The following is a 121,054-nucleotide window of genomic DNA, read 5'->3' as shown; positions in this document are numbered from 1 at the left end:
GCCTCTGCCTTCGGCTCAGGTCATGGTCCCGGGGTCCTGGGATCGAGCCCTGCGTCGGGCTCTCTGCTCAGCAGGGAGCCTGCTTCCCCTCCTCTCTCTCTGCCTGCCTCTCTGTCTACTTGTGAGCTCTCTCTCTGTCAAATAAATAAATAAAATCTTTTAAAAAAAAATCAGTATGTCCCATTCAGTAACTAAAACTTTAATTCTTTTTCAGTCACTCCCTACCCTCATCCAGACCTTTGTCGGGAAGGGTTCCACACAAGAAGGACAAAAGTATTTTTGAAGGAAAAAAAAAAATTTTAAGTGACTTATCTAGAAAGACTCCTTAGGTTCAGCAAATAGGGCAAAATCCTGCTTTTTCAAAAATGTTCAGAATGGGTTTCTATAACTCTCTACCCCTTCCACCCTGACCACGGATCTAGTGAGGCCCCTGGAAAAGATAATGTCTTTCAGGGGGACAGCTGCACTTAGCAGATGGCCCCACTAAGGTGTGTTTACCAAGAGAAAGAGAGGAAGGAGAGTCAGACTATCTGTCCACCGATGGAAACTGCAGCTAAAGGAAAAGTCAAATGCAACAATCCACAGTCATGGGACATCCCCTGTCCATTAGGAGTAGTGGGGGGAGGGTCACAGTCCTTGTGATATGCCCTTGCCCAACCCTGCTGTTTTGGGCAGGAATCACAGTTCGGAAGGCAATGAGTCTGCACCAGAAACAGCCTATCAGCAGCTGGGTTTTAACTTGTGCCATCAAACTTTTCGGGGTGCCTGGGTGGCTCAGTGGGTTAAAGCCCCTGCCTTTGGCTTAGGTCCTAATCCCAGGGTATTGGGATGGAGCTCTACATGGGGCTCTCTGCTCAGTGGGGAGCCTGCTTCCCCCTCTCTCTCTCTGGCTGCTTGTGATCTCTGTCAAGTAAATAAATAAATAATTTAAAAAAAGAAAGAAAGAAAGAAAGAAAGCCTTTCATCATAGACACCTGCAACAACCAGACAGTCTAGCAGCATCCGTAATGTTTTCACAGTGTCTGCCACACAGGGGCGGCCCAACTCCTCAGGTGCAGTGATTTTACCTGATTTTAGCTCCACGCAGCTTGCAATGGGGCTGAAACAGCAGCAAGTTTCAGCTTGGAGGCAGAGCCAGGCATCTGGGATCTGTGAATGCGGGATTCCAAAAGTCAGTGGACAAAAGGTAACCGTGTAAGACGGTGGATACACTCGTTAGCTTGACTGTGGCAAACCTTGCACCGTGCCTATACTGTTTATCAAAACATCAAATTGTATACCTTGATTATCATCAAGGCAATTTTTGTTAGACCTCCCTAAAGCAGAGTGGGGAAAGGCTCTGGCTTTTCTTCTGTTGCAGCCAAGTGACACAGCTTTCCTAACTCTTTCTGTCATGTTGGTCTTAGAGCCCAAGTGGATGTCCTCAAAACTATGTCTCTAATGGTCACACAGGCAATTTCACGAGAGCTCATTAGCAACAAAACAAACTGCTTTTTCAAGCCTCAAAGGTGTATCTCCATTTGGAGACTGTTTCTCCTTCTCAGTTGTCTTCCCCCCTCCCCCAACCCCAGAAGCTCCAAAAGGTAAAAATCATGGTAAGAATCTAGTTACAGAAGATTGCTCTGGTTTCAATACTCAAAAGATTTCAGGGGCGCCTGGGTGGCTCAGTGGGTTAAAGCCTCTGCCTTCAGCTAAGGTCATGATCTCAGGGTCCTGGGATGGAGCCCCATATAGGGCTCTCTGCTCATCAGGGAGCCTGCCCCTTCTCTCTCTGTCTGCTTATGATCTCTGTCTGTCAAATAAATAAATAAAATCTTTAAAAAAAAAAAAAAAGAAAAGATTGCAAAATCCAAGAAAGTTACATCCCAGTGACTTGTTTTTCCTTTTTTCTTTCTTTCTTTCCTTTTTTTTTTTTTTTTTTTTTTTTGCAACTCTCTCTGATGGGGACGATCCCTCTGGCACTTATGAAATTATAGGCATATGACATCTTACATCAATGTTAACCATACATCTAAATACCATAGCTATGAAATACAAAGGAATTTTAAAAATTCTTTCTCCTTTAATTTCATTGCAGATGAGAGTCCTGAAATCCGAGTTTCTCAGGACCAGCCAAGGCTTCACACCTTACAAGCAGGCCTTTCCGTGAATGGCAGCCTGGAGCCTGCCAGGTTCCCTCCTCTCTGCATACCAGGGCCCAGTGGAGGATGGGTCTTAAGGGCCCCTCTGAAGAGAAGGCACCAGGAGCAAGGTCTCCAGGACCCACCCAGCTCCCAGCTCAGGTTGGACAGAAGGTGGCAACTTGGGAGCAAAGAGAAGAGACAGCCACCCTGGGCCACCGCTGACCTGTTATCCTACCCGGCCCAGCCTGAGAAGGAGAATTAGGAGGGAACACGGGGGCTCCCTCCCCGGTTTCTGGCGGCCACTGGAAGAGGAACCTAGCAGTGTATCCACAGAGTGACTGAGATCCACAGTGTTTCTGGAAGCAAAGTCCAGGGGTAGGACAGAGACACCAGCCCAGGCCAGCTGTGCCACTCACCTGCCTTCAGCACTCTGAGGCTGCTGATAATCTGCTCCCTGGTTTTGGTAAACATTGACTGTGTGCCTAGGACACCAGCTAGGCCAGGCTGCAGGAGCGGGGGCTCGACTTGGCCACTGTGAACAAAGGGACTGGATGTTCACCTGGGAGGCTGAGAGGGCTGCATCAAGCAGCCTCCTCTTGTGGAACATTCTGACCTGTGAGCTCTGTTCTGGGCTACCTCCATGCCATTTTCTCAGTTGGAAACTTAGACCTGGGGGATGAGGAGGACACTGAGGGAAGCCTGGCGAGACACCCCCAGGAGGGGCAGAATAAGGAGGTGGAAATAGCTGGCCAGCCTCCAGACCTGCCCAGAAAACAGAGGAGAGAAGCTGTGGGAAGTTGTCTGGACTGGTGGAAAGAGATTCAACTTCAGAAGCGAACAGGCCAGGGTTTGGGTCTCTCTTCTTCCCAGATCTGCAATCTTGCAGACCTACGTTCGCCTCTCCGGGGCTTCAGTTTCCCCATCTGTCTGGTGGGAATATCAACATCTCCGATGTGTACAGGAGGCAGTTCGGCCGTTAGAAGGGTGGTCTTGGAGTCAGAATAACCTGGTTCACGTTCCAGCTCTACTATGTCTCTTGCTAATTGCATGGCCTGGGAAAGTTCTTGAAGCATCCTGGGTCCCGTCTCCAAGGTCGAGGGCTAAGCTGACCAGGGGCAGAGCTCAGCCTCAGACCTGCTGAACCTCAGACCTGCTGCTGGGGAGAGCCCACGGGCTTCCTGGGGGTGACGGCAACTTGAGAGTCGCTCAGGGGGCCTGGTGGGGTTTGCCAAGGAAGGCGGGAGGTGGTGGGGGGGTCACCCCTGGCACAAGCCCCTCTCTGTTCCCTGGTGGGAAGGCTAAGGCATGGGAGGGAAGAAAGAAGGAAGGAGAAGAGTGGCCTCAGGCACTTTCTTGCTGCTTGTTACTTTCTCTCATCTGAAATATGGCAATGTTGGACCCACTGATCCTTAAAGTCATTACTAGACATGCTGATCTGTTTTTCTGTATTTAATAAAAAAAAAAAAAGAAAAAGAAAAACAAGAGCTGGTGCAGGACATTTTGGGAACCCAAGTGATGCAAGAGGGCAGGGGGTCATAACACAGTCATGGGCCAAGACTGAAAGCATCAGGGACTGGAAAAAGTTTCCAGGCAATGACGATAGTTGAAAGTCAGTTTCCTGGAAAGAGGGCAAGATGGCTCAGCAGCAGAGTTTCTGGGGATTGGGGTAGAGCAAGCAGCAGGGGGCTGTCCTGGAACCCTCAGGTGAATGCCATGGCTGGCCAGCAGTCCATCAGCATTCTATCTTTTAGGAATGTGAGACCTAGGGACTCGGGTGTGGCTTTGCTGGGAGAGCAAATTCCCCCCAGAGCCATTTGCTCTCCCTTCCACCACTCTGCAGATACTGAGAACCTGGGGCAGGGGGCAGGGCCATAACCTCTTTGCCATTACTCAGGCTGTGGCAACCCCAAGGAGCCCTGTTCTCTATCCATTGCCCAAAGCCCTAAAGAGATGTAAGTAAGCAAAACCAACATTAACAGAGAAGTTCCTGTGTGCCGGGCTCTACTCCAAAGACTTATACTTTATCTTACTTAATCCCAACCATGCTATTATTGCTTCCATTTTACACATGGGGAGACTGAGGCTCAGAGGGCTTCTGTGACTTTCCCCAGTCACATAGTACATAGCAGGTCCAGGATTCAAACCGCCATACCCATGCCTCTAATCACTATGGAGTATAACCCTTTTACCTAATTATAAACCACATGCTTGCTATGCAAACAGGGCTTCAAGACCAATCCCTAATTCCTCCTCAAATTCTCCCTAAACAGCCACCAATGCACTCAGTCTGGCCTTGACTTCTGAACTTTGGATTCTGCAGGGCAGAGATCATAGTCCCCACCTGGGGTCCTGGAGCGCGCCCTTGGCTCTCTGCCTTGGCTCTGCCCCACTGGCCAGTGGCCCTGGGGAGTCAATCCCCTTCTCTGGCCCTGACGACATCACCCTATCCACTGAAGCCACAGCCAGATCAGAGGCTCCCAAGCCTGGGAGTTTCCAGGGTTGGTGCAGATCCCGCCCATCCCTAGGAAGGCCAGGAAGCCAGGGGCGGGATCTCCTCGGTGTTAAATACTTCTGTCCAGCGCTCCACTGGCCTCTTGTCCCAATCTCAGAGCAGGAAGCGTCACCAAGATCAACCATGGTAAGGGCCTGCCCTGGGGCACAGCAGCCTCCCCCGTGATGATCTACAGTGAGACTTCTAGAAGCGCCTTGTGTCTGAGCTTCCAAGTCTCACTGTCCTTTTCTTTTTCCTTAGACAACTTACAGTGACAAAGGGAAGAAGGTAAGCAGGAGGGAAAGTGTGGGGTCCGGGCCCTGGGAAACTGGGATGTCAGCAAAGAGCAGAAAAGGAACCTCAGTGGGTATGTGATAGCCCAAGATGCTTGCCCTAATCTCTCGCCTTCCCATCCCCCCAAGACTGAGTTGGACCCAACCTGGCTCTCCGAAGAAAAAATTACCTCTTCTTAAATTCCCGCTAATCTCTCAATCCTGTCTAGGAGTTCTTTCTAAATTGTTTTTTTTAACGTGTAATCTCTACCCACAATGTGGGACTCAAACTCACAACCCCAAGATCAAGAGTCGCATGCTCTACTGACTGAGCCAGCCAGGTGGCCCTGGAAGTTCTTTCAAAGGTCTAACTTAAATCCGTGTTGCTGTAGCACACGGCAGCAACCCCTCTGTGAAATCTGGGCAGGCTTCCCGGAGGAGGCTTTCCGGTCTCCAACACCCAGGAGCTCGGTTTCTCCATGAGAACCCTTTTTAGGGGCTTGGCAAAGCCGCAGGGGGTTTGGCTTCTCAGTTTTGGAATTAAGGCTGGGCCAAGGAAAGTGGTTAGGGGACACCTCTCCATCCACACTTTTCTAGACCCACTTCCAGAGACTGAGCCTCTCCCCCTTTTCCCCTCCTGCAGCCTGAGAGAGGCCGATTCCTCCATTTCCACTCGGTGACCTTCTGGGTTGGCAATGCCAAGCAGGTAAAAGCTGGGGCCAGGTATTAGAGTGGGCAGAGGACGGGCCAGAGGGCCTGCTGGACAAGGGCGGGTCCCCAGCTGGGCCTGTGATTGGTCCCTGTGTGGGGAGGGTCAGGGCCAGTGTTGGGACCATCCCAGATATACAGACACTCTTTAGATCCTAATTACACAATCAGGGCCTTGGACCCCACCAGGAAACTTATCTGAGGCTGGAAAGGGCCAGGGAGCCGCCTTTCATCCCAGGATGCATTCTGCCCCTGGGCCAACAGGGCAAGCAGGCTGATGGGGACTGGAGGTTTTGCGAGGCGGGGGTCCCCCAGCCTGGCCCTCAGGAACCCCTTTGCAACTCTGTGATTCAGGCTGCGTCATTCTACTGCAACAAGATGGGCTTTGAACCACTAGCCTACAAGGGCCTGGAGACGGGTTCCCGGGAGGTAGTCAGCCATGTGATCAAGCAAGGCAAGGTGAGTCCCCACCCCAGGACCCCACTCATCCAGGAGGCAAGCCTCTCTGCCCCTGCTGGTCTCTGAGCCTCCTAAGGGCTCTGGTGCCTCTGCGTGAAGTAGACCAGGAGGCCCTTTCCCCAGGCCCACCTGGTTCTCTCCCAGGATGTCTGGCGAGGCTAAAGGAACAGGAGCTGAGAGCTCCCACCGGCCCCTCCTTTGTCACCTTTGTACAAGAGACCACAGGGACCTTAGTTTTGTCTCCTTCTCGGCCTGGCCCAATGTTGGCCACACAGATGTTTAGGAGAAGTTGACAGAGGCCTCAAACATCAGAGCTGAAAGTCTGACTAGTGCCCCGATCCCTGGGAGCCCTGGCGCTTTCTCCCATGGGGGGGCCAAGCAACAGCTCATATCAGAGGGGAAGCTGAGGCAGAGAAGGGGCTGGAACCCAGGGTCAAGGAGTTCTTCCTGGCTGGGAGGGGTGATCTGATCCAAATGCCCCACAGGGGTGTCTCACACGGGGGGTGGGGAGGAGGGCATGGGGGTGCCTGACCCACCGGCTACACGTCCTCCCTCCTCTGTGCCTTAGATCGTGTTCGTCTTCTCCTCCGCCCTCAACCCCTGGAACAAAGGTGAGGAGGCCCAGGGGGTTCAGCATGCCAGGGAGTGAAGACTCGCTATCATGGGGGGGTGGTGCTCAGGGACAGGGAGGGGATCTGGTTCAGCAAGGGTTCCCAGCTTAAAAGAAGACGGAGCCCAGAGGCTGACAGTCGAGGTGAGGGAGCCATGACTCCAGCGCCATGACCTCCCCCACCGGCCACAGAGATGGGCGACCACCTGGTAAAGCACGGCGACGGAGTAAAGGACATCGCGTTTGAGGTGGAAGACTGTGACTACATCGTACAGGTTAGCCCGCACCTGGGCTGCCCTCTGCCTGCCCTCTGCCTGCCACCCCCTCCGTGGGTCCGGGCTGGAGGGCCTGTCATGTTGGAGTGACAAGCCCAGACACTGGTGTAACGCACACCCGAGTTCCGGGGATACCCTGGCCCTCACTAGCTGCAGGTCCTCTCGCTGAGCCTCAGTTTCCACATCTGTAAAATGGGGACAAGCACAGTGCCTACGTCACTGAGTTGGACACAGAGAACACAAGACCATAATTACCACTTCTTGAGCAGGACTCTGAACCAAACACCGTATTCAAGAAGCAGCTCAGAGGTTCAGAGCATAGAAGCCAGAGGCTGACTGCCCAGGTCTGAATCTTATTACTATTAGACTTTGCGCAAGTGACTTAACTTTTCTGTGCCCATAGATCTCATCACCTACAGAATGGAGGCAGGAACAGTACCTTTCCTGTAATGTTGCTAGGAGGGAGAAAGAGTTTGATAAATACCTTCACCAACGCCTGGCATGTGATAGGCACAGCCATGCACATAAATGTGGAAGCCATGCCCGGAAGGCCCTGCAGGGGGTCTGACGCACAGCAGGTGCTCAGTCAGGGCCAGCTCTGATTCTTCCTCTCCCGCCTCCCACCGCCTGGTTTACAGATGGGGAAGCTGAGGCCTGGAGAGCGGGGAGGGCCAGAGTGGGTTAGCAGAGGTGGGACACAGCCCCACCCCACCTGGTTTGTCTCTCATAGCCCCAACTCTGGGCCTGGGCCTCAGTTTTCCTATCTGTCAAATGGGCACAAGACATGGGGGCAACAGCTGATGCTGGCTGTGGTTCCTGCCTGGGGCTGGCAACGCTGGAGGAGCCTGTGGCAGGCCGAGGTGGGGAGCAGCTAACCAGGGCTCCGGGAGGGTCCAGCACTTCCTGACTCCCTGCCCCATCTTCTCTGCAGAAAGCCCGGGAACAAGGTGCCAAAATTGTGCGGGAGCCCTGGATAGAGCAAGATAAGTTTGGGAAGGTGAAACTGGCCGTGTTGCAGACAGTGAGTTTGCTTTGGTGCCCCTACTCCTTGTGCTGTCAGCTCCCCTGAGATGCCAGGATCCCCCACACCCCTCCCCACCCCCGTGCCTTCATGCCATCCCACCCTGGTGCTTTGAAGCAGACATTCCCCCTCAAGTCTGACTGCCCGTAAGGCTTGGCCAGTTTGCAGAGGCTGATGGGATCCTACAACCCTGAGGTCATGACCTGAACTGAAATCAGGAGCCAGTTGCTTCACCAACTGAGCCACCCAGGTGCCCCTTAAAATTTTATGTTTTAAGTAATCTCTACACCCAGTGTGGGTCTTGAACTCACAACCCTGAGATCCAGAGTCTTACACTCTACCAGTGGAGCCAGCCAGGTGCCCCAGAAGCCTGTGATGTCATCTGAGCCAACGCCCTCATCACTCTCACTTAGTCAGTACCTTTGTATGGAGCACCTCCAGCGAGCTGGGCAGTCCTAGGTGCTGAGGACACCGTGAGGAGGAAAACAGTGACCCTGCCCGCACAGGGATTCTGGTCCCGTGGGGCAGGCGGACTGCCAAAGAAAAGTCCCAAACAAATGACAGATTGCAATTCATTTCAGAGGGAAAGTGACTTACCCAAGATCACATAGAGAGTTAGAGTCAGACCCGGCTTGGAATGGTGTGGGCACCACGAAATGGGGCCCAGTCTCAGTAGGGATGGGGTCTCAGGCCAAGCCAGGCTGTTTTTCACCCATAGTATGGGGACACCACGCACACCCTGGTGGAAAAGATGAACTATACTGGCCGGTTCTTGCCTGGATTCGAGGCCCCAGCATCTGTGGACCCTCTACTTTCCAAGCTGTGAGTGCCCCTCGGGCTGGGGCGGTGGGAGCAGAAAGTCCTGAGGCAGGGGTGAGGGGTAGGGGCAGAAAGCAATGCCTTATACTCCATGCAGACTGGGCATCTCTGAGCTGCCCTGGGAGGCTGCTGGGGAACACCTGAGGGTCCCCAAGGGTAGCCTGAAGAGGTAGCACAGAGGCTAAGCACCCAGGCTCTGGAACCAACTGCTTGGGCTCGAAACCTCACTCTGCCATTTTTTTTAAAAGATTTTATTTATTTATTTGAGAGAGAGAGTGCGCACAAGCAGGGGGGAGGAGGAGAGGGAGAAGCAGACTCCCTGAGGAGCAGGGAGCCCGATGTGCAGGTGACCCCAGGACCCTGAGATCACGGCCTGAGCTGAAGGCAGCCGCTTAACCAACTGAGCCACCCAGGTGCCCTAGGGCTCAGTCATTTCCTAGCTCTTTAATCTTTGTAGTTACTTTATTCCTCTCTACCTCAGTTCCCCATCTGTACAATGGGGCTAGTAATAGCGCGCCAGTCATGACACCTGCAGGGTGCCCCAGTAGGCGCTATGTCACAGTGAGCTGTCACTGTGGGGAAGGGGAGGTGTAGGAACTAACCCTGTCCTCACCTCCTAACAGCTTCCTCCCCACCCCCATCCCTCCCCCCAGGCCTACCTGCAGTCTCGAGATTATCGACCACATTGTGGGAAACCAGCCTGACCAGGAGATGGTGTCTGCCTCCGAGTGGTGAGTCCCTGGCCCAACCCCTCGCTGCAAAGGAGACAGGCCCACTCCCCAGTTCTCTTCTCAGGACACGTGAGTGGGAAATGGAGCGCAAGGGAGAGACAGCTTAGCCTGATGTCCCTGAGCCGCCTGTTCCCTGAGAACCAGAGGCTTGAAGGCTCAAAGGGAGCCATAAGTCCTCCCTCGGAGGTCTCTTGGGGAAGCTTGGCACACAGGGCATCACAGTCCATGGAGATCTGGAGGAAGTCGGTCGCTACCCCAACAGCGTCCTCATGCAAAATAGAAGCAGGTTCCCTTCTCAAAGCACTTCTCTCGGTCAGACCCGTGCCAGACCACACAGGTCTTGTCATGGGACACTTCACGTCCCCCGGAAGGAACACCCCCTGATGTACCATGTATGTGAGGTGAACAGTGGCTCTTTTCTGGAGCCTGCTCAGGAGACAAATTCTGGAAGGCAGAAGTCGGGGCAAGGACCCAGTCCCTGGTGGGCACACAGAGCCCATGTGTCCTTACGGCCACCCCACAGGTACCTGAAGAATCTGCAGTTTCACCGGTTCTGGTCCGTGGATGACACGCAGGTGCACACAGAATACAGCTCTCTGCGCTCCATCGTGGTGGCCAATTACGAGGAGTCCATCAAGATGCCCATTAATGAGCCGGCCCCGGGAAGGAAGAAGTCCCAGATCCAGGTGGGGCCTTTCCTAGACCCTGGGGCCCTGGCTGCGGAAGAAGAAAGCGGGGAAGAGCTTGGGTGACAGGAGCCAATGACTGTGTTTGCCTTGTTTCCCGCCCACAGGAATATGTGGACTACAATGGGGGCGCTGGGGTCCAGCACATCGCTCTCAAGACCCAAGACATCATCACAGCAGTGAGAAGCTCATTCCTGGTCCTAATTCACCTTTCATCTAGCTCCAGAGCCAATCTCTGCAAAATAGAGGGGAGAGTGGGGGATGGGTAGTGGCAATCCTAGGCCCCCTTTGCCAGCCCATATGGCCGAACGGGCTCTCTTATTAGTTCCTGCTACTCAAGGGCAGGCACATTCCCACCCCAGAGTTCCCTTTCTCTGCGGACAGAAACACTGCTGGCTTTACAAGTAGCAGGTGCCAGAGTAAGAGGAAGCCTGGATTCTAGTCTTAGTTCTGCAAGTGACGCGCTGTGTGTCCCTGGGGGATTCAGCGCCCTCTCTGGGCTTCAGTTGACTCACCTTGAAAATGAGGATATTAGGCTACAAGATTGATTAGGTCCTCTGAGCCAAGTTAAATGTGCTGAGTCTGTGGAACCAGCCTATTCCTAAGGCAGCCGTATATCAGAGTGGACACGAGCCTGACTGTCCCATTCCATCCTGGCCTAATGGAGAAGTCACTGCATGACCTTGGCAACTTCATCCATTCACTCACCCAGGCTGGGCACGGGGCACCCACCACGTGCCGAGCACCCTTTTAGGAACTTGGGATGCATGAGCCGACAAGACCATAGTCTCTGCTCTAATGACGGCAGAAAACCCAACAGGGAAAATATATGTGTTACATGGTGTGAGTGCTCTGGGGGAAACCAAGCAGGGCGATGGGAGAGGGAGGGTGAAGGACACTGCACATTTAAAGAGGACAGTCATGAAAGGCCACACTGAGGAGACATCTGGGAACCCAGAGCTGGAAGGAGGGTAGCATGTGGACATCTGGGGAAAGTGCTCGAAGCAGAAGTGACAGGCCAGGCAGAGGAAGGCTGAAGGAGATCAAAATGTGGCTGGAACAGAATAAGCAAGGATGAGGGGGTAGGAGATGAGGTCAGAAGGTGGGAGTGAGGACAGATGGTGAGGGCTTTGAATGTAACTCTGAGACAAGACACCGTGGGGTAAGCAGAGGAGGGACGTGCTTTGACTTGTGTTTTTAAATAAAATCCCTCTATTATGTTGAGAACAGATATTTAATCTCTCAATGCCTCAGTTTTGCCAGCTATGAAATGGGGATAATAATCATCCAGGTGCCTCAAAAAATGACGGCATGGACATAATGAGACAATACACGGAAAGTGCTCGAGACAGGCACATAAGGAGAATTCCATAAACGTTAGTGATTGCTGTTCTTCTCCCCGGGCCCACATGGCTCCAGTGTGGAAAGGCATGAGGTCACTGCATCTTGGCAGGCAAGGGGAACTAGGATAGGGACTCTGCCTGCTCCTGGCTGGGGGTGTCATGCATGGAGAGAGGGGACTGACCCTGACGCTTCCTTGAGACAGATTCGCCACTTGAGAGCGAGAGGCATGGAGTTCTTGTGTGTTCCATCATCATACTACAAACAACTGAGGGAGAAGCTCAAGTCCGCCAAGATCCAAGTGAAGGAGAGCATTGATGTCCTGGAGGTGAGGCTAGTGTAGGACCCTTGAGTTCCACCTTACCTCACAAATACTGTCTAAGCCTCTACCCTGCATTAGGCACTGGGACACAGAAGGAAAACCAGACCAGGTCCCCGTGATCATGGGACTTCAAGGCTGGTGGGGAGAAGACAGGCAAATAAATAACAACACAAACACCATCGGAGAGAGAGTTGGTTCTGCGCAGAAAATTAAAACAGGTTACGACAGAGAGTGACCTAGGGTTACTTTACCAGAGGTGATCTGGGAGGGCCTCTCTGAGGAGGTGACTTTTCAGTGAACTCTAAACAATAAGGGGGAGATGACTGTGTGAAGGGCTGGGGTGGGGACAGTGCTGGTGGAGGGAGAAGCAAGCACAGGTGAGTCAGGAGCAAGTTGCAAGTGTCCGAGGAGCAGAACGAAGGCAAGAAGGGATGAAAGGAAGTGTCTGGGGACTAGCCTAGGTCACTGAGGTAGGCAGGGGCTGATTCCTCTTACAGGCTCTTTAGAAGTTGGGATTTTGTTCTTCTGTGCCCAGACACCACTGGAAGATTTTGTTTTGGTTTGTTTTGGTCACATAACATACAAGGCACTCTTTTAAATTTGGGGCACCGGGTGGCTCAGTCAGTTGAACGTCTGCCTTTGGCTCTGGTCATGATCCTGGGGTCCCAAGGTGGGATCAAACCCCATGCCAGGCTCCCAGCTCAGCTGCTCAGTGGGGCTCCCTGCTCAGCAGAGAGTCTGCTTCCCACTCTCCCTCTGCCCCTCCCCCCACGCCTTCTCATTCTCACTCTCCCTCTCAAATAATGGAATCTTTTAAAAAAGTTTAAAAAAGCGCACAATTCAGTGGTTTTTAGCTACTCACTATGTTGTGCAGCTATCATCAAAATCAATTTTAGAACATTTCCATCACCCCAAAAAGAAACTTCACACCTCTCATCACCTCCCAGTCCCTCCATGCCCCCCCACCCCCGCCTGGCTTCCCACAGCCCTAGGCAAACATTCATCTGTCTTCTGTCTCTAAAGATTTGCCTATTCTGAACGTGTCATATAAATGGACTCATGCACTACGGGATCTTTTGTGTCTGGCATCTCTCACTGAGCATGTTTGCAAGGCTCAGGTGTCCGTTGCAGCAGGTGTCCATGCTTCCTTCCTCTTTGTGGCTGAATTACCATTGTCCATTGTGTGGGTCTATCCCATTTTTCTTACCTACTCATCAGTTGATGAACTTTGGGTTGTTTCCATTTTTTGGCTATTATGGAGGGTTGATTTCCACTGGAGGATTTTAAACAGGGGAACGACATGATCTCATTTTTTTTAAAAGATCCCTTGGGGTGACTACGGAGAGGCTGGATTGTAAGGAGGCAAGACGGAGGCAGGGGGACCTGTGCAGAGGCCACGGGGGTGATCCAGGACAGCCATGGGGGCTTACACATGGACTGTGGCGGGCAGATGGTAACAGAAAATTTAGGGATCTATTTGGAGGTGTCTGGAACTGCGGGAGAATGGGGTCTTTTCTTGGCTCTCGGGTGCTGGAGTTTTCATGGACTTTCTATAAAGACTCCACCTTGCCCGGTTGGGGTGTGGGCCAGCCGCCCCTCTAACTCAGCCTCCTGCCTCCTACCTAGGAGCTGAAAATCCTGGTAGACTACGACGAGAAAGGCTACCTCCTGCAGATCTTCACCAAGCCCATGCAGGATCGGCCCACGCTCTTCCTGGAAGTCATCCAGCGCCACAATCACCAGGTACCAGCTACCCCCGACAAGCCCCCGACGCCAGGCAGGCTAGAACGGTTGGCTTTCTCTAGGCCCGCAGCTCACCTTCTTCTCTCTCCCGCTCCAGGGTTTTGGAGCCGGCAACTTCAACTCACTGTTCAAGGCTTTCGAGGAGGAGCAGGACCTACGGGGCAACCTCACGGACCTGGAGACCAACGGGACCCTACGGGGCATGTAGGCCCTACGGGCCCCGCGGACCCACCGAGGCCCCGCCGACCCACCGAGGCCCCGCCCACCTGCGACTTACGGTGGGCCACGCCCTCAGTCCTGGAACACGCCCGCCCTACAGACCCTGAACTTCAAGCCCGCCTTACTGGCCCCTCCCTTTAGATCCCGCCCGCCAACCCAGTACGCCACAGGTGTTGACCACGCCCCCTCGAGTGGGCCGCTCCCTGCTCCCGCCCTCCGGAATAAAGCCGACCCGGGTCCAGTGAGCGGTCTTGGTGTTTGCGCCGGGCTGGGGCAGTGACGCCCTTTGGCCTGCAGGGGGAGCTCAGGGCTGCAGCATTGCGGGAGGCGTCGCGTTCCGGCTTCGGAGCCCTGCCGAGGCCGAAGCCGGGAGGGGTGGACTGCGTTTTGCCAAGTGGGACCGCGCGGGTCAGGGAGAATTCTGGAAACAAGGGGTGCAGAGGGCTAACACGCTAGAGGGGAAGACTATTATTTCACAGAGGGTTATGAAGATAAAGCGGCGATGATGAGATTGTGTAAAGGTACAACTGGGAGGGGTGCAAATTTCGGTTGAGAGAGAGCCCCTCTGGAGAGACGACATTTGGGAACCAGCCACGGAAAAACCTGGGGAAGGAGCATACCCGGGAAGGGTAGTAGGCCTTGAGGTGAAAACCGTGCTTGACAGCATCCCGTCTGATGACTTGATGATCTTTAAAGACGAGCTCTCCCCAGGTTTGCTGCCCTGAGCCCAAACTTCTGGACATCAGAGAGAGGAAGGTGTTAGCCAGGGGACTTTGGGGCACATCTCTGCCCAGCAACCTAAGGACATAGCTCCTGGTCTGAGAAGTAGAGCAGGTGGGGGTGGGGAGCTCTGAGCCCCTCAGCTTCTGCCTTCGGGTTTTAAAAACCAGAAGAGGAATTGGAGGCAAATTGGGTCTCTTCTGCTTTGGCAGGCGGATCATCTGAGCATAAGGAAAACTTCTAAGTTGGTAAAATAGGGGGATTCCCCCCCACCCCAGATTGTAGAAATCAGGGCTTCTAGGATCATGAACTTCAGAAATAAAAAGAACAGCAGTGAGAAGTCAGAAGAACAATGGCAACCCTGGTTAAAAATATTCTCCCTCCATTTTCCCATGGCTTATGCAAAGCTGAGAAATTCTGTATCTCAGGAGGTTGCAAACTGGTGGCTCACGGGCCAAATCTGGCTCACAGATGTATTTTATTTAGTCTGTATAGTTTTAAACAAATGTGAGTCATCATTTCAGAAAGTTGGATATTTCACATACAAATTCTAGGATTCTGGTTCTTCTTGGAATAACCAGGCAGTTCTGGGCTTGTCTTCCTATGCAGTAACAATCACCTGGTGCCAAGTGGCGGGTGCCTCCTTAGACGGGACATGGGCAGAGCGGACCCTCATTAGCTAAGCACAGATTAGGGAGCAGGATTGCCTGGGTTCATACCCCAGGTCAGCTGCTTGCTAGCTGTGTGAACTTGGGCAAGCTACTCGGCTTCTCAGTGCCTCCATTTTCCTTGTCTGTTAAATGAGGATGGTAACAACACCCACCTCCAAGCACTGCTGTACCTTTAATAGCAGATGTTTAAAACAGTGGCTCTTGGCATGATGTCACTGGTATGTGTTTGCTTTTGTTATTTTGGGAGAGGGCTCTGGGTGAGGGGTCTTGCCTGAGTCTGCCTGGCACTTCCTCCTCCCCATCCCACCCTGGTCTACACGCAGATGGCTCAAATTGGGGTTCCCTTTTTGGCCCCCACAGCAGGACCAGAGAAGAAAGGACTTGTCCTATGGGACTGAGAGGGCAGAGGGAGCAGTGGATAGATTTGAATAAGGGAGAAGGAGAACCGTCTGACTGGTAGTGGAGGGAAAAGGAGAAGTTCGGGGTTTCTGGAGTTTGGGTTTAGGTAACCAGCCACAGCCGTGGTGGGTGGAGGGGACGGATAGCAGTGCCATTGACCAAGGTGGAAATTAGGGCAGGAGGAGCAGGTTCAAGAGGGAAGATGAAGGAAACTCAGATTTGGATGTGTTTCCTTTCTTTGCCTTTGGCTAGTTGCCCTGGGCTGTCCTCACTGCCCTGCCAGTACCCCCACAGCATCTGCCTCCCCCTCCCCCCAACTTGGGACCTCTCAGACCTCATTTCCTTTACTCCCGGCTCCCTCATTTAGCTGCAGCCACACAGACCTCCTCTGTGCTGGTCCTCAAATACACCAGGCGTCTTTAGCCTCAGGACCTTTGCACTCACGATTCCTTCTGCCTTCCCTACCCTCCTTCGTGGTGTCCACACCACTGCCTCCCTGATCTTTGAGTTTTGTTCACATGTGTGCTGAGCAGACTTCCCTGACCACTGTCTTTAAAATCTCACCCCCTCTCAACTGATAAGGCCTTTCTTGTAGCTGTTTTTCCTCAATATAGCATGTGTTCTTCATGTTTGCCTGGCTCACAAGTACACAATCACATAAAGCCGGGGGGGTGTGTTTTCTCCAACCCTGTGTCCACAGTGCCTAGAGAACCGTCTGACACCTCACAGGTGTGCAGTCACTTTGTCTGAATGGACACAACGGCCAGCAACTGCTCTTTCCTGGTCAGTCCCCACCCTCAGCTTTTTCTGTCCCCACAAATCCACCTTCAGTGGTGTTCCCCTGTCTGGAGGTACGGTTCTGGAAAGCAGCCCACCGACAAGGGCATCTCCCCTGCCTTCACAAGTGAGGCTGCAAAGAACATCCGTGTATATACTGTTGCCTGCTTGTGACTGTCAGGCTCAACTCCAGGCAGCAGAACACCTGTGCTGAAGGTTTTTGTGCATTTTTAAACCAATTGTTAATATCTACTTTTTCCTCTTGGAGGTTGTGGCCATTTGAGCTTACACTAATGATGTCCAAGTGCCCCCTGCCCTGTACTAGCCAACGTTGGCTATTTTGTGGTAGAATTCACATGTCCCTAGTGAGAAGGGAGGTCAGGCTTTTTTTTTTTTTTTTTTTTTCAGCCAAGTTGCTTATGGCTGGGGTCCTTGGCATCTGTCCTTCTCAGGGGTAGGTAGACAACATCTAACAAAGTCTCCAGGGATCCCATGGCTACCCCGTCACAGGATCAGGAAGAGTTGAGACCTGCGGGGCACAGAGGCTCTGAGCCTCAAACACCACAAACACTAGATTCACTTAATGCTTCTCGGCTTAGGACGATTTTATCAGTCCCTTCCCCCTCAAATGCAAACCAGAGGGCTGTCTCAAAAGGAGTAGTGACCATCTTTGAGATACTCCCTTTCCAATTGGATATTTGAGCTTGTTTCCTAATTACAAACCTTTAGCAGTGTTAGATACCTAAGATTTTAAGAAAAGTTGAAGCAAAACTTAAAAGCAAAAAAACCTTAAAAGGGTCTAACTAGGCCTAGTTCACAGAATCCACCTAACAGGCTCAGAGTTTAAGAACCACCGGTCTGAGCGGACCACACCACACCTAGCTCCTTCTACCCGCTGAGCCTCGCCAGGCCACCCTCCCTGTGAGCAGAGGTGTGCCCCATCAGAAAGAGAGGAGGAAAGGGAGAGAGGAGAGCAAGAGAGACGGCGTATCTGTAAGAAAAGTCAGTATATTTATGGTTTGCTTTATAAAAGTTACTATAATACAATGGTACATAGTATTGAATTCACAAAAATATGAACAAATATTTACAGCAAGACACACCCACAACGGAAACACTTCTCTTCAAAACAAGTTACATACGGATGACAGAGTCTATATGCACAAACATCCCTAAATCTTATGGGTTCTCTTCTTTGCAGGAGGAGAGAGGCAGGAAGGGAGGGACAAGAAAAATTTAAGAAACAAAAGCAGAAACCCCCAACTTTTCAAAAGCAAAGATTTGTTCAATGAGAACAAAGGCATTGAAAGAAAAACGAGCCATGTTTCTGGATATGGCAAACCATTTTGGGGGTGGAGAGGGGGTTCCCAGGGACAGGGAGGGTGCAGCCCCTCGCCAATTGGGCAAGGTGAGGCCAGGGCGAGGCATGAGGCTGGCCCCCAACCCTGGTTTCCTCACATCCCCCTCCGCTTCTTCTCAGGGGAGAGGGGTGAGCACGAAGGCAGCCCCTTGGGGGCTGCACGAGTAACTTAAATCAACCATCTCTACAGACTACACATTTCCTCATGTGAAAAATAAATATTTCCTCAGTTGCACAATTAGGCAGAAAACCGCAAACGGAAGAGAAGGTCGCCGCTGTGCCCAGGTCCCTCCTCTGTGTCTTAATGCCACCGATTTCATCGATCTTGAAACCTTATAACTGGTGAGCACAATCTCAAACAGGGAGGGCATGGGGTAAAGAAATTAAAAAAAAAAAAAAACACAACAAAACCACCAACGACAAAAAAAAGAGAAAAATAACAATTCTTTGTACAGAATTTACATGATAACAAGCTTGACACAAGCTGAAGATACCAGAGGCTCCGGGCCTGCGTCTGCAGGGTTGGGGTGGGGGGGCGGCCCCGCTGGGAGCTCTCCCGTCTGGGTGAAGATGACTCCTGGTCACACCAGTCACTTTCCAGAAATTATTTACATGCCTGCTCTGCTTTCTGGGATGCGAGGGACTTGCCTTGTGTGTGTGTGTGTGTCTATGTGTATGTGTGTGTGTGTGAGTGAGATTTTTGGAAATACAAAGAAATGAGCAAAAAAGTCTTCCACATGTTTCTACAAGAAACAATGTTCCCGAGAAAAAGTCCTTTATGGCAGCCTATGTACAGAAGTTGGTTCTGAACTTCAAAAACCTATTTCTTCCCTCCATTTTGATTTTATACACGCACAGGAAAAAAAAAAAAAAAAAAGAATCCATGGAAATAAACCCTGAAGAGGATGATGGGAAAGGGGTAAAAAAGGTTAAGGGGAAAAAAAACAAACAAAAACCTGTCAGACTTAGATGAGTTTTTAAATCTTCTCCAAGATTTTCCTCTCTCTGGGAGAATAATCTTCTCACTCCAAAAATAAATATGCTCTTGCCTTCTTGGGATAAGGGGGCTGCTGGCTGGGTGAGTTGGGGTGTGGGATAGGGGCAAGTAGGTGAAGCTTATAAATGAAAAAAAAAAAAATGCCACGTGCATATGGTCAGAGACCCGTAGTGGCGGGACTGGGGGACCCGCCTGCCCTGGGAGGCCCTCCAACCCAGGTGAAGGTGAGGGCAGGAGAGAGTAGACAGGACCCTTCCCAGTGCCCCCACGCCCCCACACTGGGGCCTCCGGGAGGCTCCCTCATTGCTGGCATTCGAATGAGAAAGTAAACATTGAACCCAAGATTTTGGGGGTGGCAGGGTGTGGGGTGGCAGGAGAGCCCAGAGGGGAAATCCTTGCCTGGGACCAGCTTGGCTCCACCAGGATCTGCTAGGGGAAATGGCGCCCCCAGGCTGCTGGGGAAGGAACAGAAGGCGGGGGTCTTCTCCTCACTGAGTCATCACCAGCAGAGAGGGGGCCTTGCGTAGTGTTCTGAGGTCAGAGCCATGTGGCCTGACCCCCTCCTCTCTGCAGCACCTGGCCCAGCGCCCTGGCCTGGGCGTTCCGAAACGTGGGCCAACACACCATCACACCAAGGCCTCTGCAGCCCTCACCAGGGATCCCCACTCTCTGATTCTGCTTTCACATTTCAACGGTTAAAACGTCTTTTCTTATGACAAGGAAGAGAGTAAAGAGAAGACAAAACAACATAGCAGCATTCATGGAAAGAGGCTGATGGGGAAGACGGAAAAAGAGAAGGACAGAGACAGAGAGACAGAGAGTGAGAGACACAGACAGAGAGAAGTTTACGCTGGAGTTCAACAAAAATCCTGAAGGGAGCATTTTAAAAAACCAAAGAGACGTGGGCCGAGAGACAGAGAAGCCCTTTCCCGCTGAGGGGCTGGAGCTGCGCTGGGTCCTGGGGGTAGTGTTGGGGGCGCCAGGCCCTGACATGGCCGCTGGGTAGGGGAGAGCACCTGAAATGGGGGTGGGAGGTGGGGCTAGGCCCCGGGGCCCTGGGGTCCACGCTTGGGAGCCCTAGGGCAGCAAGGGCAGCCATCCGCGGGGCCTAGTTGAGGGTCCCCCGGCAGTTCTCGGAGCCGCACAGGCAGGGGATCTTGACGTCCTCGATGGGGAACTTGTAGTCGTAGGTGATCTCCTCATTGACGTTGATGTGCTGCTTCGAGTAGATGACAATCTTCTTCTGTGACTCCACCGTGATCACCTTGGCATAGCAGTTGGGCTGTGGGCGAGGCAGGAGGGGACGGTGAGCTGATGACTCACTGGTACCCCAACCAGGCCCTCCACCATGAGGCCCCCCAGAACCCGACGGAGCTCCCTGTAAAGCCTGACAAAGGTGCTACACGACCTCCATGCCCACTGGCCACCTGCTCGAGCCTCGGCTGCCCTATCTAGGTGACAAGGGGAGCCCCTGCCTCTGATACTAAACAGGAATGATGATGATGGTAGTAATAATAATATATGTTCCCCAGGGCATCAATTTCCATTTATACTACAGGTGACTCCCAAAATTCTGTTCCTAGCCCAGGCCTCACTTCTGGGCTCCAGAGATGGGGTCAACAAACACTGCCCCTCACTGTCCGTTTGAGCAAACAGAGTTTCACTGGCACACAGCCATCCCCATTCATTTACGTGCTGTCTATAGCTGCTTTTGTTACAATGACAGTTAAGTAGTTGCTAAGAGATCCTCTGGGCCACAAAGCCAAAAATATTTACTATCAGGCCCTTTAAAGAAAAGGTTTGCTCGACCCTGCTCCAGACCCAGAAATCCAAGTACCTGCTTTTGGTATCTGCCTTTGGCAGCTCCAGGAGACATTTTTTGACTCCGTAAACTCAAACCTAGAACTCACAGGAATAGCCACACTAGGCCCTCAGGCCCCTGGACACCCACCTCCCGCATCTTCCTCCACACATGCTGAATCTGCCACGTCCTGTGGGTTCTCCCTCCAAAGGACCTACTGATCCTGTCTACTGCTCTCTACCTCCACTGCCATAGCCCCAGCCAGGCTCCTCTCATCACTCAGCTGGACTTCTGCATTTCCCACTGCCTCTCCAGCCTCTGAAAAAATCTACTCCTAACCCAGCAGCCAGGGAAATCTCCCAGGGAACAGCAGATCCCGTCATCCCATGGCTCGAAACCTTCCAGTAGCCTGCCTGGCATAGAGAGAAGCTTCTCAGCTCTGCCAGCAAGGCTCAGTGATCTGGCCACCCCAATCCTGCCAACGTCCTCTCTTACCCACCCTCTCGCCCCCTACTGCATCCCAGCTGCCAGCCTCCCTGTCTCTCAAGCAGGTATTCTCCCCTCCTGGGCCTCCCTGAGCAGAATGCCTGCCCCACTCACTGCCATCTGGGTGAGTCCCTCTAACCCTTAGATCCAAAAGGAGAGGCAAGCAAAAGTCCCTACTGGTCCAGGTGACAATCCAGTGACGGCTGGGAGAGCTGCCCATGTCAGCACACGAAGAGGGCCTGCACTCAGGAGCACTGAGCTCTCCCAACAAGCTACAGGGAGGGGCTATTTCCAGATCAGGAAACTGAGGCCCTGGGACATGACGTCACCAGCCTACAGTCACTTGCTAAGTAGTGACGTCGTGACTTCAAAGTTTGGTATCTTTGCTCTGGAACTCGCCTGCCCCGTCTGGAACTCCCCGTGCTTGTCTTCAGCATGAGAACCAACCCCACTCCCAGCAGCCGTTGCGCCCCCCACCCCCCTGGGGCCAGTGCCGTCCGCCACCATCACCACTAGCCACGTGTGACTATTTAAGCTTAAGTGAAACCAAAGTAAACGACGAGCTCAGCTCCTCAGCAGCACTGGCCCCGCGTCCAACCCACCCGCAGCTCGTGCCCCGTCGGCGGATAGCGCGGACGCAGAGCATTTCTGCCCCTGCCCCAGAACGAAAGTTCTCTGAGGGCGGAGCCCAGGGGCGAGGAGGAACGCCGTCCTGCGAGCCGAGCGCACCGCTTCTTCTGCACCTTGGCTCTCGTCATGGCCCCGTTTTTCAGAAGAGAAAACTGAAGCTCAGGGAAGAGAGACTCCGCGTACAAGACCCCACCCCCGCCCCGCCCCCATCACCCCGTGACCGGAACTTGGGAGGGAGGCCACGCCCATCCTGCGCCAGAAGCTTCCGGGGGCAGCCGGGGCCCACGCCAGGCACTCACGTTGCAGCTATGGTTGATGAAGCGTGCAAAGTTGCCGCACTTGGTGGCATCGATGATGGTGTCGTGGTCCACCCGGAACATGTAGCTGCTGCCAATGCCCTCGTCCTCGTAACGCTTTTCCCGCATGTCCGCGATCACCTGGCCGGGAGAAGGCCTCAGTCTGAGCTGGGCCGCCCCGCCCCCACCCCGATGCCCTCCCCGCTGGGCAGCGCCTACCTGGCGGATGTTCTGGCCCACGTACTCAATCACCATCTCGTCGGCCGCGATGGGCTCCATGGCAAACAGGCCCCAGTCGTGAATGTGGCTCTTGCAGAACTTTAGCTTCTTCTTCCGGAACTGGGGGAGAGAAGGAGCTGAGAGGTGAAAGCTCTGGTCTCAAGAGTCCCACGGCCCCACCCCCGGCTACCCTAGGTGGGGCAGGCCTCACCTTGAGCTGGTTGAACTTGAGCAGGTCACTATCACAGCTGCCAGTGAAGGAGGACAGCAGACGACGCTGCTCGGATCGCCTCTCCGAGCCCGCCCGAGTGGAGGCATGAGGCTGTGCCGGGATGCTCATGCCCTGCGGAGGACAGGGGCCACGGGTCAGGGGCGTGGCTGTCCTGCGGTGGCGCGGGGGCGGGGGAGCCGGCCCACTCATGGTGCTACAAGGTACCCATGTCCCTATCACGTTCTTGGCGACTCCATCCTAAGCTCTGGGTCCCTGTCTTCCCAACTTCCCATCCCTGTCCCATCCCTACTTGTCACCTCTCCTCTTTGCTGGTCCTTCCTGCTGGAATCTGAACGTGTTCAACGTCCTCCAGGCAAAGCAAATAATACAACTTTCCCTTCACACTTGCTGTCTCTCCCGTCTCAGCCAGAAGTTACCTCTACTTCCAGGAGGGAGGATGGAGGGTATCTATCCACCCCCGACCCTTGTTGCTTTCACCACGGGGCCTCTGACTTTTCCAAGCATTTGAGATCACAGCTCCTTCCTCAACATCCTTGACTCCCTCCCTTTCCCTTGGTCGCCCTTGTCCTCTGCCCTCCTCCCCATAAACGCCCTCTCCCTGAGTAAACTCATCCTTGCTGTGACCTTCCCTCAACATTTCCATCCTGATGACCAGACAGCTGTCCCCCTCCTAGGCTCTCTTCTGTGCCCAAAAATCCAACTGCCTAACAGACCTCATTACCTGGATGTTCCACAAACCCCAAAACTCAAGCTTCCCACCTCAGTGCTTAGCACCCTGCTTCCTAGTTCTCCAAGCCAGACCCAGTGACGTCCCAGCTGATTCCTTTGTCCCCTATGGCCAGTCTGGCCCCCAAGTCTGTCCTTTCAGCTTCCTAGTATTCTTTCAAACACACCCCCTTTTTTCTCATGGCCAACGCCATCGAACCTGCCCACATGTCTGGACTGGGAACTGCCACAACTGTTCCACGGTCTCCCCTCAGGACTCCTGCAATCAACTCTCCACAGCAGCCAGTGGGAGTTATCAAAATTATGGGCTGAGCGACATCACCCTCACCCTCCGTCTGGAAACTCCATGCAGCTCGCTGTCACACAGAGAATACATAACCTTGTCACCACTACCTCCAAGGGCCTTGATGACCTGCTCTGTCTCTGGCCTCAACTCATCTTTCCTTCCCTTTCTCACACGACCCGAGGTCCTCTCTACCTCAGGGCCTTTGCATATGCGGTTCACGCTGTGCTGACTTCCAGACTTAGTGAGGCCCTCTCCTGTTTTAATTTTTTTTTTTTTTTGAGGCTCCACACCCAACACAAGGCTCAAACTCACCACCCCAAGATAAAACTCACATGCTCTACTGACTGAGCCAGCCAGGTACCCTTCCTGTTTTAACTTTTTACTGAAGCCTACTTCTACTTCTCTGTGGTCTTTCCCAGTTATCCACATGGCTCATTTCCTTACTCTATTCAGACCTGGCTCAACTGTCTCCTTCTCTGACTCACCACACCTAACCTCCTCTCTGGTTTACCCCACTTGAAATTCTGCTTATTTGTTCACATATTTCCTACCTCCCTTCTAAAAGGTAAGTTCTGCAAGGAACATGATTTTACTTTATTCACTAAACCCAGTGAATGAACCCAGAACAGTGCCTGGGACACAGCAGGCACTCAATAGACATTTGCTGAATTTAAAAAGGAAAGAATGAACCTTCTGGAAATGCAACTCCACTCGGCTCACATCCCTGATGAAAACCTCGGAGGCTCCCACTTCCCACCCTTGCCGCGCTTTTCCAACCCGAGCACCCAGGTGAGTAACACCCTCTGTGCCAGCCCCTCTGACTCCACAAGCCCCCCATGCTGCCTGGCACCCCGTCCTGGAATCTCCACCCACCACAGCCCAGGAGGCTCCAGTGTGGCCAGGCACCTGATGGTAGTACCTGGGTGTCTGTCGGGGGCTCATCGGTGCTGGCGCGGCTGCTGTTGAGGTATCTGAGCTTGTCCTTCTTATCGATGGTATAGAAGCCCTCGCTGCGGGCACAGCCCGTCACGTGCTCACGAATGCCATCGTCCCGTTTCTTTTTCTTAGCTGAAGAGAGGCTGGTGGGTGGGTGTGGGTTAAGGGCCACAGGGACATTCTTGAAGAGCCCCTCCTAGTCCTTCCGGAGGCCAGTCCCACAGCCCAGCCTGCCTACCCTCGGGCTGATCTCCAGGAGGCTCCACCCCCCCACAGCTAAGCCACTGCCAAGAGGCTGCCCACAGGCTAACCCTGCTGATGGTCTGACCTCTGTCGGGTAGGAGTACCAGGTGCACGGCCCTGGTGTGGGTCTTAACAATGCCTCTCTGAATGAGTACATATGCTTAGGCGCTTAGCAGACTTCCTGAAGTGGAGGTACTCAGTAAATTAGTTTGATAACAGTGGGGACAATGACCACTCCCAACTTGACGGTGCTTAACCAATGATCCAGATAGCATCATCGTCCAGAGCCCAGAGTCTGGAAGCAGAGTTGCCTGGATTCAACTCTCAGCTCTGCTACTTCATAGCTGTGGGGCTTTGGGCAGGTCAGTCAACCTCTCTGAGCCTCAGTGTCTATATAGATAAGATGGGAATAATAGCCCACACCCTCCCTGGGCTGTTGGGAAGATTAAATGAGGTGACGAGGGGAGCAAGGAGTAGGCCCTCAGTCTCCGCAACCGTGATATTGTACATTCACGTTGCTACCTCGGGCCCTGAGACCTGCACAGGGTGAGATGGGCCTGGCACGGAAGGTGTGTTTCAGAGTGCCAGTGAGGACTCCGTACGGAGCCTGCACCATGCCGGCCCAGACACGGCTAGTAGGTGATGGGCATTTGTGCTGGTGCCTGTGTGGGTGTCCTGGGAGACAGGGCCCAGGGAGGTGGGCGAGGACCACGCCCCATAGGCTAGGATATAGGGATGGTAGACCCAGAGGGTGTCATTGAGCCAGTCCATGCCGTTGTCCTGCTGCAGCAGCCGCTCATAGGTGACACACAGGAAGCGGATGTCCTCCTCATCGATGCCACCATTCCAGATGTCATACAGGATGGTCATCTCCTCAAACTCCGACCGGGGCCGGAAGAGGGGTTGTGGTGGCGAGAGCTCGGGTGAGACTGGGGCCACCAGGTCCTCGTGGCGCTTCTTAGGCGGCCGGCGCCAGGGCCCCCGAACCTTGGCCAGGTCCATAAATTCCTCGGTGACTTCATCACGCCCACGAGAGCCTGGAGGGATGGCCTCCGAGGGCCACTGGTTCTCTAGCTCCTTAAAGGGCAGCTTGGACTCAACAGGGGGTGGGGGTGGGGGTGGAGGAGGCTGGGGGGGCAGGGGTGGTGGGGGCGCTGGGATCCCCGCGTTCCGGAAGTCCAGGGTCACGGCCCGGGGGTCATGGGTGCTAGGAAAGACAGGGGTCTGTGGCTGGCCTGGCAGGAGCAGGAGGTCCCTGCCGAGGGTGGCGCCCCCTGGCGCCCGGACCAAGGGCCCATCCAAGGAGAGCACAGCCGGCGGGGATCGCCGGGGCCTGCCCGGCTTCCTCTTGATCGGGGGTGGGCAGGGGGCCAGCGGTGCGGGCAACAGAGGTGGCAGCTGGGCAGGGGCCCGTGTCTGGGTCCGCAGGACGGGGACAGGCAATGCCAGGGGCAGGGGCAAGGGCAAAGGCAGGGGGAGAGGCAGGCCCGTCTCCAGGAGCACCGGGGAGGCCAGGGGGCCAGACCGCTCATCGCGCCGGCCAGCTGGGAGGGGACAGACAGGCAGGAGCAGGGGCCCGCCAGGCTCGGGGAAGGTGGGTGTGAAGCTGAAGTCCCGACCAGGTGTCCTGGGGAGGCCCCCACTGCTCAAGCTCGGGGACTGGGAAGGGTAGGAGAAGGGGCTGCCAGGCACCTGCGGGGAGCTCAGCGACAGGCCGCTGCTGCCCCCTGAAAGTGGGGGCTCCCCGCTCGGCGTGGCCGGCACTGTCTCTGTACTCTGTGACTTGGCCAGGCTGCCACAGAGGCCCGGAGTACGCGGGGGCTGCTCCTCTGCAGAGGGCTCCAGAGGGACCGGTGGGTGCGAGGGGGCTTCTGGGGTCTCAGGCTCTGGTGGTGGGCTAGGCGGCCGGGGCGGTCGTGGGGGTGGTAACGGCGGCTGCAGGGGTAAGGAGAGCAGCGCAGGGGGGTCCACTTCCAGGTTTTCCTCTGCAAAGAGGTGGGCAAAAACCAGACCATTAGTATTCGATTCAAACATCTCTTGGTGCCCTATTTATGCTGCCACACTGTGTGCTTAATACCTGACCTCATAGCCATCTGAGACGCCTCCAGTTCTGTGAGTATGGGGACTGTCCCCGTATAGCTAAACTACTCAAGGCTTCTCAATGCTCAGCCCACTGTCAGGCACACAGTAGGTGCCTGATAAATGATGGTGGAATAAATCAAAGACCTAAGAAGACATGGTTGCTAGCTTCTGACATTATGTCCTTAGAATGGTGTCCTTGTGAACAGGAAATGTCCTGTGGACCTAGAAAATGAGCTCTGCTACTGAGTAAAATTCAGGTTCCTTTTCTGAAGGACTTATCAGAGCCTTTCTCCTAGCGTTTATCTCCACTGTCATATAATACATTTTTCTAGCTTATCTGCTGTCATTTATCACCCTGCCCTAGAATATAAGCTCCATGAAGGCAGATACTTTTGTGTGTTTGGCCCAGTGTTGTATTGTCAATGCCTAAAATAGTACTGGGGACACAAAATAGGCTAAATAACTACCTACGACAATATTAAAGACCCGTGGTTCTGTAGCCAAATTACACAGAATTACAGAAAATACAACAGGCTTTTTTTTTTTTTTCCTAAAGGACTTATTAGAGGTACGAACTAATCATGCATGACTATGTAAGTTTAAACTAATTAAACTTAAATAAAATTACAAATTCAGTTCCACTTGCCACATTTCAAGTGCTCTTAGCAACACTGTGTCTAACGGCTATGGGACCGGACAGAGCAGAGAGGGGACGTTTCTATCACTGCAGAAAGGTCCACTGGGCAGTACGTTAGAGCGCTGAGTATGCTCTGTGCAGCTCCATAAAAATGGTGGAGGGGGCAGTGTCCACGGCCTCCCCCACCTGCCTGTCACCGAAATGACCATGCATGTCTGCCCCCCACCCCCTTCCTCCCCACCTTCCTGGGAGCATCCCATAGGACTCACGGGCCAAGGCCCAAACTCTGGGGAATTACTCGCACCGAGGACTGTCTGGAGCTCTGGCTGGGTGCCAGGCTCCACGCTGGCACACTATGTCCCCTCCCTCTGTCGTTCCATCTGACCTCGTGGGAGAGACACAATCCACTGACCCCGTGTTACAGATGAGGAAACCGGAGCTTGGGAAGGTTCAGCGATTGACCCAAAGGAGCCTGGGCTCATTCTGTGGGTAAGGCCATCCAGCCTCCCTCCCCACCACCCCACGGGGGTGGTGCAGGTGTTACCTGGGGTGCGCTCAGGGGACGGCGGGGGCCGGGCCTCCGCCTCTCCTCCAGCAGGGGGCTCTGGAGACAGCAGCCTGGCCGCTTCCTGCTTCAGGCCCGGCTCCTGGGGGTGCTCCTTGCAGCTAGCCAGCACCTCGACGCACACAGGCAAGGGGGGCTCTTCTGGCACAGGGGTCCGCTCCCTGGGGGCTTCCTCCTCAGCCTCGATGTCCACCTCCTCCTCCATGACCGAGGATTCCGTCGCAGGGGCCCCTGTGGCTACGTCCTCCTCAAAGTCCTCGTCGGGAGCTGCCGGAGCCATACTTTCATCCGCTGCTGCCTCGTCCTCCTCCCCCTCCTCCTCCTCCTCTTCCTCCTCCTCCTCCCTCGCCACCAGCTCTTCTTCATCCTCCGAGGACGATGACGAGGACTCGGAGCTTGATTCGAACTCAGAAGACTCAGAACTCTCGCTGGAGGACCCAGCTCCAGCCTTGGAGGTGGCAATGCTCACGGTCTCCTCTGGGGCAGGGGACACAGGCGGGAGCCCTTCAGCATCTGCTGTGCTCCAAGGACACTTCCCCGCAGCTCCCGCACGTGTGGCCCCCCGGGCTGCATGGGGCCCTCGGCTGGCCGGGGTACGTGTGCCTGTGCGCGCACGTGCTCACGTGTGGTAACTAGTCACCATCATAAAAAACTGAGGTGAATCCACAAAACATAAAACTAACCGTATTAAGGAGAATAATTCAGCGGTGGTTAATACACTGCAGTGTTGTACAACTACCTCTAGTTCCAAGACATCCTCACGAGCTCAAGAAACCAGCCAGCGCCTTTAGCGTGGTATCAGGCCTCCAGCCTCCCAGCGTCAGACCCAAGCAACCACTAGTTTCCTTTCTGTCTCCAGGGACTGACCTATCCTGGTCGTGTCAATGTACACAGAACTGTCCCTTACGTCACACGCGGGCACGTCACTGAGCTTACATGCTGAAGGCCAGAAACCCTGCCCCAAAAGTATAGCTGAGAGCTGCCCAGGCTGTATCCTGCAGGGGACCCTGAGCTGGGCCGGGCGCCTCGGCCCACACCACTCACCTCCGTCCGAGTCCCCTTCCTCCTTCTCACTCGCCTCCGAGAGGGCTATGTCCTCGTTGTCGTTCTCAGACTCGTCCTGGTCCTCACTGTCGTCGTCATCCTGGGAGAGACAGACCGGAGCTAGGGTGAGCCAAAGGGGCCCCCTCGTCGGGCACAGCACCCCAGGCTTCCCCAACCCAAACGTACCTTATCTGACATAGATGAGGTCGAGGAAGAGGAGACCTGGCTCCGGGGGCCTTCCTCCTCCTCCTCCTCCTCCTCCTCTTCGTCCTCCTCATCCTCCTCCTCCTCTCCCTCTTCTTCCTCGGTGCTTTCCCGCTCCTCCTTGTCAGAGGCTGAGGACGACGGTGAGGTTGTGGAGGAGCCCGAGGATGAGGATGCTGATGACGATGAGGACACCGACAGGGACTCCTTCTCGTCCTCCTCCCCACCGCTGTCCAGTTCCAGCGGCCGGGCTGGCCGTCGCCGCACACCGACACCCTTGGGGTCCCGCTTAGTGAGCTCGCAGGGAGCGTCCGCCATGTCCCGCTCCCGCTCCCGCTCTGACTCTGAGGGGAGAGAGGGGTGTCTGAGCGGGGCTGGGGAAACACTGGGGGACAGCCCAGCACCGGGGGAAGGGTGCATATACCTTCATCTTCCTCATCCACAGAGGTTGAAGGTCGCAGGCGCTTCTGGTCACCAGAAGAGGCTGTGTCTGGCGGCTCCTTTCTCTTGACCTTGAAGGACGGCAGGCGGATGGCCCCACGCAGCCCGATGCCCAGGCCAAGGCCCTCGTAGCCCAGGCCCTCGCCCTTGCCCCACGACTCCAGCAGACATGAGGCGATGCGGTCCTTGGGCTTTGGCCTGTCCTCGTCCTTGTGCTCACCTGACTTCACTGGTGTCAGTGAGGCCTGGGGGTGCCAGAAAGGAGGAGACTGTCACCATGGTTATGGGCGGCCGACTCTCAGCAGCCCGCCTTCCCTCAAAAGTGACAGCCGCATCGTAACTGCTGCTTCCTTCCCACAAAACTGGCTGCGCTTTGTGCCCACGGCTCAAGACACAGGCAGCGCTCCACTCTGCCTCCCTGAACCCCGACATCCCCACCCACAGAACGGGTGCACACCCGTGTCACGCACACACAAGCTTCACGGAGTCACACGCACGCTGTCCTACTTAGGAGTTAGAGGGAGCGCTGTTTCCAGTAACACAGCTTGGGAGAGGAGTGGGAGCTGGCCGGCCGCCCCAGGGCACTCCACAGCTGCTGCCTACCTTGGCCATTCGCTCCTTCTTGTCCCACCACTCGTCAAAGGCCCGGAAAGCCACCACCTCCACCATCTTGCGGTTCAGGTCACGCTTCATGATGGCCTTGAGCTCTTTGAGTACCACCAGTAGGACGCCATCGACAGTGGCCTTGTGTGGGTCTTCCTGGCGTGGCACGTAGCCTGGTGGTGGCACTGATGGGTCAAACTTCGGGAGGGGAGGCCAGGGCTGCCCGCGGCCTGGCCCACTGTTGCCCAGGGAGAACGGGCCACGGTAGGGCGGCAGGTTGACAAACTGTAGCCCCGCTGAGGCCGCCGCCGCCGCCGCCGCCATGAAGGGTGGGTAGGGACAAGCGCCCTGGCCGGTCATCAGCCGGCTCAGCATCTGCGTTTGCATCTGGAAGGACATGGGCATGCCACCCCACTGGCCACCCAGCACATGGCTCATATCCACCTGCATCACCGGAAAGAGCCCGGGAGGGAAGGGCGGCAGCGGTGGCAGGATGGGCGGGGGTGGGACACCGGGTGGGGGTGCTGGCAGGGGTGGTGGGGGCACTGTCACAGCTGGGTGGGCCGGGGGCGGTGGGGGTGGGGGCGGCGGCAGAGGTGGGGGCATGGGGAAGCCTGGCTGTGGTGGGGGCGGTGGCGGTGGCGGGGGCAGTGGTGGGAAGCCGGGGGGTGGGGGCAGCGGCAGGGTGGGAGCCAGCACAGAGGGGGCCGCCACAGCCGCTGCCCCTGGGGTCACCACCATGGGTTTGGGGCAGTCGGCGCTGGTGATGGGGGCTGAGGGCATCTCATCATCCGAGATCTCCATGTCCTCGCCCGAGGACTGCTGGCCCTGCAGGGAGAGCCAGGAGAGAGTGCTGAGGTTAATTAAGCCTGGGAGACCAAGCTGGCGCACAGAGCGCTTCCAACACCGGAAAATCAGAGAATCCCCCCTCAAGACAGGAGCACTGCGGATCCTGTGGTTCAGATCCCGGTCCCCTCCCTTCTGGACTATGTAGGCTTGGTGAGAATCTTAACTTTGCTAAGCCCCAGTTTCCCTGTTTGCATAATGAGCATCTCAGTACCTGCCTCAGGGTTCATGAGGATTCATTCATTCATTCATTCATTCATTCAACAAACACTTGCTTGGCACCTGCTGTGGGCCAGGCACTGTTCTAGGTGCTGGGAACACAGTGGTGAACAAGATGGATAAAATTCTTGCTCTCATGGAGCTAAGCTTCCAGAGGGAAGAGGCAAAGGATAAGCAGAATGTAGATGTGAAATAGGTAGCCCACCACGGAGAGGAAAGAAGCTGGGGAGGGAGACAGGGTGTGGCGAGAAAAGCACATTCCATGAGCTTGAGAGATTCCGTCTGTACCCAGAGAAGATAATACTAAGGTGCTACACTGCTTCCATTTCCACCCATCTTTCTAACGACTTGATATATGGACTGAGTCAGGTAGTCCTCAGGACGACTCTACAAGGTAGATCTGTTATCTCCTTTTTTACCAAGGAAACTGGAACACAGAAAGCTTAAGTAACTTGCCCAAGCCCAAAGAGCCAATAAAGAGATGGCACCAGGATTCAAACCAGTATGTGGCTCCCCTGCCTCCTCTCCCAGTCAGCCTGCCATCCTCGTTGCGACAGGGCCAGCTGTCCAAGGTGACATTTGAGCTAAAAGTTTGGCAGTTTTAAGACTGTATAAACAGGAGGTATGTCTTTTCCCTTCCTTAGTTACTCTTCGTATCTGGTCCTGAGACCGCTTGGTGGGCGCGGGCCCGTGTGGGGCTGAGTGCTGTGGGTACAGTGTTTCATTTTTCATCTGTGCTCTAGCCTTGTAAGGTGGGGGGGGTTGACTCCAGCCCCCCTGACAGGTGAGAAAACGGCCACTGGCCAAGGAGGCACAGCCAGTCAGAAAGAAGGCTGGGACTCAAGCTCAGGATGGATCCCCATGGAATCTAGGGACATGGTACCAGGTGAAGAGGGGAGGAGCCGAGGATGACCCCAGCTCTGAAATGGGCACAGGCCCCTTTACACTGGGACACAGGACTGGAAACTAGAAGGGGCACTTTGGTGTACATGGCAGAGGTGGAGTAAAAAGGCAGAGCAGAGGTGGGAGAAAGAGTCAGGCTCTAATGTCAGGACAGGAGGTGAGAAGGTGGCTCAGGTCTTGACCTAGATGAACTTGGCTGAGGAGACAGAGTGTTTGTAGGTTGGAGAGACGGAGAGTGCATCTGAAGCCTGAGGAGGTGGGGTGTGTGGAGGCTCTAAGGTCCGGGGTCAGATCTTTAGGAGAGCGAGTGCTCAAAGGGAAATTGGGGGAGCACCACAGGGAAGAGGAATACCAAACTTTCAGCACCTGTAGGAAGCTCTGGATTTTGCTAGACCCCCTCTAGACACACAGACACACAGACACACACACACACACACACACACACACACACACACACACACAGAGTGTCTCTCTCTCTTTGTCTCAGGGTCCATCAAGCACCTGCTGGACGAGACACAGACAGGCTCAGCATGGGGAGGGAGATCAGTCCCGGACAGCGCCCAGCTTCGCGAGCGCAGCACGCACAGGGTTAACCCGGCACCCCGGCCAGCCAATCACAGGGAGACCCAGAGCCTGCGCTCCGGCCCTCGGCCCTGCCTCTCCCTCCGCCCCTCCGGCACCCGGGGGTGGGGGTGAGAACCAGCGGTAACTAGCCTACAGCTGAAGTGCTCAGCACCAGCCCAACGCCGTGCCTGGAGCTCTCCTTGGGGCACCTCACTTAAGCCGAAGACAGTGGGAGGCAGGTACTTCCACCGTCCCATTTCACAGACCATGAAACTGAGACTCAGAGAGGGAAAGTGCCTTACCAAGGTCACATAACCAGTAAGTAACAGAGCTGGGTCTCCAGGCTCAAAGACTGGAGCCTGAACTTTTAACCACCAGCCTCTGAAGAAAGGGAATGCCCCTTAGTGGTGCCCCCTGCTCGCTCGCTCGCGCTCGCGCGCTCTCTCTCTCTCTCTCTCTCTCTCTCTCTCTCTCGTCTTCTGCAGGAGCTGGGACAGCCTCCCAGTTCAGTCTGGAGGAACGCAGGTGCCGCTCTCCAGGCTGCCAGCAGGGGGCTCCCGAGGGCCAGCCTGGATGTTATCAGTACTGTGGTCTTCCCAGGGCTAATGTCCTGGGGCATCCCGACCCCACCTCTCTTGGGCCCCAGTCTCCCCTTTCCTACAGTGACAAGATGGGAGAGCCCAGTCCCGCTGGCTGCCCTGGGCTTCCCAGTCCTGGACCAGCCAGTCAGCATGGTAAACTTCCCATTACCCCAGGTAGCAGAGGGAAGAAAAGATGGCAGGGCTATCAGTCCCTCACCTCTGCACACCTGTCAACTCCTCCTGCTCAGACCCCTTGGCACCAGAAACCACTTCCCTAGAACTGTCTTGAGGGCGTCTGGAGCACAAGCCACCGGCAGTCCCCTCCTGGGCAGGCCAAGTTCCTCTCTGTTCCTCCCTGAGGCAGCCAAACATGCCTAATCAAAGGGCCTGGGAAGGGGGGAACCCTCCTTCCTGCCGCCCACAGGGGCACAGAGCTCTAAATCCCTGGCTGCTCAAAGCCACCGGGCACACAGGTTCCAACCCAGCTCTCTGGGAGTACCGGGACAGGTGCCTGGATCAGAAATGGGGAGGAGCAGAGCCAAGGGAAGATGACCTAATCCTTCCCTCCAAGGGACTGTAGCATAGCAGTGCGCCCACCCCAACCCGGAGGCTGGAGATTTGGGTAATAAGACCCCCGATGGTTCTATGGGTGATGAGCAGTGGAGAATGATGTTTTGCCTGTTTCTGGCTGTGGCCCTCCCCCTGGGCTAACCCTTAACTCCTTCACTCCGGGAGACAGAGAGAGAGGGCTAAGGGAAATTTCAATGCCCTCCTTGCCCACCATGGATTTCCATCTCTTCAGAGGGCTCTAGGTTCTAGGATACAATGCTCCAGAGCTCCCACCTGGCCTAGCCTAAGAATGCTCTGGCTAATCCCTTTCCCAAATAAGCCTGAGTGTCAGGATCAGCCCTGATCATACCCAAGCCACCCAACAGAGGAGGGGATCCAGAACCATTACCACAGTCCATACTATCTGGGGTCTCAGTAAACTCCCACCCAAGAAGCTCAAGTCAGAATGGATCCCTAGAAAAATGTCTTAGCTTCCCATACGTAATAGGAGAGCAACAGAACTAGGTCATGTTTCCCTTCTCTCCATGGCTGCTGGGTTGCTCAGAGCCAACCAGCTGCTCAGTCACAGTCCCTGGTGCTTTTTGCATTCTCTTTTTATTCTCTGTATTTGACCTGTTATTTTCGCTGCCCTAACCCTGATGCTTCTGTGTTTTAGCTCATTGTCCTAAGGGCAGAATGTTTCAGAGGAGAAAAGAGGGAGACACAAGATAGACAAAACCAATCCAAGACAGAGATGGACAGACATGGTACCTCATCCATCTTCTCTGAGGTTGGGGTCCTGTCTCCAGCCAGGTCCAAGGCTACCTCAGCTGTCTGGCCCAGAAGACCAGAAGGGTCCGGGGGGCCTGGCTCCGGAGGGGGCCGGGGCCCCAAGCCCAGGTCAAGCTCATCATCCTCATCTGAGTCAGGCAGTGGCGTGGGGCTGATATCCTCCAGGCCGGTGCTGGAGGGGCGTGAGGAGGGTGGTGTGGGGCCTCGAAAGCCTGGCTGGGAGTTGGTGCCAAAGGGGGCCAGTGGGGAAAGCTGGGAGGAGGAGGAGGAGATTGGGCTGCCCTCCATCTGCAGCTCGGTGTCTGAGTCCTGCTCCCGAAGGAAAGGCAGCTTGGTGCGCTGTTCCTTCAGCAGCATCTCTATGCGTGAGTCCAAGCTGTCGTGGGGCTTCTCCAGCCCCGCAGGTGATGACTCCAGCGTAGGCGTGCCTGGACTGTCACAGGGCTCAGGACTCCAGCCGAAGGTCGGCCGGCCACCCAACTCCATGCTGTTGGCATCAGGAGGTGGTGGGCCAGGCGGGGTGCCTGGCTTCTCCTTGGTCAGGGGCTCAGCGGGTGGCAGGGGTGGGGGCACAGGTGCTCTCCGGAATTCCCCGCTGTCACGGGCCCCAAAGGTGGTTGTGGTGGCAGGCTCCTCAGGGGGTGGGGGGAAAGGGGGCACAGGGGTCTGATACGGAGAGAAAGTCGACTTGAATGTGACTCCAGGAGCGGGGGTTGCTTGGGCAGGTGGTGGAGTGTGGGCGAACGTGGCCGAATCCTGTGATTGGGCCTTGAACGGAGGGCCACTGTTGCCCCCACTGCCGCTGACTGCCCCAAACGGGAGGTCCACGGAGCCCCTGAAGGCAGCCGGGGCCCCCGCCACCGCAGTGACGGCACAAGAGTTGTGGACATAATGATGCTCGTGGCGGCGGTTGTAGGCATCTGTGAACTTGCTTTCGTGGCGCCGGGCCTTGAAGGTCACTGTGGGGTCCTGGCTGAAGAGGTAGGAGGGTGTGGGCTGGCGGCTGGAGTAGCTGGAGTCTTGTGAGAAGGGGGTGCCCAGGCGCGGTGTGAGCGGCGTGCCCTGTCCGTAGGAGTTGGGTGTGTCCAGACGGCAGCTGGAGTATGCAGTGTCCTGGGAGAAGGGGGTCCCGCCACTATTGGGGGTGACAGAGGATGAGCCAGAGCCACAGCCCGCAGACAGGCTACCATCCTTGAGGCGCTTCAGAGCATCTGACAGCTGAGGAGAGGGAAAGAGAGGGAGAGCAGTATGTGAGATCTGGGGTGGGGGGGGGCATCGTGCAATTTTGGGGGGGCTGTTCTCCCTTCTCACTCTGGGGATCTCAGAGCCAAACTGGTCACTCCAGAACTGCAGCCTGGCAAACGGAGGTGGCGGGGTGGGCTGGGGGTGGGGGGGGTGGAGGGAGCAGGAGACTGAAGAGGAGTTTCTGGATGGTCCTAACTTTTCTCTAATCTTAGGATATCCAGTTATCCTCAAGGAACCCTGAGGATTTTTTATCATCTCTAAAGCAGAGAAAAGAGAAGATCCTGACTTCTTGGTTTGAACTGGGATTTCCTCCCTGTCTCAGATTGTCAGAAATCAAAGACCTTCCAGCAGGAAGAACTATGGGTTTGGGGAGGGAGGGCGTGGCCAAGGGCCCTGTTCCCTCTGGTCCCCCAATGTTTTAGGAGTGAAATAGCATGGCATGGTTAAAATGCCTACTGAACACCCCAGCAAGTCAGCAAAGGCCCTTCCTTCTGGAAAAGCTCCTCCTGAGGGCAGCTGCGCTATTGCCGGGGAAGGGCCGGAATGAGACCCCGTGCGAGGGCCGTGCAGGTGGAAGGCAGCGGCTGGGTAAGGGCTCTTGCTCTGCTTTCTGGGGGCAGCGGCAGAGCAGTGACAGGATGTCAGACACAACACTGCACCGACACAAAGTAAGCCCTGGGAAGCTGCGGGTCCACGGGAACCCCAGCCCCGACAAGGCTAGGCTCCTTTCCCTCCTAGGCTCTGGAGTCCCAACACTGGAGATGGTGAAGGGGGGGGGCGGGGGCACGCCAGAAGCTGGTGATGAGTGTGAGTGGGGGGGGGGGGGGGGGGGGGGGGTGGGGGCCGCTCCCGGGTGGGGGGGGGGGGGTGGGGGGGGGGGGGGTGTGCTGATGGTGATGTACCCACCTGCAGGGTCTCGTTCACGAGTGGAGAGACAGCATCCAGCTCACCCACTGGGAGGGTCTGGGGTGTGTATCGGCCTGTGACCAACAGTTCGTAGAACCGCATGCGGGTTTCCCCTGTGAGAAGGGAGAGAGGACTGAGGGAGGCTCCAGGTCGGGGCAGACCCCACAGGTTGGCTTCCTTGTGGCTTCCTTGTGCCTGAGACCCCAAGCCTGGGAAGCTGTGTGACCCTGACTGGGTAACCCCCTCTCTTTGCACCTGACTGAGAAGTCCCATCGGTTCAATGAAGTTGCTAAACTGTATGTTTTGTTTCTTCTTCTTTTTTTTTTTTTGGACAAGATTCAGAACTTAATTCTCTGTGGGACTGGAACTCCCCCCCACCACAGAAATGCCACCCCCAACACAAAGCCCTTTCCTGTCACTTGGGCCAGGGCACCCAAACAAAGGGTCAGGTCTTCCCACTTAACAGCCAGAGGCTACAGTTAGCGGAGAGACCCAGGGACACAGAGGCAACAGTCTGTTGCTACCTACCAGGGGCCAGGTGACGAGCAGTTTGTAAAACACACTCCAGCTCCCCATTACTGTGAACTCCACAGGCCTCCTCCTCTGACCAGGCTCCCAGGGCTCCCCAGCTCTGCCCTCAGTCCCAGAGCCCCGTCTGGTAACCCTCCCCCCACAGCAGAGAGAGGCCTCTATAGACCAGGGGGCCCCAGATTATTGATATTTATAGAGCCCTCTGAGGCAGCTGCTTACATATGCAAAGGAGACACATTCCTTGAGCTACACTTTACACTTTACTGGTCTCTTTCTCGAAATACAAAGTTAGCTGGTAGTTTCTGAGGGCCTCCCACTCCCCACCCCCACCTTTTCAGAAGAGGAATTTTGGTGAGAGCGGGCTGCTCCTTAAAATGGGCAAGTGACAGGGGAGAGGGGTCCATAGTCAATTCTCAGGGAGACATCAGAAAGGAGCCCCCTAAGGGATGAGTAGATTTGGAAGGGTCTGAATGCCTCTGACAGAGACTGAGAAACTAGAGGGAGGGAGAGGGGTGCTGTGTCGTGGCCAGGAACCTGGGCTTGTGCCCTGAGGAAACTCAGATCCAGGTACAGGCTTGGCAAGACTTTGTGGGATAACTGTGCCCACCCACTTCCAGCGTCCCTCTACAACCTCCAGCAAGGGCTTAAAGACCCAGTCAACACGTATTCAGTATTAAAAGCAAAAAAGAAGAGTTTGGATTTTCCTGTTTGGGTCTGGTGTGCCCTGGCCGCCCTAAAACCCTGTGCTCACAGAACTCCTGGAAACTGCAGGCCGAAGCCCTCCCAGGCAGTATCTCCCAGGAGACCCCAGGAAGCACTAGACCCAAGGTGGCCTGTCCACTCACAGGGCAGGCTGCTCCTCAGGGCACCCAGCACCTCCTTCTATATTGGGAACTTCCCTAAAGAGGCCACAGGCGAACTCTGGGGGATGCCCTAGAGTCTTACAAACCCCTCTCTGCAGCATCCAGCTTCTCCTCCCAAGAACCTAAGGGAAGAAGGGTGGCTTCTCCAGCTGCACTCTCCCAGCAGCCAGCTCAGAGAGAGCACACAGCTGGATCCCAGTGCATGGGAGGCGCTGCTGTCTCTTTAAGAGAGAGGAGGGAAGGCACAGTGTCAACCCTGGAGCACCCAGAGCAACTCCATCAGAACGTTATCAATGAAACCACACTCTGGGCCCAGATTGGCTTCCACTTCCAGAGGGAAGGGGTAGCATGGGAGCGGGAGCGGTGGGGAGGACCCTGGATCCTCGGAGGGCTCTCTTTTTAGTTGAAGGACCTACCCTTTCTGTATTTAAAGGCATTCTGGCAGCTCTCCCTCAGCCCCTCACAAATAAACAAACCCCGCCTCCTCCCCTAACACAGATGGCAACACTGGGGACTGCCTAAACCCAGGCCACCAGGGCTCCGAGAGGGGCCCGCAGGGGTGTCAGTGGTGGGGAAGCCTCTGGGTGGTCCCCAGGGGTACATGCAGTAGCCAAGGACAGCACATTTGGTAAATTATAGCTTGTCTCCTAGCAACAGACAACACATTTAGCTCCACGTGACTCTACCCTCAGGAGGGGGCAAAAGAAAAATAGGGTTGGGGGGTCCCCAACACTACAAGAGGGGCTCAGGGAGGGAGAGGAGTCCTAGTGACAGAACAACCTACGGCAAAGGAGATGCAGGACCTAAAAACTCACCTTTAGTGTCCAGCTCCACGTGGATGATATTCCCCATGACCGAAGTGCTGTGAAGGTGCTGTACGGCCTCCTTGGCTCCCCTGACTGTGGCAAAGACCACCTTGGCAATGCCCAAGTGCTTCTTGGTCTTGGGGTTGTACAAAATCTCCACCTCCTCCACCTCCCCATACTTCTTACACATGTCCCTCAGGAAGTTTTCTCGGATGTTATCATTCAGCTTGGCAAATGTCACCTGCTTTGGAGGCACCGGGCCCACGTAGAACTCATCGATCTGGCAGGGACGAGGGGGAAGGGAGTTTGGAGAACATTGAAACCAAAGGGAAACAACATTCCCCACTTGCATGCCAGTTTAAAACAATGAAAAAATTTTTAAAAAATACATATACACATATATGTATGTTTTGGGGTTTTTTGTTTTTGTTTTTTTTTGGGGGGGGGAATGCACGCGGGCGGGCCCGGGAAGCGGAGGATTAAATCGTTTGGAACGTGGAAGTCCTTTGGGTTCGAAAGGAAAGGGGAAAAAGAAACAGTTTCTCTTTCCCCACCCCCCCATTCCGGCCTCCTCTCCCTGCTGCGGGGTCAGGGGCGAACCCTTGGTCTAGGAAGTTGTCCCCCTTAAGCCGTAAGGCTGAGAAGGGGGGCGGGTCCCGGGGCAGAGCAGCCCGGCTGGCAGGAGCCAGGTGGGGACCCGGAGCCCCCAGGTGGGCCGGCAGGACACTGTATCAGATCCTTGATTACAGTTTCACTGAGTGTTATTCTGTTTACAGCAGCCCGGAGGGGACACCCCTCTCGCTGCCATCTCCCCCTCCCCGCCAAAACTTCCCCAGCCGTGGACGGCGGGAACTCAGAATCTGGCTGGGCTAGGTCAGGACTGGCGTTATTTTCGAACTCGGGGAGCGGGGAGGGGGGAGGGAAGGGACCGTGGGGTCGGGGGGAGGGGTCCTACCTTGAATTTGGGCACCGACAGCTCCAGCTCCTTGTTTTTGGTCCAGATCCCAACGACCCGGGGATCTTCGACAATTTCCACCGGGCGGTTGCTGGACATCTGTGGGGAGGAATTGGTGAGGGGGGGGCCGGAATGGGAAGGCTGGTCCCACTCCCCAGGGGCAGGGGCAGACACCCCCCTTCTCCAGGCACTTGTCAAACTCCAGGACTGGGGACCGGGCTGACAGTTGGCCCGGTGGTCGGAAGGGGGGTACCCTGGGCCGCTCCGACCCTTTTCCCCCACGCCCCGGGCTCGGCTGGGGGTGGGTGGGGGCGGCGGGGAGGCGCGCCGGCTACTCACCGCCAGGCTGAAATGCTGCCCATCGTAGCGGTACAGTTTATGATGCCCCTTTTTCAGAGCCGGGTCAATCATCAACTTGTAACTTCTCCAATGGTGGTTCCTCCTCTCGCCCGAAGGACCGGGCTGCGGCGGGGGCTGCTGGTGGTGGTGGTGGGGGGGGGTGACTGTTCTCCATGCCGTTAACCCAACCTGAAAACGAGCAAGTTGTTGTCGTCTCCGCCGCGGCGGCGGCGGCGGCCGCTTCTACACACACGCGAAAGAATCAAATCGTCCAGCCCCCACCCCCTCCCACCTTACCAGCGCGCCCCAAAAGGAGCTGTCTCGCTGGCTCCCCCCAAAATAAGAATAGAGCGAGAGAATAACCCTTCCGGGAGAATTAGGCGCCCGCCCGCTCGGCCACCGTCTCGGGGCGGCAGCGAGGGGCTCCCGGGGGCCCCCGGTGCGTGCTGGCGGGGCCCGGGGCGCCCGGAGGACGCGGGCTCCGGCCCATGGTGTCCGTCCGGCCGCCTGGCCGCCCGGCGTGGCGCTCGCTCGCTCGCTCGGCCCGGCTCGCGCGCCGGGCTCGCGGCAGGCCTGGCGCCGCCCGCCCGCCCGCCCGCCCGCTCGGCCGGAGCCGGGGCCGGGGCCGGGGCCGGGGGCTCGGGGCCGCCCGGCTGCCGACCGCGGCCTCTCTCTTCCCGAGCCGCGCTTACATCCCCGCCGGGCGCCGGCCTCCCTGCGCCGCCAGCCAGTACATGGTGTCCCCCGCGGGAGCCGAGGCCGGGGCGGCCGGACAGGGGGCCGGGAGGGGGGGGGCGCCGCCGCCGCGGCTGCCGGGCCCGGAGCTGCTGCCGCCGCTGCTGCTGCTGCTGCTGCTGCTGCTGCCCGGGAGGCGGCTGGCGGCGGAGGCTCGGCTCCCAGTAGCCGCACATCCCACAATACACCGCTAAGGAGCCCGACCCGAGCGCTCACCCTCCTCCTCTTCCTCCTCCTCCTCCTCCTCTTCCTCCTCCCCTCTCCTTCCTCGCCGCTTCCCCAGGCACTCTCCCGGCGGCGGCAGCTGCGCCGCCAAAGCCCCGGGCCCCAGCGGCCCCCCACCCCTCACTCGCGCGCTCCCACACTGCCTCCCCCCCTCCCCGGGGGAAGGCCTTTTAATTTATTTATTCTGCTGGGACTTAGGTGGGGGGCTTGGCTGGCGGGGGAGGGGGGTCTCCCCGGGCTCTACCTCCCGCGGCTGGGGCTACCCTCCGAGCCGCGGTCGCCGCGGCGTGCGCCTGGGGCCTCCAAAACTGTTTCCAAACTGCCAAGACCGGAGGTGGGCGCGTGGGGGCTCTGAGGGAAAGGAATGGTTTTTTTTTTTTTTTTTTTTTTTTGGTCGGGGGGGGGTGATTGTGTGTTTAGACTCTGGGAACCATGGGGGGAGGCAAGACGACTCAAGACGAGTTGCAATCGAGGTATCTCTGCTCCGGCTTCCTCCTCTGCCCCGAAACCCCCTCCCCCTTGGAGCTGAGCTAGGGAGGGGAAACCAGGATTTTAACCAAATTAGCATTCACATTCCTGGGAGGATGTAGCCCTCGCCTGGACCTGGGTGATAGAAGCTTTTTGCTCTGTTTTTATTTTTGGAGAGGAGCGCCCTGTAATTGTCCTAAACACATGCTTCTCCCCCCCTTCTTCCTCCACCAGCAGAGGAGAGAGTCCCCCTTTTTTGCATTTATCTTTTCCTTCCCCTTTCTTTATTAAAGGTCCGGGAGTGGCGGCGGCCAATCAGCGCGCGGCTTCCATTTTGTGAGTTCAACTCCGAGGCTCCCGGGCTTCACGAGGACGCATTTGCAGCCCCCTCTGCCTCTCCTCTCGGGCCGCCGAGGCGAAGGAGCCGCCTTGCTGGGGCTTCGTGGTGGTGTATTTCATATTGGGGCTCTTTTCGGGGTTTGTAATTTGGCCGTGGGTAGGTAATTGGCTGGAGCAGGGCGGCAGGGCGCGGCAGCCAATCAGCGCGCGGCTTCTATAGGGCTTGAGTTATTAGACGCTGATCTCAAAACATCGTTCATCAGACACCAAGGAGAGGCCAACAGATGAGGGGAGCCATTTTTCTGCAATGGAATTAAATGGCCAAGTGGGTTTTTCCTTTGTTGCAAATGGGGAATGTTTTTCCTTTGACTCCACCATCCAGTTCAGGACGCCTCAGTGTTGTGTTTAACATTTGTCAACAGGCTAAAGGACTCACAATTGGAAGAATGAAGAAGACTTTTTAAAAAGATCTGGATTTTTCCTTATGACTTGGAATCCATCTTTGTCTTGTATAACTAGGTCATAGCACACCATTAATGTCAGCAGTTAACAATTTTGAATTCCAAAAAACCTAAGTAAATGACATATTTAATTTTTTTTCCTTTTTTTTTCTTGGGTGGGTGGGGGGAGCTTGGAGCTGTCTTAATCTGTATTCTCTTGACTGACTGAACAATAAATTTTTAAATATATATAGTTTCCTCTATTAAACACTTAAACCTGGCCATCTTATTAACTCCTTCTGCTCTCTTTTTAACAAGGTAATGTTTTAAATGTATAGTTTTAGGACTAGCGAAATGGCAGCAACAAAAAATTGTTAAGCAGTTGTTACTCTTTTAAGTTTTTAAAAACCTTTTACATTGTAAGTACCCAATCCATTGTGTCCTTACGCAGTGCAGTTTCTATGTTAATGTTGCTGAGATGTCCTTAATTTTCTGAACCTTCATCTGCATGTATGTCTTTGTCGCTTTTGTCTAATATAAGCCAGTTAAAATGCTTTTAGACGATTTTGCTTTTTAGAAAGCTAAGGTTTTAGCTTTAAGCTTTTGAAAATGTTTACAGCCATAAATGCTAGTCAGCTTTCTTCCCAGTAACATTTACACTTTCTTTGAAAATCGATCTATTTGAAGAAAAACAGCTCTGTTTTTCTCGTCTTGGTAGGGGAGTGGGTGAGGGAAAGGAAGACCTTCTCTTTGTGTACAGAGACTAAAGCCGTCACAGGAAACTAGATTAAAACTGGAAAACAAGTCCTAGCTGGTTCGAGCCAAACACCAACGTTAACTCGCGGGTATTTTCTATGGTGGTTGGGATGGCCGTGCGTCTTTTGCCTTTTGTTTGATTTGACTGTGTATTTTCGCCTTTTGTCTCTTAATGACGATCACACCATTGCTATATCCAGAGCAGTAAACAGTCCTCAGCGAAGCCGCCTTTTGCCAACCCAACCCTGGAAAGTTTGCAGAAGTGGAAGGAGCAGAAAATGCCATGAGAGTGTAACTTACAAAAAGGTAACAACAGGAAAGACACCACCATTCTCCCCAAAATCCTAACTAAACAATCCCCCCCCCCCCAAAAGATATTTTTTACATAACACGTCCAAAACCTCCGCCCAGCTTGATCTTCCAGACTCCATGGCACCGGGCTGAGCGGGTAAGTTTAAAAAAAAAAAAAAAAAAAAAAAAAGGCCTTTTGCCCCTTCGAGGAAATCTTTTTTCGAGCAGGCCAAGGGGCTACAGATGCTTGGGAGCCGAGGGGAGAAGGAGGTTTCTGGAGCTTTAGGTTTGGCAGCCGGATGGGGAGGGGTGAGGGTATGAGGAGGGCTCCTTAGACCCTTTTGCCCCGGAGGCTAGGGGAGGTTCTCCCCCAGCGAGCTCGGGGATCCATGGAGCTGCCTGCGCTCATCCCCCCCCCCCCGGCTTTTTAGGTCTGCGCCTTGATGGGGAGGGGAAAACTGAAGTGTTTTGGCGGTGGGGGGGCTCAAAAGACAAGGAAGCGTCCCCGCTCGGCCTAGGAACTCTTTCTCTTTTGATTGTGGGTCTCGCACTCTGAAGCCGGCTTTTCGGGGCTCCGGGGCGTGCCTGCGCTTCCTAAGCAAAAAAAGGACAAAAGGCCGGCGTCCATGTTGGCACCATGACGCAGCATCTCTCCTGCCTGCCACCGAGCGGTGCCTGTTCTCCGGGCCGCGCTCGCTCCTCCCTCCCAAACACGAGTTTTATTTTCAGGTTCAGAGCAGAACTGTCAGCCGAGGCCCAGGGCCGGGGGGCAGGCAGGCGAGCGGGCCGGGCTGCCGGTGGCTAAATGGCGGCCGCCCTCCTCCTCCTTCCTCCCTCGTTCCTTGCCCGTTGTCGTTGGGGGCCTGGGGCTGATGGGGGCCCCTCGCCGGGCCGGGCCCCGAGAGCCTGCAGGGCACAGAGCCCCAGGTCGGAGGGTGGCCGCGGAAACTGCTGCGGGGGGCCGCGGGCTCGGGGGCGTCGCGCGCCCGGGCTCCCGCGCTCGCCTCCGCGGGGCGAGGCGGCCAGACGGGCGCCATTTCGCGCGCCGCCCGCGGCTCGGGCGGTGGCGGCTGCTGCGCGCCAGGAGGGAGGAGGGAAGGAGGCGGCGGAGCCGGGCGAGGTGGGGGGAGGGGAGGCCGGCGCGCCGCCGCCCGCGTTCCAGGCCGCCGCCCGCGTGGACGCCCCTAGCCCGGGGAGGCCTCGACGACGACCGCGGGCTCCGCAGAGGTCTCGGACCCGCGCCCGACTCGGGGCCCGCGCGGGCACGAGGAGGCCTCATGGCTAGGCGGGGCCGTGGGAGCCAGTAGCAAAGGACCACGGGGACGGTCGGGGCCTCGAGGCTCCCCCTGACTCTGACCGGTGCCTCCCGAGGCGGGGGCAGCCTTCCTCGGGGGCCGGCCCTGACCCTAGGCCGATACCCGGGCCTCGGCGCCCAAGTCTGGCTCCCCGAGCCCGAGGGGTGGGGTCCCCCTTTGTCCCCAGTTTGGGCTCGAGGCCCTCCCGGAGGCCACCGACGTCCTCATTTGGTCGTTCGGGGCACACCCTCCAACCCTGCGCTCCGGAGGCCGGGGGTGGTGGGGTGGGGGGTGGGGAAAGAGTGTAGCCTGGGAAAGCTGAGCGGGCCTTCCCCGGGATCCCCCGAGGCGGAGGGCTCTAGGGTAAGCCCTCACATCTCCGGCCCTTTCTCGGGGAGGGGATGTGGACAGGGCGGGCCTTTGGAAATGCAGATGAGTCGCCTCCTGCTGCTAGTCGCCCGGGCTGAACCTTCGTGACTCAGCGGCACCCCCCCCATCCTTTCCAGAGTGCGGGCCGCCTGGGCAGATGGAAAGGGGGGGCTATTGTGAGGCTCCCTTTCAAAGGGGACCCTGCCCGGTTTGTGGCTGTCAAGTCCCTAACAAACCCTCCGACTTTGTCCTGTCAGGCTCTTGGCTGGAGGAAGGGCAACCGCCCGGTACCCCCAGAGTGAACCACCCTCCTTTGAACAGCAGGAGCAGGCCTGATTTCACTCTGACAATAAGGTAGGTGTGAGTCCTTTGCCAGCCTGTGAGGGAGATTTGGGGGGCTTGGGCCTGGAGCCCAGGGAGGGCGGGCACCCCAAACCCGCTAAGCTGGTTCTGCAGCCCCTCCCCCTCACAGATGTGTGTGTGTGTGTGTGTGTGTGTGTGTGTGTGTGTGTGAAGTCGGCTCCCTGCTGGGCCTGCTGGGTCCATCCATCCCCGCCTGTCCGCTTCTGTTGTCAAGCGTTTGGGGCGTGCAATTCTCTGCCGGATTGAGCCGCATAGGAGGCTGCTTGTAAGCATTTCCCACTTGCGTGTTGGGGGAGGGGGGGGGCGCGGAGGGCCCTGGGTGCCTCTTCTGAAAGGCACGGTCTGCCGCCAGGAAGCCCGGCCCTACTCTGGCCCTCCCTTCCGGCGCTGAGTGGGGGCGTGTGGGGTGACTGTGTGAGCCGGCCTCTTCCCTCTGCTGTCTAGCTGCTAGGGAGGTGGAGAACACGAGGACCTGAGATCTGGGCCAGCTTCCTCTTGAGAAAGAGGTTTCTTGACCCTTCCCCCCCTTTCCTGGGAATTCCACCTTTCTCTGTGCCCCCACCACCCTCCCCAAAAAAGACTGTTTCTAAAATCAGACAAAAGGATTTGAAACCTGGCTAGCCACTTACGTGCTGTGACTCTGCTCAAGCTGCTTAGTCTCTGAGCCTGTTTCCCCCTGTGCACAGATGGGGCTGGGTCCTGATTCCCAGTCTCGGGCATGCCCGGTAGAACCTACCGCAGGGCCCAGTTTTTCACTCCGTAGGCGGGGTCTGGGAACTTGTATTTCTAACAAGGTCCCAGGTGATGCTGATGGTTGCAAGCGGAGGACACGTTTTGAGAATCTTTGGGCTGGGTAACACCTGGAGGTTTTGTGAGGACGGGAGCTAGTGTACTTGGAAACCCCAAGCTCAGGGCCTGACACAGGCATTAGCTTCCCAGTAGTGGCAACTCTCCTTACTCAAGTGGGCTGCTGATGGTTTCCCACTGACTCCAGGAAGCTCCACAGCTGGAGGTGGTGTGGCCCTTGATCTCTGCCCCCTCCCGGTGTGATCTCTAGTTAAGGGATTACTTTGATGAACCATTTGGGCCCAGGTGCCACCGGCCTGCACCACTCCCCCATCGGGACTGAGGTCTGGATTCCTTGTGGGATGAGCCCGGCGCACTTTGATCCCACCCCTCAGTGTGAGGGCTAAACTGAGGTTTGGGGGAGCCGGAAGGGCTTGACCTGGAGGTTTGGTTGAGAGCCATCTTGGCACTTGATCAAGGGAGGCTCTAAGTCCAGTGGTTGTGCGGGTGACCTTGGGTGAGTCTCTCCTGTGTGCAATGATAATAAAGATGCAGGCTGGAAATGGGAGTGGGAGGATTAAGTGTGATTAAGGGGGCTTGGCCTCACGTTCCAGCTTCACACTACTTGGCCTCCATTCCCACGTGGCTGCAGGGCTGCCTGTGAGCTCCTCCCCCACCAACACCACCCCCCCCAGGCACGTGGCAAAGCCTCAGGGCAAAGGGGAAGACTGACTTTCCGTAGGTAGGGAGCCAGCCCCATTTTTCCTCCTGTGTTGTTTGAGTCGGAGTGGTGGCCTGCCCTCAGCTGTTCCACGATCTGGTCATGATTTGGGGTCACTCTCCCAAAACAGAGACTAGAAGTGACTCACCCAAGGTCATGAGGCCACCACTGGCAGCCAGGATGGGATTCCAGGTGTCTTGACTTGCAGCCCATCGCCTGTGTCCATGGCACCCCCCCCACCCCAGCTGTCAGAGTTATTTTGGGCTCCTTCCCGTGCCAGCTGTCTGCTGGCATCATTGCCAGGAAGCTGGGAAAACTGTCTGGTTGAAAGTAACCAGCGTGGTGCTCTTGGCTCTTTCTGGCTCCTTTGCTTGGGCGCATGAGGGTCTCTAGTCCCAGATCAGCTGGGTTTGTCCATCTTGTGCTTTGCTGGGGGCGTGGCGGGGGAGGTTCACTCTGCTGCACCTGGCACCAGACCCCCTTCCCCCTGTTGGGGTGCTGGGAGCACTTCGTAAAAGTTGATGAGGTTCACATTCTTCTTATCCCGTGGGGCTCTTCCTTCCACTCCGGCTCCAAACTCTTAGGATTTAAATTCGGTGCTATTGAATTGCTTTCAACCCCCTTGATCCTCACGTGACTGGCTTGCTGCCTGAGGGTGTCCTCCCTCCCTTTAGATAGAGTCCTTAGGGCTTAGAGAGACAGGGGTCTTTATGTCAGAAGGGCATCGGGTGGTTAAATAATTGGTTTAAACTCCCCCCGCCCCCATTAGCCACAGCCTGAAGGGCTGGCTATAGCCAGCTCCTCCACTCCCGCCCTTGGAACAATTAAGGAGCAATTAGGTGCGAAACTGTGGTCTGGTTGTGTGAGGGCGAGGTGTCCCGGTGACCTGTAAGGGTCATGCCCCCCTCCCCACTTCCCTTTCTTTTTTACCTCTCTTCACCTTTCTTCGTCCCCCTCCCCCCACCCCAGCCCATCACCTCCTGGGGGCAGGGAGAGGCGGAGCTGCCTGTGTGTCCTCCGGCCGTGGTTCCTCCTGGCTCAGAGGCTGGCCCCGCCCCCGGTCTCCCAGCGAGCTCAGGGCGGGGCTGCTCCTGGCGCCAATCTGGTAGGGCCATCCTGGAGAGGGCCACGCCAGCGGAAGGGCGGCCCAAGGCTGGGAGGTGGCTGAACCTGCCTTGCTACTGGACACCAGCGTCCCGCCTCTTCCGGCCCATCCGCCGAGAGCCCCAGCCTGGAATACGACCTTTTGGACCCTCTGGGGGGAGACTCCCTCCGCCTGGACCGTGGCTAGAGGCACCCCGCCATCTTGGAGGCTTCCTGGGTCCAGCGCTGTCTCCAACCGGCCAGTGACCTCAGCAAGTCCCCGCCCCTATGGGAGCTGAGGTCTCCCCCTGTGAACCAGGAGGAAGAAGGTGGATGATGAGCTTTTGAGCTGTTTCCGAGTCCGGCTTTGTGAGGAGAGCTTTTTGTGTCTCAGCATGACCTCCCCAGCAGCACCACCAGGTACTGAGCCCTGGAGAGAGTCCTTGACCCCCAGGCTATACCCCTGGCCACCTTCCATCGCCAGCACCTCAAAGAATAGTTCGGTGTCTTCTGTCTCATCTAGGGTGATGACTCCTCAGGTGTGAGGTGACCTTTTAGGATGTTCTGAGGTACCAGGGAAGTAGAAGCTGGAAGAATTGTCATTACCTTCTCCATCCTGTGCTGATCAGACTTTGACAAGACAGGAATGGATCTGGCCCTCAGTTCTCTCCTGGGCTCCGCTGGCCTTAAGCTCTAGCACAGGCCAAGTGAGTTCACCCCACAGATGCATGCTGGCCTGCTCCCCTAGGCCTCGGTGTCCAACAGTTCTGTGTGAAGATCCAACGTACAGACTCTTTCTTGTTTTCCTAAACCTCTTCGGGAATTCCTGGTGACTAGAAGGTGAATGACTTGGGTCCTCAGAACCGCTCACAGGTAAGGGAGCAGGGCTCCCCGGGCTGCCCCGGCCCAGCTGCCTCTGAGGAAGCTCTCCGCAGCTGGCCTGGCTCCTGGGTATTTTTAGGTACAGATCCAGCCCCTACACCACCACTGGAGCCCGGTCCAAATCAAACACACTCCAGGCCGTGTGCGGCTGGGGTTGTGCCGGCCTCTTGGCGAGGCGGGGGTGGGGGAACGGCTGGGGCCAGTGTCAGCTGTTCTGCCTGGATGCACGCAGGGCGGGGAACCTTTGCTTTTCCTCCCTGACCTCCCATCCCCCCACCCGCTCAGTTTTGTAGAAGCCATTTGTTCTGTCTTAAGTTGGGATCAGAGTCCTGTTTCTCACGTGGAGAAAATGGCAACTTGAGGTCAGGGATTTTGAGGAAATTTCGTCAGGAGGTGTGGTTAACCCCCAGGTGACAGTTGGCTCAGAGTGGGGCAACTGAACTCTCTCCCGCCCCTCCTCCTCTTGCCCTCCAGCCCCTCCCTGAGTTTCAGGGTCCCTGATTCAGGGTCAGGTCCAGGGCTGGCTTGTGAAGGTGAGTGGTCCTCCCCTCACTCAGAGGCTTCTTCCATCCTTCCTCTCCTGCTAGCCTCAGGCTGCCACTATGGAAGTGTGACCCCAGCCCGGCCTCACCAGCCAATCACAGATCCTCTTGGGTCACCAGAGAGCTTGCGGGACTGGCTTTGGCTGGGCACTTCTTTTCAGGAGCTTTCTGTCCCATACCCTTCTTGAACCTGGCAGCAAGGCCCTCCCTGATCTAACCCCAGTTACCTTGACAACCATGTCTGGCCTCACTGCCCAGGTGCTGTGGAACCTGACGGGGTTTTCCAGCTACTGTGCCTTTGCCCAGGGTACCCGTCTTGCTCCCGCTGGTCTGCCGTCCCAACACTGCCTAGCTTGGGCTCAACCTTCCCTGAACCCTACAGAGGTTCTGGTCTCTAAATTGTTCACATCTCCCAGACTCCTTTGGACTGCTTCTCCAAGATAGCTCCTTCCAGGCAGGAACACAGTTGCCTCTCAATAAACTTGTTTTGCAAAAAAGGAATGAATGAGTTGCTGTAAATTTGTATGGGGGGTGCTTGACCCAGCAGGTGGCCCTCTGACCCAATGAGGAGCGTGGTGGGGCGGGCGCAGGACTCGCTTGACCTGGAGCTGGGCCTTGCCTCCTTTTCCCAGCTCTGGGCTCTTATTTGTAAGCTTCCACGAGCGGTCGCTGCTGCCCTCTGGTGGTCAGACCCTGCCTTGCTTCAGCGGAAAACCTACCCGGCCTTTATGGAATTGCCAAGTTGGCAGTTTCCTCCGTGAACTAAAGTTTACCTGGTATGGGGCGCCTGGGTGGCTCAGTGGGTTAAGCCTCTGCCTTCGGCTCAGGTCATGATCCCAAAGTCCTGGGATGGAGTCCCGCATCGGGCTCTCTGCTCAGCGGGGAGCCTGCTTCTTCCTCTCTTTCTACTTGTGATCTCTCTCTGTCAAATAAATAAAATCTTTAAAAAAATAAAGTTTACCTGGTCTTTGCTGAGAACTTGAAAATTGAAAATCTTCCTGGGGGGCTTTGGGGGGGTGTGTGTGGCTAGAAGATCCTGAGTCCTTCCTCTCTGAGGAAACTACCAGAGTAGACAGGGTAGGACCTGTCTCTCACTTAACCCTGCCTCAATCAATGCCCGCCAGCCGCACACTGGCTCCAGAGGTCCCCTGCCTCTCCTGACCGCCGGCCTGGCTTGTGCAACGACGGTTGTGCAACGCGACGGTTGGTCGCGGGAAGGGAAAGAATGGGGGACAGGAGTGATCTCAGCCAGCAGCCCCAGTAGTACCTGTACATTGTGCTCGATACATAGCTGTTTTGATCAGGGAAGTGGGAGGGTTGGTGACAGTCCTTGGCATGAAGATACAAGGCTGCTGGCTGGAGGGCGCTTAATCAAATTTCAGGCTGGGGTGGGTGTTACAAGGGAGCCCAGCTTACCTCAACTAGATCTGCCCTGGCTTTACCCATTCCTTCCTCGACGGTGTTTTCCTCGTTTCATGCCTCTGCCCCTGCTAGAAAGAGACTTCCGCCCGCGTGGTGTGGGGCCAACCCCCAAAGGGTATTGTTCCGGAGTCGTTCACCTGCTCTCCAAGCTGCCCGCCCCAAGGCGATTGCCCGCCAGAGGGCGCCAGACGTCCACCTTGCGCTCTTGGGGAGGTGGGGGGGTAGGTGAGTGGAACCGCTATTCCCCAACCCCAACCCCATCACTGGCGCCCGTAGGACTAGTCTAGGTGAGCAGTCACGTCCCCCATGCCAGCATCCTCCCTGGCACTAACAACCTACCTCGTGGGGGACCAGGTCAGAAGCCGACTTGCCCCAGGCCACACAGCTGAGGCGGAGCTACGACAAGGGGCTTTTCCCTGAGCCTGAGACCGAGGCTCCCGGACTCCTGGTGCTGGGGCAACGATCCGCCAATCAAAGGGTCTCTGTCCGATGTGCGTGGGGGGGGGGGGGGCGGACCGGCCAATCAGAGGGTCCCTGCCAGAAGGCGGAGCCTGCCAATCAGAGGTGACCGGCGAGGAACGGCGGAAACGATCGAATCTTGTCGGTGGGGTCGCGCCTTGACATGAAGGGAAGGGAGTGGGAGCCGCGCTTCAGGCTGAGTGCCCCCGTTTCTCAGTTGCCTCACTTTCCCTGGGAATGAAAAGTGAACGCCCCGGTCCGGGGCCGAACAGAAAGGAAAACTGAGGCTGGGAGGTGGGCCCGGGTGGCTGCCTGGCGGAGGCGATGCCGGCACATAGTGGGCGGGGTTTACCTCGCCCCGCCCCCTGGATCCCGCCCCCGCTCCCGATCATTCAGCCCCAGAAGTCCGCCCCGCGCGCGGTTGCCGGTGCCGGCTGCTCCCGGCTATGGATGCCCCCGGGGCCCCGGGCCCCAATGCGGGCCCGGGCAAGAAGGAGCTGAAGATCGTAATCGTGGGTGACGGCGGCTGCGGCAAGACATCACTGCTTATGGTGTACAGCCAGGGCTCCTTCCCTGAGGTGAGGCCCGCCGAGGAGTTGGTGGGGGTGAGACTGCGGGGCAAACGGGCTTGGGACCACGGGGGGCGACGGACGGCCTTCAGCCTGCGCCTTGAGCCTGGACCCCGGCTCCCCGGCGTCCTGTGCGTAGAGAGGCAGCCGCCACCCCGGGGCGCCCCCTCGGGAATTCCAGAGCCCAGAAGGGTGAAGGGAGCTGAGCTGGATGGGGTGAAGGGGGGCGGCGCAGCTGAGCCCTGGGCCCCCCGTCGCACCCCTTAAGAACCGGCCGACCCCTTCTCCGACAGGACTACGCCCCATCCGTGTTCGAGAAGTACACGGCCAGCGTGACTGTGGGCAGCAAGGAGGTGACCCTGAACCTATACGATACCGCCGGTGAGTGCGTCTGCGCACCGAGGGTCCCCGGTGCCCGAAGGGTTTCCCCCGCCGGGGCGTCCCCCTCCCGGCATCCCCGCCCACCAGCCGCTGTGGGGCCCTGACCTCCCAGCACTCCTGAGGGCCGCGAGGGGCTCTGGCAGGGTGGCCCTGGAGGCTCAGAGGGCCTCAGTCACCCCATGTTTGAAAGGCGGGGACTTGAATGAGAGGAACTCCTGGGCCACCCTGCTAGCGCTAATGTGCTGAGAACCCACGGCTTCATTCCTCTCCTGTGGTTCTAGAAAACCGTGGGCATCGCTTCTGCTTCCCATGGTTCCAGGCTTTCGTGTTTTGCATGCTGTGGTCTCTTAAGATTCTGTGGGCTGCGGATTTTAGTCCCCTGGTTCTAGGATCCTGTGGGCTGACTTTCTGGGTCCTGTGGTTCTAGAATAGTCTGGGCTACAGATCAGAGCCTGTGACTCCAGGATTTTGTGGTTGAGGCTCCGGGGTCCTGTGGACATAAATTCTGGGTTCCACACTAATTCTGAGTTCCACACTCCTGGGATTCCATCTGCTACAATACACGGTTCTGGAATTCTGTGGTCCTTTTGAGCCTGTAGTTCTAGGATTCTGGCTACAATTCTGTGTCTTCCTGGTTCCCTGGGAATAAACCAAACACCGAGGAAGGAGCAGAAATAAACCAAACACAGAGGAAGCAGCAGAGCTCCCAAGTCCAGAATAAGATTCTCTTGGCCTCCTGTGGCTCCTAACTCAAGTGGATTTATGCTAATCCTGTCAGTTATCAGAGACCCTGTTTGGGGAGGGGGGGACCCGGTGGGGTGGGGGGGACCCGGTGGGGTGGGGGGGACGGGGAGTGTTGGGTGTCTGCCCTCAAGGAGCTTCCATCCTGCCCTCAATCACCTCCTGGGCTGAACCACCACTGGGGAACAAAGGTCAGGATCTCACCCCACCTCTCTGTCTCAATGTTTAGTGACCTGCATGGAACCACGTCATCGGGTGCCCTGTCCCCTGCCAGCCAAGCCTTGTATATGCTAGGGGAAGTCTCCACTAGCCTTGGATGGAGCCAAAATCCAGACATCCCCTAACCGTAGGCAGCCAGTGGCATCTCCATTCCACCGTGCAGAGAATCAGAAAAGGGATTTGGCCCATCCCCAGGCCCCTCCTCCATTCCTGATTTCAGCAGCCTTTACTGTATGGTGGGCTCTGCCCTGTAGTGGCTTCTAAGGACCCCCTCTTGTTGAGGGCCCCGAAAGTCTGCCCCCCCCCCCACAACAGGGCCCTGCTTCCAGCCCTGAGAACTGAGAAAGGCAAAGGTTGCTGAGAAACTCCCCTGGGAGCATGGTCGTGAGAGCCGTAAAACTTACGGTGTGTCTGGGATACTTTCAGTTTCACATACTTTCTGTCGGGGACCCAGGGAGGGGCAGGCCCATGAGCCCCACTTTGTGGGTGAGGTGCCAGTTTTCGCTCTCCTCTGCCCTCCAGGACCTCAGGGCCTCTCCTATCAGATCCCTGGGGTTCACTGTTCATGGAAGCCTCCCCCATCAGACCCAGCACAGGGACCACTTCTGGTCTTTGTGGCCGCACCCAGAGAAAGATGCTCAAAGAACATGTTAGGGCCGATTGTGGTGTGGAGGTTCCAGAAGTTTTCTGTTTGGTGTAAAGGACGGACTTGCACTCACAGCTGCTGCAGGAGAGACTGGAGGGGCTCCAGGTCCGGTCATCAGAGGCACGTGGCCACCACAGCAATGGTGCTCTTCCTGCCACATGCTTTGGAGTCAGACCTAGGCTTTGATGCTGGCTCCCTGGCTATGTGTCATCTGGGCCTCAGTTTCCTCATCTGTAATCGGGGCTAACTAGATTAGTCTTGAGATTTAAATTAGATCCATGTGATGCATAACACGGGGGTCGGTTCTTGGGAAGAGCTAATTGTTGTCATGATTTTTTAAGCCTCCTCCACCCCCACCCGGCCATTCAGGCTCAGACCCAAGTCCAACCTGTTGGGATTCGAAGGCCTGAAGAGCTCCAGGCTGGCCTCCACCCTGCCCTCCCCGAAGGACCTTTGCAAGCAGCAGAGAAACAGAGCTGGGGGTTGAACGACTCAGTGGAGTCCTAGGGAAGTCGATTGGCTTCATGGTCAGCAGGAGAGCCCAGGGATGAATGAATATTCAAGGAGAGAGAAATATGGCCACTCCTTCTGGGGTGTCCTGCTGTGACCCAGGAAGCCCTGTCACAAGGAGCATGAAGGAGAGACTGGGTCATTCCTTTTCCATGTGCCAGTGCCCAGCACGGTGACTGCGGAATGAATGCAAAAGAGATTGGAGGCAGAGGCTCTCCTGGAGAATGTTCCATGTGATAAAGGCAGTGAGATTGTCTCTACCCGTGGATGAACAGATCAAAAATCAGTGGCAGGAAAGGAGGCCCAGTGGACCAAGTAGAGGGAGAGAGTAAGGGGGGGAGGGGAGTGGCTGAGCCAGAGATAAGGCTGGTAAAGGTTGTAGACGGTTCTGGAACCTACTGAGCTAGACCCCGTGGTGGGGGATGGTGGTGCAGAGTGCCATTTTTCCAACTGACCACCGGTGACCAGAGCTATGGAACAGGGTTGGCCCCTAGGAGGCTGAATTTCTCCATACCCAGGACCTGGGCCGTAGGGGTCTGCGTGGGAGGCCAGTCTGGCTGCTCGTCTCCATCCTGCGGAAGCAGACACAGATGCCACAGCAGTGGGAGGGAGATTGGAGGGGCGACGGAGCTCTCAGTGCTGACAGGGGAGGGGAGGCAGACACAGTGAGCTCTCTTGCCCTAGCAGCCTCACCTGGTGTGGGCCTGACACCCTCAGAGGCAGGAAGCTGTGGTGCGGTTTGAGGTTTGCTGGGCAAAGGGGAGGCCGGGGCAAGGTGGGATGTTAAGACACCAGCTAGGGGTGAAGCTGTCTGGGTCTTGGGGTGGGGCCCAGGGGCGGGGAGTCCAGGATGGGATGAGGGTTGCCTGGGGAGGCGGGGTCCTGTGGTCCCCTTCCCAGCCTGAGATGGGAACAATGGGAACAGTGAGGTTGGGGGACGGACAGAGGAGTTGCTGAGTCAGGGAATCAGGGACCAGGGGGCTAAGAGCTAGAAGGCCTGGGGTCTTGAAGAGCTGAAGCCTCCGGTCAGAGTGGCCTCCTAGGCTCCAGGCTGGGCCTGCGCAGCCACTCCTTCCTCTGGGGAGGAAACGCAGGTGGGTGGGGAAGTGGGTTCCTCTTCTGGCAGCTTCCCCTTCTCACACTGCCTGCGCCCCTCCCCTGACCAACGCCCTGGCTGGAGCTGGTAACCACCACTCTCTGTGTGTCCAGCAGATATGGGGATCACTGTGGCCCAGGGACACCCTCTTCTCAGCTTAGCTCCGGGCCTTAGAGACCCCCTGCCTCTGGAAAGTGACTGACACAACAGAGCTCCTTCCCACAAAGGAAATACCCTTGTACGATGTGAGAGCCTCACTTGCTCCCTGCCCCACAGCCCCACCAGCTTCAGGAAGATGGGCCACTTGCAAGGGGAGCTGTGGCCCAGAAGACCTTTCCTGGCTACAAACAAATGCATCCCTTTGCACGTAACTCCGTGCAGGCCCATCTGCAGAGGCCAGAGTGGGACCCCAGTGTGCTGCTGGACAGGGGACTTGGCCCCTTTAAATCTTGGCATTAGTGTGCATAAACGGGGAGGGCAAGAGTATCACCTTGTGGCTGGGGGCCCCCTAAAGCTTGTGGGTCCAAAGATCTGGGGTTAGATCCCCGCCCAGGCCCCCATCCCCTGGAAGTTTCTGTTTTAACTGTAACCATAGTAACAGTCCTTCACCTTTGTTCAGCTTTGCTTAGCCTACTAGTCCTTTATGTCCGGTATGGGGGGGGTGCAGGCTAATCATCCCCTCTGCCGGATAACCGAGCTCCAGAGAGGGAAGGCACCCAGGTCATAGAACATGAGCCTGCGTGTAGCTTGGTTCTCCTGACTCCTATGGGAGAGGCGTCTAGGGGGACACGAGGTCAACATGTCCATCTTTTGCAGGCCTGGTCCCCATGTGGAGGTCCACACTGAATCTTGCAAAAAGTTGAGCCAGGCCCAGTCAAGTCAGGAAGGCAGCCTGGAGGAGGGAGCTAGGATCCAAGCTGGCTGCCCATCCCCTCCCAGGGCCGTTCCCCCCTTTCTCTCTCTCTCTCTCAATTCCTGTGTTGGGAGACTTTTGATCAGGCCTGGGGCTGGTAGGGTGAGGACAGCTCCCTAGCCTCTGGAGTGGGCTGAGAGAGAGGGATCCCCCCCCCCAGTAGTCTTACGGAGCTTCTCCTTAGCTGTGCAACCTTAAGGCGACTCACTTCACCTCTCTGTGCATCAGTTTCTGCATCTGTAAAATGCGGCGGCAATCGCCCTACCTTGTTAGCGTCATAATGAGGCATGACGGCTTAGTGTAGGCGCTGGGCTTCAAGCGAAGCTGTGAGCAAGCATAAGAGCCTTCATGACAAGGGAGCATTTCGATGTATGTGGTTGATTGTCACCCCTTTTAGTATTGTTATCAAACTCACCTGCTTCTCAAGTACCCATTTCACAGGTGAGGAAACCATTCGTACGGAAATGAGGTTGATTCCCAATTGGGAAGACCGGAGAAGCCTTCCTGAGAGAGTCTGTGGCAGTTTTAGAGTGGCCCTGGAGTGACCCTGGAGTTGACCGAGTTGGCGCTCCAGCTCACAGGGAACCTGTCTATGACCTTGGAAAAGGTCCCTCTCGGCCTCATGGGCTCCTTACAGGAAGAACTTTCTCAGCTTGGCTTAGCTCCCCAGGGCGGCTGCTTAAGTGGACACAGGTGACAGAAGTGAAATGCCCTTGCGGGAAACCCGAGAGGTTAGCGTGACACCTTAACCCACACTTAATTTGTTCGTTCCTTCACCACTTGCCTGGTGCCGTAACTGTCCTCAGGGGCTTCTGTGTTCATGGGGCAGACAGAGCCAAACCAAAACCCAACATATGGAAGAATAACAGAGCCATGGTGGGGGGTGGGGCAGCAGTCAAGGGAGCTCTCCTGGAGGAGGTGATGTTTCTGCAGACCTGAAGGAAAGGAGGGAGCAAGGCATGCTACCTGGCCAAGAACCTTTTGAAGAGGAATGGGCGAGAGTAGAGGCTCCCGGGGCAGGGGGCAGGCTCAGTCTGACTTCCTCCTCCCAGCCCCTGCAGCCCGACTTCTGCTGAAATCCTCCCCAGCCCGAGTTACTAAACCCCTGGGCCGTCGCAGCCCTGCTCTCTACTGCATCAGACGGGGGAGTGGAAAGGCTTCAGGCAATGAGCAGCCAGGCCTGACTGGACACCTGCCAGGTGCTGGTGATGATTTTTAAGGACAGACAAGGTCCCTGCACTCAGGGCGCTTACAGGCCCTGGGGAGGCAGGCCCAGGCTGTGGACACCCAGGGCGGGGGGGGCAGATGCTGTGTGGTGAGGGAAGGCCTTGGTCAGGAGGAGCAAAGCCGACAGAGCCCAGGAGGCCCATTTTGCAGCTATTTGTCCACTCCCGCCAGATTTCTAACAGGATCAGATATGCACTTTGTGCCAGAAGTAGGACCTGCATCGTGACATCGTAGGGGCCCAGAAGCTATGTTTGCACAATGCAGAACCAACTAGAGCACTGCTGGCTGTCAGCAGGACAGCTCCACCGGGACCCAGACAGACTGGGGCTAAGCCCTGGCTGGGTCACTGGTGCAGTGACCTCAGGGAGATCACTTCTCTGAAGTTCAGTTTCTGTGGAAATGGAAATATTCTTCACTTCCTGTCTAGCCCATCAGGTGATGGCTGTAAGGATTTCTTAACTGTTCATAGGCAGAAGCACTCTAAAAAGTGTGTAAAGCATAAAGTGGTGTTACTGTGGAGGAGAAGTAGAGAGAAGACAATTATCTTGAAAAAGGAAATAATGTGGACATTCAGTTTGAATGTCTTAAAGTAAAAAGCTAAGAAGAAAAGGGGGGTGGTAAGTAGGGAAAGCATTCCAGGTTGGGGGAGGGGAACAAGTACAAAGGCCCTGAGGCACAAGAGCTTGGTGGGTTTGAGAAACAGTGAGCAGGGGGTTGGGGGCTGGGATGGGGGGGGGAGAAAAGGTCAGGGTCTGTGGGTGCCCGGTCATGAAGACCCTTGGGAGATGTTTGGATTTTATACAAAGGACAATAGGAGCCACTGAAGGTATTCTTCATTTGAGGGGAGGGAGGCAGGATCTTGTCTTAAATTCAACCAACTGCCGGGTGGGGAATGGATTGTTGAGGGGCAGCATGGATCACAGGAGGCCAGCGGTGGCTTGCACGGGGATGGAGCCATGCTGTCCACTAGAACTTTCTATGGTGATGGGATGTCGGGTATCCACACTGCCTGTTACGGGAGCCACTAGCCCTGTGTTGCAATTAATCACTTGAAATGTAGCTAGTGCAATGGAGAACCTGAATTTTTAATGTTAATTAGTTTAAACAGCCACATGGGGCTAGCAGCTACCCTACCAGACAGCACAGGTCTAGAAAGACATGGACCAAGATTAGGAGAGGGGACAGTTCGGAGGACGTGGGCAAACCTACAGGACACCCCCACTGAGATGTGAATGTGGCCCGTGGGCTGGGTTAGAGCACAGAGTCTGTGGCGGTTGCCCCAGCTGGCTGCCTTTCTCTGCGAGATGATGGAACGCGAGTTCTTAGAAATCTGCAGCACTGTCCTGGGGCAAAGCCACAGAACACACACAATTACGCTTGCCTGTTCAAGTGTTTACATATAAGAGGACAAGTGGGGCAAAATATAAACACTCAGGAATCTGAGGAAGGGAGGTTTTTTTTTTTATGATTTTATTTATTTATTTGACAGAGATCACAAGTAGGCAGAGAGGCAGGCAGAGAGAGTGGGGGAAGCAGGCTCCCTGCCGAGCAGAGAGCCCGATGCGGGGCTCAATCCCAGGACCCTGAGACCATGACCTGAGCGGAAGGAAGGCAGAGGCTTAACCCACTGAGCCACCCAGGCGCCCCAGGAAGGGAGTTCTTGGCACCCTTTTTGCAACTTTTCTCTAAGTTTGAAATTGTCAACGTAAAAAAATTACTAAAAAGCATTAAAAAACCACACCCAGCCTTGGCGGCTGATTCAGTGGGTTAGGGGAGGGGCCGGGCACCAGCCGTCCCCCCACCACTCTCCTCCTGGGGTCCACAGAAGGGCAGGAGGAATTCAACCCAAGGCCAGGCCTCTGGGCCTAGGGGTCCCCTCCCGGATCCTGCAGTGGCCTGGTCGTGCCCCAGCCCCAAACCTTCTTCCGGGAGGGGAGCTGATCTGGCCTGAGTCTGTTCTCTTCAACCTGAGCGCCAGGGCAAGCTGGGGGGTTGGAGAGGGGGTGGCAGTAATTGCCAAGGACATAATTGCTAGCAGTTTCTCCAGCTTCTCCTGATTACCCTGTAATCAGACCTGGTTCTGAGCCCTGCCTGGGTTTTATCTCCTCTTATCTTTGCTACTGTGGGCTGCCCCCTCTGTTTTACAGAGGAGCAAACCCAGGCCTTAGAGACAGAGCCCAGACTCAGGTGGACAAGGAGGGGCTGCCTTCCTGACCCCTACCTCCTCTCCCATTCCAGGGCAGGAAGATTATGACCGGCTTCGGCCCCTGTCCTATCAGAATACCCACCTCGTGCTCATCTGCTATGACGTCATGAACCCCACCAGCTATGACAATGTCCTCATCAAGGTGAGGCCCGTGACCCAGCCAGCCTGTCTCGGGGGTGGGGCCCCCGAATCTGGCCTTAGCCCTGAGGCCTGCCCTCTCCCTCCACAGTGGTTCCCTGAGGTGACACATTTCTGCCGTGGGACCCCCATGGTGCTCATTGGCTGCAAGACAGACCTGCGGAAAGACAAGGAGCAGCTTCGGAAGCTCCGGGCGGCCCAGCTGGAGCCCATCACCTACATGCAGGTCAGGAAGGGGTCCCCCACCCCCACCTCATTTAATCCTTACAACCCCAGGGCACGGGGCACGGGCTGTTCCCATCCCCTGTCACACAGGGGAGAAACGGAGACCCAGAGAGGCAAGGTAGAGGTTGAGAGGGACACGACTGACCCGCAGCGGAGCCAGGATCCTGTCCCACCTGCCGCAGGGCACTAGAGAGGCAGGCTTTGCTCGAGAGCAGGGCTCCCCTAGCCATGAGGGTCGTGGGTAAAACCAAACCCTGCGGCTTTTCTGGGTGAGGCGTGGGACAAGAAAAGGAACACAGAGGAAAACTAGTAAGAAAGTTTAATAAAAAGGAATAAGCATTAATAAAAGTAAATTTTGGAAGAAGAGCTAGTTTTTACTGTCCTTGCCAGCTCCGTTGCCTGGCTGGAGCTTGTGGGAAGGGACAAGGGGGAGGAATCGAGGAAGCCCTTTGTGTCTGGAGGCCTCTAGCTCTTGTCACAGGCCTGGCACACACAGCAGCCCGGCGTCGGGACGCAGCCCCCTCTCCGCCTGAGGTGGTGGTGGGGATGTGGGGGCCAGTGGGGAGGGCAGGGTAGAGGCCAGGATGGGGCTTCTCAGCTGCAGCCCTTGGGCCACACCACAGGCCCTTCCGTTCCATCCACAAACACTGCTGAGGACTGGGCCTGGGATGGGGGAAGGGCCTAGACCTTTGCCCCGCCTTGGAGAGTCCCCAAAGCCGGCTCTAAGTCCCCAGATCCGTGGGGGCTGTCAGGAGGTGCCCCATGCTCCAGGCTCATCTAATGCCAGCCCCTCCCCCCACCCAGGGCCAAAGTGCCTGCGAACAGATCCGAGCCGCCCTCTACCTGGAATGTTCTGCCAAGTTTCGGGAGAATGTGGAAGATGTCTTCCGAGCGGCGGCCAAGGTTGCCCTCAATGCGCTGAAGAAAGCACAGCGGCAGAAACGCCCGTTGTGCCTGCTGCTCTGACCCCTCTGGACAGGGCACACAGGCCCTCATGGCAAGACTGACAGGGCCTAGGCTGCTAGGCCCGGACTGTACCCCAAGATCCTGCTCTGTCCCCAGCTTTCCAATGGCACTTTGAGTTAGGGGTCTCTGTGTGTCTGGAGCCTGTGGCTAGACTTTTAGAACATTCTGGAGATCTCTCCTTTCCCAGCTGGGGCTCTGGCCATGAACTCACCTCAGGCCAGGGTTCCCATGCCTGCAAGGAGGTGGGTGAGGGTCCCAGACTCAGTCCCTCTGTACCCTAGAACCAGCATTTGTCCCTAGGATGCGGGAGTACACAGCCTCCCCCCAGCCATGTGTGTCCCCCTTTGCACACCCGATAGGTCCTGAAAACCTATGCTTGAAACAAACAGCCGCATCTGGTACGTGGATAAATGTGGATTTGTCAGCGCTCCACACAGCCCCCCACCAAGCCCGCCGCTCCTGCGTCACCCGCCTCCCTGGGCTCCTGAGATAGGCACGGCTACATCCTCCAGCTTCTGGCTTCCTTCCTCCAGGAACGTGGGGGCCACAGTGGGATGGGGACTTATCGGGACAGCACACGCACCAGCCCCGGACATGGGGGCTGGCACCGGCCCCTACCCCTCACCACCCCCGCAAGACTTCAGTCTCAACCTTCGGCTAGGCTGCCATCTTCCCAGAGCTGGGTGCACATGCCCAAGGGGGAGAAGAGACTTTCTCAAGAGGCAAAAGGTACCCTGGCCCACCCACCCAAGCCCTGCTCCAGGGCGCCTCACCTGCAACCCCCCCACTGCCGGAAACTCAAGACGAAGAGTGACATCAGTTGTGAGTGATCATGGGCAAGTCACTTCTCTCTGCAGACTGTTTCCCTATCTGCAAAAGGACAGCACTGACTCATTTTAATAGTCATCGCGCTCCCTCCTATCCCTCACAGCCTCCACTGTTGCCAAGCTCAGACTATCCTGGCCTCCTGCGAGAACAAGCAACCCCCGGCTAAGGATTCACTGAACTTTCTGGAAGGTCTGGGGCCAGGAGTTTTTAAACAAGTGCTCCAGGTGATTCTAATGCCCTGGAGAAGGAGAGCTGCTTACTTCCTGGGTGAGCTACAAGTCCAGTAACAGTTCAGGTGTTACTGAACCTGGGATGATGGCTTGAGGGGGCTCCTGCCCTCCCAGGGATCTCCTGCCTCAGCCCCCACTAAGCCTGAGCCTCTGAAGTCAGTTGCTGGAGAGAGAAAGAGACTCCTGTATCCCATCCCATCCCACCGCACCCCACACTGGTTCCCCAAGGCCTCATGGACAAGTGATGGTATAGGGTGGCGGTTAGCAAACCATACTCCGTGGACCCAATCTGGCAGCTGTGTGTTTTTGTAAATAAAGTTTTGTTGGGATTCAGCCACACCCATTTATTTAGGTATTGGAGGCTTTGGCCCTACAGCTACTGCTGAGGGAAATGGGGACTGGTTATCTGGCCCTTTACAGAAGACGCTTGCCGACTCCTAGTCTCAGGAAAACCCAGGTGCCTCAGGGCCAGACGGAAGACCCAAAGGAGTGAGAGAGGGCAGGTATGAAAGGGAGTGGTGGGTGTGTGGCACCAGAAAGCAAGCACCCCATCCTAAGCAGGAAGCTAGCTGGGCCTGAGCTGGGCTGGCCCAGAGCTTTCCATTTTTCTAAGGAAAGTAGAAATCTGGGTTTTTTATGCAGACTCTTACTGGGGTGGAAGGGAAATTTCTTAAAAATGTAACAGTTCAAAAAGCACAAACTCCTCTGGGGGCCCAAGCAGGACGGAGGATGCCGGCTGTGAACTCCGCTCAGAGGACCCGTAGGGAGGTAGTTAAGGGGAGCTGAGACCCGTGTGTGGGAGAGAGGGCTGCAGCTCGTGGGGGAGCGGGGGCAGAACATTCCCCCAAGCCTGCCGGCTTCTTCACCCTCGCCTCAAATACAGAATCGGACACAAGGTGCCCAGCGGGCTTGTCCTGGCCTCCCAAGTGCCACCTGGAAGGGAGCCTGCTCAGACTCTCTCCACCGCATTCCAGAACCTGAGGGGAAGGTGGGGAGGGTGGGTGAACTTCACGATGGCCTGAGTCTCAACCAACGCCGAAGTGCGGGTTCCGCTCTGAGAACTCGCTGCAAGGATTCCGGGAAGTGGGCTGAGGGGTGGAGGTCAGGAAGCCAAACTCAAGTGTCAAAAAAAAAAAAAAAAAAAAGAAAAAGAAAAAAAGCCCTCCAACCGCCCACGGGATGCCGAGGCTGGGGCGCCCTCTGGTGGTCACAGCGAACCCTCCCGCCTCCGGCCCACGCGGGTGGGGGCGTGGGGCCAAGCCCTGGGGGAGGGAGGGCAGCTGTCCCCGGGGGGCCGGCAGCCTGGGAACCGCAAAGAGCACAAGGCACAGACAGACAGTGGTTCTCTGAGAACTTAAATACCCCCACCGCAGAGCAGGGGCGGCCAGGAGGGCTTACAGCAGAAGCGGTGGGCCCCGGGGCGGGAGGTTCCACAGGACGCCCCGGGCTTTCCTTCCACTCACTGGGGATCAGTAAGGAGCCGGTCGGCACCCCAGCGAGGCACATCCAGACCCCAACCTGAGGGGCTCCCTGAGGCTTCCGGCCACCCCACCCCAGGAAGCCTGACCGAGGCTCAACCGTAGCCAAGAGGGCAGCGAGGGAAGACTGCGGGTTCTGGGGCAGTCGGGAGGAGGCCGTCGTGAATATGTCATAAATAGGGAGGCTGGGGCAGGCGAACATTGTAGGGACAGGCAGGGCTCACGTTCCTCTTGTCCGCCAGGGACTGGGACCTTGGCCCTCTTCCCCGCCATGAGCTGGCCCCCGGGCTGGCTGCTGTCCACAGACACCGTGAGGAGAACTGGGCAGCAAGGGGGCTGGCTGGAACCCCCTGCAGTCTTGAACCCCCAGTGGGGGTGGGGCTGGAGGGGCGCACAGGTCCCTTGGCTCACAGCTTCTTCCCCTTGTTTCTGTTCTTCTGAAGTTTCGCGTGCACGACTTTGAGTGTGGTCAGGAAATTGCCCAGGAAGAGGACGAGGAACGTGAGCGCCAACACGAACACCTGGGCAGGGGCATGCAGGGTGACAGGGGAAGGGGTGGCAGCGGGAGGAGAGGAAAGGAAGAAAAGGTTGAGTCAGCTCTGGTCAGCTCGCTGCTGAGACGCCCCTCTGGCCAATCCCCCCAGCCCCCCGCCCCGTAACCTTGCAACCCGCTTAGCACAAGCCACTGGCAAAGTGCAGAGCTCCCACAGCGGAAAGCAGAGATCTGGGCTAACTGTGGGAAGGTGTCTCCTCTGGCACCCCCACAGCATTCAGTAGGGTTCTCAGACACTTGGGGGTCCCTGGCTTCCCGAATTCCCTCCCACAGTCTCCCAGGCCCCAGTGGCAGGGAGCTCTGGACACAGGGCCAGGGAGCGAAGGGGTGGCTGAGGAATTCTCTCCAAGCTAGCCCGAGCTTCCCCAGGACCCCCCCACCCTCACCCCACAGCCACAGGCACATGCACACGCCTCTGCGTGCGCGCGCGCACACACACACACACACACACACACACACACACCCCGACCCCATACCTGCCATTCTCTGCATTCCTCGTGGCTGGAGAGCTCAAACAACGTGACGGCATTGTAGAGCTGCCAGAACTGGAAAGAGGGGAGGCAGGCAACACTTATCCCCGACGGATTCCCCCAGACACCCATGTGGGGAAGCCCTGGGAGTGGACCAGTTCTCCCAGCTTCTGGTATCAACTGTCCTATGACAGAGAGCCCCCCCAAAATGAAACTGGAGCACCTCGGCCAGAGCAGCCTAAAAATCTGGGGCTCAGCATGCTGGTGCTGAGAGCCACTTCTGGCTCCTGCTTGCGGCCCAGGACCCGGGGGATATCTCTGCCCCAGGACTCTGTGGGGCCAGCTCAGGGATTGCTGGTGAATGCGGGAGACACCTGAGGACCTTTTGTTCCCAGGGGTCAGCCCAGAACAGGGGATACCCACAAATTCCGGGGGACTCACATGGCCACAGAACAGGAAAGGCAGGAGGAAGGTGAGGCCCCGCCACATCCAAGACTGGAATCCTTCTGTGGAGACGAAGGAGGAAGTGAAGGGCCGGTGTGAGGGGGTTCATTTGCCCCCACAGCCCCACCAAGCGCCTACTGCCTAGCCATGCCAGTCCCCCGAGATTAGCCACATGGGGCGGGGAGGCAGCCCTCACCTATCATCAGTGTGTGAGCACTCAAGTATGCAAATCACCCAGAGACCCTGCACAACACCCGTCACGGGGCCTGACTGCTCTCACGCCTCAAGTCATCACGAACTCATAGGGCTTGACAATACTTACAGAAAGCTGACGGGCCAGGCACTGGTTTTTGATAATGTCTATGATCTGCACAGGGTTTTGCATTTTATAATGGACTTCTGCACGTATCATTTCAAGTGAGTCTTGACAAAGTCAGGCCTACTCTGCAGAGTAGTTCGGTAGAAATGACCATCTCAAAAGATTTGAGAATTTTATTAGTTTCCTGTGAAAGTTAAGACTTCTCCAAGTTAAGAGTTAAGAAACTCTTTTTTTTTTTTTAAAGATTTTATTTATTTATTTGTCAGAGAGAGAGGAGCGAGAGCGAGCACAGGCAGACAGAGTAGCAGGCAGAGGCAGAGGGAGAAGCAGGCTCCCTGCCAAGCAAGGAGCCCGATGTGGGACTCGATTCCAGGACGGTAGGATCATGACCTGAGCTGAAGGCCCCTGCTCAACCAACTGAGCCACCCAGGCGTCCCAAGAGTTAAGAAACTCTTAAGAAAGTTAAGAGTTCTCCAAGCTCTTCTGACTGGGCACTTGACCCGTGAGTTAAAGAAGTTGAGCACAGGGGTGCTGGGGTGGCTCAGTAGATTAAGTGACTGACTCTTGATTTCAGCTCAGGTCATGACCTTAAGGTCCTGAGATCAAGCCCCATGTCAGGCTCCAAGCTGGGCATACAGCCTGCTTAAGATTTTCTCTCTCTCCCTCTGACCCTCCCCATTGCGTTCTCTTGCTCTCTTTCTCTTAAAAAAAAAAAAAAAAATATATATATATATATATATATATATATACACACACACACACACATATATTTACATATATATGTATATTATATATAAAAGTTAAGCACATATTCCCAATGTATCTCTCTACATATTTATATGTAGCCATATTATTTTTTTTAATTATTTTTTTTTTATTCATTGGACAGACAGAGATCACAAGTAGGCAGAGAAGCAGGCAGAGAGAGAGGGGGAAGAAGGGTCCCCGCTGAGCAGAGAGCCCAATGCAGGGAGCCCGATGTGGGGCTCGATCCCAGGACCCTGAGATCATGACCTGAGCTGAAGGCGGAGGCTTAGCCCACTGAGCCACCCAGGTGCCCCGATACATAGCCATATTATTTTTTAAGTAGGCTCCATGCCCAGCAGAGAGCCCAACTCATGACCCTGAGATCAAGACCTGAGCTGAGATCAAGAATCAGATGCTTAACAGACTGAGCCACCCGTGCCCATATATGTAGGCATATTACACAAATTATACGTGCACAACATAATGCATATATAATTACACGTATTACAAAGCACAGAACAAAAAATAGGCCTTTAAAAAGGATAAGACATGGGGTGCCTGGGTGGCTCAGTTGGTTAGGCAACTGCCTTTGGATCAGGTCATGATCCCAGGGTCCTGGGATAGAACCCCGTCCTGTGTCAGGCTCCTTACTTAGCAGGGAGCCTGCTTCTCCCTCTCCCTCTGCCTGCTGCTCGGCCTGCTTGTGCTCTCTCTCTCTGCCAAATAAATAAATAAAAATTTTTTAAATAAATAAATAAATAAATAAATAAATAGGATAAGGCAGAAGTCAGCATGGAGGCCTGGCACACAGCTGGCCAGAAGCTTGTTGGCTGAAACAGAATCCACAATGAATTATGAAAAGCAACTCAGGTAGAGGCCGGCAGCCCAGGCTTTGTGTGGTAGGTGCTGTTATGTTCTTACTGGCTCATGCTCCCAGGGCGGTGAGTAGCAGTGAGGTCCTGGGGAGCAGGGAGGGGCCGGTAGTTGTCCCCACCCTCCATCCCCTCCCCAGGCTGGGGGCTACTCACCCACTGTGAGGTCCAGATGATTCCTCTCCCCCAGGGCACGCAGCCTGTAGAGGCAGCCTCTCTGGTAATAATATTGCAGGAACTGGACACAGCCTATAGGGGGAGCACAGCGCCCGGCTCAGGGCCCAGAGGACTGGATGCCACCACAGCATACACACATGCACACCCAAGGGTCTTCACAGCCCAGAGGGCGCCTTCTCTCACCCCAACACACACGCACGCGTGCACACACACACACACACACACTTACTTCAGCCTGAACCTACTTTATCCCTTCTCCAGAATACAACGAGAGCAGGTTATCTGAAGACCCAACTAAGTGCCCATGAGATTAGAAACTTCTAGAGCAGATGCTTGCTGGAATGGTGGCACCATGCCAGGAGCTGTGTGTAATGCCAAGATGGCAAAAGACATTTTCATACAATGGGATACTTAGTCATTACCAAAAATGAGGTAGAATTCTGTGTCCTGACATAGAAAAATACCCTTTATTATTGTTAAAAAAAAAAATAAACAGGTTATAAGCAAAGCTCTGTGTACAAAGGGACCCCATATTTATAGACAACATAATGCAGTACATATGCATATATAAATCAAACTGAAAGGACATAGATCAGACGAGATCGGGCGCGTTCAGGGTGGTATGGCCGTAGACGACATAGATCAATTAACAAGTGATCACTCCTAAGGGTGAGATTATACACAATTTTCATTCTTGCCTTTACAGATTTGAATTTGTTGGCAGGGTTTTATTTAAAAATTAATTGTATTTTTTGAGTCAGTAATATGTACACAATAAAATTCAAAGGGAACAAACAAGTACTTGGTAAAAAACAAAACTCTCTTTCTGTCCCTATCCCCCACTATCCAGCTCCCCCTTCTCAGAGGGGACCCTTAGGACCGGTTTACTGTATACAAAATCCAGAGCTAATCTTTTTTTTTTTTTTTAAGATTTTATTTTTAAGCAACCTCTATACCCAATGTGAGGCTTGAACTTACACCCCTAAGATCAAGAGACATTTACTCTACTGACTAAGTCAGCCAGGAGCCCCAATCTAGAGCTATTCTTAAATGAGAAAAAGAACATATACTTTATTTCCATTTTGAGGTAGTGTCCCCAACACCACTCAGATCCCGAAAGTCACCATTGGTCCCCAGCTGTGACACAGGGAAGAAAAGGCAGCAGTGGGGGTTCCTGAAGGTGGGGATAACCAGGCTGTCCCTCCCCCAGGACTGGGTGGTGATCTGGGGGCAGAGAGCTCTTTGCTGGATTTCTGGGACTGTCCCCTGCCCCAAGCTCCCTTCAACACTAGACACACCTCTCACAAGGGAAGAGGGATGACAGGGGCCTCCATGAGAGAAAGACCTGGAAACTGGAAACCGTACCCCCTCCCCTGAATCCAGGCAAGAGGCACTCACTCTGAAAAATGGAAAACGCTAAAAACTGATTACGAAACTTCTGATAAATCAGTCCGTTGGGCCTGCAGAGAAGTGGGGAAAAGCAAAGGTGAGGTGTGCTGTGAAATCAGACATTCATCCCTGCCCCTCTCCGTTCCAGCCAAGAGAGAAGAAAAGCTTTTAATTAAAAAAAAAAAAATTATTTAAGTAATCTCTACATCTAATGTGGGGTTTGAACTCATGACCCAAAGATCAAGAGTCACATGGTCCAACAACTGAACCAGCCAGGTGCCCTCACAAGAAAAGCTTTTAAAATTAAAGGGAGGTCCCTGATTTCTGTCCTTCTTTAGCACCAGTGTCCCTGGGGCTGGACCCAATTACTTTTGTCATTGCTTTAATCCTGTTCTAGAAGCAGGAGGGCCAGTGTCATCATTCTGAAGCCTAAGTTCTCACTGATCTCCACTCTCTCCGTCTGTCTCCTTTGGAGCCTCATCCCTCTAATTCTTTCTGTCCATTGCTCCCTGTCACCTCTGTCCCAGCAGGCAGGCCAATGCGACATCCCCAGAAACCTCCCAGCTGGCTTGGGGGATCCCTGTGGCCCGGTTATAAGCTCACGCTTTCCTTCTTGGCCTAAAAGTCAGCCTATGCCAGGAGTCTCAAAGGTGTCCATCGCCCACCACCAGCTCCCCATTCACGGGCTCCCATGAGACACTCACCAGGTCAGCATCACTCCAGAGAGGAACGTGGACACGTAGTGGTGAGACACCCACCAGCCTTTAATTCTTGGAGATAAGAGAAGGAAAGGGGGTTCAGGTGGGGAGGGAAACACAGGTGGCTCTTGCTTCCCAGACTATGAGTGCATGGGCTATTCTGCAGCCCCCAGTCATGACACAGGCCCTAGCCATGATTTTTCCCTTTCCTTTGTCCTCCAGAGATGCACGATCACACGTAAACCACCCACAGATTGGTCAAGAGGCCCAAAGAAGCACTCGGGCCTCCAGGGGCTTCCAGCTACCCTAAAAGCACATCCCTCACCGCACCCCAACTTCAAGCCCTGTCTCCTGTCCTCTCCTTGAACCTGCCAAGCCCATTACCATCTCAGGGCCTGTTATGGGCAGAACTGTGTGCCCCCCAAATTCCTATGTTGTAGTCCTAACCCCCTTAGGGCTAGTACCTTAGAATTTGGCTGTATTTGGAGATAAGAACTTTAAAGAAGAGGTAAGGTTAAATGAGGTCCTAAGGGTGGGCCCTCACCCAACAGGGCTGGTGTCTGTGCAGGGGGGAGACACCAGGGGTGGGTACGCTCACAGAGAAATGGCTCCCCAAAGACACGGTGGCATCTGCAGGCCAAGGAGAGGCCTCAGGAGAAACCACTGGGGCTGGCACCTTGATTTTGGACTTCCAGGCTCCAGAATTGTGAGAAAATAGATTTCTGTCATTTCAGCCGCCCAGCCTGTGGTCATTTGTCACAGCAGCCCACACAGACCAACAGGGCCTTTGGACTGCTATTCTCTCTGCTCTGAGAACTTGGCCTGCCTGGTTCCTGGTCCAAATTCAAGTTTGGACCAACTGTCACCTCCTCCGAAAGGCCTTCTCTGGCTACCTTATCTAAAACAGCCAGGAAGCCCCACTCTGGATCACACTGCCCGGTTTTATTTTCTTCATGGGGCTTACCACTATCTGAAATTATTCATTTCTTTCCCTCGGCTTGTTCTCTGACCCCTCTTCCCCGCTCACATGTAAACATCAGGAGAGCTGGGGTCTTATCCATGTTCTTCATCGGTGTATCTGTGACACCTGGCTCCGAGCAGGTGCTCAGTGTGTTGAATTAACACAGCATATGTGCACACACACATACACACTCACGCTCTCCCGGAGCTATAGCTACCTGTTATCCCACACAGACACAGAGAAATGCCAGACTGCCCACACAGCATCTCAGCATCCCAGACGCACTTTCTCCCCGGGAGCTCACACCCTGGGCTCATCCACTCCCCTATCGGCAGCAGGCCCTTACCCAGCCCTGGACTTCATGTGTCCAGTCCAGAAGCTGTGGGAACCCTGGTTTCAGAACCCGGTACTCCCCCAACTGAGAGATCTCATTCCACAGCAGGGGTGGGAGCCTCGTTGTCACCCCGTCCTCCATGTCAATGTCCCAGCCTAGGCTGAAAGCTGGACCCTCAAACCCTTGCCCTTCAAAGTCCTTGAGTCTGTCTCTGGCCTCTGCTGGCCTCCTCCAGCCCCTGTCTCGGAGCTCAATGAATACAATGTGGCAATGGTTTGCTTTGCCAAATACAGCCTGGGAGCAGCGGGGCTCCTGCCTCCCAAGAACTGGGCGGTACAAACTGGGCGCCTCAAACCCTCACCAGGGCTTGATTCCAAGCTTTAAAATTTCAGCCAGTCTTATTGGGTGAAAATTGGTATGTTGTTGAGGCGTGGCGTTCACGAGCCCCTCAGCCATCTGCACACTCCAGGGTGCTGAGCTGATTTTGTGCACGTTTATGCAACCGTATTACTGTCACTTAATTCAAATGTCATACAATTCCCCCATTTAAATAACACACGTCAACGGTTTTTAGTACATTCACACAGTTGTACAACCATGAGCACTCTCAAATTTTAGGACATTTTTATCACCCCAAAAGAAACCTGGACCCATTAGTGGTCACTCTTTGGGCCTGTTCTGCCATGGAAATACAGCCTGCACGGCCTATGGGCATTGTAATGAGCAGACAGCAGACAACCCATTAAGAGTGGCACACACAGCTACGGTGTAGGAATAGCACGGCCTGCTATCTGGGAATTGTGCCCGAGCATACCATGGCTCTCCTTTAGGGACACCTTAGCCACGTGGGCACCACTCATAGGCACCAGCAGCCACAGACTGTTTCTGGCTTGGAGCTTCGGGCCACGTGGCAGGTGGGGGAATGGCTTCCACACTGAGGATCCCTCCCTCCTGGCCGCCCCTACACGGCTTTATCCCAGGAAAGGCCCCTCTAATAGCCGGTTGGAAGCAGGCTCCCATGCGCTGGCTGGCCAGAAAAGCTAACATGATCCCTGATTCATTATTTATTCTGGCCCAGAACTAACTGCAGAGGACATCTGCTGTTTTGCCTCTCCGTCAATCACCCCACCCCCACTCCACCCCCTACGTTCTGGTCGCACGCCAGGCCTTTCTTTGGGTGAACCACCTCACTCAGTCTGGGTGGCTGAGGGGGAGCGGGAGTGATATAACTGGGCACGTGACTCAGAGCCAGCCAACCAGGGCTCTGCATCCCCTCCCCCAGCCACACTGATTGGCTCAGGAATGAGCATGTGACCTCATCCGAGCCAATCAAAAATCTTGTGTCAAAATTACAACTCACCCTGCAAAGGAAAGAGCTCTTTCCTGTGAGATTGTCAGTCTGGCGGGATGGTGGTCTGGGCTGCCAGAAGCCAGTGCTTCCAAGTGGGGGCAAGAGATCAGGGTGGAGGACGGTTAGCACTGTGTGAGCCCTTTGCACCTCCTTGAACCATTGATATACAGGTACACTTTAGAGATACTGTGGCTTCCCTTTCAGGGAATAAAGCAAATGTCACGATAAAGCGAGTCGAATGAAGTTTCTGGTTTTCCAGTGCCTCTCAAAGTTACATTTACACTATACAGTAGTCTAGTAAGTGTGAAATAGCAGGTCTAGAAGAACAATGTACATACCTTAATTTAAAAAAAAAACAGTGCTAAAAAATGCTAACCATCATCTGGGCTTTCAGCAAATTGTAATCACTGATTTCAGATCATCATAACAAATATAATAATAATGAAGAAGTTTGAAATACTGCAAGAATTATCAAAATGTGACAGAGACACAAAATGAGCAAATGCTGTTGGGAAAATGGCGCCAACAGACCTGCTGTACACGAGGTTGTCACAAACACTTAATTTGTAACACACACACACACACACACACACACAAATACCTACATAGTGCAATTAGACAGGTATGCCTATATATGTTCTCCTTTCATATTTACTCCTATCAGGCTGTTTCCCTCATTTGCAGGATTTCCAAGGGAACGTGATTTGCTTATTGCATTGAGCTAATGAGCTACAGCTTCCAGTCCTTCCAGAAGATAAAGCACCAAGCCCACCCCACCCATTCCAGACCCCAGCCCCCATCACATCCAAACCCCTGCCCCAGGACAAAGCAGGCACACAGGCCCAGAGGAACAGCACAATTACAACTTCAGATGTAGGCTGAAGTGTTAGGCACATGAGGCCTGGCTTTGGAGCTTCATTTCTACCCCACCTCCAGGGCCATGTCCTCCTCCTCACTTTCCTGGTGTGCCCCACACTTGCAGGGACCTCCACTCAGTCCTGTTCCCTTCCCTCTAGTAATCACACCACACACTGCCCCCCACACACAGCTCGTCCCACTAGATAAAGAGCTGACCAGAGTAACTCTTAATAAAGTAAGTAAGCTTTAGTAACTCTTACTAAAGTAAGAGTAACTCTTACTAAAGTGTTAGTGATTGTTAGAGATGTGGCATGCCTCTGAAGACTCAATACGAATCCATCAGAAGGATGAAACTGTAAGACTGGCAGCAAGCCCATGGGAACAGTAGAGAATTTATGACAAGGAGGCCTTGCCATTTGCCCTGGCCCTCTCTCCCCACTACCTGCCACCCTGGCTCCCCTCCAACGACACCCAAAAGCAGAAAGATACTATTCAGTAAAATTAAGGAAGACTATGAATGTTATTTCCTTGGTAAGATTTTCTACTTCAGTGTTTCCCAAAGCATGGGGTGCGTACCACCAAGTTTTAGATGACACTCAAGCATAACTGTAGGTGATACTGAACCAGGTGGCGAGAGGTCATCTGTTCAGTTCTTTGGTCTCCCGATTAAGTCAAGGAGTCTCTTTAATGCCTCTCAAGGCCCACTAATCTCCCTTTTTATACACAAGTACATACACGGAGAGACAGCAGGCCTCAGGCTCAGAACCTCCTGGAAGCGAGAATAATTGACTTCAATACGTTATACAAGGAAAACAAAAGATTTTTATACTACTTCCTCTTTCCTGCAACTGATGCTGGCGTTCCACGTACAGTGATGAAATAAAATTTCCTTTTAAAATAAACTAGTATTTACTTAAGTTAGAAAAAAAAAGGGAGGTTGATTTAGAATGTTGAAAATTATCATCCGGGTGATACACAGAAAAGGCAAAAATGGCGAGGATAGGTCACGAATAAGTGCTGTTTGAGAAACACTGATCTTTTCTAACGGGCTACATGCTACGGGGCTGCATACCTAAAAAATCGCTGGGCCCCTGGTCCTTACCTCTGGGCTCTACCTTCAGGTTAAGGCCCGGCAGGGCAGGGATCTGCCATAAGAGACCACTGGGCAGAAAAGTGAAAAGGTGGCAAATTATTTAGGGGTTTGCAGACACCCCCAATCTTAAATACACAGTTCATGACGTTCCTTACTAGCGCCCAAGAGGGGGAAGCAGGGAGGGGCTGGGAGGTTGTTACCTTCCGTTTCAGGGAAAAACAGAGACAAGCATGGTACACAGAGAAGAAACGGGTTACCCCAGAAAGGAAATCAGATGTATGGAAAATGGGTCCCATAGGTGGCAAATCATGGGTCTTAATTGGGCCCCAAGACTCTCAGCTCAGAGACAGGTGGGGTAGGAAGGAGAGTGACAAAAGAGCAGGGCTCCTCGTATTTGCAGCCCCTCAGAGGTGGGGACCCCTCCAACTGTGCCTCCATTCACCCAGTAATGCTGAGGCACATGTCCCCATGGGGCTGTGAAATAGCCCAGGGAGGGGACTTCAGTTGCCCAGAGCCACAGAGCCACTCAGCAACTGCCGTGGGACTAGAACTCAGGAATCCTCATTCCCAGCTTGGCTGTCTTCCTCCTTAGCACTGCCTGGGTAACAAGGCAGGTTTGAACCAAGACCCTCTCTACCTGTCCTCCATCCTTTCCATCTCCCTGTGGGGGACCACCTTCACCACCATGAATCCATTCATCCTTCTAATGACACTATCCCAATTTTCCTCTGGGAACCCACCCACTGTCCCCTTGACACTCAGCTCCTAGGCTTCTGATGGTGGCCTGCAGGGGCGGGCACGAGGCTCAAGCCTGACCAATCAGAGCCGTGCATTCTCTGACCACAGTGATTGGTTCAGAGACAGGCACAGGATTCAGCAGGTGCCAATGGGACCCAGTGAGACTCTTGGAAAACAGCAAGGTGCCCTATTTTGCTGGGAACGTTAGAAATAAAAGATGTGGGCCCAGAGCTCTGGGATGCCTTTGCATGGAGCCTGAGAATAAAGATAGCATCACAGAAGGCAGAAGTGAGGGATGTAGAGAAAGTGGATCCTGACACCATTGTTTAAACACCTGGATTAAGCCTGACCTGAAGTCAGTCCCAGCAGACCTGTTCCTTGAGAGGAGAAAACCAATTTTCTGTTGTGTTAAACCTCTCTGAGTTAGAGTTCTTGGTAAGCAGGAGACCACGGAAGGTGGCCCCGCAGCAGCAGACATGGTTTTCCTCCACCCTGGGGCAGTCAGGGACACCCTGCCCCTCCCCAGAGAAAGGGAATATGGGCTAAGGGTGCCAGCTCTCACATGCATCCCTTCCATGACAGACCTCCCTTTGGATCCCCCAATGCCCCCCGCAAAGCCGGGCCCCCAATTACCTTGAGCCATTGCTGATGAGAATACTTTCTCGAATTGTCAGGGTGCAGTAATACCACACCAGCAGGAAGTTAAAAACTTCGTCCGTCACCCTGGTGGAAAGAAATAGCCCCGGGGAGGAGCGCAGGCATAAGAACCAGGGATGGCTCTTACCACCCCCCGCCCCCCCCCCCCGCCCCAGGGCAACAGTACAGCAAACCAGGCTGCCTCTGGGAACAAACCCCCCGACCCCATCCTGCAGAAGACAGAGTAAGCGTGGCTGCCACCTAGCCTGCCTGTCCCCCTCCTCACCTTTCTGCCAGAATCCTGCTTGCTTTTAAGGCTCTAGCTGAGGTTTTGTCCCCTTCCCTGAGCACTGGGACACCCTTGTTCCCTTCTACGTTCTTACTGTCTGATGTAAAATTTTTGGTCAAGGGCAACAGGAGGACTTCAAGCAGAAAACTGAGTGTCTTAAACTGTCTACAGTGTAAGTGTAATTTACAAACGTCAATTCCCTTCCTTCCCCTTAAAAGATCTATAAGCTTTGTTGCACTTACAAAAGAATTCTTTTTTTTTTTTTTTAAGATTTTATTTATTTGGCAGAGAGAGACACTGCGAGAGAGGGAACGCAAGCAGGGGGAATGGGAGAGGGAGACGCAGGCTGCCCGCTGAGCAGGGAGCCCGATGCGGGGCTCAATCCCAGGACCCTGGGATCATGACCCGAGCCAAAGGCAGACTCTTAACGACTGAGCCACCCCAGTGCCCACAAAAAAATTCTTATGGCCCGAATGGTCTGTAAGATGAATTAAGAACCCCTGCCTCCTCTGCAGTCCTCGTGGCCCAGAGTCGGGCAGAGAGGCCGGAGCTGGTGCTGTGCCCTGGTCAGAGCGGAGAGCTGGCAGAGACATGGCATGTGACCTCACCAGAGACCTCCCCCCACCACCGCCCTGGCCTCAGCTTTGCTGTGAGATTCGCGGACTGACCCCCTGAGTATGGCTCGGTGAAGGGTCCCGGGGCAGAGCCTATGACACACGGCCCCTCAGAACCTCCCCTACCACTGACTCTAATGGAGACTCTAGCTTCCAACCCAAAGGGAAGCACCTCTGTCCTTTCCAGTGCCAGACAAATCCTTTCACGACTGTGGGGGGGGGGGCGGTATCCACCTGTACCGGGGAGGGAGAAACTCCCCATGTCCTCCATTTCCATATCCGAACTGGGACAACTACAATAACCCTGGGAGGGAAATGGAAAAGTATGACTCAAACAGTAAGAGCCGAAGTTGGAAGGTTGGCTTTTAAGCGATGTCACCCTGTTCTGTGGTCACAGATGACAGACTTTCTACCCCAAGCCCTCCTGAGCCATTGCCTGCGGAGGGCCGGGAACCATCACCCTGGGAGGGCCAGAAACGGACTCTGGAAGCTCAGGACCCAAGTTCAAATCCCAGGGGCAAGTCGGTGATTCTCCCGTGCGATCACTCCTGCACTGAAGCAGGGAGAATGAGAGCAGCTCCCGTGTAGGCTGGAGTTTAACCCAGGAAGCATGGGGAACGGGGCCTGGGGCATAGGAAGGGCTCCCTGCATTCTCTATTGTAACTTTGGGAAGGATCACAGAGTACCCGAAGCCTGAGAAATGAGTCTCAGATGTTGAGTTCTGAAGAAATCAAAAGCCTACTTGACTTGAATGGGGTGTTGGGGTGGGGAGGGCCTCCCGAGGGCAGAGGGTCACTCAGACACCGACACCAACTTCCGAGCTCCCCTTCAGGCAGGAGGCAGGCCCAATAGTGAGTCGTGAGTCGTGGTTACCAGGATGTTTCTCCCTGGGCCTTTCTTACACCTTCTCCGTAAAGAGGGGAATTAAAAGTAAGGTTTTATGGCCCCAGCACTTCAGGGAAATGCTTGAGGTGCCGGCCCCAGCCTTCTCAGCCAGAGTGTATGAGCTCCCTGTTGCAGCTATAACAAAAGACTTAGTGGCTGAAAGCAGCACACATTTAATCTCTTACAGTTCTGGAGGTCGGAGGTCTGAAATGGGGAGGGCTGGGTTCCTTCCGGAGGCTCTCGGGGAGAGTGCCCTTGCTAACCTGTGCTGGCTTCTAGACACTCCTGCATTCCTTGTTTTGTGGCATCACGTTTCCTTCTCCGACTCTGACCCTCAAACCTCCCTCTTATAAGGATCCCTGGACTTACTGAATAATCCAGGATAATCTCTTCTCAAGTTCCTTCACTTAATCTATCTGCAGAGATGTTGTGCCAAGCAAGGTCACACGCACCTCTTCGGGACCACGAGTCGGGCCACGCCAGGCCAGTTCTAATTACCGGGAACTTGCAACGCCACAGGCATTTCACGTGGACGATCTCTCTGAATCCTCGTCCAACCCTACAGGATGGCTTCCTGTGGCAGATGCACTTAACCACATCTGTGCCCGTCGACAGAGCTCCCGACAGCCAACCCTGCCATTCCTGGCACGCCTGGCTTTCTCAGGCCCCCGCTGCTGTGAGAGGCAGGTTGGGGCCAGGGGGAACTGATGCCCTCTGGAAACGGTCTTCAAGTCCCCTAACCAACAGCAGCTGGAAGATAAACACCCTTGCTCCCTCGCCCCTCAAGTGGGTAACTAAGGCATGTTCCATGCTGTCCCCCAGTTCTCCAGATGCCTACAGGGGAGCCCCTCCTGTCTCACTTCCCATTCCCCTACCAATGTTTCCTGGGATCACCTCTGAAAGAAACTACTGGCACTCAAATGCTTGTCTTGGGGTTGCCTCTGGGGGAACACACAACAAGACAGGCCAACTTCCCATTTTATAGATGAGGACACTGAGGCCCAGAGAGAGGAAGCAAGCTGCCCCGGAGTGAGATCCAAAACCAAGCCCCAACTAACCTGAGCTTAACTCCAACCACCTTTTCCCTGCAGCTTTAAAACCAAATCCTGAGAGAGAACAGTACTAAGTAGATCCAGCCTCTAAGCCTGAAGGCAGAAGAAAGAGGCATCGCACTCTCCAGCAGCCTCACCAAAGCCTCCCAAGGACCAGACAGCACAGGCAGATGTCTTCTGGCCACGGGAAAGACAGGAAGCAAATGGAGAGAGAGCAAGGGCTCTACTCAAGGTCACACAATCTGTGAGTGGCAGACCTGGACCTAGAACCCACCGTAGAAGGGCCTTTCTGTGGGGCCCCCAGCAAGGAAACCATCCCAAGGGGGCAAGAGTAAGGAAAGAGAATCCTGCTCCTTGGAGGCACTGGATATTAAGCGGCGGTCTCTTCCAGCCTGCCCAGCCTTAGCGCAAAATGCTGGCAGCGATCACAACGTGCCTTATGTGCCAGGCACTACTGTAAACACTGCAAATAGGGACGCCTGGGTGGCTCCGTGGGTTAAGCCTCTGCCTTCGGCTCAGGTCATGATCCCAGAGTCCTGGGATCGAGCCCCACATCGGGCTCTCTGCCCAGCAGGGAGCCTGCTTCCCACCCCCCTCTGCCTACTTAGGAACTCTCTCTCTCTGTCAAATAAATAAATAAAATCTAAAAAAATAAAAAATAAAGACTGCAAATAGAACCTATCCGGTCCTCTCAGCCATCCTCAGCTACCAAGTAGCTCCCGTTACCCTCATTTTGTGTGTGAAGAAACCCAGGTGGGGAGAGGTTACGTCATTTGCCCAAGGTCAAACAGACTTCCCTGAAGGCAGAACAGAGAGGAGCTGCCTGTCCAGCCCCCTTCCCCCGTCCTATTTTTAACCCACGGAAGGTATACTAGTGTTGCCTCAAAATTCATGTCCACCCAGGACCTCAGAATATGACATTTGGAAACAGTGTCTTTGCAAATTTAATTAGTTAAGACAAGGTCATAACAGGTTAGGGTAGGCCCTGAATCCAAAGACTGGTGTCCTCCCGAGAAGGCCATGAGACAAAGACAGGGACACACAGGGAAGGGGGCTACGTGACAAGATTGAGGCACAGGAGGCTGAGAGTGGCAAGAAGCAGCTTTAAGCCGAGGAAGGCCAAGGAAGCCGGCAGCCCTCAGGCTGGAAGAGGCAAGACGGGACCTTCCCCTACAGCCTTCAGAGCGAGCATGGTCCCACCAACACCTTGATTTCAGACTTCTGGCCTCTAGCACTGTGTGAGAATAGATTTCTGTTGTCCCAAGCCTACCAGTTTGTGGTGCTTTGTTATACGAGCCCCGGGAAATGAATACAGAAAGGGATGGGGAGAAACCGAGACAGCCAGGCCCTCGCTGAACTTTAAAACCAACCACAGGTTTGCCCTTTGAGGGCCCCAGATGTGCCAGCGCCAGGGAATCTGGCTGCACATCGAGAACGTCTCTCTCTTCCAGAGGGGCATGTGAGCGGGCAGTGCTGATGTGTGCAGCCTTTAGCCTCTGGGGAAACAGGCCAGCCCGAGGCAGCAGGCAGGCATGGGCCCAGGACCTAAAAGAGCCTTTGTCTGGACATTCAAGTGGCCAGACCAGAAACCGGACTCCCAGCCAAGCCCTTGCCAGCAAATAAGCCCGACACAAGGGCCAGATGCCCAAGCTGTACTCAGCTGCCTCCCCTCAAGGCACAAAACCCAGGGCTCGGGGAGGAATGAAACCCCATGAGGCACTGGCCTTCAGCCTCTCAGAGCCACGTGGCTTCTTCCTGCTCCAGAAGCAGCGGCTGGCGCTCTCTCTCCCCAGCACCGCTGGTGCCCGGCAGAGCCCTCCGCACGCAGTGCTAACAAAGCCTGGTGTCACCCCCGTTTTACAGATGGGGAGACTGAGGCTCCCGGAGGGAACCTGCTCATGGTAACAGCCAGTCAGTCCCAAAGCCAGGATTCAAACCCAGGCAGGCTTTTTTTCTTTTTTCTCTTTTCTTCCTTCCCTTCCTTTTTTCTTGCTTTCTCTTTTTATAACTGATACATAATTCACATACCATAAAATTCACCCTCTCAAAGTGCCTAATTCATTACTTTTTAGTATATTCACAGAGCTATACATTCATTGTCTCTATCTAATTCTGGAACATTCTCTTCACTCCAAAAGAAACCCCTTCCTCATCAACAGCACCCACCCCCACCCCCACCCAGCTCCTGACCACTAATCTGCTTTCTGCCTCTATCGATTCACCTGTTCTGGATATTTCATAAAAGTGTAATCAGACAATATGTGACTGGCTTCTTTCTCCAAACATAACATTGTCAGACCCATGTTGTAGCATGTGTCACTACTGTATTCCTACTCGTTACCGGAATAATATTCCATTGTGTGGATGTGCCACTAGGCTCTTTCCTAACTCCTGGTTATAAGGTCTCTCCAGTAGTGGTTCAGTAGGTATTTGTTGGACGGATGTCGAGTAGACAGGACTGCTGTTCTGCATAAGAAAAGGCTCTTCTCTACCTACAATCACCCAAACACTGCAGATGCAGGAGAGACCCCCCACCAGCCCCCACCAAACCTACACACACCACCATGTTTCCTGTTACCTGTAGTGAAGGACAAATCGACAGGCCACAGCCCCTAGGAGCAGGATGATGGTCAGGTAGAGCTTGAACTTCTCATACTCATCCTTGTAAGCAAATCTGCAATGACAGACACCCCCAGGAAAGGTCATGTAACTATTACTATAGTTACAGTAATATAACTATATCCCGTCTGGGGACACAATCCTCGGCACCATCAGATCCTCTGCCTACCACCAGCCACTGCCCACAAGAACCTCGTGATCCCACTAAAGGAAAGCGCTGGCCTTGAATGAACGGTGATGGTCAATGAGAGAAAGAAGACCGATGGGCAAAGCTTCCCACGTCCCTGGGCTCCTGGGGTAGGTCTCTGGGCTGGTGATGGGGATGGGCAGGGGGTGGAGAAGAGCTCCTCCCTAATCAGCTACGGCAGCAGAAACGCCACAGCTCGACCACCCCTGGGACTGACTGATTTCAGGTGGACAACACTGCCTGCTTCCCAGGAGAACCGTGTGTGATGAGGGGTGGAACGGAGCAGGGACTGTTTCTCATGGGAGAGTGGCAGTTCTGCTCACCCAACGTACTGAGTACATGAAAAGAAGGAAGGAACACTCCCAAGGTGGTCTCCTCACTGAGCAGGAGAGTGTCAGAAAGACCAAGGGCCACAGCCCATACTATAAATTTTTTTTATTTACACAAAAATTCTAGCTAGTTCATTTCTTCTAAGTTGAAAGGGCAAAATTCCTGGATTCCCTAAAGTCAGGCGGGGGTCAGAGATACTTACTTGGCCTGGTTGCTGAGAAGGGTCACATTTACATTGCCAAGGACGAGATTTAAGTAGAGCCTGGAAGGAAAGGACTAGTGAGGGCTGACTCATTTCTTACCAGCCCTAGGAATGGGCCCCAACCAAAAACATTCAAACAATAAGCATGCCTTGAGCATCGATGTTAGAAAATAGCGTGCTAAACTCAGCAGTAAAATTCTCACATGGAGAATAAAGACTAACTAGAGAATGAGACAACTGTGACACATGCAGTCATGACTAAACCATTTCCCCCCATCTTAGCTGGCTTAGAGACCATATTTCCCAGGCTCCCATGCAGCTCGTGTGACCATGTGACTGAGTTCCAGCCAATGAGGTGATGGCATGTGTACAATCTCTACAAATCTCTAGGTCAATTTAAAAAGGGTTCTTTTTTTTTTTTTTTTAAGATTTTGTTTATTTATTTGGCAGACAGAGATCACAAGTAGGCAGAGAGGCAGGCAGAGAGAGGGGAAGGGAAGCAGGCTCCCCACAGAGCAGAGAGCCCGATGTGGGGCTCAATCCCAGGACCCTGAGATCATGACCTGAGCGAAAGGCAGAGGCTTTAACCCACTGAGCCACCCAGACGCCCCAGAAAGGGTTCTTTTTTAAAACTGAGGTATAACCTTCAGTATATTTATAGGTATACCTATAGTATATTTTATGCCTGGCTTCTTCCCTCAATACTATGTCTGTGAGGTTCACCCACATTGTCTGTGTACAGTGTTCCCCTGAGTGGACACCCCACAACTTATTTATTCATTCTACTACTGATACACACTTATGTTGTCTTCAGTTTTTGGCTAATAGAAATACGCTGCTGTGAACAGCTTTCTTTCTTTTTTCTTTTTTTTCCTAACTGAGATGTAATTCACATACCATAATATGATCCTTTAAAAAAAAAAAAAGTTTTATTTATTTATTTATTTAAGTGATCTCTACACCCCTCATGGGATTCGAACTAACAACCCTAAGGATCGAAAGTTGCACCCTCTTCCAACTAAGCCCACCAGGCATCCCTGTAACATCACCCTTTTCAAGCACACAACTTCATGGTTTCCAGTATATTCACAACATTGTATAGCAACATCACCATTACTTAATTCTATACCTTTTTTTTTTTAAAGATTTTATTTATTTATTTTACAGACAGAGATCACAAGTAGGCAAAGAGGCAGGCAGAGAGAGACAGAGAAGCAGGCTCCCTGCCGAGCAGAGAGCCCGATTCGGGACTTGATCCCAGGACCCTGGGATCACGACCTGAGCCGAAGGCAGAGGCTTTAACCCACTGAGCCACCCAGGCTCTAGACCATTCTAGACCATTTTCGTCATCCCGAAAGAAAGCCCATACCCATCAGCAGTCACTCCCTTTCCACCCTCCCACAGCACCTGGCAACCACTATCTATTGCACATGTATGGATTTGCCTATTCTGGACATTTCACTTAAAAAAAGACTCTTGCAACATGGGACCTTTTGTGTCTGGATTCTTTGCTGTTGACCTTCTTATATATGTCTACTGGAGGCCAGAAGCACTCATTTCCATTGGCTATGCAGATAGGAGTGGAATTTCCAGATTATAGAATAAGTGTGTTTTTGGCTTCCCCAGGAAACAGCAAACTTTTTTTTCTAAAAGGTATCCGCTTGCCCTCCGCTCCCTGGAGATGTGACGGTGAGAGCCAGCTTTGGCCGCGTAGGTGAGGACAATTCCCTGAAGGGTGGTGAACCAGCGAGCTGGAGATGGACGCACCCTGAGTCCCTAGATGACCCCATGAGCCCACCACTCTTGGTCCCCTCAGCTCTGGACTGCTGTGTATGAAAAGAGAAACCTCCCCCTTGTTTGAGCCCCCGTATCACTGGGCTTTTGTTACGATAGCCCGTACTCTAACGGCACTAATAAAGATGCAAGTAAAGGGGCGCCTGGGTGGCTCAGTGGTTAAAGCCTCTGCCTTCGGCTCAGGTCATGATCCCAGGGTTCTGGGATCGAGCCCCACATCGGGCTCTCTGCTCGGTGGGGAGCCTGCTTCCTCCTCTCTCTCTGCTTGCCTCTGCCTACTTCTGATCTCTGTGTCAAATAAATAAATAAAATCTTAAAAAAAAAAAAGATGCAAGTAAAGAGTTACAAAATCTCAGGGGAGGAAGGGTTTAATTCTACAGAGGGAGGAGGGGTCTTTGGAAAGGCTTCACCAAGTTGGTAACATTTGAACTGGGCTTTGAAGGCTGAGTAGAAGGCTGAGAGGAGAAAAGCAAACAGAAAAGTCTTCTTTCTAGCTCTGAATAAATTCTAGGGGCATTTCTGGTCTGATGTAACTGGAACAGAGATATAAAAAGAACATCAGTTTTTTTCCCCCCTGCCTAGAGATACAGTCCCTACTTCCTGAAAGAGCAGTGCCATTTCCCTTCGGAGAATCTCTTTTCCCCTCCAGGTCCCGGGGTAAAGCATATGACCCAGCCTTAGCCAACCAAAGCACTGCATCCTCCTGATTGGGTCCATGATGGTCATGTGACACAACGGTCTCAGGCCAATGAGACTCAGTCCTGGGACTTTTCCCAGAACTACAAAGAAACAAAGAGGCTTTCTCTGCTGGAATTGCTAAGCTGGCAGAATGCAAACCCAGAGCGCCTGGGGCCAGCTTGTAGAGAAAGTCTCCCTAAGAGCAAGACACACATGGCAAAGGGAATAAAAGGAAAGCTCATGGAGAGACAGAGCCTAACAGTATCATTTGAGCAGCAGGATCCAGCCAGACCTGCAGCCACATCCGCACCTTGAGGTTACATAAGCCAGTAAATTGCCCATTTTTTTTGTAAGCACTCTGAGTTGGGCTTTCTGTCATTTGTAATCCAAAGATTTCCAACTGTTGCAAAATACGCAGAGGACTGAAGAGGCTGGAGCTGGGAAAGCGGACCTGGGCTGCTCTGTAAAAAAGGGTCATGGGGTTTCATTCTATGGAAAATTATCACCACCCAACTCAGGGAGTTCTTCTTGTGGCAAAAGAGGAGAAGCCAAGAGGAATGGCTTCAAGTGTAAAAGAGCTAGTAAGCCTCCTGACCAGGGGCTCTGATTCAGCCCTTAGGCAAAACTGGGAGAAAGGGCCACAGGGAAGTGATGGGAGTGCACTTAGCAGCCCACCTCGGGTTTTGATACAACACTGTCCGATCTCACTCTGGAACAGGTGGCAGTCATGTCACCTGAAATGGACTTCTCCAAAGGAGGAAGAGTGTTCACATCCAAACCTGGGCTGAGCCGCCTGAGCAGAACATCCCCCTGCCCCCAATGTCTTTGAACCTTGTAGAATTTGGATACCTGGGTCTGACTCACCAAGCTGTAGACAATTCAAGACAATTCATACAGCAGGCACTCAATACATGTTTGTTCTCAAAGGAAAAAAAAGAAAAAAGAGAGAGAGAGAGAGAAAGCAACAAACACACTCTTAAGTGCAGAGAACTGATGGTTACCAGAGGGGAGGGGGCGCAGGAGGGGTGAACTAGGCGATGGGGATGATGGAGTGCCCTTGTTGAGATGAGCACTGGGTGACGTATGGAAGTCCTGAATCACTCTGTTGTACACCTGAAACTAACACGATACTGTTTGTTAACTATCCTGGAATTTAAAATAAAAATAAAATCAGTGGGGGCGCCTGGCTCAGTGGGTTAAGCCTCTGCCTTTGGCTCAGGTCATGATCTCTGGGATCAAGCCCCAAATTGGGCTCTCTGCTCAGCAGGAGCCTGCTTCCCCCTCTCTCTCTGCCTGCTTCTCTGTGATCTCCGTCTGTCAAATAAATAAATAAGATCTTTAAAAAAATTAAAAAATTAAAAAAAATAAAATAAAAATAAAATAAAATAAATGTTTGTTCTTTGGGAGAAAACATCTTTCCTCTTCACCTCAGGTGACACCAGGCATGCAGCAGGTGCCGGAAACCAGATCTTGTATGTGGTTCCTCACAAAAGGCCTCCTGAGATCCCCTCCTGTTCCATGGAGGAATGTATGAGGAAGCCTCCTTCTCTTTCCTACCCTTGCTCCCCTCCTTTCCCCTCAACCTCAAGCCCTAGCAGGGAGATGGGAGTCACAAGACCAGGTATGCTAGGCCTGGGCATCTGCCCGCAGCAGGGGTCCAATAAGCTCCCGGCTCCTACCCATTCTTCTTGGGCAGGTAGGCCTCCATGTCGAAGAAGACGTTCTGCCGCTCCTTGATGTTGGCACTCATCTGCTGAATGAGCTCTGCCTCCTCCCGGCTGGCATGCTTCCTGTACCTGCTCGGTCAGAGATGTGGGCACAGGGAGAGCAGGGGTGTTACTCAGACTGGAGGAAGAATGTGGGAGTTCTGGGCACTGCCCTCCCATCTTTCTATCTCGATGCTTCTTACAACCTCAATCAGTCTCCTTGCCTGCCTGGGGATCACAGCACCCATTGGACTCCTTCACCTGTGGGGGAATGAAAGCACTTTCCAAACCATGAAGACATGAGGACTGGGAGGTGAACACATGATCGAGGCCTCAAGAACTGAACTGTCATGAGCGTAAGTATTTCCCCCTGGGAATCCCAGACCTCCTACCACCCAGACCAAAGACCTACAGCAACTTTCCTCCGGGAAACTACCTCTCATCCTCTTTCCCCCTCCATATGGTTCCAATAAGGCTCTTCCGTCCCCCAGGTCCATGAACTGAGCACATGACTCAGTACTGCCTAACCAGAGTCTCAGTGATTGGTTCACAGATGAACACGTGACCAATTCCAGACAATTAGGATCACACACAGAACTTTTGCTGAAAAACAAGTTATTCTCCTGGGGTAACCCAACCAAGAGGAAGGAAGGCTGGAGGACTTATATCTGGAAGATATAAGTTGGGCACTGCTGGCGGCCATCTCAGTGACCGTAAGGGGGCAGTCAGCCTGAGTGTGAAGCCAATCTAGAGGAAGGCAGAATTCAGAAAGGGGGGGAAAAACAAACAGATTCCTAAAAACATCTTTTGACCCCAGGATCCAGTGATGTCTGAAGCTACTCCTGGTTTTTTTTCCATTAAAATTTCCATTCTCTGCTTCAGCCAGCTTTGAGCTGGGTTTCTGTCCCTTAAAACCGAAGGAGCTCAGCCTCGCCTACCTCTGGAGTGTGTGCTTCAAGTCCTTCAGGCGCGTCTTCTGCTTGTTGATGGAGCCGCTACACAAAGTCTGGAGCGAGGTCAGCTCCTCCAGCTTCTGCTTGTAGATCCTGTGGGTTTCCTGGGGGATGGAGGGGCCCGAGCAGGGTGTACGGGAGAGTGTGAGTGGGTGGTTTTGCACAGCCGGACATGACTGTGGAAGTCGGTTTGAGAGCTAAGATGATACAACTACTACGATCAGAGAGGTGGCTTAGACAACTAGGACGGGAATTGGAGAATGCAGCACAGCACAGCACAGCACTTCTGTAAGGAACTCACGGATTTTTCCTACCCAGGTTCCATCCTTCCTAATAGGAACAGCAGCCAACTATGCCTCTGAGAGGCAACCTCTTGTCAACCACTACTTGGTCCAGGTGGTTTGAGTGGAGTCAAGAGTCTCCGCGTCAACAGCAGTCATGTGATCTGGATCACTGGCCTGGCCAATCAGTATCCTCCAATGCCCTAGCCACTGATTGGTTCAGAGGCAGTAGACACATGGCTCAAGCTGGGCCAATGAGAGTCAGCCCTGGGACTCTGATTTAGAAGTATTGGTTTAGAAATGCCCTCCTCCTTCTGGGTTTGCTAATCTGGGAGAAGGAACACCCGGGGCTGCTGAGCCAATGAAGCCAAACAGGAAAACAGAATTGCAATGCAGTATGGGACAGAATTCTCACCATCAACTGAGCCCTTAGATCTAACCAGGTCTGAATGTAATGCTCTTGGTGATATGATGCATAGACTCCTTTTCACTTAAGTCAGTCTGAGTTGGGTTTCTGATCCTGGCAATGAAGAGAGCTTTTGCTAAGCCAACTAAGAAAAGGACACACCTCTTCCCTTAGAGCGCCCCTCCCTACCCCAGGCTCTGGAAATAACTACTCAGGACCGCAAGGCCTGGGGCAATACGAGAGCCTTCACCTCAAGGCAAGGAGAATGAACACATTAACTTAACTTCTCAGTCTTGCTGTCCCAGCACAACTCCAACAACGGTTCCGCCATATGCTCAGAAACAAGCCCTTTCCCCCAGTGTTCTGATAATCTAAGACAAGCACCAACAATTTGGAGGAAACAATATGAGGGACAGGGACCATGAAATTAAAAACAATAACCCAATGAACATATTTAAAGTGTCTGTTTTCTTGGGTGGGGAGAAATGTATTTACCAAGGGAGAGAAAAAGGGGATAGTCAAAGGATGAGGCCAGAGCCTAAACCTGGTCTCCAGACATCTGCCACGCGGGGTCTCTAAATAGGACAGTCAAGCCAGAAAATAAAGAATCAAAGGCAATAAAGTGAACAGGTAACAATTAGGAGCAACATCAAAGAACACTGTGAGAAAGTTTCCCCTGAACCCGAGATGAGAGGGCCTGGTCCCCTGAATTCACACAGCACCCTCACTCTCTCCTTCCTGGGTCCCCGGAGAGGAAAATCATGTCTTTTACATAACTTTCTCTCTCTCTCTTTCTTTAAGATTTTATTTATTTATTTCACAGACAGAAATCACAAGTAGGCAGAGAAAGAGGGGGAAGCAGGCTCCCTGCTGAGCCGAAAGCCCGATGCGGGGCTCGATCCCAGAATCCTGGAATCATGACCTGAGCCGAAGGCAGAGGCTTCAACCCACTGAGCCACCCAGGCGCCCCTAACTTTCTCTTTTTAAATACTTTCAACCTTGCTAAAGAATTGTAGGAATACAAAGAACCTCCCCCCTACCCTTCACCCAGATTCACTAACTGTTGACGTTATGCCATACATATTTGCTTTATCGCGCGCGCGCGTGTGTGTGTGTGTGTGTGTGTGTGTGTGTTCTTGGTCTATATCAGGCAACAGTGAACTACAATCCACAGGCCAAATCTCCAGCCACCAGATTTTGCATGCAGTAAGCTAGGAACGGTTTTTGCCTGGCTGGGGGGAAAAAAAAATCAAAAGAATATTTCAGGACGCATGAGAAGTCCACGAAGTTGAAATTTCAGAATCCGTAAATAAACTTCATTGGAGCACAGCCACACCCGTTCGTTTGCATATGGCCGAGGACACTGGTGCTGCGGCAGCGCAGGGAGTAGTTGTGACACAGACCATATGGCCCGCCAAAATCTAGGATCCTCATTACCTAGCCTTTCTGCCAAAAAAAAGTTTGCCTACTCCTTCCTAAACTAGTTGGTCATAGACAACATGCTTCTTTACTCTTAAACACTTCACAGCACCCATTTCCTAAGAACGTGGCATTCTCGGGGCACCTGGGTGGCTCCGTTGGTGATGCATCTGCCTTCGGCTCAGGTCATGATCCTGGGGTCCTGGGATTGAGCCACGAGTTGGGCTCCCAGCCGCTCCCTCTCCCTCTGATGCTCTCTCCACTCCTGCTCACTCTCTCTCTCAAATTAAATAAAATCTTGACAAAAAAAAAAAAAAAAAAGAACTCAACATTCTCTCATATATCCATAGTACAATGATCAAATCATTGTATCTCTTTAGGTTCCTTTAACAGTTCCTCAACATTTTTTTTTTTTTTAGATTTTATTTATTTATTTGACAGAGACAGACACAGCAAGAGAGGGAACACAAGCAGGGGGAGTGGGAGAGGGAGAAGCAGGCTTCCCGCTGAGCAGGGAGCCTGATGTGGGGCTCCATCCCAGAATCCTGGGATCATGACCTGAGCTGAAAGCAGACACTTAATGACTGAGCCACCCAGGCACCCCTCAACTTTGTCTTTCATGACATGGACTTTTTTTTTTTAACTTGACACAGAGAGAGAGAGATCACAAGTAGGCAGAGAGGCAGGCAGAGAGAGAGAGAGGAGGAAGTAGGCTCCCTGCCGGGCAGGGAGCCCGATTCGGGGCTCGATCCCAGGACCCTGAGACCACGACCTGAGCTGAAGGCAGAGGCTTAACCCTCTGGCTTAACCCAGGCACCCCATGACATGGACATTTTTAAAGGGTTCAGTCCAGTTGTTCGGAAGAATGTCCCTCCATCTGGGTTTGTCAGATATTTCCTCGTGAGCGAATTTTGGTTATGCTTTTGGGACAGAAATGCCATTAAAGTGATGCTGTGCCCTCGGTTTCTCCTATCAGGAGGGACACAGTGTCTGTGACGCTTTGATTGCTTGCTGCCCACTGCGTTCTCCATTCACAGTGACCAGCTTCCTATCTGTAATTAACAAGCACTCTGGAGAGAGGGAGGCTGTGACTTACTCCCTTTTGGGAATTCCGGGGCCCTCTACATTCAACTAATCTGCTAGTAATAAAGGAAACCCTCCAGAAAGGGACAGGAAGGATGGGGGCAGAGAGATCCCAAGTATGAGGCCTTGAAAAGGTGGGGCCTCTGACTCCGGAGTCCTCCGCAACAGCAGCTGAGGCTCTTGGAAGATAAAGGGCTCTGCTAACTCCTGGTACTCTGTGGGATGGGGCTCCCACCACAGAAAGATAAGACCAAGACCGCAACATCAGGCAGCCAGATGCTCACCAGGCCCTCCTGGATTTAAATTAATATTTAATTTCTTAAGTAAAACATGAAGACATTATCCTTGTTAAAAATTAAAACACTACCGCTATGCCTACAGTCTGCTATGACTATCCCACATCCTGTCTTCTCCCCTTTCTCCAGAGGTAACTACTGGTACCACTTTCTTCTGTCTATGTATTCTTCCAGACTGTAGCCTGGCATTTCTCTGTTCTATATAGACCTATTCCTATATATATGCACATAAAAATATATACATACATATGACAGATACACACTGTTGCAAAACCAAATTGTTCCTAATGCTTATTCACTTTTACTTCCTTTAGTAATAGGACCCCACTGAGTAGTAGCTGGGCACACAGCCATCCAGTAACAGACATTTCTCAGCCTCCCCCGCAGCTACATGTAGCAACAGGATGACAAGCTGGCCAAAGGGAGGCAGGTAGATGTGACGTGTGTAACGTCTGAACCACACCTTTATAAGGAGATGCTGGTCCTCCGCTGTCCCTCTCCCTAACAGGGATATGGTGACAACAGGTGCAGTTAGTTACCTTGAAACCAGAGATGGAAGCTGCGTGATGTCAATGGCAAAGCCCACTGTCCCTTCCCCAGCCAAGCCAAGCTCATGTGACCGAGCTTTTCCCCTGTGATGGTGTTAAAACATGATGGCCCATCCTTTAGCACGCCTCTCGTAGAGGTGGGATCTCTGTTCCCTCCTCTTAAATAGAGACAGGCTTGTGGCTGGTGTGACCAATAAAATATGGCAAGAGCAACACTACAGGCTCTGAGAAAAAAAGTCATGAAGCCCATGTGGCTTCCGCCTTATTGCTGGAACACTTCCTTTACAGGAAACGGTCCAACTACCCTGAAGCCACCATGTCGTACGGAAATCCTAGCCACACAGAGAAGTCACACGTAGGACTCTGACCAACAGTCCCAAATGATACGAGCGTTCTCGTCACTGCAGCTCAGACATCTAGACGTGTGGGTAAAGAACCACCAGATGATTCCAGCCACAGCCAAGGAAGCTACTCCCATCCATTCAGTCTTCCCAGCTGAGATCTCCGACATCACAGAACGCAGTCAGGACATTCTCATCATGCCCTGTCTAAACTCCCGACCCACAGACTCCATGAGCCAAATGTAATCCTTGTCGTTTCACACATATGAACACACATAACTGAACACCACGTACCCCGGAGCACACCTCCCTTTCGGCTGTTCCGTGAGAAAGATGCTCTCTCATTTAAGCCTTCTTCTTCTTCTTTTTTTTTTTTTAAATTTGGGGATATCTTTGTTATAGCAGCTTAGCTTATATCTTAGCACATACTTTTGATTTTTAAAAAAATATATTAACTAGGGGGCCTGGGTGGCTCAGTGGGTTGAAGCCTCTGCCTTCAGCTCAGGTCGTGATCCCGGGGTCCTGGGATCAAGCCCTGCATCGGGCTCTCTGCTCAGCGGTGAGCCTGCTTCCTCCTCTCTCTCTGCCTGCCTCTCTGCCTACTTGTGATCTTTGTCAAATAAATAAATACAATCTTAAAAAAAAATACACACACACACACACACACACACACAGAGTATCAGGGGCACCTGGGTAGCTCGGTCATTAAGCATCTGCCTTCAGTTCAGATCATGGTCCCAGGGTCCTGGGATTGAGCCCCGCATCGGGCTCCCTGCTCAGTGGGAAACCTGCTTCTCCCTCTCCCCTTCCCTCTGCTTGTGTTCCCTCTCTCGCTGTGTCTCTGTCAAATAAATAAATACAATCTTTAAAAAAAAAAATATATATATATATATATATATATAAACAGTATCAGAATATGGACTTGATTCCACAAGTTTCTTTTTATTGCTCAACAATATGTCTTGAAGATCTACCAACATGAGAATGTAGAGATGTACTTCAATCTTTTTAGTGCTAGGCAATATTTCACACTATGAACATACTACCGTTTACGGAGCTGTTCTAATGCTGGACATTTACTTAGGTTGTTTCTAGTCTCTGCCTGTAACCAACAACGAAACATTGACTAATAGCCTCGCACTGCCTCCCTGGGAACACACACAAGCATCTCTCTAGGGAAGAGAAGAAGGATCACTGGGTCAGAGTGTATAGCCTTGTTTTTAGTTTTAATTGTTCTTGGCAAACTGCCCACAGAGTGGCTGTACCAATTTACGCTCCCACCCACAGCTTATGACAGTTGTCAACACCTCACCAGCACTCAGTGACATCTACTTTTCTACAGGCACTTCTCTAATCTCTGCTGGTGATACTTTCTGCTCAATCCTAAGGCATCAGACTGGGTAGGGATAGGAAGTCCATGAGCCTTGCCACTATTTTGTCCCCTGCATATGGAGTCACTCCTGCTCCCCTTTGGTTCTTTCTCTCTGCCACTAGGTAGAGCCACTTCCCAGGGGAGATCTTATATTGGAGACCATACATCTGGGACCAATCTTGTCTTCAGTTCCAGACTCAAGATTTGTCAGTTAGGATGAAGACAATGTGGAGTTGGGGTGGGGGAGTCAGAAACAGGGCCCTCAGTGTGACATATTCTCCATTCCTGGGGCATTCCTTGCCCACACCCAGACTCTGCTGATTCCATCTCGTACCAGTCCCACAAGCAGTAGGAAAGGTTATCAATTATTTCTTGGATCCTAACTTTTCTTCAGACAGCTGCTTCCTATTCTTGCTCTTTAACTGTGGTAAAATACATATGAAATTTACCGTTTTAATAATTTAAAATTTCTAAAATTTTTGATTTTAATAAAAACATATATTATCATCTTAATAGTTTTAAAAAAAGATTTTATTTATTTATTCGACAGACAGAGACCACAAGTAGGCAGAGAGGCAGGCAGAGAAAGAGGGGGAAACAGGCTCCCTGCTCAGTAGAGAGCCCGATGTGGGGCTCGATCCCAGGACCCTGAGATCATGACCTGAGCCGAGGACAGAGGCCTAACCCACTGATCCACCCAGGTGCCCCAGCATCTTAATAATTTTAAGTGTAGTCACAGTCAGTTAAGCGGCTGCCTTTGGTTCCGGTCATGATCTCAGGGTCCTGGGATCAAGCCCCAAATAGGGGTCCCTGTTCAGCAGTGAGTTTGCTTCTCCCTCTGCCCCTCCCACTCGTGGTCTCTCTCTTTCTCTCCGTCTCTTTCAAATAAACAAAATCTTTAAAAATAATAATAATTTTAAGTGTACAATTAGGTGGTATTAGATGTGTTCACATCATTGTGAAACCATCGCCACTATCCATCTCTAGAACTTTTTCATCATCTCAACTGAAACTCCAAATCCATTAAATAATAACTCCATTTTCTGTTTCCCCAGCCCCTGGAAACCACTATCCTACTTTGTCTCTGAATTTGACCCTCCAGATACTCTATATATGTAGAACCATATATTATGTCTTTTTTTAAAAAACCCAACAGAAGAGAATATAGTTTAATTGAATCATACAACATGTGAACCCTTCTAGTTCTTCATAATTTATGTCTGACTTCTCAGAAATATTTTGGGTGGGTGGAACTAGAGGGTATTATGCTAAGCGAAATAAGTCAATCAGAGAAAGACAATTATTATATGATCTCTCTGATATGAGGAATTTGAGAGGCAGGGTGGTGGAGTTGTGGGGGGTCGGGAGGGAAAAAATGAAACAAGATGGGATCAGGAGGGAGACAAAGCACAAGAGACTCTTAGTCTCACAAAACAAACTGAGGGTTGCTGGGGGTAGAGGGGAGGGATAGGGTGGGTGGGTAATGGACACTGGGAAGGGTATGTACTATGGTGAGTGCTGTGAAATGTGTAAGACTGATGATTCACAGACCTGTATCCCTGAAGCAAATAATACATTATATGTTAATAAATAAATAATAAAATAAAGAAAAAATAAAAATAAATAATTTTAAAAAATACATATTTTGGGAAAAGCAGAAAGCTTTTGGGGGGGCGTGATTACATTTTTAAAAATTCCAGTCAGTTAACATACAATGTTATATTAGTTTCAGGTGTACAATATAGTGATTCAACCCTTCCATACATCACCCGAAGCTCATCTCAAGTGCCCTCCTTAATTGCCATCACCTATTTAACTCATCTCCCCACTCCCTTCTCCTCTGGTAATGATCAGTTTGTTCTCTATAATTAAGTTTGTTTCTTGATTTGCCTCTTTTTTCCCCCTTTGCTTGTTTTGTTTCTTAAATTCCACATATGAGTGAAATCACATGGTATTTGTCTTTCTCTGACTTATTTCACTTAGCATAATACCCTCTAGCTCCATCTATGTTGCTCCACATGGCAAGATTTCATTCTCTTTTATGGCTGAATCATATTCCATTACATATATATATATACACACACCACACCTTCTTTATCCATTCATCATTCGATGGACATTTGGGCTGCTTCTGTATCTTGGCTGTTGTGAATAATGTTAGTATGAACATTTGGGTGTATAAGTACCTGTTTGGAGTCCCTGCTCTCAGTTCTCTTGGGTATATAACCAGAAGTGGATTGCTACATCAAATAGTAATTCCACATTTAATATTTTTTTTAGGAACCACCATACCATTTTCCATAGCAGCTGCACCATTTTACAACAGCTCTCTCTCTCTCTCTTTTTTAAAAGATTTATTTATTTATTTGACAGAGAGTCACAGCAAGAAAGGGAACACAAGCAGGGGGAGTGGGAGAGGGAGAAGCAGGCTTCCCACAGAGCAGGGAGAGCCCAATGCAGGGCTCGATCTCAGGACGCCAGGATCATGACCCGAGCCAAAGGCAGACGCTGAACAACTAAGCCACCCAGTCCTCCTCAACTGCTGTCTCTTAATGCACTGTCCATGGGGTGGTTCTGGGAGGGTGGGTGGGGAATACAATTCTTGTCCGCCCTCGGAATCCCCAGCTATCCTCTGCACATGAGCATGTCTCCAGAAGACCCTCAGACCTATGTTTTGAAATGCTTCTTCCAGGAGCAGGAAGAGCCACACCGCAGCAATCCAGCCCTGGCTTTCATCCAGTCGGCCTTGAACCTGTAGCCTCAAATGGAATTGGTCACCATATGGAAGCCTTCTACTGTTTCTGCCAACTAGGCAGCTCTTCCCCTTCTGGTTAATGTCTCCACCGTTTCTTTGGAAACCCAGCCCTCCCCATACTCAGTTACTGAAATCTGGCTAGGAATGGGGTTGAACTTGCCCCAGGTTCCAGGGCATGTGACCCAGGCCTAGCCAATCAGAATATCAGCCTCAGGACCCAACTGGCTGATTCAGGGACAGGCATTCAAAACCCACAAATCTCAGCTGGGGCGGGGTGGGGAGGGGGGAGCTTTTACCAGAACTGCTTTAAAAGAGCAGCTCTTTTTCCACTAGTCTGAAGGAGGAAGAGTTCATGTGAGCCCAGAGCTAATAGAGCTGTCTTGCTTGAACGTGAATCCAAATGATGGGAAAACGGAGCAGAGGGGCAGATGAAGGCTGAGCCCGGATGGCTCCATTTGAGACCCTGGATCAACTCATACCTGCAGCTGGTACGCCTCTGACTTCCCAACTACATCAACAAAGAAATGCTGTTTTGTTCTGTTTGGCTTTGCCAGTTTGAATTGAATGTCTTTATTTCAGAGGCAAGTGTCAGAATCTAGATTAAAATGCCAAAGCACAGAGTTCTCCTTCTAGGCAAAGACAGCCGCACAAAGAAGAGAAGCCACAAATCTTGAACTCATTATTACCAAACTCTGGCCCTGGGTGCTATCATCCTAAAGACACCAAAAACAAGGACTTGGAGCCTCATCAAACGAATCCTTCATCAAGCCAGTAACTAAGCAGACACCTAAAAATGTAGATCTTTGAACAGTCAAATTGGGTGTTTTTTCTACAAACCAAAAACCTTAGCCATCATTTTTTAACAATTTTGAGGTGTAATTCACATATATTTTCTGTGTAATTCACTCATTTTTTAAAAAGATTTTATTTATTTATTTGACAGACAGAGATCACAAGTAGGCAGAGAGGCAGGCAGGGAGAGGGAGAAGCAGGCTCCCTGCTGAGCAGCGAGCCCGAAGTGGGGCTCAATCCCAGGACCCCGGGATCATGACCTGAGCTGAAGGCAGAGGCTTTAACCCACTGAGCCACCCAGGTGCCCCTACTTCACTCATTTTATGTGTACAATTCAGTGATGTGTATATATTTGCCAAGTTATCCAACTATTACCACATCATTTTAGGACATTACACCACCCAGTAAGATCCCTCACGTCTATGACAGTGCTCACTCCTCCCTCTGCTCCCCTCCCTCCGGCCCCTGGCAACCCCTACCCTACCTTCTGTCTCTACCGATTTGTCTTTTCTGAATAGCTCACATAAATGGAGTCATACAGTTTGTGTGTGGGGTCTGGCTTCTTTCACTCAGCAAAAACACTCCTGTTTTTGAGGTTTATTCATGTTGTAGCATACACAAGTGTCCCCGCTTTCTGAAAGTTCACGTTAGGCCATTTTGCTTTTACGAAAGACCGCCGTTAGTAGAGCAATGGCTTTTTTTATAGGAGTGAGAATCCTCCTTGGATCTCTTTTGGTTAGCAAAAACAGGTACTAATGGAGGTCTTTCAAAAAAGCAGTGGTGTAACTCGAACTTTCGGGAAGCAGGGGATACTCTTTGCTTTACGCCATTTTGGCTTATGAAAGGTTTCACCGGAAGGTGGTACTTTCGGATAGTAGGGGGGAAGCATGTATTACTCTGTTCTTATTGCTACTTAACAATAAAAATTTAGTATAGACGCATCACACTTTGTTAATCCATTCACCTGTTATCAGGCATTCCAATTATTTCCACCTTTTGGCTATTATAAATAATACTTCCATGAACATGTACAAATCTTTGTGTAGACATATTTTCATTTCTCTTGTGTAGATACCTAGGAATGGAATTGCTGGTCATATGGTAAATGTACGTTTAACTTTTAAAGAAAATGACAAAGTGCCAAACCACTATTTTAATTTCTACACTTGGCAGCAGAGGATTGGAACACGGGAAACACCAAACACTGGGAGTCCGCTCTCTGCACACGGTGCAGGGAGTACCAGCTTATTAAATGTGATTGACTCCCACATCAAGTTGCTACCTCTAAAAATAACCCTACTGCTGGGGGCACCAAAGTAGACAAGCAGCTGCAAAAGAAAGAAAGAAAAAACTCCATTCGGGAGCACAAAGCAAAGCCCCCAGCCCCTAACTTGTCTAGCTCAAGGCCAAAGAAAAGAAACACACTTGACAGAATATCTAAGGAAGAAGCTTTAAGCAGTTAAAAAAAAAAAAAAAGGATAATTATAAGCACTCCCAGTAAAGAATTAAATGCTGACTATATAAATTTAGTTAAAATCTCCAAAAGAGAAAAAAAGCATAGTTCACTACTCGACTCTGCAGTAAATAATATCTACATGGTCATAATCACATGTAAATGACAGTGAACCTATAGAACTGCCTTTCTTTTTTCTTTTCTTTCAGTTTTTATTTTAATATTTTATTTATTTGTTTGACAGAGAGAGAGAGAGATCACAAGTAGGCAGAGAGGCAGGCAGAGAGAGAGGAGGAAGCAGGCTCCCCACTTAGCAGAGAGCCCGACGCGGGGCCCGACCCCAGGACCCCGAGATCACAACCCAAGCCAAAGGCAGAGGCTCAACCGACTGAGCCACCCAGGCGCCCCCTTTTCTTTCAGTTTTATTTATTTAAGTAATCTCTGCACCCAACATGGGGCTCGAACTCGTGACCCGAGATCAAGAGTCACAGGCTCTTCCAACTGAGCCAGCCAGGCACCCCAGAGCTGTTTTTCTTTATTAGCATTTTGGTACTGTTGGGTTACTTTTTGGCCTCCTGCTCATTGTATTATGAAATATTCCAGGCATACAAAAAAGAAAATCATAAAATTGATAGAAAATAAACATCAGCACCCATATCCTCTCAGTTTAACAAATAATAGTAGTGCACAGAGAGTTAAAGGCTCCCTAAGCATTCTTTTGAGATGGCATTTCTATCCTCTGCCCCCAAAAAGGGGAAACCATTTGCTGGTTATTTCTGCCCCCATGTTCGCCCCAGATCAATTCTTTCCCTCTACCCGAGGAGGCTGACCCCTATGGACAGCATCTCCTGGATGCCGTTACCCTGCCTCCCACTTGAGATTGGCCCACGGGATGCACAGCAGGAAGAGAGAGAAGCTGGGGTATTTGTTTCTCCTGCCTCCTCTGGTTTGCTGCAGCCTTCAACCACTGCAGTGCTGTCCTGCAGCTCTCCTTCCCCAGCAACAAGCTTTGGCCAAACTCTGGTTATGTCCCCCTCCCTCTGCCCTTTTAGGAACAGGACTGGCCCCAGCTCTAGAGGCCTCACCCTTAAACTGCCACATTTCTATAAATAGTCCCTCCTTTAAACTCCTTTGAGGGGTGCCTGGGTGGCTCAGTTGTTAAGCGTCTGCCTTCGGCTCAAGTCAGGATCCCAGAGTCCTAGGATCGAGCCCCACATCAGGCTCCCTGCTCGGTGGGAAGCCTGCTTCTCTCTCTCCCACTCCCCCTGCTTGTGTTCCCTCTCTTGCTGGCTCTCTCTCTGTCAAATAAATAAATTTAAAAATCTAAAATTAAAAAAAACAAAAACAAAAAAACTCCTTTGAGTGAGATCCTTCTGGAAGAGTCATTTGCTTCTCATCAGGGCCCTGCCTGATCTCCACTATACTGAATCTGGCCCATATCACTCCCTTGTACTCCATAAACATGTATCAGCAAGCAATACATGGTATCGGTTAGAATGTGTTTAACTTTATCATACATGTCATGCTGTGTATACGTCTCTGCAACTTTCCACTCAATGTTGCTCTTCTTTTAAAAACATTTATCCAGGTTGACACATGTAGCTCTAGTTTACTCATTCTGCTCATCATACCTCACTCTAAGGGTGCTCAGTGGAATTATCCATTCGGAAGAACATTAGGTTTCCAGTATTTAGCTGTTAAAAACAAGTGTTCTGAAAGTTCCTGAACATCTCCACTTGAATATTTAACTTTGCAGATATGTATTACTTCTAACTAAACATGTAGGATGGATCAAAAGAGAGGGAGAGAGAGAAGCGCTAACATTGGCTCTGCGAGCTGGGATGCCGATACCTCCTTTCCCAAACAGCTAATTACCGTCCTTCTACACCATGCACAGAAGACACAAACAAGCAGGTTTCTGTTGGAGGCTTAGGCAATCTGCTGCCTCTCCTGTTCTCTGAGGCCCCAAGCTCTGCCCCGGTGGGAAGATGAGGTTAATGACGCCAAGTCTCAGCACGGCTGTGGAACATCTGGAAATGCCTGCTTAACACAACTTGGCTACATCATAAGATCCAGAACCTGAGTCCACATTTACCACAAGAATTGCCAGCAATGGAATCTCACGGCATTTTCAGATGGGGTTCGGCCCAGAAGCATTGCAAAGTTGGTGGGCAACCCGGTAGGCTGCAACAGAGGCATGGCCACCAGCAAAATGTGCTGTCTGATAGCTGTGCTTCTATCAGAAGTTTTTGAGAGATTACATTTATATAGTTCTCTTTCCAAGGAATCAAGTTCAAATGAAGATTTCTGGATGCTGAGTACCCTTCGCTAAGACTCATCACCATGAAAACACCACTAAGGACGGCAAGTTGACTTCACCAAAATGGCATCAGTTCTGTATTGGAAAGAACTCTGAGTCATGGGCCAGGATTGATTGGTGATGTCTGTTACAGGAGCGGTAAGTGTGGGTATTAGACAGCGGTGTCCGACATTTGGGAGGCAGATAACCTAACTCTTCATCCCAGAGTTGTCGCTTCTTAGGTAAGTCATATAAGCTCTTTGTAGTTTCCTCAGCAGTGAAGGGGTCACGAGATGAGTTTTATGTAACAGGCCATATACTGGTTTATTTGTTTTTAAATCAGTTTTATTAAGGTATAATATACATACCAGTGCATCAATTTTCAGGTGTACAACTAAAGGAATTCTGGCAAATATATACAATTGTGTAAACACCACCGCAATCAGGACATACAACAAAGGTTCACAAACTTTGCTGGTTCACCATGCCCTTTGGGTCTCAGTACACTTCCCACAGTCTCCAGGCCAAATAATTGAAAAGTATTTATGTCCTAACAACTTAGTAGCCTTTTGCGGGGGGGGGGGGAGAATATGCAGAAATGGGCAGAAACATTTTTATCTCACTCTGAAATAACCAAAATTACTTACTAATGGAATGTATGAGGCTATTGGGCTCGGCACAAATTCTCAGACCATGGAATCAGATTGGACACCGTCACCCTCCTTTCTTTTTTCACACGGATTTTCACTTGATTTTTTTAAAAAAAGATTTTATTTATTTATTTGACAAAGATCACAAGTAGGCAGAGACAGAGCTGGGGAAGCAGGCTCCCTGATGAGCAGAGAGCCCGATGCGGAACTCGATTCCAGGAACCCAAGATCATGACCTGAGCCAAAGGCAGAGGCTTAACCCACTGAGCCGCCCAGGCACCCCATACACAGTACTTGATTTTAATCACAGATCACTAAAAACCTAACTTTAAAAAGACATGCCATCATCAGAAAGAATGTGACCTAACGTGTAAGCGTGAACTACTCCAAGTTAGCAGTTTAAGCGGTGTAGGACAGATGTCACTGTGTTTCCCTTGAAAACTGAAAATATCCCATGGTGTCCCTGGGAGCTTAATGCAGTTCCTCGGGGGTGCCTTGACGCAGTCTGGGAATGACAGACATAAACTACTTCTATGACCCCCCCCCCAAAAGATGCCTATCCAGCATCCCTCTCTCTATTCTTACTACCAGCATTTTCATTTTCCTTTATAGGTCTATCTGGATCTCCCTCATTCTTCTTTCATATGGTTTGTGTGGGACTCCTGTGGGAATTACCAAGGAAAAGTCGCTCTGTTTTAGTCAGATTTGCTGAGTTGGGAGATGTCAGCCTGGGGTGGCCAGTGCACCTCTTTGCCACAACATGAGAGACTGCCTGAGAATAAGGCTGATACAGAAGATACAGAGAGGGGGTGCCTGGGTGGCTATTTGGTTATGCATCCAACCCTTTGTTTCGGTTAGGGTCACGATCTCAGGGTTGTGGGATCGAGCCCCACCTCGGGCTGTGCCCTCAGTATGGAGTCTGCTTGTCCCTCTTCCTCTGTTCCTCCCCACACTTGCGAATGCACACGCATCTCTCTCTAAAATAAATAAATAAATAAAATCTAAAAAAAAAAAGAAGAAGAAGAAGAAGAAACAGAGAGACACACACACAGAGACATCATTGGAGCCCCTGGACCTAGCCTGGCCTGAAGCCATTTGTCACTGGACTTCCCAATATATGAGCCAATAAATTCCTTTTTTGGCTTAAAGCCAGCTGAACGGGGTTTCTGTCACTTGCAACTAAGAATCCTGACTAATGTATCATACATATGCATCTATATAAATATATATATCTATAGTTCAGTGCTTTACTACATATACATTATATATATAGAGAGAGTATATATAAAGTAGGGCATGAATGAAATGAGACCCCACAAGTTCAGAAGCTTCTTTGTAGTGCCAAGGGTCTCAAGATACTTTGGGAGCCCACAGTGTTAGGAAACCCCCAAATATCTGACATACACAGCAGACCTGGGTTCAAATTCCAAAATTCCATGACTTTCAAGTTAGTTAATATCTCTTAGCCTCAGTCTAAAGCAGGGTTGGTCATTTAGATTAAATGGAAGAATCCATGTACCCTACAGTTAGCTCTTACCATTATTATTGTCAGTCTTTGTTTTGTAGATAAAGAAACTCAGAAGCTCAGAGTGATGGCTTGCTGAAGGTCAGATACTAGACAGGCACAGGCCTCAGGCCTAAACCCAGGAACTGTGACTCCCTGTCCAGGGGCTTTCTGCACAAAGCACTTCTAAAGAAAGAATCCCGTAAGGCAATGCAAGATGGAAGAGAAAAGCCTACAAAAGTGTGCCCAGGGCACAGACCTGCTTTAAGCAGTGGTTAAGAGTATAGACCCTGACATTCAACAGCCTGGGTTTGAATCCTAACTCCAGTACTTACAAGACATGTGACTTTGGGTATATGATTTTCCCTCTGTAAAATGGGATAACAGGATCTCTTTCATAAGGTTTTCATAAAATAATACTGACCTTCTTGCTTCTACCCTGTCCCTCTCATGTCTACTGTATACACAGCAGCCAGAGAGATGCCCGTTTCATTGGCAGAAAAAGCCAAAATCTTTACAGTGGCCTACCAGGTCCCTGCATTTCTGTAAGGTCAGATTTAGGGAACAGCCTCTTCGGGCCACCTCCTTCCTGGATGGGGAGGGATGGGGTCAAGTTTCCAGTGATGCAAATCAGGAAATGCTTATTAAATCACCTGCCACAGTGTCTGTAAGTGACCTTCTGTGGTCACACCACAAGCCACAGGGCCAAACATGTGCTGGTCTCAGACTGATGCTCAATTCACCAGCATGGATGAAACCCCAGCCAGCCAAAACCAAAGTTCCCATAGCCACTTGACCTTGCCCCTGAGTCTAGTGAGGCCCTGGCAGGTATAAATCAGTCAAAAGAGAACAGATCCTTTCCTCTAGAAAGTCCCAGAGAGTATGACTTTTGAGGTGAGGGGATTCCAAAGACATTTTGAATCCTCTGTGGTCTGATAATTAGGTTTCCTCTTTCCTCTATTCATTTGAAAAAGGGAAGAAGAGGTGAAACACAGACATCAGCTATGACCCCAAGAAAGAATCAGAGAGATACAAACATGAAACCCACAAATCCCAGATTCAGAGGCAGATAGAGGAAAATTAAGATACACAGGAATTTTCTGGTAAAAAAAAAAATTAATCCTTCCTTTTAGTTCCAATTTGTTCACCTGCCTACCTGTTGTGACCTCCTTGCTCCCCAATAAATGTCTCATATCTGAAAGTCTGTCCAACACATACCCAATGACAACGTATACCCTACTTATTATACACATATCCCAGAAACTTTCATCTCAGGAGTTCAAAGCTCTCATATTTATTATGGAAGTGAGAAGAGAGAGTGGGACCTACCAGCACAATGACAGACATCCAAAATAAGCATTCAGACTACTAAGTTCTAATGGCAGCTTTACCTCTCAAGAGCTGTGTGACCCCAGTTGAGTGAATTAGATTCTCAAGTTTTAGTTTCCTCATCTATGAAGATACAGACAATGTCTATGACCTTGACACACGGGGGACTCTGTGGCCTTCCATCCATCACTGTCCTCTGACCCAGGAGTTGTCCACTAAACCCTGAGGCCAGCAGAGTCCCTCCTCCCCATAGGCCCAGTCCATTCCAGTTCCCCTACTGCTGAAGAACTGAGTAACGGACGCCTCAGTTTCTCCACAGTCAGCTGTCCTCCAGCCCTCGCTGTGCACCAGGAGACAAAACCCAGAATTCCCAATTCCTCTCTGTCTCTCACATACCTGAACCAAGTAAGAACACAACAACAAATCCAATGTCTCCTTTGCGAGCTCTGCCTGCCAAGACTAGCTAGCTAATTGCTGTTGATTGCATTAATTGCATTGCTCTGAAGTGTTAAGACAACTCCTCCTCTTAGTGTAAGGCAGGGCAAGGGAAAGGAATTCAGGAACGAAAGCCCCACAAGGTAAAACTCTTCTCCCACTCCCGACCCTAACATCCCTTCATGGCTTCACAGCTGAATGTGACCCAAGAGCCCAGTAGGACAAAGTGTTAGGAAGCAGCTGAATCTTCTCGACGGGACTAGAGCCAGACGGGTCCCCTGAGAACTGGGTGGGCCCCAAGCCCCAGACGTGAAGGAGAGGGCACCAACCCACACATGCCGCACAGGCCAAGAAAGGCATATCGGTTCTGGATACTTTATTCTCTGCTCATGCCTAAAACAGACCCCTCGCCCCCATCTTCCTGCTCCGTCTCTGCAGCAACCCCCTCTTTAAACATCAGGGCCTACTGCCTCAGGTCCAGAAGACCCATCACAGACAATCTCCTCTCCCCTTCTCTGGACCCTGTAAAAGGACAGTCAACTGGAGATGAGAGCTACATGGACAAGGAAAATGTCATGGCTCCAGCCAGGGACAGGAAGAAGTGGGGCAGAGCTGTGCAGTATGGTTTCGGGCAAACAGAGCCCAACTTCAGAGAAAACAGGCACAATCTAGTAGCTTCAGAGGAAAAAGCCCCATCTCCAAAACCGGTCCAGGAGTCCCTCTTGGCCAACCCCAAGGTTTCATGTGTGAGATGTCTCTAGCCACCTGAGTCGGTAGCTGAGACCTGTGTGAACCTCCTTTCAGGGACAGCTTTTCCTGCCAGGACCCCACAGGGGCAATGCCATTTTCTCAAGAGGCCTCTCTTACATCTGCCCTCTCCCTACTCCGTATAAGGTTCTGGGCCAGATGGGTGAGAGCGGAGAGCAGCCTCTATCACGGAGGGAGGCAACGCAGCTGTCAGAAGTGACAGATGCCATCCACAACGCCAAACTCAGCCTGCAGTAGCAGCACAGAGGAGGGCACAGACACCAGAGTCCCAAAGACACATAACAGGGGTCTCTAATCCCCGAGCAAAGCCTAGGGGTTCAAGGTGAACGGCTCCCAAGCACATTTCTCAAAATGTAGTTGCAGAAGAGAGCGCTGCTCCACCAAAATACAGAAGTTGAGCGGCCAAAAGCAGGTGGACAGGGGTGCGGTTAGGAGAGACCCCCGCGGAGGTGGGGGCTGGGCTGTTCTGAGTCCCAGCACATATATGTCCCCTCAGGCCTCCCCCACATGACAAACCTGGAAGTTCCCCTCAGAGGCCACAGACCAACTTTCTGCAGAGAAGGAGATGCGCGGAGCAGAGTCGGTGCGAAGGCGGAGTAATGGGGAGCTTCCACCGGGCGCCCCAAGTGGATGAAGAACTGAAGTGCTGGGAGATAGGAGGGTGCTGGCCCACGCGGACCACCAGTCCCCAGTGCCCAGCCAGGGGCAGCCCTCTGGACCCTGATGGTCCCCACCGCCCCGGCTGGGTTGGCAGGAAGGGGAAGGCACCGCACCGCAGGTAGCAGAGTTGCGCGACCAGGTGGCCCGGCCCTACCTGCAATTCCTGAAATTCTCCCTCCAGCTCATGCCACTCGCGCTCGCAACGCTCCAGCTGGCCGGACATGGTGCGGCGGTGCGAGGCGGCGGCAGCGGCGGCGGCGTCAGCTCCCGCAGCGTGGCGCGGGCGGCCACCAGCACCGGAGCGCGTCCGCCCGCGGGCCGCCTTCGGAGGCACCAGCTGTTCCTGCGCAGCCGGAGCCACGCGCGCACCTGACGTCACAGCCCCCGCCCCAGCGGCCGCCCCACCCCCTCGCCGGGAGGCAGGGCCTCGCGCATGCGCACGCACCTCCCCAGCTCCGCCCCCGCGCGCCCGCGCGCCGGATGGGGGGACGCTGTAGTTTGGCGCGGCTTGGCGGGGTCTGTTGCCGCCCCCGTGAGAATTCTTCTGCGCTTCCAGTCTCTCCTAAGAGGCTGGGGAGCTTGTCCACAGGCTGCATTTGCAGAGCTTATCTTACTTAGATTGTGTTTATTTGGGATGTCTGGAGTCGTAAGGAAGATTCGGGGGAGGTAAAAGCTCACCACCCCTTGGCATTGCCTGACCAGAGTCGAAGCCAACGGCCGCGAATGCTAGAACTGACATTGACCATCCAGCAAGGTCGCCAGGCAGGGCGGGGAAGCTCAAAGAGGGACCCGTCGTCTCCCCTGTCATTACTTAACTGCAACCAAGACTCCTGGCCCCTAAGATTCTGCGTGACTCTCTTGACAGCTGTGTCTGTCGCTCATGCGACACCATTGCCTCATTTCCCCGCATGGACCTCCAAGATCTAACCCTGCCTAGCTTCGCAGTCACATCTCCTATCTCACTCCCCTGGATCAGCACTTCGCAGACACGGTTTCTTTTTCTCTTCTTACCCTTCAGGAGACATTCCCTCCAAATCTTATGGTTGCCTTTTCCTCATCATTCAATTCTTAGTTCCAACGACACCTGTGTTAATTTCCTGGGGCTGCTGGGGAACCTGCCTGGCTCAGTGGGTAGAGCGTGCAACTCTTGATCAGAGTCCTGAGTTCAAGCTCCCCACAGGACGCGGAGACTACTAAACAAAAAACAAAGGAAGAGGAGGGGGCAGGGGAGGGGGAAGGGGAGTAGGAAGAGAAGAAAAAATGCTAGGAGTGCCTTAACCACAAACTGAGTGGCTTAAACAATATAAGTGTATTCTGTCTCACAATTCTGGAGGCTAGGAGTGTGAAATCAAAGTGTCAGCAAACACAAGCTCCAAGCCTGGGTAAAATCTTTCCTTGCTTCTTCCTAGCTTGTGGTGGCCCTCAGTCCTTATCATTCCTTGGCATGCAGCTTCATCCCTCCAGTCTCTGCCTCTGTTGTTACATGGCCTTCTTCCCTGTGTGCTTGTCTCTGTGTCCTCTCCTCTTATAAGGACACCAATCTTACTGGATTTAAGGGTCCACCCACTCCAGCATGACTTCATCTAAGTTGAACTAATTACATCTGCAAAGACCCTGATTCTAAATAAGGACAACCTTCTGAGGTAATGGGTCGTAGAACTTCAACATATCTTTCTGGGGGACACGATTCAAATGGTAACAACACCTCTGAAAAAAAGACCTTTCCTGAATAGTCAGAGCTTCGTGCCTCCTCCCAGTCACTTATCTGTCACCTGTCTTATTTCCTTCATATAAGTTACCGTTGCTTGAAGTGTTTGTCTCCATATTGGTTGTGCGAATCCGTGGGTATAGAATCAGCATGAGATCTCAGGGATCTTGTCTCTGTCTTGGTCATCATTGTGTCCCCTGAGCTTGGCACATAGTAGGTTGTTAATATTTGTTGAAGGAATAAACATGAAAGACCATCTAGTGCAAAGGTTCTCAACTTTTGGGGTTCATAAACCACTCTAAAAACTCTGAATGGGGAATATACACATAAGCACACAGAGAAACATTCAGAAGTCTTTTTTTTTTTTTTTAAGAGTTTATTTATTTGACACAGAGAGAGAGATCACAAGTAGGCAGAGAGGCAGGCAGAGAAAGAGGGGGAAGCAGGCTCGCTGCCAAGCAGAGAGCCCGATTCAGGGCTCGATCCCAGGACCCTGAGACCATGACCTGAGCCAAAGGCAGAGGCTTTAACCCACTGAGCCACCCAGGCTCCCCGACATTCAGAAGTCTTAACTGGTGCCTGAAGAAAGCATGACTTACTCAAGATCCCCAGTTAATTAATGACCGACTTTGAATTATGATTGTCATCCCTGGAGGTTGGAACTTCAACATATCTTTGGGAGGGATGCCTAGGTAGCTTGGTCAGTTAAGCAGCTGGGTCGTGGTCCCAGGGTCCCCGGATGGAGCCCCATGTCCAGCTCACTGCTCAGCAGGTAGCCTGCTTTTCCCTCTCCCTCTGTTTGCCACTCTGCCAGCCTGTGCTCTCTCTCTCTGCAAATAAGTAAATAAAATCTTTAAAATATATATATATCTTTGGGAGATACAGTTCAACTCCTAACAATACCTTTCAATAAAAGTGAATTAAGGTGTGTTTTCATGCCTCATTATTGCAGATTGGATGCCAGGCATTGTGAATTTTACCTTGTTGATTGATTCCCTTCCTCTACCCCTTTTTCTTCTCTTCCTCCCGTCTTCCCTCCCTCTCCTTCTTTTGTATTTCAGTTTCCCTAAAAATATCCTTAAGCTTTACATTAGACGCAGTTACTTGGAAACAATTTTATCCTTTCCGATCTTGCTTTTAGCATTTATCTGGGACTAAAACAGGGCTCATTCGAGAGCTGATTTTTTCCCCACTACATGAGGCAAGGTCAGTACACCATGAAGTTTTCCAGTCTGGCTGTTGGGATGAGGCACTATTCCTGGACCAGTGTGAGGGCTATACACTCTTACTTCTAATCATTTTAGGTGGTTCCTTCCTTGGCCTCAGGTGGCTGTCCTTGCATACATGCATACCAGTGCTCCGCTGACTGCTGGAGGGGGTTTGGTGGGCCCCTGGAGTCTCTGTGTGCAGCTGTTTCTTCTTTACAATTCTAACTTCCTTGCACCCCCTGGGCTCTCAGCTCTATCGTCTCAACTCTGGGGGTCTCCCAGGCTTCACCTGGGATCCCCCTCCCTGCACCATCGCCTAGAAACTCTCAAGACAATAAGTGGGACAATGGTAGAGTAACTCCTACAATTTGTTTCCTGTTTCCCAGTGACCACATCCTCTGTTGACTGATGTCCAGTGTCTTGAATGAAAAACATAATGTCACGTGTTTTTCCCCATTTTGTGGTTGTTTCAGTTGAGAAGGTAAGTCTGGTCCATGTTACGGTATCTTGGCTAGAAGCAGAAGTCAGCATAATGCATTTGGGATCCGTGCGCATCAATAGTTCATTTCTTTTTTTCTTCTGCTGAGTATATCTCGTGTGATCAATTTGCTTCTCCATTCTTTATCCATTCACCGGTTGAGGGAACTTTGGGTTGTTTCCAATTTGAGCGGATTATGAATAAAGCCACTATAAACATTTATGTAAGTCTTTTAATTACAAAAAGGACAATTTCACATTAAAATCCAAACTTTCTTTTTTTTTCAGATTTACTTATTTATTTATTTGACAGAGAGAGATCACAAGTAGGCAGAGAGGCAGGCAGGGGGCGGGGGTTAGCAGGTTCCCTGCCAAGCAGAGAGCCCAATTCAGGGCTCGATCCCAGGACCCCGAGACCATGACCTGAGCTGAAGGCAGCGGCTTAACCCACTGAGCCACCCAGGCGCCCCTCATTTTTTTTTTTTTAAGTAATCTCTACACCCAACTTGGGGCTTGAACTTCACAACCCCATGATCAAGAGTTGCAGGCTCGGGTTGCCTGGGTGGCTCAGTCAGTAAGCGTCTGCCTTTGGCTCAGGTCATGATCCCAGGGTCCTGGGATCGAGCCCCACATCGGGCTTCCTGCTCTGCAGGGAGCCTGCTTCTCCCTCTCCCTCTGCCTGCTGCTCCCCTTGCTTGTATGTGCACTCAATCTTTCTGTCAAATAAATAAATGAAAATCTTAAAAAAAAAAAAAAGAGTTGCAGGCTCTACTAGCTGAGCCAGCCAGGCGCACTTAAAATCCAAACTTCTACTGTCTTTTGAAAAATGGGAAGATCTGATCACACTAGGCTCACATCTCTCTCTGCATGGCAATGGGCTGGAACAGAGTAAAATGGGCTTGCCACTTGCCCCAGTCCCCACCATGCTCAACTGTCTTGCCCCAGACCACACTTCATGTATTTATGTAAACTGTAGTCCTTGGAGCCACCTGAATTTGAGACTCCTGATACAGTATGTCATGAAGATTACAAAACCAGATGGACCACTCATATGGTGAAAAAAACCAGAAGTGGGCTTACTTAATTGGGGTTAGTGGAATCAAAAAGGAAACACGGAGCCTTGAAGGATGAGTAAAGTGGCACCAGCGGAGGATTTGGGAAGATGTCCCTCCACCTTTGCGGGCAGCTATTCAGTCCAAGTCCATCTGCCCCAGGCTGCCTGTGTTGGGAGAAGCTGGGCCCGCCCCCCAGGGAGATCTGGGCAGGTGCACCTTATCTGCAGGCTGGCCAGCAGTCAGGCTGCAAATTTAAGGTACTGTTCTCCCTGTGGGATCAGGACTTGGTATGCATTATTCACCCTTTTGTAGATGGCAGGGGCTGGTCACCCCTATCTGCATAGCCGCTCGGGTGCCAGAAGTCTCAGTTCATACCTGGCTGCTGTCACCCTGTCCCGGTTCCTGCCCAAAGTGTGTTCAGACTCTGTTGTCAGCTCCCTGGGGCCGGATCTGGCTCTGCGTAAGAACTTTGATCACTCGGGGTGAGAAAGTATGTTATCCTCCTCACCCCCTGCCCATCCCACCAGGGGGAAATCTCCCCTATCTGTTCTCTTTAAGGCACTCTATTTAGGAACCTTGTAGCCTGAGACTTTGTACAACCAGCTGGGAAGAGTCATAAAAGTAGCAAACACATAGCGGTCACTATGTGCCTGGTGCTCTTCGTAGATACTTCATGTATACACATCCGTGCTCTAAGTCTTCAAGTGTCTTGAGGAAGGACCGCTATTCTCTGTTTGACAGGTGAATATATTTTTTTAAGATTTTTATTTATTTATTTGACAGACAGAGATCACAAGTAGGCAGAGAGGCAGGCAGAGAGAGAGGAAGGAAAGGAGGCTCCCTGCTGAGCAGAGAGCCCGATGTGGGGCTCGATCCCAGGACCCTGGGATCATGATCTGAGCTGAAGGCAGAGGCTTTAACCCACTGAGCCACCCAGGTGCTGACAGGTGAATATTTTAAGGCATAGTTTTTTCAGCTTTTAATGTGATCAAGAACTACCTTCTGAAGATCTGGGGCGCCTGGGTGGCTCAGTGGGTTAAATATTCTGCCTTCGGCTCATGATCCCAGGATTCTGGGATCGAGCCCCGCATTGGGCTCTCTGCTCGGCGGGGAGCCTTCTCTCCCCCCTACCCCCACCGCCTGCCTCTCTGCCTCTCTGCCTACTTGCGATCTCTGTCAAATAAATAAAATCTTAAAAAAAAAAAAAAAAGAAAGAAAGAAGAGAAACTACCTTCTGAAGATCTTGTTAAATGCAGATTCTGATTCAGTAGGTGCTAGGAAGAGCCAGTGATCCTGTAATTCTACAAGCTCCCAGCCAACATCATTGGTTCGAGCACCACATTTTAAATAGCAAGAGTCCAAGTTGCAGAGAGGTGAAGTAACGTATCCAAGATCACCCAGCTACCGATAGCTGTGTTATTTACCCGTTACAGGATGCCAAGAGCTAATTCTAAAAAAAGAGCATCTGTCCAAGGAGAACTGAAAATTCCAGGGACTTTTCCTTCATCTGCTTCCCACAAATGCCCTTGCTCAAAATAGTCCCCAAAGATTTTAACAAGCAATTTGGGCAAAGATGTTTATAGCAGCACTTTTTAGATCAGCCACGCACTGGAAACGTCCCAAATGCCCCACAACAGGCAAACGATGAAGGAAGCTGTAGTCTATTTCATATAATCCTGTATGGCTGTTAGAATGATCACTATGGGAGCTAAATGGATGCTTCCAGACAGGTATATTAAATCGTGTTAAGTAAAAAAGTAGAGCCCAAAATACTGTGTATAGGGGCGCCTGGGTGGCTCAGTTGGTTAAGCATCTGCCAGGGTCCTGGGATCCGGTCCTGCAATGAGCTTCTTGCTCAGCGGGGAGCCTGCTGCTCCCCCTGCTTGTGCTCTCTTGCTCTCTCTGACAAATAAATAAAATCTTTAAAAATATATATATTGTGTACACACTGATTAAAGGTACACGATCATTCCTGCAACCTGAAAAAAAGATTGGGTGAATTTAGTATAACAGAAGTAGTCCATCATGTAAATTGAATGAATTTTTTTTTTCTGAAATGTTTTTCAGGTGTTCGATAGAAATTGTAAGCCCCTTTTTTTTTTTTTATGGGTTTTTTTTTTTTTAAGTTTTGTTTATTTAAATAATCTCTACGCACAACTTGGGGCTTAAATTTGCAACCCCGAAATTGAGAGTTGTGCTTTGCTCTTCCAACTGAGCCAGCCAGGCACCCCAGTTCACAGGTATATAATGTAAACAGCAAGCATTATTATTAAATTTCATTTATTTAGTGTTTACTCTTCAGGTATCAAAATGCCCTTTCTGTCCTTGCTCAGTTATTTACACTACTGGACCTACCTGGAGCTATAAGTCCTTGCTGGAAGGGCATGTGATTTCTTTGGCCCAGCAAAACCCATGTTTAAATCCCAGCCCTCCCACGTGCCAGATGCATGACCTTGAGTCCATAATTCACCTTCTCTATAAACAGGGTTACCATCAGTACTATTGTTGTGAGGATTCATCCATTAATGTAGATAAAGTGCCAAAACTATGTAAGTACTGGAAAGCACTGATGATATATTTGGGTTAAAAAAATTTTTTTTTTTTATTTTGGGATACTTTTAGATTTACAAAGCTGCAAAGAGAGTACAGAGAGTTCCTACGTACTCTTCACCCAGTTTTCCCTCATGCTGACAATTTACGTAACCATGACACCTTTATCAAAACCAAGAAATCTGGTGCCTGGGTGGCTCAGTCGTTAAGCATCTGCCTTTGGCTCAGGTCATGATCTCAGGGTCGTGGGATCGAGTCCTGCATCGGGCTCCCCACTTAGCGGGGAGTCTGCTTCTCTCTCTGCCCCTCTGGCCCCCAGCATGTGCTCATGCTCTCTCTCAAAAATAAATAAAATCTTAAAATTCGAAAAAAAAACCACAAGAAATTAACGCAAGCATGTTACTATAAACAAAACTTCAGACTTTATTCAGATTTTTCCAGTTTTTCCACTGACATCCTTTCTCTGTTCCAGAATTCAGCCTGACATGGCATTTAGGCTTCCTGTCTTTAATAGTCTCCTCTGCTCTGTGATAGTACTCAGTGTTTCTTTGGTTTTTATGACTGTTACAGTTTTGAAGGGTAATATATATTGTTGTTGTTCTTGTTTTAAGTAATCTCTATGCCCAACATGGGGCTCGAACTCATGACCCCTAAGTTCAAGAGGCTCACGCCCTACTGACTGAGCCAGCCAGTTGCCCCTATATATAATATATAATAGTATATTTTAATAGTTTGTTTTTATAATAAGTTTATATTTAACATTATATTGCAACATATAATTTAAAAATATATAATATTACACACAAGAATCTTATAATTAATGTTTTAATATTAATATTTAATATAATAGTATATTTTAATAATAGTTTTATTGAGATATTGTGAGGGTTGATTTCCTATGTCAACTTGACTAGGCCACACAATGCCCAGATGTCTGGCTAAATGTTACTCTTGGTGTGTCTGTGACAGTGTTTTTGGAAGAGATTATTTGAATTGGTAGACTGAGTAAAACAGATTGTCTTCCACAATGTGGTGGGGGTGGCCCATCCAGTCAGTTGAGGGTCTGAATAGAACAAAAAGGTGGGGAGAGAATTCTCCCTCTCTCACTCTGACTGACCACTTCAGCTGGGACATCAGTCTTCTCTGGCCTTCAGGAGGGGATTCATAGCATCAACTCTCCCGGGGTCTTCTCTTTTTATTAAATAAAGCTTTATTTTTTAATTTATGTATTTTTAAATAGTTTATTTATTTATTTGACAGAGAGAGAGGGAACACAAGCAGGGGGAGTGGGAGAGGGAGAAACAAGCTTCCCGCTGAGCAGGGAACCAGACTTGGGGCTCGATTCCAGGACCCTGAGATCATGACCTGAGCCAATGTTAGACACTTAACTGACCGAGCCACCCAAGTGCCCCTGTGTTTAACATTTTGAGCCACTGTCAAACTGTTTTCCAAAGTAGCCACACCATTTCACACCCTCACTAGCAATGCACGAAGGCTCCAATTTCTCCACATCCCTGTCAACGCTGGTTATTGTCTGTTTTTCATTTTAGCCATCCTTACAGTTCTATGTGGAGTGTATCTCATTGTGGTTTTAATTTTGTGTTTTCCTAACCGCTAAAAATGTTGAGTGTCTTTTCATGTGTTTATTGACCCTTCATATATCTTCTTTTGGAGAAATGTCTACTCTAATCCTTTGCTCATTTTGAAATGGGGTTATTTCCACCACCCCCCTTTTTTTTAAAGATTTTATTTATTTATTTGAAAGAGAATGAGAGAGAGAGAGTGCGCACACATGAGAGGGGAGAGGGACAGAGGGAGAAGCAGGCTTCGCACTGAGCAGGGAGTGGGATGCGGACTCGATCCCCAGGACCTGAGCTGAAAGTAGTTGCTTAACCAACTGACCCACCCAGGTGCCCAGGGCTATTTCCCTTCTTTACTGTTGAGTTGTAAGGGTTCTTTATATATTCTGGATACAAGTCCCTTATCACATACACAATTGCAAATATTTTCTCCCTTTCTGTAAATTGATTACACATACATATGAAGTTTTTTTTTTTAAAGATTTTGCTTATTTATTCGACAGAGAGAGATCACAAGTAGGCAGAGAGGCAGGCAGAGAGAGGGGGAAGCAGGCTCCCTGCCAAGCAGAGAGCCCGATGTGGGACTCAATTCCAGGACCCTGAGATCATGACCTGAGCAGAAGGCAGAGGCTTAACCCACTGAGCCACCCAGGTGCCCCCAAATCTTTTAACTTATTTAACAACCTCCAACTTAAGGAAAAGCTGCAAGTACAGTACAAAGAACGGACTTCTCAGACCCATTTGGCTGCTGTGCTTTGCCCCATCACTCCTGAATACTTAAGTGAGAACTTCCTACAATCAAGAACATTCTCCTAATAAGACAAAGCACAATCATCGAAATTAAGACTAATATATCACTACCCTCTAATCCTCAGATCCATTCAAGTTTTCCAATGTGCCAACAGTGCCCTTTAGAGCAAGATCCAAGTACTCCCTACGTTTGGCTGCCATGCCTCTGGAAGTCTCCTTTCATTTGGGACACTCCCTCCATATTTCTTTGTCTTTCTTTTCTTGGTATTTCTGAAGAGGACAAGACGTTTATTTTGTAGAATTGTCCTCAGTTAGGGCTTGCCTAATACATCCTCGTGATTAGACTAAGGTTGGGTATCTTTGTTTAGGACCACCACAGAAGTGAGGCTGTGTTCTCACGGCAGCTCATCAGGGGGTCTGAAAACCTCACTGTGTTCCACGAGAGATGATGTTTATTTCACTTAATTAAGGTAATGTTTCCCCTGCTTCTCTACTGTAAAGTTACTCTCCTTCCCTAACTGACTTTTGGGTCCTTGCAATAGGTCCCCACAATGAGTACTTCCTTGGTTTTTTGACACAAAAAGATGTTCCAGCAGTGCCTGGCTGGCTCAGCTGGTATAGCATGAGACTCTTGATCTAGGGTTTGTGAGTTCAAGGCCCCACACTGGGTATAGAGATTACTTAAAAATGAAATCTTTAAAAAAAAAAAAATGTTCCAAGCACATCTTACAATTTCCCTGTTCCAACTCTGGAATGAGCCATTTCTCCAAACATTCCTGGTTCCTGTTAGTGGAGAATGGAATCTAGAAACCAAGTTCAAGGTACTCGATGTGTGTTCATCACTACAGGATGTCACTACTGCCAGCTGTCTTCGAGGACAGATCTAGGGACCATATGTATGTGTGTACATAGATATTTGCTCATATTTCACCTTTACCTAAAGCTCTGTCTTTAATGTGGAAAACCACAACCTCACACCAACATCCAATTCCACTCCACAGAGTTCATTCTAGCTTTCTCCCTTTTCCATATCCTCAACTTCCTTTTCCAACAGTGGGAAACCTGGCTCCCATTGTCCTGAGCATAATTATTTATCTGATCTTTCCTTCTCATCTGTAACCAATCGCCCATTACCACCATCTTCATCTGTCAGTCCTAATGCCCACCTTGCCCCAAAGAAATGTATCTTGACAAAAGGGACGATGAGCGTGGTGATCCCTTTTTTGGTTTGGTCTCCAGATTTAAAAAAAAAAAAATTTTTTTATCTTTTCTATTATGAATTCTCTAGTGAAAATTTCCCCAACCTCCAATGGCCAGAGATGTGTGGAAGGAAGTGCTTGATAAAGGTTTAGAAGCTGAACACTTCCTAATTCATCTCAAAAGCCAAATGCCATCGCAGAATACACGAGGAATGTATTTTTTTTAAGATTTTTTTTTAATTTATTTATTTGACAGACAGATCACAAATAGGCAGAGAGGCAGGCAGAGAGAGAGAGGAGGAGGAGGCAGGCTCCCCGCTGAGCAGAGAGCCAGACGTGGGACACGATCCCAGGACCCCGAGATCATGACCTGAGCCGAAGGCAGAGGATTTAACCACTGAGCCACCCAGGCGCCCCACGAGGAATGTATTAGTAGACACCTTTGCTCTCCTCATTTGTTGCAGACACAAAAGCCCTATATCATGAATCCCAGCCACTCCTCTATTATTTTGAAGGCCCTCTGTGAAACAAAAGGGAGAAAACATCGAGCATCTATGTTTTTCTTTGTTCCATGCATTTGGAGAATGAAGTCTGACAGTTCCCCAGTGAAGCCGTATGTACCAGATTCTTTTGTATGATGGAAGATATTGGAGGAAGATTGTAGATAGCAGGAAATTCACAAAAATGTTTTCCAATGACTAGGTGGCGTGTTGGCTGCTTTTCATGTTTTTGTCTTGCTTTGCTTTTTAGGCTCCAAGATCAAGTCTTGTTTCATTGCACCACCTGCTGGCGACTTCTCAGAATTTGTTTCTTCCAACAAAAGGCAAAAAGGCTTGTTCAACAAAGGTTAACAAATGTTTTTTTTTTCTCCCACCTAAAAAACTACCATTCACAGAGTTTGGGTGGTACAAATATTTCAATGCTCTTCATGTTTAATAAAACAAAACACTTGATTTCCAAATTTATAACAATTTTTATCTTTTTATTGTGACATATATATGCTTAAAAGTACATACTATTTTTAAAGGCTTTTTTTAAAAAAGATTTTATTTATTTATTAGACAGAGATCACATGTAGGCAGAGAGACAGGCAGAGGGAAAGGGGGAAGCAGGCTTCAGGCTGAGCAGAGAGCCCAATGTAGTACTCGATCCCAGGACCCTGGGATCATGACCTGAGCCGAAGGCAGAGGCTTTAACCCACTGAGCCACCCAGGCGTCCCTACATACAATTTTTATATATAGTTTAAATGATATGTATAAAGAGAATCTGTACAACTAAGACCTACATCAAGAATAAGATTGTGACCACTTTAGATAACACTCCTCCCTGATCATAACTTTCTCCTCCCCTCCCCACCTTGATTTTGGGATAATCATTTCAGCATGTACTACTTGATTTTAGGATAGTCATTTCAGCATGTACTACTTCTAGAACCAGAAAACAACTAAAGTATTAATTTTTTAAAATAGTGCAAAAATTGGGGCACCTGAGTGGCTCACTTGGTTTAGCATCTGCCTTCGGCTCAGGTCATGATCAGGGGGTCCTGGGATCCAGACCCCATTGGGCACCCTGCTCAGCAGGGAGTCAGCATCTCCCTCTGCTCCACCCTCCCATTCATTCTTTCTCTCTCTCCAGTAAATGAATAAAATCTTTTTTAAAAAATGGTGTAGGGGCACCTGTGGGTTAAAGCCTCTGCCTTTGGCTCAAGTCATGATCCCAGAGTCCTGGGATCGAGCCCCGAATCAGGCTCTCTGCTCGGCAGGGAGCCTGCTTCCTCCTCTCTCTCTGCCTGCCTCTCTGCCTACTTGTGATCTCTGTCAAATAAATAAATAAAATCTTAAAAAAAAAAAAAAAAGACAATATAATACCAGGGTCACCTGACTGGCTTAGTCAGTAGAGCAGGTGACTTTTCATCTGAGGATTGTGAATTTGAGCACCACTTTGGGTGTGGAGATTACTTAAAATTTTTTTTAATTTTTAAAAATTTATTTTAGGAGCACCTGGGTGACTCAGTAGGTTAAGCAACTGCCTTTCACTCAGGTCATGATCTCAGGGTCCTGGGATCAAGTCCCACATTCCGCTTCCTGCTCAGCAGGGAGTTTGCTTCTCCCTTTCTCTTTGCCCCTGCTTGTGCTCTGTCTCAAAGAGATGATTTTAAAAGATTTTATTTATTTATTTGACACAGAGAGAGAGAGCACGCACAGGGGGAGCAGCAGAGAGGGAGAAGGAGGCTCTCTGCCCAGCAGCGAGCCTTATGCGGGACTCGATCCCAGGACCCTGAGATTATGACCTGAGCCAAAGGCAGAGGCTTAACCCACTGAGCCACCCAGGCACCCCAGATGACTCACATCTTAAAAGCTGTTATAAGTAATTTTTTTATACTTTTATATTATATTATATTTTATATTATATATTTATATATATATACATATTTTAATATTTTATTTATTTATTTGACAGAGCAAGAGATCACAAGTAGGCAGAGGGGCGGGGAGAGAGAGAGAGGGAAGCAGGCTCCCCGCCGAGACGAGAGCCCGATGCGGGGCTCGATCCCAGGACCCTGGGATCATGACCTGAGCTGAAGGCAGAGGCTTAACCTACTGAGCCACCGGGTGCCCCAGTAATTTATATTTTTGAGTGTTTACTATGTACCAAGCACCATGCTAGGCACTGGGATTACAGTAATGAGCAAAGCCAGATAGAGCTCCTATTCATATGTAGTCTATGTCATATTAAATATTACACTACACAGAAGACACTGGAAGGTCAGCAAAGGGAGGGCAATAGAGAAGTATAGAAGTATTGAATCAATCTGTTGTACACCTGAAACTAACATAACACTGTATGTCAATTATACTTCAATAATTTTTTTAATAAAAAAAAAAGAATTATGAGGTAAACACCACCCCTTTAACAACAACCCAGGTCAAGAAATAGAACCTACTCTTCCAGCTATAAAATAAGTAAGTCATTGGGAGAACCTGGATAGCTCAGTCGGTTAAGTGCCCAACTCTTGATTTCAGCTCAGGTCCTCGCAGTGGTGAGAATGAGCCCCATGCTGGGCTCTGTGCTCTGTGTAGGCCCTGCTTAAGATTCTCTCTCCCTCTCTCAGCTAAATTCATAAGCCAAAGAAATATAATATATAGCATAGGGAATATAGTTAATAATATTGCAATAATTCTGGGGCGACCGGGTGGCTCAGTCAGTTAAGAATCTGCCTTCAGCTCAAGTCATGATCCCAGGGTCCTGTAATGGAGCCCCTTATCAGGCTCCCTGCTCAGCAGGAAGTCTGCTTCTCCCTCTCCCTCTGCCTGCCACTCCCCTACTGGTGCTCTCTCTCTCTGTCAAATAAATAAAACCTTTTTTAAAAACTTAAAATACAGGGGTGCCTGGGTGGCTCAGTAGTTAAGCGTCTACCTCTGTTCGGGTCATGATCCCAGGGTCCTGGGATCCAGCCCCGCACTGGGCTCCCTGCTTGGCACGAAACCTTTTTCTCCCTCTCCCACTTCCCTTGTTTATGTTCCTTCTCTGGCTGTGTCTCTCAAATAAATAAATAAAATCTTTTAAAAAAATTTAAAATACATAAACAAAAATTTTAAAAAAAATTTTTAAATAAAAAACCATTACAAATAATAATGACACTGTAATAACTTTATAGGGTAATCATTTTGTAATGTATACAAATATTGAATCACTATGAGGTATACCTGCATAGGATTTTGTATGTCAATTAGATTTCAGTTAAAAAAAAAAAAAAATAGAACATTGACAGCCCCCAAAGACTCTTCCATGCTGATTCGCAATCCCCTTCTTTTCCCCAGAGGTCACTGCAATCCTAATTACTTTGCCTTTCCTTGTAGTTTTTACTATTTATCTTTGCATCCCTAGATAACATAGATTTGTTCTTCCTAGTTTCAAAATTTTCTAAATGAAATTATACTTTTATTTTCTTTTTGTTATTTATTTTTACCCTGGTTTTCTTGTGGGCTACAGTATATTTAAGACTCATCTATGTTGCATGTGACTGTCATTTGTTTGTTTTACCTGTTATGATATTCTAGCGTATGAATAGTACCTAAGGTTTACTTTGCTATCACTGATAAACAATCACGCCACTTCCTGTTTGGGATTTGCAGAACAATGCTACAATGAGCTTCGTGTCTATTTATGCTGGCACACAGCTAGGAGTTCATTGCCAGAGGCAGGATTACTCTTACTTTTTTTTTTTTTTAAAGATTTTTTTTTTTATTTCGTTATTTGACAGAGAGAGAGATCACAAGTAGGCAGAGAGGTAGGCAGAGAGAGAGGTGGGGAAGCAGGCTCCCTGCCCAGCAGAGGGCCCAATGCGGGGCTTGATCCCAGTACCCTGAGATCACAACCCAAGCCGAAGGCAGAGGCTTTAACCCACTGAGCCACCTAGGCGCCCCATCATGAGATTTTCTTATTAATATTTATACTTACATCCTGCTATGGCCTAAATGCTGTATCCCCCTAAATTCACATCTTGGAACCCCAACGCCCAATGTGATGGTATTAGGTAGTGGGGCCTTTGGGAGGCGACTAGACCTTGAGAGTGGAGCCTTCATAAGTAGGATTAGTGTCCTTATAAGAAACGCCACAGAGTTCCCTGGTCCCTTCCACCACGTGAGGATACAATAAGAAGTCTACAACCCAAGAGAGGGCACTTGGCTGACCATGCTGATAGCCTTATTTTGGACTTTCAGCCTCTAGACTATGAGAAAGAAAACTCTGTTACAGTTTCTAATACCAGCCTGTGGTATTTTGTTACAGCAGCCTGTAGGAAGGAAGGCAGAGCCTAACATTTTGAGTAAGGAATGAGGTCCATATTATTTGCAACATGATTTCAATTTCATTCATCAATATTTTAGAAGTGTAGCTATATATTGTTGCCATATTTATATATTATTGTTAACACACACACACACACACACACACACATATTTGGCCTTCAAAGTAAAAAAATATTTATTATCTTTACAGAAAAGACTTTGCCCTCTGGCTCTGGGAGGTGGGGGTCACTTTCCCTGGACAAAAGGGAAGCTCATACATTTGGAGATCTACCATCAAGGAGAAAAGGGCAGGGCGCCTGGGTGGCTCAGAGGGTTAAAGCCTCTGCTTTCGGCTGGGGTCATGATCCCAGGGAGCCTGCTTCCCCCTCTCTCTCTGCCTACCTCTCTGCCTACTTGTGATCTCTCTCTCTCTGTCAAATAAATAAATAAAATTAAATTAAAAAAAAAAAAAAGGAGGAAAGGGCACTGAATTTCAGTAGCAACAAAGAATGTCCACCACAGCCACCCGCCCACTCCACCTGCCCATATTATCATGGCCCAGGATATGTGTGA

The 121,054-nt window shown here is 51.9% G+C and overlaps 4 protein-coding genes and 1 long non-coding RNA gene across 5 annotated transcripts; 3 read left to right on the top strand and 2 right to left on the bottom strand.

Moving 5' to 3' along the window:
- Positions 1-4,675: 4,675 nt before the first annotated feature.
- HPD (4-hydroxyphenylpyruvate dioxygenase) lies at positions 4,676-13,839 on the top strand. Its single transcript, XM_032876349.1, has 14 exons — positions 4,676-4,761; positions 4,876-4,902; positions 5,530-5,592; positions 5,949-6,053; positions 6,622-6,664; positions 6,856-6,938; positions 7,870-7,959; positions 8,678-8,781; positions 9,432-9,509; positions 10,033-10,195; positions 10,303-10,374; positions 11,742-11,864; positions 13,485-13,601; positions 13,699-13,839. The coding sequence occupies exons 1-14, from the start codon at positions 4,759-4,761 to the stop codon at positions 13,807-13,809; spliced, it is 1,182 nt and encodes a 393-aa protein (XP_032732240.1). The 5' UTR covers positions 4,676-4,758; the 3' UTR covers positions 13,810-13,839.
- Positions 13,840-17,377: 3,538 nt separating this feature from the next.
- Positions 17,378-40,449, bottom strand: SETD1B (SET domain containing 1B, histone lysine methyltransferase). The gene is given in 17 exon segments (XM_032876346.1): positions 17,378-20,026; positions 21,961-22,098; positions 22,177-22,296; positions 22,388-22,519; positions 24,340-24,506; positions 25,331-26,584; positions 27,863-28,360; positions 28,928-29,027; positions 29,114-29,475; positions 29,556-29,817; positions 30,176-31,003; positions 34,609-35,847; positions 36,781-36,893; positions 38,990-39,260; positions 39,936-40,034; positions 40,275-40,433; positions 40,435-40,449. Coding segments are annotated over 17 exon segments (5,931 nt in total). The 3' UTR covers positions 17,378-19,852.
- Positions 40,450-42,185: 1,736 nt separating this feature from the next.
- On the top strand, positions 42,186-50,070 carry LOC116878657. The gene is made up of 5 exons (XR_004384863.1): positions 42,186-43,543; positions 43,649-43,685; positions 45,450-45,546; positions 48,255-49,018; positions 49,615-50,070. It is a non-coding gene; the product is annotated as an uncharacterized LOC116878657 (long non-coding RNA).
- A 1,811-nt stretch (positions 50,071-51,881) lies between these two features.
- On the top strand, positions 51,882-62,391 carry RHOF (ras homolog family member F, filopodia associated). Its single transcript, XM_032876348.1, has 5 exons — positions 51,882-52,028; positions 52,313-52,400; positions 59,991-60,100; positions 60,188-60,322; positions 61,126-62,391. The coding sequence occupies exons 1-5, from the start codon at positions 51,897-51,899 to the stop codon at positions 61,285-61,287; spliced, it is 627 nt and encodes a 208-aa protein (XP_032732239.1). The 5' UTR covers positions 51,882-51,896; the 3' UTR covers positions 61,288-62,391.
- A 1,801-nt stretch (positions 62,392-64,192) lies between these two features.
- TMEM120B (transmembrane protein 120B) lies at positions 64,193-105,525 on the bottom strand. Its single transcript, XM_032876347.1, has 12 exons — positions 105,318-105,525; positions 86,758-86,876; positions 85,793-85,909; positions 81,642-81,701; positions 80,882-80,977; positions 75,461-75,550; positions 69,499-69,564; positions 68,804-68,865; positions 67,385-67,477; positions 65,288-65,352; positions 64,853-64,921; positions 64,193-64,344 (listed from the first exon to the last, which is right to left on the bottom strand). The coding sequence occupies exons 1-12, from the start codon at positions 105,384-105,386 to the stop codon at positions 64,231-64,233; spliced, it is 1,020 nt and encodes a 339-aa protein (XP_032732238.1). The 5' UTR covers positions 105,387-105,525; the 3' UTR covers positions 64,193-64,230.
- Positions 105,526-121,054: the final 15,529 nt, after the last annotated feature.

Source organism: Lontra canadensis, unplaced genomic scaffold (genome assembly GCF_010015895.1).
Source record: "Lontra canadensis isolate GAN:19392208 unplaced genomic scaffold, GSC_riverotter_1.0 scaffold58, whole genome shotgun sequence".
NCBI lineage: Eukaryota > Metazoa > Chordata > Mammalia > Carnivora > Mustelidae > Lontra > Lontra canadensis.
This window is presented reverse-complemented; position numbering and strand designations above follow the sequence as displayed.

Bases quoted from the DNA above. Each gene is read 5' to 3' on its own strand.
- HPD (XM_032876349.1), top strand. The intron at 6,939-7,869 runs GTTAGCCCGCAC...TCTTCTCTGCAG, and splicing joins ACTGTGACTACATCGTACAG to AAAGCCCGGGAACAAGGTGC. The intron at 11,865-13,484 runs GTGAGGCTAGTG...CCTCCTACCTAG, and splicing joins AGAGCATTGATGTCCTGGAG to GAGCTGAAAATCCTGGTAGA.
- RHOF (XM_032876348.1), top strand. From the start codon at position 51,897: ATGGATGCCCCCGGGGCCCCGGGCCCCAATGCGGGCCCGGGCAAGAAG. The intron at 52,401-59,990 runs GTGAGTGCGTCT...CTCCCATTCCAG, and splicing joins GAACCTATACGATACCGCCG to GGCAGGAAGATTATGACCGG. The intron at 60,101-60,187 runs GTGAGGCCCGTG...CTCCCTCCACAG, and splicing joins ATGACAATGTCCTCATCAAG to TGGTTCCCTGAGGTGACACA.
- TMEM120B (XM_032876347.1), bottom strand. From the start codon at position 105,386: ATGTCCGGCCAGCTGGAGCGTTGCGAGCGCGAGTGGCATGAGCTGGAG. The intron at 65,353-67,384 runs GTGAGTAGCCCC...TCGTCTCCACAG, and splicing joins TCATCTGGACCTCACAGTGG to AAGGATTCCAGTCTTGGATG. The intron at 64,345-64,852 runs GTATGGGGTCGG...GCCCCTGCCCAG, and splicing joins AGGAATGCAGAGAATGGCAG to GTGTTCGTGTTGGCGCTCAC.